The 144,179-nt window shown below is 40.8% G+C and overlaps 4 protein-coding genes and 1 long non-coding RNA gene across 7 annotated transcripts; 4 read left to right on the top strand and 1 right to left on the bottom strand.

Annotated features, from left to right (window-relative positions):
• Positions 1-2,152: 2,152 nt before the first annotated feature.
• On the top strand, positions 2,153-3,845 carry LOC133003399 (uncharacterized). The gene is made up of 4 exons (XR_009678283.1): positions 2,153-2,973; positions 3,194-3,290; positions 3,410-3,503; positions 3,595-3,845. It is a non-coding gene; the product is annotated as an uncharacterized LOC133003399 (long non-coding RNA).
• A 60,286-nt stretch (positions 3,846-64,131) lies between these two features.
• Positions 64,132-88,935, top strand: rap1gap2a (RAP1 GTPase activating protein 2a). Its single transcript, XM_061073055.1, has 21 exons — positions 64,132-64,193; positions 70,832-70,867; positions 75,938-75,970; positions 76,171-76,392; positions 76,502-76,605; positions 77,545-77,623; positions 78,872-78,925; positions 79,587-79,670; positions 79,798-79,898; positions 81,079-81,208; positions 81,422-81,577; positions 81,709-81,780; positions 82,870-82,956; positions 83,097-83,237; positions 84,477-84,626; positions 85,206-85,318; positions 85,463-85,561; positions 86,211-86,331; positions 87,820-87,922; positions 88,025-88,107; positions 88,406-88,935. Exons 1-21 carry the CDS (start codon positions 64,188-64,190, stop codon positions 88,412-88,414), a joined length of 1,983 nt encoding a protein of 660 aa, XP_060929038.1. The 5' UTR covers positions 64,132-64,187; the 3' UTR covers positions 88,415-88,935.
• Positions 88,936-91,468: 2,533 nt separating this feature from the next.
• Positions 91,469-118,340, bottom strand: si:dkey-52l18.4 (uncharacterized protein LOC560708 homolog). Its single transcript, XM_061072919.1, has 6 exons — positions 118,214-118,340; positions 94,637-94,741; positions 93,223-93,561; positions 92,921-93,133; positions 92,797-92,825; positions 91,469-92,671 (listed from the first exon to the last, which is right to left on the bottom strand). Exons 2-6 carry the CDS (start codon positions 94,686-94,688, stop codon positions 92,570-92,572), a joined length of 735 nt encoding a protein of 244 aa, XP_060928902.1. The 5' UTR covers positions 94,689-94,741; positions 118,214-118,340; the 3' UTR covers positions 91,469-92,569.
• Positions 95,842-118,526, top strand: blmh (bleomycin hydrolase). Its single transcript, XM_061072917.1, has 12 exons — positions 95,842-95,965; positions 98,013-98,210; positions 99,660-99,769; positions 100,918-101,059; positions 101,390-101,478; positions 101,585-101,677; positions 110,169-110,324; positions 110,435-110,593; positions 110,682-110,749; positions 111,798-111,915; positions 112,093-112,159; positions 118,209-118,526. Exons 1-12 carry the CDS (start codon positions 95,956-95,958, stop codon positions 118,355-118,357), a joined length of 1,359 nt encoding a protein of 452 aa, XP_060928900.1. The 5' UTR covers positions 95,842-95,955; the 3' UTR covers positions 118,358-118,526.
• Positions 118,527-127,703: 9,177 nt separating this feature from the next.
• slc6a4a (solute carrier family 6 member 4a) lies at positions 127,704-143,716 on the top strand. Of its 3 annotated transcripts, XM_061073149.1 has the most exons (16): positions 127,705-127,990; positions 129,909-129,953; positions 130,340-130,651; positions 130,760-131,036; positions 132,354-132,488; positions 133,515-133,737; positions 135,759-135,897; positions 136,236-136,370; positions 136,520-136,623; positions 137,076-137,203; positions 137,433-137,545; positions 139,289-139,420; positions 139,841-139,940; positions 140,034-140,134; positions 140,294-140,461; positions 142,075-143,716. In XM_061073149.1, exons 3-16 carry the CDS (start codon positions 130,562-130,564, stop codon positions 142,147-142,149), a joined length of 1,920 nt encoding a protein of 639 aa, XP_060929132.1. In that variant the 5' UTR covers positions 127,705-127,990; positions 129,909-129,953; positions 130,340-130,561; the 3' UTR covers positions 142,150-143,716. The 3 variants fall into 3 exon arrangements, with proteins under 3 accessions (XP_060929131.1, XP_060929132.1, XP_060929130.1); XM_061073147.1 differs by having other exon boundaries at positions 130,340-131,036; XM_061073148.1 differs by lacking the exon at positions 129,909-129,953 and having other exon boundaries at positions 127,704-127,990; positions 130,535-131,036.
• The last annotated feature ends 463 nt before the right edge of the window (positions 143,717-144,179 follow it).

Below are 144,179 nucleotides of genomic sequence, written 5' to 3'. Positions count from 1 at the left end.
ACATAAATAAAATCATAAATATTTGCATTATGTTCCTGCATCTGTGAAAATGAGTCATGCATGTTAAAACAATGCATGAGCCTTTTTCAGATCACATTATAAGATTCAAAGGAAAATAGCTGCACCTCAAACCTCTGTGTACGTGCATGCAGTAGGTGTTTTATTGTGTGTGTGTGTGTGTGTGTGTGTGTGTGTGTGTATGTGTAGGTGTGTGTGTGTGTGTGTATAAAGAGCAGCAGATGGATAATATTTCTTCCAATATTTCAAACAAATATGGCAGTCTGTTCATGAATGTTGAATTTTTCTCATTATCCCACCACAACCTTATTATGAGATCAATTTGAGATATGTTGTTTTAATGTATTCACAATGACATAACAGGATCAAATTACCACCATATAATGCTAATAATAATAATGATAAGAAGAAGAAGAAGAAGAAGAAGAAGAAGAAGAAGAAGAAGAAGAAGAAGAAGAAGAAGAAGAAGACATTTGACTTTGACTTTTGAATAACATTATTTATGACACATTGTCAAAGTAAATCTTAATTATTCAATTATGTGGAAAAGAAAGGATAAAACATTTCATGCACACACACATCATACACCAACCCTAAAGTTACAAGATGCTCTGCTTAAATTTTAAAAAAAGAGACTGGTTGTCCCCCAGTGAGCACAGGACCTGTCCAACCCCCCCCCCCCCCACAGCCCTGAAACCCTCCAAATTGTCCGTCAGTGTAAAATAAATTGTGTAAATTATTCTTTCGACTTATCTGGGTCGCTATCTTTGCATTTGAAAAGAGAAAATTCATTAAAACCATAGTGTGTTTTTTCCTTGCTATGTATTTGGGTCCAAAAACAAAGAGAAGCATAGAGAAGACCTCTCCTAAACCCCCCACCCACTCTTGCAGTTGTTTAAAAGTGTTAGTTAATCGACAGGACAGGGACAGGACACTACTAGGTGTTCTAGGGTCTCTGGCAGTGAGCAGAAAGGACACACCCCCCTCAGTGCTTGGGTCCAGGTGAGCTCTGTATCTGTTCGTAGCTAGAGCTCCATGTATAATCCTCCACTGGATGTCTGCCATCCGTTTCTCCACAGGAGGTTTATTCAGGACCCGCCAGCTGCCACTAGGGGAATAGTCCGAGCCAAAAAACTCAGTCCATCTGGACTCCCTGACTCCTGCAAGAGAGCGAAAGTTCAGGACCTTCACACAGCTACAGTACAGCTGTTTCCCTCCAGAGGGGTTGAAGGTGCCCAGTGCTGGAGTTCTGAGGGTTAGCAGTCGGCCGCTCTCTTCTCTCCACTCCCCCACTGCAGGACCCACATTCAGGAGAGGAAACCTGTATTCTTGTGTTTTTGTCCACTGGTCAGCCTGACTTTGGCTCTGGGCGAAGGTTCGAAGAGACTGGGCCAGTGATCTCGTCCACGAGGCCCCGCAGCACTCTGGTGGAAGAAGAAGAAGAAGTAGACGAAAGAGTAAAAGTTGAACTAACCAGATTTTGCAATTCTTAATTGGTTTTCAAATTGTATTCTAGAAATCCTCTTACAACCCTCCCTTAGGGGGGCCAGACCCCTAGCTTGGGCCACTGCATGAAAAGAAGCGTTTGTGTCAATCTGTGTCGCAGAGAAGTGTTGGCACATCCTTCGGTTAACGACTTTCACACGTATCTGCAGGCAGCAAAGGAAACGCTCAGGGTTCCTGCAGTTGTCAAGCCTGTGAGCTGTTGAGATTTGACCCCCCCTGCTCCAACTCCTAGAGGACGCTTTCATATGCAAATGACAATGCTCTGAGCTTCACAAATGCAAATCAGTTTCCCTGAGAGCAGATAACACCAATGTGTAAGAGGCACCAACAAACTATCTGGCTGAGTAAACCAGGCTTAAAATAAATATTAAACCTGAAATTTTAAATTGTTCTTAAGTAAGTAAGTGTGCTATAATGAATTATATTGTATACCACGAACAAAGGTCAATGCAGTCAAAAGAAATGAAACAATGCACTTTATTTCAAATTTTTATTGTCATCCAAAACAATCCTAAATCTCAACAACTGTATAGAGTGGCATGATTACAGTCACTTTTTCAATTGTGCTGGTTAAATGCACAGAGGAAGTGTAAACCACACCTCTACCAGCAAATAAATGATGCTGGTATGATCATCTGTGTCCTGTAAGCTCCAAACTTCTACTGGCTTTCCATAAAAATATCTGTCCTCCCAAAATACTGGCATCAAATTCACATGTCAATGGCAAACTAAGCTGTTCCATGAATTATAAATGGTACCTTTTCACCACTACTTTCAAAATTGCTATGAAACATTCATTGATTTAATGATTTATTTTTTCAGTGTAATATTTAATCCCCCATGGACTGCACAGTGACAAAACACAGCAGCCGGCTGTTTGGATACAACATACATCTCCACTCAGTTTGATTATTATTTTAAATATAAAGGAGACACAATATAGAGCTTAAATTCCTTCATAATTTGAACTTCAATTGTCTAATTGTTGTTATTAAACTTTCTCAGTATTCCATTAAAACAGTCAACACTTTTATCCAAAGCGACTTACAATAAGTGCATTCAACTATAAGGTTACGAACACAGAACAGCATGAGTGAATCATGTGTGTAAATTTACTAAACACCACAAAAAATAAACCTGGCCTCAGTCAAATACTTATCCCATGAAGTAACCGCTGCTCACGTCACCCGCTCGCGTCATCAGCTGATGGACTCGTCCAATCAGAGCCTCGTAAACGCCGTGCAGCAGCGTCGAGTGTCCCGCAGACAGGAAGCGGGTCGTGTTTAGCTTGTCCCGTACGAGTGACTCTGTCTTCGGGGTAAATAACTTGCTGAAGTCGACACGACGCTGTTCCCTGGAGGAGAAGATGAGTGCGTGTGGAGGCAGAGCCGCGGGCCCGGTGTGGACGAGTCGAGGCGGAGAAGACGGAAGCACAGTCCCTGAGTTACGGTGAGCTAGAGACGCCATGCTAACCACTAAGCTAACCCTACATCTGAAAGCATGTCCGCCACTCTTTGGGATAGCGAGAAAGTTGCTAAAATACGAATACAGCATCGAGTGCTGGAGCAGATCTAGTGCATGTGTAAATATGTATGAATTACTTAGATGTAACAGTTTGTTCTCGTTAAGTTTTTTCATCAACGTGACTTTTTTCTGTATGTTTTCACAGCCTCAGCCCCCCCCCCACACACACACACAAACAAAGAGGCGTTAGGCTGAGACGCTGAAAGTCCGGATTTAAAGTGCAGAAAATTAAGCCATTGAATGTAAGTAACTGTTTATGAATTGTTTTGGTGTTTTTTTGCTGTGGATCTTCCAACGGTGATGCAGCGCGGCTATTTCCGTTTATTAATAATAAAGTCATGTTACATGTGTTGTTTTCCAGCTGCCTGTCCATGACGTACAAAGACACACTATGAGCCAGTATGATCCGACCAGACCTTACATCAGCATTGAGGAGTTGTCGGAGAAGAAAGAGGGTAAGGTTATATTCATTAAATAATTTTCCAGTTACATGTAAAGGTGTATGTTGTCATTGAACTGTGCTAATTTTACTGAATGTGTTTACAGCTGATTGAAGCGGGACAGATGACATGGATCCATCCTTCCACAACCAGGAGCGCACCGACCTGTGTCCCACACTTCATATAAGACTGGAAGCTACACTGGATCTCACAGCTACACACCACAGACGTCTACACACTGGAGAAGAGTCCCACAAAGAAGTCATGACCCAGAGGCTGCAGAGAAACATTTCAAGCCTCACCTGAGATTTTGTACAATATTTTTGCTGTATGTAAATAAAGCTTTCACTCCACATATACCTTGTTCACATTTGTTCCCTGTACAATATGTTCACCTATAGCATCAAGCATCACATGAATGTTTAGTTTTAATTAACTGCAGTGCTTTTGGTAAAGGCTTACTTATAAATAATAATAAATATTAATATATACATTTTTATTATAAATATTGTGTGGGAGGGGCTTACCCCACGTGCGGAATGCTGTGACCCCACGTGTGCACTGCAATGACCCATAAGGTGACCAATAGCAACACTTCTACCAGCCAATCACGAGTGACATTAGTTTCAAGGGTCTGTGGTTTCCTCCAATGGTGAGTAGAGAGAGGTTCTAGCCAGCGGCTGGACTCCGATTCATATGCTAATTAGATCACACGTCGCGATCGGTCCGCGCGGCGGCGCGAGCCCCCCCGCGGCTCTCTCCTTTGTTCTCCAAATCCCCCTTAAGGTCCGCAAACGCCGATAGACCCACCTTGTCTTCACTGGCGAACGCCGAGGTAACATCATGGAAACAGTTGGTTACAGCAGGGGATTAGGCCTGTCCGTAGAGGTTCACTGTGACAATAATACTGCTTTTCGTCTAGTGGGCACCACTGCTTTAATTTGAGATGAGATGATGATCCTGATTTAAAATACAACTGATTATTGTTAACTTATTCAAACCTCCTCTCAATACCAATGCTGTCTTTACTGGTCTGCATGTGGATATGCATATTGACAAAATGGCAAGACACATTTGGCAATAATGTTATAGTGTCGTACAATATGCAGGTTTGATGATTCTGGGCTTCGAGGAGAATCTGTCACTGCGGTTACATGTGTCCGATTGAAACCCGATTTCTGGCGTTGTCCGGTTTCAATCGAAGATCCATGTCATGTAACTCCACAAATCTAGATTTCTTGTGTCCGACTGAAGTCGGATAACCACCTCCAGATAAGTAGATCGGATTTGGCTGTATATCGGACAACGCGTGCATGTAACTCTGGAAGCTAGACAACAACTGGAGAAGACGTCTTTGCGCATGCTTGAGATCCTGCCACCCCTCCTCCCTCCCTCCCTCCCTCCCTGGCCGTGACCCGGAAGTCGACACGTAGATAAAATGTCGCTGCCCGGTGCCGGCCGGCACTCGCCATTACCATTCTAATCAAATGCACCGTACGCATTCGCAGTACTCCTAGAGTAAACATGCACAACATCATGTAGAGGGACGTAGCTTCACCTTGCTCTCCGTTCGTCATCTTTCTCGCATGCTGAGTTGAAGGCTGTTGTTGTTTTTGTGTTGCTAGTGGTGACGAGGTCAAGCGGAAATGGCAGGATCACCACTAGCTGTAATGAAAACAGCGCTACCTATCGTAGTGGGGTATGAAATGCTTTCGGACAAGAGTCGGATTTCTCAGTGCCATGTACCCTGAGATAGAGCAGTTATCCCCCCATGGATAGAGAAACCCGATTTCGGCCGAAATCGGGTTTCTGCCATCATGTAAACGTAGTGACTGTTTATGTGTGTGTGTGTGTATGTGTGTGTGTGTGGCTGTTGTGATAGATGACAACAGATGTGGTTGAGACAGAAACCATTAAAGCAGAGCAACAGCTCTGAATCAGCAACACTCCTGAAAAAACCTCATATGACTAAGTAACCTATTAGAGACTCCGTAGAGGTGGATGAAGGGAGGGAAGAGATAGATGAAGTGAAAGAGAGAACTCTCTCACGTCTGCCTGGGCGTATTTATCATCCCCTGGGAATCAATGTAATGACCAAATAAGTTATTGCTATATTGGGAAGAGGGGACAGAGAGGGGAGGGTGGTGAGGAAGGAACAGAAGTAATAAAGATGGAAACATCACGTCTCTGTTTGAGAGGGAGAATCTAATTGTAAAAAAACTGATTTCATTGGAGCGAAGAAAAAGTGAAGACAGAAGGAAAAGCTAAATAAAATATTCTCTGGTAAGTACCAGGACATGCCATAAGGGTGTTCTGACATTTCCTCCCACTGTACAGAAAATAAGCCAAAATATCCAGACTACAAAGGCTGCCATCCTGCACCGAACATCTCACCTTGGGCACCAGCCTGCAGTGTGATCATGGTCTAGAGCTGCAGTATTAAGGTCCCACAACCAGGTGGCGATAGTTTGGATTAACTTTCGGGAGCTGTCATGACATCCAGTCTAAAAGTTTAAATTTAAACCAATCTTTTAGGAACTGTGTCCATAACAAGTGAGCATTCTTCACTGGAACTACCTTCTAGTGAAGAAAATACTCTCTATTCATAAATAATGCTGAAGGTGACATCACCTGGGAAAATGTAATTTCATGATTGAGTGAAGAGCGAAAGAAAAGGGTGACACCTCAACACGTTGACCTGCACCATGCTGTTTGGTAGAAGAATTTCAGCGGATTAGTGTTATGCACATGTTGGAGCGCATGATGGACTATAAATACACGTGTAAACAGTCAATGTGCCTTTTTATTGCTGCATTTAGTCCCAGTTTAATTTTGAGTAGACACAGTTTTTTGGTGTCTCTCTCTCACCTCCCTCTTCTTCTCCCACGTACACAAACAAACACAAAAGCCTTTAAAGGTGCAAAGACACACGACTTTCTGTCCTTCCCACTAAAAACCATATCACAGCTCTGTACATAAACGCTGATGATGAAGGAGATGTTTTGTAATCACCAAATTGTAACCTGATCTTAGTTCCTACATGGTAACACCTGCTTTAATGTCTTATCTTCAGCATAGCAAGTTGGTAGGACGAACTGAGTCGTGTGTATTAGCTTGTTAGAGAAGGAAAAAGCTTCAGCCTTTATGACACCTCTTGGGAAATCTAAATGTCAAACGAACTCAATCTTGACAGATTTACAATTTTTCTTAATTATCCTGTTTCCCAGAGCAGCATTGAGACATCAATATAGTGGCCCAGGAAATAAAGTGCTAATAACCACATTACAATGCAGCAATGCTAAGTGCTGCTAATAAATATTAGTCACTGTATGCTGTCACAGTTAAAATGCTCTCAGTGTGTCAGTAGGAAAGATCCTTTGGTGACCTCCTGACACGTGACATCGGCCGACCCACTTGCCCGGATTCAGCACAAAGTTCGGTGCGGGTGTAAATGAAAGTGTCACATTTTAGAACAATGTTGACGTGCTGTACTTGTAACAGAGAGTGTGAATCTTCCCACACTATGAAAGTAGCAAATCCTCTCAAGTCATAATGCTCTTTAAAGTGGCGTAGGAGACACAGAATGATTGTCTTAAAGAACGAACAACAGGACATGGTAAAGCATCTATACATATGAGCATTAACAGGTTAAATAATTTAATTATAAGATATTATTGTGCACATGAATCATTAAAGTTTGGGTAGGCGCTATTAATTCAATACACTTCTTTTCTGCTAAGATCTCCTCGATATGACCAATCAATAATATGATCATTACAAACTTTTACCTTGATTACAATTTATAAACCATTATTTTATATATAACTTTAGTAAAAGGGGAAAACATCACCTGTCACATCTCAAACAGGATAATTCCTTTACCTTCTGCTATCGAGGGATGCTCGGACAACCTGGAAAAAACTTAAACCATTACTGTTTCAGAACATAACAACTACCGTTAGCATGCTGGAAACTTTGTTTAAACTGTAACTTAGGGGCATCAAAACAAACTGCAAACACAACTTGAACATTTTCAGCATTTGAGAGCCAAGTTTATGGTGACAGGGGCGTAACAACGGGGTAGGCAAAGCAAACAAATGGCTGTGAGCTGTCTAGATGCATGTGATGTTCCTGGGATGGTGCTGAGGGCTTGTACTAAAACTTTACTACGATACTATTATTTATGTGTGCCCAGTATGACCTTTTGTCTATAATTTTGATATTAAAAGCATCATTTGGAGATTGGAATGATGTGGTTTAGTATCATATGATTCTATCGCCTGGGGCCCCCAAGGTCTCTTGGAACTTATACGTCGATCGAAGAGAAAAACTGTTCTCTCCTTTCGGCTCTTTACTATTGTTTTAGAGCCTTCTGGTAAAACCACATTTATAAGGTATCATGAGTTATTTCCACAAGACACCATTGTTTAAAACAGCATTTATGCAAAAACTTAATCAGACTAAACACATAATATTCTTACATGCCTGCTAAAGGGTTAGAATACCTATTATCTTCTCCTCTGTTAATGTGTGCAAGGTTCATGCTCACTGTACATTAGTGTTGATGTGCCATCTAAAGCGGCAATTTATTATTTTTCACTGAACTTAACAGATGCACACAAATATAAAAGTTCCCTTATTCCTTTCCAGTTTGTCTTTCATTAAATTTAGATATCATTTTTCATTTTCACCATATTTACTGTATACATGAACCACTAGAGGGAGAGTTCGGTCTGTGCATAGACCCGTCACTGTCATGTACTTAGACAAGGCTTATGTACATTTTAATTCCAGTTCAGATTCAATTGTCTATTCTATTCTATAATGACAAGTAATGTAGTGTCAGACTTTTATCTGTGTGTGTCCATTGGAGTATATAATTGTGTTTAATCAGTGGTGTCAATGTGATACAGAGAGAGAGAGAAAGAGAGAGATGTAGAGAGAGAGGGGCTCACACATACTATATCATGGTGAAAGCTTTTGACTACAATCACTCTCTAGGCTTAAGAAGTGCTTGTTTTATTTCTTGGACTCAATACTTTTGTAAAGTGATTGTTAATCAAATCAATGCTCTATTCAAAGATGAAAATACAACAGAGCTCAAGTTTGATTTGAAAATGAACCTTGTCAGGACATTATTTTATTTTGTAGTCTATTTTCCAAATCCTGTTGTTTGCCATCTAAACAATACAGACTATACAAAATTAAATCCAATAGGTCAAAGTATTTTTGCAGTGCATTGACCTAATCTAAAAAGTCCTCAAAGTTGCCTTTGTTCATTTGATCTATAATTTGCCCCACCAACACGCAGTGTCACAAGCACAAGTTGTGTGTCTTTGTCATGTTGGGGGATCTTTTAAAAAATATATATTTCCGTGTCTTTATTATTTAATGTGTGTGTAGCTTAAATGCATGTGTATTTAATGCAAATTCAAGAAATTATTGTAAGAAACAATTGTAATCCTTTTTTCCTCTGCTGTGATAGTGATCCTGACATTGGTGTTCCCCCGGGAGTGTGATCATTTGCTTCTAACTGTTAATTTCATTGATCCAATTTCTGTAGATGGAAGCTAAATATAGTCAAGTATCAGTTAAACAGCTCAGAGGCAGACAGCTGCTATTATGCTGTTATAACTGATGACTGTGCAGCAGTGTTGTAATCAATTACTCAATTTACATTATTCCTTAAAAAAGAGTGTGTAACTTTGTTGATTACTCAACAGTCCTTTACACATAGCCCACCATTTGTCTACAAATGCCTTGAGAGGATAAACACAGGCTCTAGAGAAGGCCTTTTCTTTAACTGAGGTAATGCTTTAAAAGGCAGGGGGTATTCAGCTTGTTGCAATATGCAACCTCACCGCTAGATTACATTACATGTCATTTAATTTAGCTGACGCTTTTATCCAAAGCGACTTACAATAATTGCATTCAACCCCAGGGTACAAACCAAGAACAACAAGAATCAAGAAAGTACAATTTCTTCAAAAATAAAGCAAAACTACAAAGTGCTATAATTTAGTGCCATTGAAGTGCTATTTTTTTTTATTCAAAAACTAGATTCCCTTAGTCCTACACACTGCAACTTTAATGTGTAATATTAGTGTGTGTCTGATGGCAAAAATATAAAATTATTTAAATGTATATACAAGCTCTGAAGTATTAACCACAAAATATCTCACAGGGTTTGTTGAAAACAAGCTCTTGAGTTTTTTGATGTCAGAATCTGTGTAAACTTGAACTCAGCGAGAAGAGGAAGGCTATCAGGAAGGACACTCCCTTTGGTTACAACCACAGTGTGTGGTTAATCTGCACGGCTCTTCAGCTCTCCCCTTTCCTGTAAGAGTATCAACTAATATTGTACAATACTTTACTAAATTAATCCAGTTCGGCATATTTTCTAAGCAGATTCCTGCAATGTATTTTTTAATAAGTATAGCCAGTGCTGACCATCCAGTTATACAATCAATGTCAAAATGAAAGAGCAGTTTTAGTTGGAAACATGATCTTAGGCTTGAGTGGTTGTATTGTAGTTGAGTCAGTCAACTCAAGATGTTTTTTTAAATGCTTCTGTGTGAGTGTGAACTGTGAGTAGAAATCTGCGGACTCGGCAAGGGGGGGGGGGGGGGGGGGCACACACAGCACATAGTGCCGTGAAGTGGGTGTGTGCTCGGATAATAGATGTCAAGGCTGCTTGTGATAAAAATGTTAAACTCCAATTGCTGCTCCATGTGCAGAATAGCTCTCTGTCCACATAGATGTGTGAGAAACGAGCACAGAGCGCCACATAGAAGATTGTGGTCCCTCCCCGGCTTGCTCCTATCACCTGTTTGTTTGCATATACCTCAGTGCACCTGTTTGTGGTGTCACATTGAGAGAGAGAGAGAGAGAGAGAGAGAGTGTGTGTGTGGGTGTGTGTTTGTGTGTTTAACACCCTGTGCAAGCCAGAGACCATGCAAAGTCTCAGGAAAGGTAGTTTACTGGTCAAGTGGCAAAGTGAGAAACAACAGCTCTGGAGAGGCATTTGTGACAGCAGAAGTGAGTGAGACAAAGGAGGGGAAAAAGGAGGGGAAATAGAAGCAAAAAAACAAAACAAAGAGAGAGAGGGGAGAGAGAGAGAGAGAGAGAGAGAGAGAGAGAGAGAGAGAGAGAGAGAGAGAGAGGGGGAAGTAGGGAGACTGGGTCAGAGAGAGACACACAACGTGCAAGAGTACGTAGTGACAGCAGGACAAACATTTTCCAGAGGACAGAGTCTGCTGAGAAAGTTCAGTCTGACAAAATGCTTAAAAGGAGGAGAAGTGTGTCATTTGGTGGATTTGGATGGTATGTCTCATTTTCATTGGATTCTAATTTGTTTGTGTGTTTTTCTTACAGTTTGCATTGTATATACATGCTCATGATTGTGCACGTTAGGATTGTAGTTGTTCAGTGAGTTTGATTGAGGTACTGCTGCTGGTTTTAAGTGTGTGTGCATGTGTGTGTTTGTGTGGTAGAAATCACAACTTTTGTCTGAAAAGGAAGGATGGGTGGAGAGCTCAGCTTAGCTCTAAAACTCTTTATGACAACCAGTTGTGTGCGTGCGTGTGTGTGTGTGCGTGTCTGTGTGCGTGCCTGTGTGTGTGTGAGAATGTACAGTTTCACTCTGTGCTGTCTCCATTCAGAGACATCAACTATCAACAGTCTGCTTTGTCTCTCCCTGCTGTCCATTGTTGTTGCTATAATGTCCCTGTTCTGGGACTATGGACACAGCTCTTGTTGGTCATGTTTTCCTGCTCTGTTGGATGAGAAGAGTTCCCATGATGCAGCACAGAAGTAGGTGCCAGGGAGCCCATTTAGTGCTGGATGCGCTGACACACTCGGACGGAGTGTTTTTGTGCTGGCTCCCCTGCTGCTAATCGCTCCGACACTGAAGCGCTGCTTCAGAGCACTTAACCTTCCCGGTTGCGGGCTGAGGCTGCCAGACAGGCTGAAGTAACCCGAAGCACATTGAGCTGAGGAGCAGCACGTTACAGGTAGCCGGGTCCATGAGGGACTGATACAGGGGTAAACACCAAACCAGGCAATCAGAAATTTTTCAGAAAATAAAAGATTTTACTTTACACATGAAGTCAGATCACACATCATGATGACTGCTAAGCAACCTGTCAAGACAAAAATGTCTACTGAAGCAATGGAGGAGATCTCCAGTTTTAAAATAAGTATCTCCAAGTTACATTTTGAGAAATACTTTTTTGGAGCTTTAATCATATTTATGCAGTGCCCGCTCTGTTTGTAATGTTCTGTTCGCTTGTCCACTGTTAAAGCTCTGGAGCTACTTCAGAATTATTCCTTGTCATAAGTGAGTCTTCCTCAAACTCTTCTACAACGGACTGTGTGACCTTTTATTGTTTGTGTGCCGGACCTTTTTTTATTTGTTCAGTTTATTGGCAACCAATGTCAATGTGCATTACCACCAAGTGCACTGGGTGTTGTGTGCAGAGCTTTTTTACAAACCGTCTATGGTGCAGAGTAAAGTTAGAATACATTGTGCTCAGGAGCTCAAGATTTGATATCAATGTTTTTCATAAAGCAAAGAATTATACATGCCAAGTGTGAAGCCGTTAAAATTAACGTTTCGCCAGATATACATTCCACATACAGACAGACTTTGTGGAATTAGTGAGTTTATGGGACTGTCCCCTCACAGCAAAGAAGGTTCTTGGTTTGAATTCCAGTTTTGCCGTGGTCATTCTGTGTGGAGTTTGTATGATCTACCTGTGCCTCCAGGTTCACTGACTTCCTCCCTCAGTCCAGAAACATGCAGCTTTGTTTCAGTGGAGACTCTAAATTGTCTGGAGGTTGGCGGCCTGTCCAGGGTGTATCCTATCCTCTTGGATTAGGTCCAGAAATGGATGGATGGGAGTCTGGAAATGCGAGTCCCTGCTGCTTCAATAATATATTTATGGCATGTCCCTTTAACAGCTGCAGTTCAGCAAAACTTTTGAATCAGTTTTTGATTATTCCTAAAACAAGGAAAGCATGTCGTATCATCTAAATAGCAGAAGTTGCTCTTCTTACAGATGATTTGAAGGCTGAATATGAGATGACAAGACTTGTTGCTGCTAATCAGTTCTGCTGGCAAACAAATTTGACTAAAAAAAAAAGCAGAGCTTGTTTATTGGATCCCTCTCAAGAATTTATAAGCTTTAACAAATTACATTTACTATGAAGCTAAGACAGGTCGGACCAGCACACATCGTGTGAAGGGATGACGCTTAAAATTCTAAAATTTTCAGTGTGATGATTGCTGGAACAGTTAATCTTGGCCTCTGGGGGTAAAAGTGTTGTTAGGTAGCGTTATTAGAGTCTAGGGTCAAATGATTCTGCAGGGGAAATGGTCTCCGGCTTCGATTGGCAGTGTTTTTTTTACATCTTTTTATTTTAAAGACAGCGATGGTTTCTGATGCATTGTTCATGGGTTCTCATCACAATGAACACTACTCACCCGGAAGAAAAAAAACTGAAGGAAAACTCCTCAACTGGCAATGGGAAAGGAGCCACCTATTTCTAAGCAAGTTTACCTGCTTGTTAAAAACCTGATGACATTGTTGTAAAGGAGGTAGGGCTTATAAGCTGTGTTACAGCAGCAAACGGGAGAGTAAAAATTAAGAGACTTCTGCAGTAATTTCACAAATGTCTGTCTGCCAGTGTACGTGGAATGCATTTTCTGTGAACTCTTCTTCTTATTGGCTTCACACTTTGCATGTTTATTGTTGAGGGACAAGGGATGTGCAGTGTAAACCTTGTGCGATTTGGATATTTAATAAGAGAGAAACTGGAATAAACCAGCTGTAGTCTGTAGCAGTCAGTGCGGACAGGGCAGTGTGCCCCATGTGTGCAGTCCGAGATGAACAAGTCTTCTTCTACGTCACCTGTGCTGATCTCTGTCATGTTAACAACATTCATAGAAACACTTCCTCTTTAACACCTTGTCTACAAAGTAGAAGTGCAATGTTGGTTTTGTTGCTGCGATTCGAGCATTACCACAGGCCAAACTAACAGCCCCAACACGCAGGTTTCAAACGGGCACTGCACTAATTATTCTCAAAAGTAATAGAAAAGTAAATATGCAATACAAACACAAGGAAATATAAAAAAAACAGTATTTATTGTGTCAGCAGTGAATGTACTTAAATGTGTTGTTTAAGCTTGACCCATGTGGAAACAAGATTTTCTGCTCATAATGTTTTTGAAATGCACACACAAGGTAAATCAGAGTATTCTCTTCTCTAAGATGTAGGGTGAGAGAAAGCGACTCACGACAGTCGGGTCTGTGTGATGACTCATCTGGTGGGCGGCATATCTTCTTAACTGCTCAGCGATACATCCCTCTAGGGCACAGACTGCAGCTACACTACAATATGGGGGTAACATTGCAGTAAGGTGTCACCAGAAACAACAGCATTGAGATACATTTTAAAATGCATCATGGAAACATTTGTTTAAAGTGGATGTAGCTCAATATGTACATGTTTGAAAACCATTAATTTGTTATCCAAAAGTGATGCATGTTACAGAACATCACCTCTCTCTGTTATGGGTTATTTAGGTAATGCAGCACTCATAAACCCTGCAAAACATTCAGATTTCATTCAGAACCTCCAGCTTAGGTAAAAAATAGCGCTCCGTCTCTTTGTACGCTGTGTTCCTGTAGGCGTGCGGCTTATATAAATCTATGCATTTGCATGAAATGGATCTTGCATGGTTTAGTCTATAAATGGATTGGATTGAAGAATTGATATCATGACAAATTCCTTTGTGATGCGTGTGAGAACGCTGTAAAGCACTGAACACACACACCTGAGGTAAAAAGCCATATTATATACAAAAGCAGAATGTGCCTCACAGATCCTTCACCATTATTAGCAGTAAACATCAACTGAACTGAGAAGTGAAGAAGATTCCTATCTAGGATTTTCCATGTTATTAGTATGAACAGTATGTAGTGAAGCATGAATAAAACCCTTATAAACACTGAGAGCTTATAACCGGTCTGAGCAGCGAGAGGAGAACATTGTTACATAAAGTCGTGTAGCTCTGCTCTATAACACTGACACTGCTGTTCTTTTTTCACGATATATCTATTTGTGGAATGTGTATTGTGAGCATAGTTGCACCAAGCATTCAGATTTTACCAAGACCAAGAGCCTAATGTTTTTTCTATCTGAGATAAATGGAGAAAAGTTCAGAAGGACAATTCTAAGCTTATTTTCTGATTAGGTGACACTTAGTATTGAGACTAAACTGATCAATCATGTTTTTTTCAGATCAGAGACACTTGTTTCTCACAGAGAGATTGTTTCTGTCTGTAATGTTGACCCTGTGATACGCTGGCGATGGATGGATGGAGGGACAATACCGAGTATTCATTGTTGATGTGTAGATATGTCTATGTCTAACTGCAACATAAGAATTGTACAAATGTACAAATGTATATTTTTTCCCAGGAAGCACAGAAGAAGTGCTGACACGTTTTATTTATTTTAAAATGCCACGTCACCTCAGGTGACCCATTATAGCTGCAGAGCTGAATTCCTTGAACCTACACCTTATCTTACGAGTTTCACGTCCTTATTACTGTAAAAAAATAGCACTTGCTGCAAAGATGTTAATTGCTGTTTCAGGAAGAAATACGTTACAAGATCCATAATATTTCTCTCTCTTCTGTGTGTGTCTCTGTCTATCTCTCATTCCTCTCCAGGATTGACAAGTCAACTTTGTCTGCACTGAAATCTCGGTGAGTTCTTCTTTAAATCCTGGTCACCTTTCTGCTTCTAAATCTAAATGTATCAGGTGAAAGTTTATATTCTAATCTTGGTTATGTCAGGCAAGGCCATACTTTGTGTTAAAGTGCTTGGGGAGAAAATATGTGGAGCACTGATGTGTAACTGCCCCATGTTCTGCCTCTTATTCAAGCTGCCCTATAATGCTGTAACTGATGAAACATGCTGCTGTGCACAGCCCGATAGGAAGATCTGCAGACGGACCTCACAATAGAATTTAAATACCAGATGAATACACATAAGCATTTTGTGTCTTGTGAGATGAGCCTCATTTCATTCAATGAAATGTATAATTTTGAAGATCACACCACCAGTTAGACTTATTCAAACACCAGCACCATAATGATGGGCTGTTTTGAAGGTTAGTATATATGTATATATATAAATAGTATCCACAGACTTTATAGACTTTGAAATCTTGTTCGTGTCTGCAGTGGTCGACTGAGACTGGCATGAACAATGTTGCATCATTTCAGACTGTCTGCAGCCCTGACATATCTCACATCTTAACTGATTCACTGAAAAAAGAAAGAAAAGCGGAACTCACGATGTCAATTCCCACAAGAACCAATTCAAGACTTTTGTTTCCTGTTGTGTGTTACCTCTGGGTGTTATGGTTTTTTCTCACGGCCGCTGAATCACACACTCAGTGTTTGTAGCATTTCTGCTTGTGCTCTTGATCCAGACCTCAGAGCTGGAGGTCGTGATGTCACTGCTGCAAATTAGTGAGCACATTCATTGACTTACATAACAATTCAACATAATTGTTTGATGCACTGTGGCTGCTGGATATTTTACATTACTTTGCCTCTTGTGTAACTTCTTATGCCCATGTGCTGGTGACAGCAGTGGCTGGAGGCATAATGTTTACAGGGTGGTCCGTCCATCTGTCCCCTTCTTGTGAACATGATATCTTAAGAATGCTCTGAGAGAATTTCTTCAAATTTGGTTCAAAGGTTCATGTGGGTGTTAGGATGAACTGATTCGATTTTGGTAGTCACAGGATAAAGTTGCTGTGACTTCAAAAAAAAATGTGTGGGGACTTGTGAACACTATAGCTCAAGAATGCCATGGTGTAATATCTTCTTATTTAAATGTTCACTTAGACTCACATATTAACTGATTAGATTATGGAGGTCAAAGGTCTGATATATTAACAACACAGAGCGAGTTGAAAATTGGCAAAGATCCAATTTAATGGATTCAATGTCAATGGTCAAAGGTCAAAGGTCACAGTGACCTCACATAAATCTAGATAATATGTCCATCGACTCAATCTGCAGTGGTTGGCAGCGGCATACAACAACAGGGCAGTCATTCTAGTTCTTTCTTTCTCTAACCCTTCACAACTATAACACACTGTCGGATTGCACTAAGTTTCCCTGTGTTGCTCCTCCACTTGCTTTGTTGATGTTTGAATCATTGGACTGATGACATTGTTCACTCTCAATTTGTCTATTTGTGTTTTGGAAACAAGAGCTGATGATGTTCAACATGAAAATTTAAGTTACTTTTATGTTTCATAGCTTTTAAAGGAGAAGTAACAGTTGGCATGTAGACATGATTTGTGCAAGTTGAGAAAAAACTGAAAATCATCCTAACAATGTGATATAAAAACAAAACAGCTGCTTTGGGAAATTAATTTTGAATGTGAGTGTACCATGTACCTGCCTCAGATGATATTGTTTCAGGGTTTTGTGTGCGAGGAGCTTTCTTTTGTTGAAACAAACCACCGGCAAAGTCTGCTAATGGAGGTTGCCGTAGTGATGAGAGGTAAAGGGCCTCTGCGTGTGTGTGTTAGTCAGTATGTCAATTTATATTAAATCTGTATCAACACACTCCAAACCCCAGTCAGTCTGAGCATATACACAAGCATGCAACTGAAGCAACTCACTTATTTCCAGTATTTCCATTACTGAGAGAGTCTCACTCGCTTTAAATCTTATTAGGTAATTTTGTTTAAAACTAGTAAAAAATTTGACATTACAGTTATATCATTTTTACCTGTTTCTCAGGAGGTAGAGCGGGTCGTCCACCAACCAGAGGGTCGGTTGTTTGATCCCTGCCGCCTCCACATTCAGAAGTGTCTTAGGGCAAGATGCTGAACCCAAAATGCTCCTAATGGATGTGCCGAGAGTGTATGAATGTGACATAAAAATGCTGAGTAAAGGGGTTATGCATGAATACGACTTGTAAATATGGTTTGAGTGGTTGGTAAGATAAGAGAAGCGCTTTATAAATACAGTCCATCTACTTGTTTTTTTTCAAGATTTCTTGGGGAAATTAGCTTCTTTGTCTTGAAACAACAGTGTTGCCCATTAATTGTACAAGCTGTGGCCCGCCATATTCTTATCTGTCCCTCCACAGTTTCATTATGAACCAACATTTTTTACAGATCTCACAATATTATAGGAGATTTCTAACTTGATTTGTGCACCGCTATTTTCTGCATGCCCACTAGCGTTACAGCTAGTTATCTCATACCCACAATATGGTCCATAACATAAAATAACATTTTTACCGTCAACCCAGTCACTCTGACCTCAGTGTTTCCACTGCAGTTGGGACATGTACTGCAGTTTTTTCTCTAAAACAACAACTTGTCTTTCCCTCTCAAGTCTCTGTGCCTGTCACTCAGAATCTGATGCACATGAGTGTGACTTATGTGCAGATATGCCCTTGTTACTGCCATAGATTTGATTAATTATGTGGGAAACACTGATAAAGATAAATAAGGAAGTGTTTCTTCACTTGGGGTGATTCAAGGCTTATTGTACTCGCATATTTTATAATCTTTGCAGTGTCGTTAATTATATCTGGTAACAGCTTTTCTACTCCAGATCCAGGATTTTATTCTTAGCTTATTCACGACCAAATGGGTTTCTTGGATTTCAATTTGATTTTATTTGTATAGCGCCAAATTACAACATACATTATCTCAAGGCACTGTACATATATACACGTCAGTGAACCTTCTTTGGTCAGATTGAAACTCTTTCATAACATGAATGGGCATAACTGCATACAGCTGTGTTTCAGACATGAAGCCTTGACCATGAAATAATATCCAGTTTCATTGTAAAGAAGGACATGTCGGTAATTTGCAGTGTTATCCACACACACACACACCCTCAGTGTATCCCACTGCCCTTGGTGTCATTAGACCGTCTACTCCTGAGTGGCTCTGAATATGAATGAGTGTGTCGTGACTCCTGTTTGAGCTGCTCCTCTACCCGAGTGCAGAATAGCATGCACTTATGTGTACGCTTGTGTGTGTGTGTGTATACGCTCATGTGATTGTGCTGAATCCAGGCGTTAGACGTAAAAAAGACAGGACAGAGGCAAATTAATAGATTAAAGAAAGAGAGAAACAGATATGACAGTCTGCAGTGTGTTCAGTGTCTGTGCTCTTACCTAACCTCATCTCTTCCCCTGTTTATCTCTTCTTGCTCTTTTCAGTCCTCCGTATATCTCCTTTCTTCTACCTGTTAATATTGTTAGACTATTTCTTCATCCTCACACTGGTGTTGTTGGTTGTGTAGTTTTTAATGATTTACAAAGCATCATTTGTAAAGCTGTGCCTTGAAAATACTTGTTTTCATAAAAATGCCCTGTGGACAAACCCATTCGATAACCACTGAGCCAGGTTAACCAGCTGAAGATCCCTCTTCTTCATCACTGTGAGCTGGTTCTCACATTCTGACTCATCTGCTGCCACAGCAACAGCAGATGAGTCTTCCTCCACCTGCTTTACCTTCACATGCATCTCATTGCCTTCATCCTTCAATTACTTAGAACCAAGTAATTGGTGCAACCTCCCCCGCTCTTACATGACATGTACATGTTCTGTTTAATGTGAGGTTCATCTTTAGCTTGACTGCCTCATAGAGGACCAAAAACCACAATTTTAGATTTGTATGTCGCCTAAGGTGACTGACCTTTCTGTGTGGATTTTGTATCTTCTCTCCCGTGTGTGTGGGTTTTCTCCAGGGGCTGCAGCTTTCTCCTACATTCGAAAGACATGCACATTGGGTTAGGTTAATGACATTTTCCCTGGGTGTGAAAGTGAGTTTGAATGGTTGTGTATCTGTGTGTGTTGGTCCTGTGATACATTAGCGACCTGTCCAGGATGTACCCCGCCTGTCACCCAATATCAGCTGTGATTGGCTCTGGCTCTCCCGCAACTATTAAAGACTAAATGGTATAGATAATAGATGGATGGATGGATGGATGGATGGATGGATGGATGGATGGATGGATTTATATCCAATTGGGCTGGTTAGCACTTTTAACTGTTAGGGGCACAGTTAAAAGTGCCTTGAATGTGGGTCAAGACGTGAAATACTATAGAATGCAAATTATACCGATGTGAAATTTTACTAGTAGTTTTAATACTTTGACCTTTAAGTTTGGTCCATGTCCTGGCTATTAACATGAAGGAGGTAGGAATTAGGTCTAGCCAGCCACCAGGTGGCAATAGAGACTCTTTGGCTTCAATTCAATGGAGCCGTCAAGATGTCCTTCTTTATATAGTGGGTACATAGAAATAAGACTTGAAGAGGAAAGCCCATATTTTTACTGTTGTTCCTCCACTTGCACACACCACTTTCTCTTCATTTGTATCACATGTTTTCTGTGTGGATGCTGTAGTTTTCAACCTTTGATAAACACACAGCTCATATTCCTGAATTATGACTTTAAGCACTCGGATGACAGAGTAGTTTTTTTCTAAACTCCTGCAATGTAATGAGGATGATCTGAGGGAAAAATAATAATAATAATAATAATAATAATAATAATAATAATAATAATAATAATAATAATAATAATAATAATAATAATAATAATAATAATAATAATAATAATAATAACTTTATTTGTATAGCACTTATCTAAATAAGCTTACAAAGTACTCCACACAAAAGTCCATGGCAAAAATGAAGAATCAATTGTAATAAAAGATACTCTGTTGACTTCAATTTAGGAGCCAAATCATAACATAATAAGGTTGAGGCCTTATGTTTTTAGAGAAAAAAACAACAGTTCCCACAATGAGCAACATTTTATAACAACAGCAGGAAGAAAAAGAGTGAAATGTGATTGATCACACATCAGATGGATGGGTGGTTCACAAAGTTTTGTGTCTGCAGGCCTGCAGGTGTGAGGATTTTATTTTTATTCTCTCTTTTTCTTATTCTGTCCTTTCTGACCATGAACTTTTTATTCCTCCCTTGCTTCACCATTTTGTCCTTCTTCCTCCTCCTCCTCTTCGTCCCCTTCTCCTCTCTCTCCTCCATCATTAAACCACAGTGGCCCTCTGTCTCTCCTCTGCTCGGTTACTACAAAGAGATACAAACAACTCCTCATTAATAACAGTATAATCAAACCTGTGTGTGTGTGTGCATCTGATTTGTCTTGAAGTGGTGGTGAGGCTGAATGAATATTATAAGTGCATTATCGGGTTATAATAGAGGAGACGGGGATGAAAGACACAGGGATTGAAGAGAAGCTGCACCTGATCAGCTTCTTCTTATTCCTCTGTGACGATGCCTCGCAGACTGTGGTGAGTGACCGATGCCTGTCTCATGTGTATGATTCTTTATGCTTGTAAATGCATGATTACAGTTAGTCCGTTATATATCTTTTGTGAATCAGTTCCTACTTTGTTTCCTCAAACCTGCAGTACAGTTCATCTGCCGCTGGACGATGAAAGCTGAGAGGAAAAATATCGCAGACAGTACATGTATTTTGCACAAAATGACCTAAACCAAAAATGAATAATTTAAACATTTATTAACTAATCATTATGAAGCTATTAGTGTATGAGGCAAGTTATAGGCTTCTATTCTATCCTTACAATAAGTTTTTAGGGGTAGACTGTAGCATTTTCAAGTAAAATCTGTCTCAAATGGCTGAATATACAAATTACATTTCTTCTTTATGATTATTACAGGGAAAAGCCTGTGATCCTGCTTTAAATTATGTTACAGTGAATGATCTGCTTTATTGATCATCTAATTCTCCCAGACCTGATTATATAATATATGGCAATTTTTTGTTCCAGATAGTTTCTGCGGTATATAATTGTTTTGTCAGATGCAAAGTGTATGTTTTTTTCATTTAGGTACTGTAACCTACTTTTTACAGTAGGTATTGGCTATGTATAGAAGAAAATAAACAGCGTAGATCTTATCGTTTCTAAATAATAATAATAATAATAATTATTATTTTTACCACTTTCTTTGGTGGGTTTGTTTTAAGCAAGAGTCCACAGCTCAGGATCTGGATATCCTGTACTGTTGGACCTTTGTGGAGGTATTTGCTATACTGAGTCCCAACTTAGTTTTCACTGAGGTACTGTTAGTACATGTTGGGTGGCTGTGGCTAAGGAGGTAGAGCAGGTCAACAACTAACCAGAAGGTCGGTTGTTGGATCCCCGTCTCCCCCATCCACGTGCCAAAGTGTCTTCGGGCAAGATACTTAAGCCCAAATTACCCCTGACATTTGTGCTCTACTTAGATGCACTGTATGAATGTGTGTGAGTTGGTAGAAGGCAAAACTGTACTGTGAAGCGCTTTGAGTGGTATTTAAGACTAGAACATTCATACAAATACAGTTCAGACTGTCCATTTGTGTTGAGTTGTGCTGTTAAATAAACAAGTTAAAAGGTTTCATAGTCTGTCATTCAGACATTATAATTTCTCTGTGTATTTGTTTCCTTTATCAAGAGACAAAAGAGATTAGTGAACTCAGAAAGTAATGTAGAATACAAGAAAACCAAGTTGAACAGAATGGTGTAGGACACAGTGTATTGGAGCAGATGGTAATAACAGTGTTGGTGTGTGTTGCATCTTCAGGATATTTGATGGCTCCAATCACACAGCTCTTCAGTCAGCACTGTTCATCAGCGTCTGATACAGATCAGATGATTGCTTTGTTCCGTAGGAGCAGTAGACAGGGGACGTGGCTGTAACAGGATCGATGTGAAGGATTACTAAGTGAGGTTCTGTAAGGAAAACCATAACACCTCTGTGTCACTGTGTGCTGCTGCTCGTCTTCACCACTGACCTCCCCTATGTATTTACCAAAACAAAAACGAGAGTGTTTAATTTCTAAGGCTCATCCCCAGATTTTTTTACAGGCAGGATTTTGAATCTGGCCGACTGCCACTTCCTCCCTGCTGTTCTTAACATGCATGTGTGCACCAGAGAGTCTGCAGCTTTCTGCTGTTAATTGGACGTTGATACTTGTCACACATTATTTCTATCCTTTGCGTCTCCCCTTTCCCTGATGTCATCTGCTTCTACTTCCCATGTCTGCTAGTCTCTGCTTGGCTCAAACAAAACAGCTGCTCACGTCTGAGAGCGTTGTCCTCTCAGACCGCATGGTTACCGCTCTGTGATGTGGATCTACGCGCACCTGCGGCGTTCCTCTCTCTGCTTTTCAAGAATATGGATGCAGCTAGCACACAAGTTTCTGGATGATGCTGATCTGTAGTCTAATTTAGCATTTAATTAATTATTTTAATTTGATTAATTAGTATTAAATATCGTTATTTTACCTCAGCCAAGGCGATTATGTTTTCATCAGTCTTTTGTTAGTCAGCAGGATTATGCAAAAACTACTTGACAGATTACCACGAAATGTGGTGGAAGGATGCAGTAAGCTTCGGCAAAGAATTCATAAAAATGATCAAGGAATGATATTTATGAGTGTGTGTAAATGGGTAAAGATGCAAATAAGATGAGGTTTCATAAGGACACTGTGGGGCATTGGTGGAGGTATAAACTCTACTGAGGGTCATTCTAGGCCTGCATCAGCGTCTGTACTCTCCCACTGTGACTGTGTTCCCTTTTGCAAATAGCCAATAAGAGAAGGCTTAAATAAGTTCTACCTGAGTCAAATTGTTATGTCGACTGACGGACAGGATGAGTGACAGAAAATATAAAAAAAAGTAAAAGAGCATGGACAGAGGAGGTATCTCCTTCTTAGAAAGTCCGGTAGGCAGGTGTAAATGTTATCTGTCTGCCAGCATCATGGAAAATAGCAAATGGGCTGCCGCTGCTATTTCTGGAGCCTGGCATTTACTCTATCTCTGCTCCCCCTTCTATACAGCAGGTGAGTTGTGACCACCGAACAAACACCAGACTAAACGTCTGCTGGTATTATATTGACTTTAGACGAACGCTTATTAAAGCACGAGGCTATGCTCTGTAGCCATAAAGCTGTCAGCTTTATGGTGTTTTGCTTATTTGAGGCAGTTGGTGATGTAGCGGTAGAGTGAAAGGTGAGTATATAGCACACATGGTGGACAGTTTGGGTTTTCATCACACCACACAACTTCACTGGGTGATACTGAGGTTAATATGGAAACCGTTGTAACAACACAAACACACCCATATACAAGAGTTGCATTTCCTAAAAAGTTAAACTGAAACTGTGTCGATTTGTTTCTATCAGACTCTGGGCGGCTGTATGAGCGTGTGTGTGCATGTGTGTGTGTGTGTGTTTGCGAGAGAGACCGTGAGAAAGGTAGAGAAACCAAGGAGACCACAATGTTACAGAGATAGTTGCTCGAGTCGGATGTGGGAAGTGGTTGAACTCCACCCATCCTCAAGAGCTCAGGGGAGGATGCTACACTTCCTCTTCTCTTACACATCAAATTTCAGAGTTACAAAGCATACACAATTCAATTTACAATTGTTTTTTCTATACATGATATTAACTATTGCTCTCCCGCCAGTTTTTAAATTAAAATGATTGTTAACTTTTAAACCCTAAGTGATTACAGCATCATAACTGCATTAATAAAGATGCAATCATGTCATCTTTCCCTGGATTATTTGGATATAAATCATTAATTCAGCTCATACACTTTTCTTGAACTGTTTTCCTGCACCCGTTGGGAAAATCAACACATTTTCAGCTGTTTCTCCTGTGACCACTGGAGGGAGCTGACTACACGTGTACTACACGACAAAAGTGTCTCTCAGAGAATGAACTCTAGAATGAGAGCAGGTGAAGGGAAGTCGAATGATCACCAGGGGGCGGTATTGCTCTATTTTAGTGTCAAGCTCAGACCCACCTGTTAACATGTTCACTTGTTGAAGCTGAAATACATTCTACACACAGGACTGTTAAACCAATAGAGAGGATACACTCTTATTTACTGTGAGAAGAGGTTAATGAACATTAAATGCAGGTGACATGACATGTTTGTATTCATTGTGAGTCTTAACCACACATAAATTGGTTGTTACACACAAACCAACCACAGCTCCACATACTGCATATTACTGTCACCTCAGATAAAGCTCCTAAAACCCTCTGCACCTCATGTTTATAGGCTACCACTGCAAGGCAAATGCACTGTGTGTTTTTCAGCCATAGTACTGTATGTAGTGGCCTATAGGGAGCCAAGGCTGTTGCCATGGCAGCGGGAACTGATGATCACCTAAGGGATGGTCCAATATGGTTCATTGCCATGATGAAATGCCCCGTTTATCTATCAAGCTGCCAGACTTCATTACCAGTGCATGAAAACATGAACACCGCAAAAGATAATCGGGCTCGCAGTGCTATTGGTTGCCTATAGTGACCACAGTGCGCCCCCCCCCCCCCCTCCCCCCACCCCGGATGTAAAGATTGCTTGTGTGTGTGTGTGTGTGTGTTTGTTTCTGAGCAAAGGAGGATAGAACATGGGAGCAAAGCGTTACATGACTGGTACTTACTGTGCTTAGCGCCTTGTGTAACATTTTGCACAGTGTGTCTGTGGAGAAGTTTTGTTTCATTCATACGTTTGCATGTTTTTATTCAAATGAATTAACATGGTGACTGCAGGTTAAAGGTCAGGTGGTTGTCACTGATGAAACAAATACTGGAGGGGGATAAGGAAGGCTGTGTGATTTTGATGAGAGCAGATGATATGTGTGAGTAGCATTGAATAAAAAAATGTTATCAATTAAATAGCACTATCAGTACATAAGCATACATCGTATAAAAAGAAGGATGATGGCATCCCAACCTAATCTCAATTCCTCCTTCCAAATTTACCATGAAAATTGGCACCACAGTTAAAATATAAAGGGATATAAAATACATACAGTATATAAAAAACTGAGACTAATACAGTTTAAAGAAATAAAACCTTAAATAAATGCAGGCTATATCTTCACATCCCACCACAGAACCAAAACAATAAAGTTGCAGGTTGTGAAAACAAAAACAATGAACACTATTAAAGAAGCTAAAAAGCACTGTGGAGCTGAGAGAAAATACACAGTTCAGTGCTATTATCTGTTGATTAATCACATACCTCTTTCACATTCAAGTTTTTTCTATTAAGATACACACATCTTTAAATCTCTCATCTGTGTAAAACCAAACACTTTCATATTTTTTAATTCACAGACAAAGCTATAATAAGCAGTTTCCCAGAATGACGGTAACAACAGATGAAAATGAGTCTGAACACTGACAATTTGTCTTTTCATCGATGGACAAGAACCCAACTGACGGAAAAATATCTGCTTATTTCTCTCAGTCTACAAAATACGACATGTGTTACCACCGTGTGTGCTCAGCTTATTACTGTCTTGTTCCTCTCAAGTCCCCCAGACAACCAGCTGCCTCTTTGCTTTTGACAAATATTTACTTCTTGCTTTCCCTGATTCCCCCCCCCCCTCACCCCACCCCACCCCACACACATGCACACACACATGCACACAGACACAAACACACACACACACACACACACACACACACACACACACACACACACACACACACACACACACACACACACACACACACACACACACACACGCACACGCACACACACACACACACAGAGTAGCTGATAAGCGCACCATCTGGCCTGAGTGCTGCCTGTTAAAGGCTCATAAAACAGACCCTCACCTATTGAGACGCTCCCTGAGTGGCAGGCTGGTGAACAGGTAGAGAGCAGTCACATGTTCTTCATCCATGAATTCCCACCCACATGCACACATCCATTTCCACGGGAGACGTAGGAGGTGAGATAGAAATGAGTTGAATGGATCCAAGGATGTACCTGCTCTTCAATTTCTTCTCATCTAACACCCTCGCAGACTTTCTTTGAGAGTAAAGACATCCAGAGAACTATTACACAAACTGAACCTAAAGTTTAATTTGTGTTTACACTGCAAAATACACATCTGACCACTTTATATAACATGTCCTCACCACTGGGTCTGTTGTTCAAAAAGTTTGTTATAATATGACATCACAGTTTAAAGCAGTTACATAAAATTACTGCTTCACCTAATCCTCTTTTTACATCTATGTTTCCCAGTCTATTCTTTACAATTCCATTAGTAACCTCATCCTTAAAGAAGAGTTATTACTCAGATATAGGTTAGTTATTTTAAATTGATATATATATATATATATATGGTTTACAGACACTTTCCTCAGTTGTGTCTGTTGCTGTGGTTCCTCTTTTCAGCCTCTGCCTGAAGCACTTTGATTTATGCCTCTCTTTTTAGACCCTCCTCCTCATAATGCACAGTCTGCTCTGATTGGTCAGCTGGTTCTCTGGTCATTGGTCAACAGTTTCCAGTTAGTGTTGGAAATATCAGCTACCGCTCTCTTTGTCAGGGGGCTTGTTGGACTAGTGTGACTAGGAGTGCATTAAGCAAATTGTGAGGTCAAATATAGAGCTTGATATGTTGGTAATGGGAATATTTTACTCCTTATTATCGGTACCCAAAATCAGTCGGGCTCTAGTCACATGACATGACATCCAAATACTGTCAGGTGCTTCAGGAGTGGATTTGAGACTTTTGGACTTTTTGGCTTTAAAACACAAGTAAAACAACATTTTGATCTGCAATGTTCAATATGAGTATTCAGAGAAATTTAACTTTACTGCTCTGGCTCATCAAGACTAACTGATAGGGCGATGAGTGGGGCTGTAACGATTCTCCAAATCTACAGATTAGTCCCGATGAGGTCGGCCTAGTGTTGGTGTTTTATTAAAACACTAACATTTGGAAAAAAAAACAAAAAATAGGAAAAAAGTTCAATCCACATATTTACATAAATGTTATATTTCAGTCCGTTTCAGTCTCCCCTCAAGCCCAACACAGTTCAGTTCAATCCAGTTCAAACAAGGCAAAACAGATACAACAAAACAATCAGTTCCAAGGTTTTATCGTGGATCTTCAAAAACCAACAACTCAGGAAAGTAAACAGAAAGAGGAGCGTCCGCGTCGCTTCAATGACAACTGTATTCCTATATACAATATGTTCAGGGAACTCGAGGTAACGTCGGTGGTCAAGTCGGTCAGTCAGTTGGGCAAACGCTGGCCTACAGCTCCAGGGAAAATCCGTACGGAATATACAATCCACCAGATGATTTCCTCCAAAATCCGACTTTAGAGACGAGCCATCTGCTCCAGAGCGGGGACAACACGCAGATTTAACAACGTGATTTAGTAAATTGCCGATCCTCTCCAACCTTCACACTCATTGCTCTGAAGCTAGTCACTTCTGTGTGTTGATTCAGATTACGCAGGGTTATGTTCGAGGGGTGGGATTAGATGGAGTTTGATTGCACACACATGATTGCACACACATACGCACACGCAAAAGGCTGCACCTGCTGTCGTGACAACGTGTGGGAATGGGCATGTATTGTGAACAGAAACTATGGACACTGGACTGCAATTTTGGTTTTGGTTTGAGAATCGTTACAGCCCTAGCAACGAGTTATGAGGTGAAATGGAATCAGCCAGTGCAGCGTCTTCGTTTTTATCGGGTAATCAAATATCACATATCATGATCTGATCAGTAATGATTACATTAATGATAACAACTGCTTGACAAGTGAAAATTGTCTCAATCGCATCATGTTTCTATAAGTCTGTCCAAGCTAACTAGGACTGGCAGTGTTGCCGTTGGAAACCAGATAAGAGGATGTTAAAAGTTGTGCCCCATGATTTTGTCTGTTTTGTACACAAACACTTTACATAAGCTAGCAGCAAATTACAGCCCATGTCCTTGGTGGAGGGTGGTGTGTAGCCGGAATGAGTGACGGGATGGCGAGAGTGACTTTGCATTGTTCGGAGGAGAGAAATAATCTATCAAGGGTGATAGAGGAAGAGGGCCTGGACACAATAATGGATCCTTTTGCTTTAGACAAACGGGCACTGCTGTCCGCGCTGCACGTCAGAGATGCTCTTAACATCTCAAAAGAGATAAGAGGTTTTGGATGGGAGAGAGAGAGTGAGAGAGGGGGTGAGAAAAAGTGATGGAGTCTCTCTTGGGGAAAACTGAGCCAAGAGGGAGAGGAAGAAGGCAGAGGAGTGAGGACAAAGAGGGTGACTGAAGGCACTGGGGGCTATGAAAAAGAGAAGGCTGCCTCGCTCTCTCTCTCTCTCTCTCTCTCTCTCTCTCTCTCTCTCTCTCTCTCTCTCTCTCTCTCTCTCTCTCTCTCTCTCTCTCTCTCTCTCGCTCTCTCTCGTAAAGTTCGACCTCTGTGGGTAAAGCGTGTATGTGTGTGTGTGTGTGAGAGGGAGCGAGAAAGCGAGGCAGCCTTCTCTGTGACTCTGTGGGGTCACAGGGTCACATTTGTTGACAGATGGTGGAGCCCGCTTGTTCTTGTTCATCCTTCCGTCCTTTGATTCAGGAGCCATTTTAAAAAGTTTCTATTAAACTATCTGTTGTTTCTCTCTTTGTCTGTCTGAGTCTTTGTCTGAAATCACTCTCCGCGTCGGCTCAGTCTGCTTCTATTCCCAGCCATAGATGGACTTAAGGGTAAAATCTATATTAAAGCTGCATCTGGCTCCTGCTCAGCTCTGTGTTTTATATGCACACATAAATATACACACACTTCTTCTTTCAGTTCATCCATTTGTACATACATCACACTCAAACAATAAGGCCCTGTCTCGCACCAGCAGTGCTGAGCTCAAACCCAATTTTCTGTCAGAGGAATAATTCATCCCCCTGTGAGAAACCTGCAGATCCTGCCTCAGCCTGTCCTCCCCTGGTCGGCCTGTACGTTGTCGCTGAACAGCTGAATTGGTAATGGATAGTGTTGATAGATCATGGCAATTTAACCCCCGTCACTACAAAATGAATTTTACATGCTGCGCAAGAGGACAATCTAAATGTAAAGTGAGACATGCAGCATTTTGAAAAGGGACATCTACTTGTGTAAAATGATTGATAGAAAATAAAAAAAGCTGCTGTGACGCCCGGCAAACTTAAATATATTGGGAATAAATGACAGAGAACAAAACAAGACAAAACAAAGAAGAGGAAGATAATGTAAAAGAAAGTAGTCTGCACTTGTGATCCAGCTTCAAACTTGCACTGTTGCTCCAGTTGTTTGGAAAAGGACATCACCCTAATGTGGAGTTTCACAACTAGAGCCTCATACCTGTTTAGAAACCGTGATTGGCCTGCTGTGCCAAGTCTATGTTGCTAAGCTATTACTGGAGTAGTGTTTGCGGTACGGGGTTCAGCTTGTAGTCATTTGGAATTAAAGAGATACCACCCATAAATTAATATTCAATAATTATCTACTCACCACTACGCCGATGGACGGGTGGGTGAGGTGTTTGAGTCCATAAAACACTTTTGGAGTTTCAGGAATAAACAATAATACAATTGAAGTAAATAGTGGCTGATTCTTCAAAAGTAAAATAACAACAGTGTGTGTGTGTGTGTGAGAGAGAGAGAAAGCGAGAGAGAGACAGAGAGAGAGAGTGAGAGAGACGCAATCAGGACACGTGTTGGTCATTTGCCACAATTTCAAAGACACATTTTTTTTTAAAACAAATGAATGGATTCAGTCAATATAAAAGCAGAACAGCACACGGAACATGGGAACAATTGGACGAGACCTCTCTCCTCTAGAAGAGCAGTGCGACTTTCGCGGCTGAACCATGGCAGCACCAGCCGTGTGCCAGGTCCAATCTGTAAACATGGGCGTGGAAATGAAAACCAAGCGGTTCCCTTGACGTTCCGCTGTTGTTTTTGTTGTTATTAAAGGAGAAGATGCATGACCTATACTGTAGAGTTCTGGTATTTAGTTGAGTATTCAGACCCACTTTATTCAAGGAAATACAGCTGTCGTATTAGAAACCTCACGTTGCATCTCCGCAGCAAACAAGCAATCTGTGTGAACAGCAGACGTGCATCAGACGCAGCAGAGCAGTGACGCAGCCATCACACGCTGCACATTAAGATTAAGATTAAGATACATTTATTTGTCCCAAACACATGCACAGACATGCACAAGCACACTCATGCAAGGAGGGAAATTTAACCTCTGCTTTTAACCCATCTGGTGCAGGACACACAGAGCAGTGGGCAGCCGTGTACGGCGCCCGGGGAGCAGATGTTGGGGAAGTAAGGTGCCTTGCTCAGGGGCACTAGACAGGGTAGGGGGAATCCTCTTGGATTTTTGGACAGATCAATCCAGGTTCGTCTTTTTGTTGTTTCTCCGTGGAGTCGCACCAGAGACGAACCAGAGACCTTTTCTGCCCATAGTCCAATTTTCTGCCACTAGTCCACTAGTCCACTGTGGCCCTGACGTAAAGTTAAATTTGTCTTCTTCTGTTTTTATACGTGTCAAAAATCCATTTGTAATTCCAGCCACCAGACAAAAATATCTACAATGTAGGGTACACGTATTTGAGTGTGTGGGTGTGTATCTGAGGCAAAATATCATCCAAACCCCAATGTCCTGCACATCACAAGCCCAGAAAAACAATCATGCTCTTAATAGCCTGGAGTGTGTGAATATAATTGTCCAATGACATTTCTGTCACTGTTAAAAAAAGACGGGGGGGGCGGGGCGACTCTGGGCCAGTGAGCCTGGTGATTATCAGAGGGCTGTCTGTGACTTGACACTGTAATCAGAGCTCACAAAAGGAACGGATATATCTCCTATTCATCATCGCCCTGCATCACTCGCGTCTCATTTTTCTCCGCAGGTATTCTCGCCTGTCATCGCTCACTTCCTCACGCGGTCACTTAAAATGTTCCTCCTTTTCCTTTGTTTTTACTCGACTATCTTTGTCTCTGTCCCTGTTCTGTTGGAGTTTGTCTCTTATAATTTCCTCCCCCTTTTGATGACCTACCTTTCTTTTCAAGTATGTGTTTGAGGAAAGTCGGCCCTCTTGCCATACATGGGAGTCAAGATCTGCAGCCATGTAATTGCTCCTGGCAAACCTACCTGTAATCAATAACTGGCACCTGGCCCTGACAGTCTCTAATAATCTTTAAAAGACGCCCTCACAGCCTCCATGTTAGACTGATGGCCTGTTCAGGGTGTGCTCTGCCTCTGCCCCCAGTGCATGCTGGGATCATATCCACCCTTTCTGACCATGAAGAGCATAAGTGGTCTTGAAAATGGATGGATAGAAGGATGGATGGGAACACATCCACTCCCTCCTGCCTGACCTCCTTCCATTTCCTCCACCTCAGATTTTTATAAGAGCCGACAGGTGCAGGCTGGCGTTTTACTACGCAGCTGTAACTGATACAGTGACGTCAAATCAGTGATTGACGAGATGTGTCGCTGCATGATGAGGCGTGGGGCTCAAGGTTGAGTTGACATTGGTCTGTTTGGTTGGTTTTTCTCACACAAAAGGAATTTTACTCTAAAGCCCTTGACAAAATGGTTGAAAAACGTTGTCTATGCTAAGTCAGCAACTATGAGTCTAAAAGAAGGTAAAAATCTTGGAAGGTTGATTAATTTATTTAAGGTTTTGCACATCAAAAGCGACGCAAACGAGTTTGAGTTACTTGTTGCTTGATCCTAGTTTCATCATATCATCCTATCCTCTATAAGGACAAAAATTGAATCAAATAAAAGCTGCTCGACTGGATACCAGTTTGAAAAATAATATTCAACTAATTGTGCAACCCTGAATGCACCTTGTCTGAAAATGTCAGAGAACATTTAGGCTTAAAACATAATGGTAATGACCTCGTTTTCGAGTCGAATATGAATGTCGGGGCCTCCTAACACTTGGATGACACCACACGAGCAGTATGGAGGCATGTTATTTTGTTGTTGTGGTTTTATTACGTCTGAAGAAGGACTTACCATTGACTTCAGTTGTAATGGATTCTGAGACTCTCGAAGTGTTTTGTGGACTCAAACACTTCACCCGTCCCTCCATCGGCATAGTGGTGGGTAGATAATGAGTGAATTTTCATTTTTGGAAGAACTATCCCTTTAACACTGAGTAGAAGTGCTTTGTCAGGTCCGTGTGGGTGTAATGTCTGTATCATCACCTCTGTCACTTAGAGATTACATTACATTATTAGCTCATGAATCTCAGATTTGCAGCATTATCCTGGGTAAACTCTGCACTTTCTCCCTGTTGCTGTCAGTGTTCAATAGCGGTTTTGTGCGCCAGTGGTCCCAGTCAACTGTGTCAAAGCCTGTCTGGAGACAAAACACCAATAGTCCTGCTGATGGATCATCCATCAGACACCACTTTGGATACTCTAGGGGGAAAGAGAGCAGTTTGTAATAGCTGTCTATAGGCTGTCGTGCTGTTTGAGCATGTGTGTGTGTGTGTGCGGCCCTTCAAAGTGCCCTGTTATCCTCTGCACTTTTGTTCTGCTCTAAATCTCACACAACCGTTCACTGGTTTCACACACACACACACACACACACACACACACACACACACACACACACACACACACACACAAACACACACACAAACACACACACACACACACACCCACACACACACACACACACACACACACACACACACACAGCTAAAGACAGTTTTATTACTATTTCCTCTTATTAGCCTTATTTCTCACGGCTTGAGCCCAGGGGAAGTTAAGTGCTGTTTGTGTTTGTGTGTATGTGTTTGTGTGTGTGAGTGTGTGTGCATTTTGAGCATATTGCAGCTGCACTTGTCACCAAGCATGCGTGTGGGTGTGGGTGTGGCTGTATGTGTGTGTTTGCCTGCCTGCCTCTGTGTTCACTTCCATTATCAGTCAAGGTCATCAGACCTCCAAGTGGACATTATAACATTTTAACCTACTGTCATGAAACCACCATCCTGAGAGAAATTGGAGTCGTACACAACATCATGCTCCGTCCTTCCTGCAGTGACAATAGAAAACACTGTTGGTATACTGCAGCACCGCATGTCCACACTGACATCTTTCATAGTTTGATCACTCTACTCCTCATGTCGCCTGCCCACATAAATGTTTGGAGAAGTTGCTGTGGTGGGAAAAAGCCAACTTAGCCAAATCTTTGCCAAATAGAACCCAATACTCTTTGGTGGAGCTCCAGACAAAGGGACTGATGTAGGTATTTCTTTTTTAAATTCTTTAACATTGGATATTTCCCACACTTGTGTCACATTTGTGGGATTTCAACATGCAAAACGTTCAATATTAATAAAAATGTAGTAAACAAGTGACCATTTTGATAATTTTGATAATTTTTTTTCACAATATCAGACTGACAGTGACATGTGTGCTGATCATTCATAGAATGACTTTTTGTTTGGCAAGTTGTCTTCAAAGTAAAAGCACAGCGTTAGTTTGGTCACTGCCATTCTTTATATTGAACTGAATTACAGAGCTTTCATTTTGAAACAGAAGCTTAACAGACAAAATATAGACATATATACATATGTATATAGAAATGTTATGAATAAAATAATAACAACAGTTAAGTAAATTATCTAAATGGGTATATACAAGCAACACACATGAACAATAATAAAGAAAATGAGAAATGTGATAATATAAAGTTTTTCTGTCATTCTGCCCCATAGATGGTTTATAAAAAGCTCTATACACAACGAGCAGCACAGTAACAGTAAAAAATTAAAGTATTTTGTAGATTTGTTTGAGGAGGACTCAATAATGACAAGGAATAATTCTGAAGTTGCTCTGGATCGTTACCATTCCAGGCAGGTTTAGAACGGGCACTGCACTAGTTGGTGTAATGACTCTTACTAAATCCTAATTACTTTTGAACAGTCTCCACTCAAAGGCATTTGTGTGTTTTTCCCTCAGTTGTACACACAAAAAGTGATGGAGGAAGTGTGAAGAATGTAAAAACAATACAATATCTCAACTTTGCTGCAGTGCCTCCACTGTCACATAATTTACTCAGCAACAGCACAATGGGCTACCACTGTAATGCAGCTCAGTTCAGTTTTTTCTCCCTATTGCTGTTTGGTTTGATGTGTAAGTGGTGTCATGCATTTAGCAAGGAGACAGTTTGCTCAAGACTTCATCATATGAAACACAGATTTGTGTTCAGGATCAGTGTGAAGCAGCTAACGACAGCTGAGTTTAATGAGCTCATATTCTATCCATCACCTAATCACACTCGTAATGTTAGACCTATGTGTGTTTGTGTGTGTGTGTTGGCCATCACACATTCTGTCCGTCCCCTCCTTCTCCATCTGTCGCCTCTTGACAAACACATGGTGTCATGTTTGGCTGACTCAGCAAGGCCTCCGGCTCCATGGGCTACATCTATAGGCACACACACACACACACACACACACACACACACACACACACACACACACACACACACACACACACCCACACACACACACACTGTCCTGAGAGAAAGAGAAAGAAAGGGTTTACAGTTGCTGAGAGAGTGAGCATGACAGGTGCATTATGGGACAAAATAAATAAAATGGCAACACTCAGTAATGGTATAAGTGCACCTCTGTCCATTCACTTGAGGCTGTTCAAATATTCATCACGACTCAACGACAGAATGGAGAAGATAAGAGGCAGAGAGCAGAGGAGATGGTTGATGAGAAAAGCAAACAGGCACAAATACAGTTAATTATGGGTTGAGAGGAACAGAGGCTCAGAGGCTCAGAGAGGGACAACCGACGGGCAGACAGACTGACGAGTGAGTGTGTGAGTGGCTATACAAAAGTGCTCACCAGTACTGTGCAAAAAACAATTGCTTATTATAAAATGACGTGAATATACTGCGGAAAATAAGAAAAAACTACGACAAATAAGGAGGTAGTCAGCATCGTCCATCCAATCGGTGTCGAGGCTTGTACCTATCTTTTCCTTAAGAAGTTAAAGTTTTCTTTTTTGTTGTATAGTGTTTTTGGATTTACGGTTATTTTTTCAGACTTTACTTGATTTGAAATTGTGACTTGCACTTCAGGGATACTGTGTCCTACATTTCTTCCACTTGTACACAGAGGTACCAACATTAGACCTGGAGTGGAGCCTCATCTGTCACTGAAAGCTAAATTATTATGCAGCCTTTCTCCTCATGTTGACTTGAAAGGTGAAGGTAAAGTAAGACCTTCATTAATTTAAAATGCATATAATTATTGATGGATTTTAAAGGAAAGAGGCAGGATATAAACCTTAAAACCTCAACAAACACAAAGTAAAACTCTTTTTTTGATTCCACTGCCTTAGAAAATGCTCTCAGTTTAAAAAAAATAAAAGCAAATTTGGATTTCCTTTGTTGGTGAGCTCCATGGGGGGCTGCTGCTGTAAAGCTCACCAACTAATTCTGCAGCATAATCCATTCCTCGTCGATCGGACAATAGAATATGTTGGAAGGTCTTTCTCTTACTGTGGCTGTGAAGCTGCACACACAATGTTGACATTTTATCATCTTATGATGTTGATGTTCACACAACCAGCAGATACACAGGCTATATTATGATCGTTCTGTAAGCCCATGTATTGACTCTCATTTAAGCCAATTTTTTTTAATCAGGTAGTGTTGTCCAACTGAAAACAACTGGCTGATTTAAATGTCACTGATGAAAGTGGTGAGATTGAACCAAAAGACTGCAGCTGCATCCTAAACTTCAAACTAGAGATGTTCTGATGCCATTTGTCCTCTCCTGATGCCAATACCTGGATTTATTGGCCATTACCAAGTAATAATCTGATACCTGTGCATTTAAAAAAAAGAAGTCCTTATAGGTAATATATTTAATTTTTGAGTTTTATATTACTAACACTGAAAAGTGATGATTGATATCATTATAGTTTGGCCTGGCTCAGTCCCAAATAGTAACAATTTTAGCTCCCTAGGCTAACTTCCAGAAATCACTTCTTCTTAACCACTCTAAAAACAGTAGGCTACTTGCCAGTGCAGTACAGTGCAACAGGTGGTGTGGGGAAAAGCGATTTCCGCGAAAAGAATTTTGCAGTTGGTGAAAACTAACCTACTTTAAAGACGTGGTATCAGATTTGTAGACATAGATTCACGCACTTGAATATGCCTGTTATCGGCCGGATCAGTGGCATTTCCAATTCTGGCAAGGGAACATCTCTGCGTAAAAACGCGGTTTTATCCTAAGATGGAATGATTAACATTAGAGGGACAGTATAATGTAACTGAAACAGTATATAGGTCCCCACAAGATGAATAAAACCTGGATCACACACACAAACATAAAAAGAGGCACACACATACACACACACTCCAGTCAATTTTTGACACACTAATTACAATATATGTGCTAATGCAGGTTTGTTGAATATGCGCTACAGTAATTAGTCGGTTTTGACTCTTGCGACACATTTTTCACACAACAACATAATCAACACTTCTCTTAAACAGTATTTATGTTGTAACCTGTGCACCCTGCAAGAGACAGAAAAAAACGAGAAACTAGTAAGGCGAGAAAGTTTGTGTAGGGTTACCCAGTGAAAACACAACTGCAGTAGCCTTGCATGAACTGATATAAAGGAACTGAATGGCTGTGCATCCTATACTGGATTATCAAAATGCTGACATTTTATTGCTTATTATGTCATTTGTATTCTTGCACCCATGTATCTGAATTTATATTTTTTACCAACCACCTATGGCTCAATTGCATTTATATAATCCAATGTAACACAAGCCATTGCACCAGGCCTCTAGCTCTCTAAGAACAATGAAAATAGTGCCCATAAAACCCTTAGACAACATACAGTAATGAAACAAACCTCTCGAGAGGAAATTGGAAGCTCACTCAATCCTCCTCAGATGTATGGAGCACCTAGAAGCTGTAGGTGGGGGAAAAAGGCACAGTCAGGCATGTAAGCCCTATATACTAACACAATAATAATGCAGTCATTACAGAAACACTATCTGTGGAGACTTTTCTGACTCACATTCTTCCAAAAACCAACAAAATCATCTTACAGTTTTTTTTTCATTGAGAACCTAATAATGTGATAAGAAAACAGTCTGAACTCGTCTGAGTTTAATTTAATTTGGTGCGATATTAGCTACTCGGTTTACCACTGTAAATACAAACAGGTGATAGATTAAAGCAAACCTGAACAAATGAGTGGAGAAACATAATGAATGCAATTGCTTTCACACCGCTGACCTGCATGCTACAATTAAGCAATTAACATCTAGTCACGCTCTGTAGCATCTGGCAAAATGCTGAGCAGTTTGTATGAAGATAGCGAGAGCAAAAGATCGAAGGGACTTTCAAACAGAGTTAATTGTTGGTGCTCGGAATGTAGGAGATTTAATCTTTAACATATTCAACTGGCCGGTGAATCAATTGGAATAGTGAGTGAATTCACATTTGCATTTAGACCTGTTTGGGAAAATATGATCAGAAGTTGTGGTCAACAGCACATGTTTGATGACCATAATGATTGTACATGATTGTGAGTGATATGTACGAGCAACTGCTCTTCAGAACATCGATGGAGGACATGGTCGGACTGTGAACAGGAAATATCTGTCAATAATTACGCAGAGAAGGATAATATAGAAGGGTTGCAGTGCATAAACTCCTCATTACAAAGATGAATGCACATTTGAGGGTTCAGTGGTGCAAAAACCAGAAGCAGAGATACAGAAAAAAGTCATATGGTCAGATGAGTCACCATCAACATATTCTCATTGGGCAAGTGAAGTGGTGCAAGTGTGGCGTACACAGAGAAAAAAAGACTGTATATAACGATGGATGACATGACATTTCCCCAAGAGTGAAGCCATAGCGTCTGGATTGCTGGCTGCAGTAGAGATATATAGCCTTCCTCATGTAAGCTGACCTGTACTTGTACATGTATATGTGTGTATATATATAGATATATGCTACGTCATACCTGATGACAATGCCCCCATCCCCACATCATGAGGGGGTCACTGAAAGGTGATGAAAATGAAATGATGTGAATCATATGCAATGGCCCTTGACAGTCACCATATCTGAACCCACTTGAATATCGATAGGAGAATTTATATTGGCCATTTCTGTCACATATAAATATACTGAAATGACTTTAGGTCACTTGCAGCACCTTAACTGTAATTTTCTGAACATCCTGTAGAGTTTCACTGTTTTGTTATCACGGGTGAAGAGATCAAGCTTATTGCCTCTTTCACAAATTTATGTTTTGTGTTTTGGTTTAAAAAGAGTTTGTCATCCACAGCTGTCAATTCTGCTTGTGAGCGCTCTTCTCACTGCTGAGCCGAGCAGCAGCCGTGTCCCAGTTTGACATGGTCTACTCCTGTATGTGTGTGCATGCTTGTCTCTATGGGTGGGTGTGGCTTTTTTTATGGGTGCATTGCTTTTATAGGATCAATTTCCCTGTCCTATTGTAGTGTTGGAGCTATAACTCATTTTTGTTACCTTCCCTGAGAGAAGCAGGCAGCACACTGCAGTGAACTTATCTCTGAGTTATAACCACCATCTCCCTTGGTTTATTTTGTTGCTCTGTTGCTGATATGGTTCAACAGTGATTTATGAAGCCTTTACATTTAAAAACAAGTAGGTCTGGGAAAATCCTCTTATCAGTAAGATGATGAGTTTATGTTGCCTTCAGAGGAAATAGATAGTTAGCTGGCATGTCTGCACAAACACAGACGAGTAACACTCAGAAGCTTTCCTAATTGTATTAACAGAAAACATAGATGAAAGAAATGTCTCAAATGGACACAAGACAACAAGAATGCTTTAAGAAAAATGACCAAATATTGACTTAACTGTTTGTGTTATCTATTGAGTCTATTTGTTAAATAAGAACATTGTATGGAAAGACCATAGAATGTATATATAGACGGAAGACATGACAGCTCCCCAAAAGTGAAGCCACAACATCTTGATCACCACCTGGTGGTTGGCTGCAATATAGGTCAGGAATCCTGCTCCTCCATGTTAGCGGATGGGACATGGATGTCAAATTACTCATTTTAGGGTAGTTCTTATCACACGGACATGACATGACATGTTCATATTTGTTCAAGGGCAGACTCTGGCTCCAATTGTCCAGGATGGCAGCATTTATATCAGGGATACAGGTACGAAGTGGAGACATCTTGTCCATCTTTATGTATAGTCTATGGGGGACCTTGGGAATCAATGTGTATTGAAAAAGCATGAATCCAAAGCAAATAATGGAAACATCATTTAAAACTATGTGAAAGTATCTGCTTTTTGTCCACAAAATAAGATGCATCAGGCTTTGAATACACAGACTTTATTCGTTATCAAGATCAATTCACTGTGGGATTTGTCATTTTATTTTACTTCACCTCCTCCCAGTTAATACAGCAGTGGTTGATTTCTACATTGCATATATTGATGCAACATTCCACGCTGGTGCTATATCTCTAATTGGGTAGGTGCAAGAAGCCACTGCTGAGCCTACTGCTCACACACTCGGCATAGGGAAATTTTACTGAATGAGACGTGAGTGGAACAGAAAGAGGAACAACCCATGATTATATAAATGACTAGGCAGAGTGTTTATGTGGATTTATGTTTACTGTAAACAGCTCTGTAAATCACTCAGCTCAACCTTCACTTCAGGTTTGCTTATTAATGTACCTGCATGTTTGTGTTACACTTGCGCACCTGCTGTGTGTGTCGCCATGTGAAGAGTGTGTAGTTGCAAAAAAATTGGGCTTGGATCCAGAAACAGGAATTGCAGAAAGGATCAGTGTGTACAGAAGAGGGTAGGAGGGCACGTACACAAATATCTACACACACACACACACACACACACACACACACACACACACACACACACACACACACACACACACACACACACACACAGATAAAACAGAGGTGTGATAAAGCTGAGACTAAATGGCAGATAGGCATGGATGAGAGGATTAGAATAGATTGATGGAGGTAATTAGCTGAGATTGTTCATTATCCCAAAAGAACATGATGAGTGAAAACATATTCATTTGGGATAATCAAGTTTTGATTGCTTTCTTTCAAAATCCACTGCCTGTTCAGATTAGAGAGGATCTTGTTCCAATCTCTGTTTGAGTATCTTATTAGTTGTTGTGTTATCATTAAGGTGTTCGATATACTGTATGGACTCTGCAGGACTGATCATAGACTGTACACTAAGATGGACCACATGAAATCTCCATAAGTGAAGCCAAAGCATCTTGATTGTCATCTGGTGGTTGGCTGCAGTATAGGTCATAAATCCTGCCTCCGCTATGTTAGAGAAAGGAACCTAGACCAGAATAAATGTTCCATCCTTCTTTGATTTTAGGCAGTTTTTATTAAAGATGTATGTTCAAGTGTTCATTTACCCAGTGAGTTTGGTTTTATTTAGTTATGTGCTCAAAGTGAAACATCATGATTGACAGCTGAACCACAATCGGTCGAGCGCTTGTATTGGCAAGACCTCATCCCTGATCACTACTGCTCAGTCCATATCTCCAAGACGATATCGTTCATAAATGTTTTGGCTTCTTTTCTGGACAATGAGAGGAAGGGGAGACATGTCTTCCATCTTTAAATACAGTCTACGGGTCTGATAAGAAGAGGCAGGTGGTAGTGAGAGAGGGCGGAGGAAACTGAGGGAGGGAAAAAATAAAGGTCTCCAGAAAAAATAACACCTGCCAGAGAGGAGGGAGGATTTTCTGTGGACAGATAAGAGCCACAGAAGATAAGTGGTGCTGTTACAAAGGAGAGAGATGACAGCTCTGAGATGTGAGAACCAACATGAAGACAGCTTATGTGCTTTACAGAGTAAATGAAAATTAATACTTATAAGTGAAAGCAAGACTAAGTGTTTGTGTCTTTACAACACTGACAGTTAGGGAACAAAATGAGGATCTGAAGGACAAGGGTAAAACTAAGGTAATTTTGTGCAGATCCAAATCCAAATCCGGAAATAGTGAATTTAAATGTGGTTTGATAAGTGGCGTGTTGGGCCTTGGTGGTGGTTTATGGTCTGAGTGTCCTTCTAGTTAAAGTAATATAATGAAAGTTTAATTCCATAACAACAAATGGAAATCTCACTGACAACAGCACTAAAGGAGGAATCTCTTTCTGCTGCCAACATGACAAACAGAATTTCAGCACATGAGACATAAGTATGAGTTTTGAATAAACCTGTCGCACATCCGGATGAACCAGTCAGAGCAGACAAAGAAACAAATGCAGTAAATTATACTTGTGTCTGGACCAACAAAGATGCATTCAATCATCGCAGGTAAAAAAACAATATTGGACTACTATGTGTACACACCCAGAGCACACAGACACACTCTATAAAAAGGACACAGTCAATGTAAAGATAAAGCTTCAGCTATATTTACAGCCTCTGACATAATCAAAGTCCATGACACATTTAAACCGCAATGTACGCTCCACACTTGAATATCTCGTTCCCACAGAACACCCAGTATATCAAGGTGAAACCTCATGTGAGATAGCCAGAGATGACATTTCCTTTGATTTACTTTAAGGGCTCATCGTTTGATTTCTAAAACAACATGACATTTCAGAGTTAATCTCTTATTTATGGCACATTAAACAAATCATCTGAACTTTGTTTTCCCATAAACTGCAGACACTTCTTCCTGCTTTGTACCATTGTGTGTTGTGTGTCAGTATGTGTGTGTCAGTATGTGTGTTTGTGTGTGTGTGTGTGTGTGAATTAGTATTTATGTGTGTTGAGGGAGGGAAGTGGTTTCTCAGCAGCAGTTGTGAAGGTCATGGTGTTTTGATGTGCACGTGTGTGTGTGTGTATGTGTGTGGGCGGGCAAGTACATGGGCCTGTGGAAAACCTTTTGACATATTTTAAGGATTGCCAGGCTGTATACTCTTGTTAACCTTGAGGCTAACCACACAGACCCGTTTGTGTGTGTGTGTCTTAGTATAATGTATGTTGTGGGGACCTAGATTTGTTAACGGAGACAAAAAGTCCCCACATTGTAATCAGTTAAAGTTGAAGTTGAGGACACGACTTAAGGTTAGGTTAGGATGAGATTAAAGTTACAGTTTGTCCTAAATTTAGTAAAGGTTAAGGTATGCAAATAATAGTTTTATTTAAGATAGTAGTTTTATGAAAATAGTGGTTAAGTTAGAGTAGGTCTTCAGGAAATGAATGTAAGTCCAGATCATCTCCTCTGATGCCATGCAGACATAACTCTTTTGTGTGTGTGTGTGTGTGTGTGTGTGTGTGTGTGTGTGTGTGTGTGTGTGTGTGTGTGTGTGTGTGTGCGTGTGTACTGTAATAGACTGAGCTGACGCTATTAGACTGGCATCTGTTTGTTTGGGAGTCACTTGAGAAGCTGTGAAGTGACAGGAGAGGCTGCTTGGCACCACAGAGGATTGCCCAAGTGTGTGTTCCTGACTATGTATGCAGGAACGAGAGACAAAGGAAGTTTTTGTAATTGAAACAACAGATCTGAATTCATTGCTTTTCATTTAAAACACAGATCATGCAATACGGGTTACACGTTTCCAACTATTTTACAACCGCTCAATTTACAATTGACTCATGTTTTCAGACATAAATGTAAAAAATAGCAGTATCCTATTTCCAGACCTTTTCTGGTGTTTGCCTTTCACATATGAAGAAGCAGGTGGAGATTGTCGAAGAACATGTAGGATGTCGGACGTAATGTACGAATTCCACAGTTGTAATCACATGTTTTTTTCCCGGCACAAGACCAGCGTCGTCACTTATTGCCAAAAGCTCTCAAATCTTGATGTCTTTCAAAATTATCATCTCTGTTTGGGTCTAGTATTAGTATGGAAGCCCTTTTCCACCTGGAGATATTTGTATTATTTTAGTCTGTTCCAGTTTTGCTTCTGTCGCGTGCTAGAAACGTCATCAACATGAAGTCCCTCTGGAAAATTTCAGGAAATATCTGGGATTCAGTGCATGCCTTAAAGCAGCTCTTGACCTCCTCACAACATACAATAATAAGCACCTAAAGATATTTCCGACATAATGATTCCATAGGGACCCTTTAGCTGTCGTCTGGGGGGGGAGAACAACAGTGAGTAGTGTTTGTGTGAATAGATACAGCTGTCTTATTACTCCCCTTGATGACGCACAATAGGACCCAAGTGAAATATCTTTGTGTGTTTATAACATGTAACATGTGTTTGTGTTTTTAACAGTCTCTCTCAAGGGGACATTTGATAGGTGTGAGCTTATTTGTTTGCCTTCACACAGGAGTTGGGAAAATCCTCAGGTGGTTTTCAGAGATAGAGCCATGTTCCCAGATTGTGTAACTCAAAAAACACAAACTGCTGTTTTATTTTTGTTTAAAAAAAAAGGTGAAACACGGAGAAACTATTAACCAAAAATCGACCAAGTCTTTTTGTGTCAACAGGACTCAAGGCTGTGCCTGATCCTCTGGCGGCTGTTTGGTTGCTATGGCACTGATCGCACACAGGAAAAGCATCGCATAGAGGGAGAAATGGGACATTCCAGTTAATTGTTGTGTTTGTTGCCGCTGTTTCTGAAGCTTAATCTATTCCCTGGCTGCTGTTGGACAATTACTGAAGCGTCTCATCTGCTCAGATGTCTTTGTCTTTTGTCTTGGATGAAGCATTTCTCCAATTATGTTCTGTACAAGGAGTCCGACACAGTTTATTTTAGTTATCGAACAACATTCACCCCTTTATTATGTTCCCCACTCTCTCAGATGAGCCCCCCCAGATGTGCCATGTGATTCATTGTGTAGTTTTTCTGCTGCATCAGACTGTTATGTTGTTTGTGAAGTTCTGTAAAGTAGTCTATGTCCTCATAACTGACGTAGCAACACATAATTCACACTTTTAATGTTTCTAGGGGAGGTATAAAAAATTCACAGAAACATGAATTCATTAAAGACAGGAAGAAATCGATGCAGAAAAGTAGAGCTATATAATATGATGCATGAAATTTAGAAAGTTCCAAAAGTGCACAGAGGTGTCACAGTTTCTGGTCTTACTGTCATAATTGTGACTACAGGAAATCTAAAATGTTAGAAATTGTAAAGGTTATGTTTCTAATACAATACATTTGACATTTTTGGAAAACCACATTTTACATTTTTTTGCTAAGTTTAATTAATAAATTAAGCCCACTAGTTAAATACTGGTGTAAAAACAAGGTTGTGAGAAAGAGGTTGTCAGGTCAGCTTTCCTGTCTATGGGTTATATGATATTTTCATCTGTCTATTCATCTAAGGGCTCATTTATGCTGCATTTATGTTTGAAAAGAGATTTGGGCGTTTCAAACAATGTTACTGTCATTGTTTAGCAATACTATCACTAGAGGGCAGTGCAAAAGAGGCAAAAGTGTTCACGTTGTAAAATGTTTCTCCCTGTGCCCAGGAGAAGTGGCATCAGTAGATTAACTTGTCCAACTCGCAAAGTCCAACCTCAAAAAGTTCTGCCATTTATGAAATTTCTTCCCTATGCCCTATGGTCAAGCTGCTTGAACTGGCTACATTTTGTCAATCTGTAAGCTGTTACAAGTCTTGCACAAATAGGAATGAAATTAGTGCAGGGTCAGGCAGGAGGCAAGACAATTTGATCCCAATACAACAAATTATTTCTTAATTTCAAAAAACAGCAAATACCTTTAAATGAACAAATAACTGAACAAAAGGGAGAGACAGTCACACCAATCAATCATGAACCTTCTTGGCACAAGGATGAAAATGGGTGAAGTTGCTACAGCATGTTGGTATGTTAATGTGGCGAGCTTGTCAATAAGTCAATTAGCCATTCATCCGTTCATTCATTCCTCCAGTCACCGCGTTAATTGGTTAATAAGTTGGTTAGCTTCCTTACAAACAGGGAAGAAGAAGAACAGGTGGCCAAAGACAGGAACAAATTTGAGATCAATATGTTCCGGGAAGATGGCTGCTTTAGCTCTGTTTACTGAACTGTAAGAGGAATGTGAAGAGAAACTGGTTCTGACTGAAGCTGGAGATAAAGTATACACTGTGTATTCATTATAAGAACAACCAGCAATGCAAATAGTTTATCGTGAGGAAATGTCAAACAACGTTGGCGGTAAATTGGAGAAAATATATGGCCGAAAAGGATGATAAGAGGCAAAGAAGAAGTAATGCAGTGTGAAAACATGTATTTCCACATGTGTCTGTGCAGAAAGGGGACCGTGTAAAATTCGTTGCAATTCAATTTTTTTCACATGGTTTCATTTAATCTGCTTTCACTTTGTGAGGTTACAATTGCAATTCCAATGTCCTTGGCAACAGCACAGCAAGCAATAGGCTGATAAGCCTGTTTGAATTACGATTTCACACTGAGGATGCGTGGTGAGCAGGACTGGGGAGATGTGGGCGTGCATGCATGTGCCTGGAACTGAAATCATAAAATCAAGCACAGATAGAACAAGGTCAGGGAGATTAATATGAAATTATTAACAAGGAAAAAGCCAGGGCAGGGAGAGGTAGAGGGTGTCACACAGTCGAGGAGGAGGAGGAGGAGGCGGTACTCTGAACAAACTCCAGCCTATCACATGAAAGAGGGCGTGGGTCAGCAGACAGGAAGGAGGGAGGACAGCGGCAGCAGACAGAGGGAGAAGAAGCAGAGCATGCTATCGGAGGAGGGAGAGAGGTGGGACATTAGAGGTTGGTAGACAGAGAGATGCAGTGCCACAGTGAGTGTGTCAGCGACGCGGATTGCTGCGCAATTCTTCATCCTCTCATCAGGGACCATGATGTGTTATGGCACCACGATGTACAGATTCACTGCAAGAGCAGGGAATGCAGGTAAAAGTTCACCTTGAGCTGAAGTCCACCAGCGACTCCCTGGACCTTCTGGGATTACAATAAACGCTCATTGGTAATTCATGCAAGACCAGCTGAGATTTGGATCTGACAACCTGACAAACCTGAGGTGGCTCCAGAATATCTTCTAACTTTTCTGACTTACACTGAAACACCGGAGCAAAAGGATCTACGACACCAGCACCAGAATTCAAACAGGTTCTTGGTTTGGCTGAAACTTGATCACTTCTGAAACCATTCAGATCCAAGTTTGTGACATCCTTAGTTTACACTGGAGGCCCGCAAAGCCACAACCAAGCCGGTCCTGGAGCCCAGGAGCCCTGGAGCCAGCCTGACCTTGGACCGGCTGTCATCAGAACCCCTGCTGGCACCAGCAGAAACGTCCAGTATGTCTCAGACCGGAGGACGGATCCACAGCAAGAAGGCTGGCATTCGGGCCGCCGTCATCTTGATCGGACTCCTGCACAAGTCTCGCAAAGCCAAGGAGAAGGAGAGAGAGAGAGAGGAGAGTGAAGGGTGGGTGAAGTTTGTCCCATTGAGGCATCTGATGAGACGGGCTTGCTGGGTGTATAATGTGTGTGTGGCTGGAGGACACAAGCAGATGGTCTGCAGTGCAGTGTCGGGCCGGGATTGTGAAGAGCTAGTAAAGTCTTTGTTATTCCCCAGGAACAGGGCACTTAGAAAGCTCTGCGGTTCAGTGAGTTTGCAACAGCAGCTTTATTATAGGTCCTTTTTATTAGAGTATGCTCGGGTGTGTGTGTACGTGTGTGAGTGTGTGTGACCACACATGTGTGTATCTGGGTCAGTTGAAATGACAGATGGGACTGAGAGAGAAAGGTATTGAGGAGTGTACAGAGGTGTGCTGTGAGCAAACAAGAGGGGTGGAGAAAACGGTGGACAGAAGGAAAGCTGCTGTGTAGAGAGGAGGAAAATGAGGATAATAGAATATAGGAGAATAGAAAGGAAAAGGTTCAGCGCAAAGGCTGTCCAGTCCTCTTCGCATGTCTTCCTATGGGCAAGACCCTGTCGTCTCTGAGGTCCATGGAAGCATCACTGGACACTTGTTGATGCCTGTGATGCTGATGTAGTGTAAGAGCTTCAGCACAAGGGCAAAGTGAGTGTTGGTGAGGGTTTAGTTCTTGTACAGCAAACTTGTAACCGTTACTATCAACAAACCTGCAACAGCTGTTAGGACTACAAGGGTTACTGCTAAGCATGCAACAAAACTGATGTTTCTGCTAACAGGTAAATGTTGAGAACAATGTATATGTCTTATATATACGCCATTTGTGTATATTAAAGACATATTGTTGCAGCCTTACTCCTTCCAAATGTTACCTGTAAGGGGAGTTTCCCTGCATGCTATGTTGTAGCCAGATCATCTTACCTCCGGGGAACATCCCACCTGGTGAAAAACGACCCCCCCCCCCCCCCCCTTAAACTGGCAGCTCAGCTGGATGTTTGGAGTGTTAACCTATATAGTTTTATTGTGGTAAAGGATATGTATGTGTAGTGTTGAATAGGTGTGTGTCTGTGTGTGTGTATGCATACATGAAAGAGAGTGCATTGAATGAACTTTGCTACGTTTTAATAGCCTTGACCAAAATAGACTGCATCAAAAATAGACTGTAACTCACTTTTCAAATGCTGATAAGTTTATCTGAGCTGTTTGTGTGGTGGAGGAGGGCATATATTTGTGTCTGTGTGTGTGTGTGTGTGTGTGTGTGTGTGTGTTTGTGTGTGTGTGTGTGTATAATTCTGTTTCAGATGGTGTAAAATTAACCCCCGGAGATGAGGCTGCATTAGCAACCATGTAAATCGGGCAACTACCCCAGACTTCCTGGGGCCCAGGAATATGCCCCATTAAAACAAATGTCAACTGAAATGATGGTGATTGGTTTGTATAAGCATCTAAAACTTAAACAAATTTTGTCCATTACGAGTGACCAATACAAACGGTGGAAGGAAAGGAGGGGTTTGAACAATAATTAATGAAGAATTTTAAAATATTATATCAATCTTCCATAAATTATCTGACTGGGCAAAATATGTGCTTAAGATGCAGCAACAGTTTACATGCACAGTATAAGTCCAAGGACAAGACGGTCAGTGGGGCCCATTATTTGCCCCAGAGGCCTCTAATGAATTAATGCGGCCGTACCTGGAGGTGGTGTTGGTCTGAAAGAGCAGCAATTCTGCACAGACACACAAAAACATACACATTATTTACACTAACAGGATTAATTATTTTGTGTTCTGTGAAATTAAACGGCACAATTATGTGTGGACCGAAGAAACAGCCTGAAGCACTGCAGCAACAACTTTCTCCCACTATAACATGGTGATCAATTTGCAATTTCCTACAATTTTAATTATCCTTTCCTCCAAGCAGTGGTTATAAGGTTCATGATTGCGCTCCATCCATATTTCTACCATCTGCTTTTTCACTCTTTAACATGCCACCCACTGTAACCATTATCCTTAAAGCTCCAATAGAAAGTAAATTACTGACTGAACCCATCATTTCTATCTTAGCAATAATAGGACACATTGTGTTCACTGCATTGGGTTTAACTGTGCAAGAGAGAATTTAAACCGTGATTTTTTTTAACTTTATGTTCCTGGTTTTCTGACTGCACAATATAATGGAAAACACGCTGGAGCACCTGAACATACAGGCATGTGAACGCCTTGTGTGCATCGTCAGCATTTTCCTCTCACTATTCATCTGCTCTGAAAGGGCCATAATGTATATTTCCCTTCCATTAAGTTGAACAACATGAGGCCTTGTGCCTGTATCTGAATATTTACATTACCCCCCTATGCATTGATGCCCTCCACAGCTCATTTGTCTGCAGCTGCAGACCTGCTTTGTGTGTTTGTGTGTATATGAAATGTTTGTTGTGTGTGTGGCTGTATGGATGTAATTTCACAAGCTGAATTGTCCCCCACTAAAATGAAATTGAAATAAATTAGTTAATCATACAATCTAAAAACATGGCATATTACATGTTCAGTATTTTAAACAGGTCCTGAACAAAGTATGATTTCAGTGCAATCCCAAAATGATAATAAACCAAATCTGCATTATTTAATGGGTACATTATATTACGGGACAGCCCCAGTGGTACAGTACATCCTGTTGATTATGGGGAGCTAGACAGTAGTAGAACAGGGAAAAGGAATGGCCTTTGTGGTAAATTGTAGGTTTGTGTCTCACAAAAACATCCCCAAGAGGGTCACTGTCTGAAACTAATTTGCTGAGGAAAACAAGGAGAGATAATTGTCTAGGTTTATAGATGTATGCTTACCTTGTCTAAAAATTACACTATATAAGTGGTGACAAACTAGAGATGTTGAGCAGATGCATCATAATAAAATGCCCAAGGCTTCCTCATGCTTCAACAGCCCTTTGGGTTTCCTCTTTCCAGCTGTGAACACCTCAAGGTAACGCTTATAAAGGGGGTTAACACTGTCCGCAGGCATGAATTAACAGTTAACTTCAGTGTCAAGAAGCAAGACTGATAGGATTTGGACGTCTACGTCTCCCAAACATATTAAGAAATCCATAACATTTTACCATAACTGCCTGGATTTAAAATACACTTATACACGGAAAAAGTTGAATAAGAAGATCACCACCACTCTGAAATAAGATCATATTCTAGATCATAGATTAGCTGGTTAGCATAGCTTAGCACTAAGACAGGAAACATGGGAAAAGCAGCTGTACTGGCACTGCTTACTGAACATGTTTATAAGTGATCTTTACTCCCCTTTTCTCCCCAACCGTATGTCAAGCTAGGCCAGCCGGCTGAACACTCTGATAAGCACCTAGGGTTGTCACTTTTTCCACTAATCTAGTTTGAACAAATCTGACAAGAAACGCATGTTAGCTGCTGCTAACAGGTGAGCCCGCACATGTGTTTCTGTTAAAGAATACGGCAGCATGGTACAAGGAGGACGAACAGCCTGGCCTTATCGACTTACTTTACTGGTCGAGTTGGCATCCAATAGGTCAAGCTGATACTGAGCACCCTCTGCTGGATTACGAGGCAACTACTTCAGACGTTGTCTAGACTGTATATTTTGAATTCAAAACAATTGAATTGGAGCTCTCTGTCACTGTCAAATGAATGTTCAAATTTCAAATACAGCCCATAAACGAAATTAGATTTAGCAATCAGAATAAATGCACACAAACAAGACACGTTTTTGCATACATGCAACAATCATCACCAACATGTTATGTGCACAACATCCTGTGTGTTAATGTAGGTTTTGTAAAGGTATTGAAGTAGATCATTCTTGTTAATAGGATATCAATTACTGTCTGTTGCTCCAAAGTTTGGTGACATTGATTTTACTTTTTTATTGAAATATATATCTGGCCAGGCAGTTTTTCTATATCCTGTGTCGAAAGTTGAAAGGCCTGTTGGCAGAATGATTCCTCTGAAGATTGCTGAGTGTGCTTTAGGACTGGTACCATGGCTGGTTTAGGACTGGTGGTTAGTTTGAAGGATGAAACAAATTAGTTTAGGAGGATTCTCTAACAGACACTGATTTCAACATAGTTTGCAGATTGCAATGAGGATCATCCACATCTTTCATTAACGCCAACCAGGCTTATTGCATGACCATTGATTTTTCCCGCCTGTTTAAACACATATTTTGAGCTTCAGCACTAACCTTGTGATTCTGTGTAGGCACACTGCATGCTCTCGCAGTGGACATGTTCAGAAGTCTATCTTGCTAGGCTACATGCCAGTGAATATGTAGACTCTCAAGGGTCATCTCTTTTTGCAAAGTGAGTGACATACTTTCTATGTCAGCTTGCATATAATTAAAACAATAATTAAGATATAATTATAGACATTACACATTACGCACCTCTCAACAGGTCACGTTGACTCGCAGGTGAAGTTGAGTGTCCCTTTAAATAGAATCACCCTTTGGCTCCCCACAAGGTCCTCCTAAGTTATGATGAGAGCAGACACCCATACAAGGTACTGAGGATATGGCTGTTAGTCAGCCTACATGGGTTTGATTGGGTGGATTAAGATCACCAGCCTGTGGAGGAGGACTTGGGGTCATGGTGTGACAGGTCCTTCATTCTGCTAAATGTAGCAAAAACTAAGGACAATGAGAATTGATTTTATAAAGTTGTCCTCTGCTGCTGCAGTGACTTTTATTAAGGGAGAGGAAATGGAGCTGGTGGAAATCAACGACCGCTCAGGCACTGCTACAGACAAGCAACTGTGTTTTAATATCCAATGAGATAAAGGAAATGTGAAGCTGCATCTTTTCATCGTTAAAAAATAGAACCCTTTGAATGTTTTTCCTGCTTTGATATCTGTTTATTATAGAAACAGTCTAATAACCGACAACTGACATAGACACCTTTACACTGCCAGAAACAGAATTGCTTATGCGATGGCAAACAGCAGTTGGGGTGAGTCAGATCCTGCAAAGTTTCATCTGGACCTTCAAACATTTCAGTTTAGTCTGCACAGAAATATCAGGTGTGAAGGGTGCACAAACCACAGTCTGGACCACAGGACAACAAATGTAGTCAGACCAAAGTCCAGATAAAGCTGGATTTTGAGACTAATTGCAGTCTTCTGCTTCGACAATAAAACGTTTAAATGACAAAATACTGACATGACAGTGGCAACAAAATTATTGAAATTAACTGTTTCATTCAATTTCTCCATTTAAATGGAAAATAACCATCAAATTTATAACAGGCTGATATCAGACAGACACTTGTTTGGAAACCAATCAATGTCAAGTATAGGCAGCCCAAGTAGGTGAAGATGTCAGGACTTATGTATGTCATACAAAAGTCTTTAGTCTTCTCCGTAAATTACAAAGTGAAACTAAAACTAAATGAATGAAATATTAACAATGTAAAAAAACCGACGTGAACATTGGCTCAGACATTAGTTTGAACTTTAAGGTGTGAAAACATCCTCACAGCAATTCAGCGAATGGGACCATAGAATTACCTTCACTGAGAGTTTGAGCACTTGCCTTCATGTTATTGCAACAGAGAAGATAATAAGCATGTCTAATAAGGTTGTCTTTGCATCCATCTCCAACTATATTCTGAACCTGAAAAAAACTTTTTCACATTAATAACTCACCTACTGACCTTTTGTACTCTTATATAGCAGCTTCCACATTCCAAGTATTTGCAGTTGCTGTCACTTCATATGATCTTTTTCTCTCCCAGTTATTTTTAGTCTTTTGATAGAGTCCTTTCAGTTTTCTCTGACTGTCCCAGTTGCCTGATTTTATTTTGTTTTTAAAACCCTTATTGCATATTTCCCTGTGGACGAAAAAGATTAATTTGGTGTGACAGTTTTGCAATTATCACCACAGCTGTGGTCCCTTAAGAGAAAATGTCATCAAACAGTTTGTGGTGGTCTATTATAAATCTGCAAAGCTGCAGGGCCCTTGAAATAAAGATGTTTGGGACAGGTCGTAACAACAGTATCATAGATACAAAGTGAGTGTAGACTTCCTCTGAAGAGCATGTTCATGCACTGTGATGGTGGGATGTGTCTCTCTTAAATAAACAAGCTCAGATTTAGACCGGCATGTTGGCACCACACAGCAAGAAGGTTCCCAGTTCATATCCCAGTTTGCCTCTGTGGAGTTTGCATGTTCTGCCTTTAAGTTAATTGGAGACTCTAGGCCTGCTTCCCTTAGAGGAGAAGCAGTATAGATAATGGATGTAAGGATAAGACCATTTTATGGATAATCTCAGACATGAAGTGTTTGTAGTTGTGTTCTGCAATTGACATGTGTTTTGATAAATACTTTGGGCTGAATAAGCGACAGCAGTAATAACCTGCTGACTTCCTCTGAAATGCCTAGTCACATAGCAACTCTGCAGCCTCCAGACAGGGGAAGTAACATGTACAAATCGTTATACTTTTTATTTCAACACTTTTGGAGAAATCCAAAACTTGACTGACCTGCTGCATCCAGTTACGGTTGCTATGCTATGATTGGACCATCACTGCTTGTTCATTTGTATAAGGAAGAAGACAGGCTATATTTTCCTTTTCATTTGAATGGAATAATTTTGTTCTCATTCAAGTTCCCACTTGACAGAAAAAAACGAGACACTGTTTAGGTAACCCTTAATTCCAGGTGACGTTTTCCAGATGGAGGATGAATCATCTGCACTTGTGTGAAGGGAAAAACCGGGTTCAGCAGGGCAACCACAGCAGAGGTTTTAAAGTGGTGCTTCTCTGGACACCTTACACAGTTTTTCCTTGTCTTGTTGCTCCCTCCCTCCTCTCCCACTTAAACCCTCCTCCTGATGTGTCACGCAACCACTTTTTATTCCCTGACTCACTTGTAGTTCCATTCCGATGTCTCCCCTTGCTTTTCTTTTTTCTACTCTTTTACTCCCTTTTTTTTTCTCCCTCTTGTGCGTGTCATTCCTTTTGTGATTACCAAGTCGTGGGTGGCGCTAGTATTGGCTCTCTCACACACAAACATGCACACGTTTGATTTCACTTGAACTCACATGTCTCTTTGCCGTCTGTTTGTACAAATATGTGTGTGTTAATGTGTGTGTGAGTGTCAGCCTTGTCTCAGGGTGTAATGGATGAGATAGTATTGTCGCTAACAAGTGCCCAGAGACCCAACTAAGACAGCCCTATTTACCCATCTCCGCACTGGAGATTGAGAGTGCTATTTTTAGTCTGCACAGATTCATTTATTCTCCCTCCCCATGCCTCGCTCTGTGGCCTCCTCTCTTTCAGCGATCTGTTTGACATCCATTTATTCTGCTCCTCTCCCTCTCTGTCTTAACATCCCTGTTCTTTTTCTCCGGGACCTTTATCCTCTGGCGTATTTATCAGCTAGTCTGAAGTGGTGGAGCTGGTCGAGAAGAATAGAATTCAATGTCATCTGACGGATCTATTCTTTTTTTCTTCTTTGACTCGAGTCAGTGAGACTGGGCGAGATAGAGCTATGATAAAGAGGAAGTGGTTCCTGGAAAATGAATAGGGTTAGACAGGATTTATGGCATTTCCAGCGATGTGACAGAGAGAGGGGTATGATGTCAGTCAGCTATGTTTTCACTGCAGTGCAGCGCCATAGGACATAAACTTCTCAAATCAAAAATATTAAATCTGATCAGATACCTGATGATTCATAGACTCTTTACCTTTGTTCAACAATTAGCGCATATACATAGACATAGATAGGGCTATAGATAGGTAGTAGGGAACAGTATGTTGCAAAAGAGACAACCAAACAAACAAATAAATCATGATGGTAATAATAATGATAATATGAAAATTAACAAACAAATTATAATATAAAGACAAACGAACAAAAAACAAACAGGAAAAAAGAGGCGTACAATATAATTGCTGTTTTGGTTTTATTCATGGGGCTTTAAAGGATGGGTGTGGTATTTTTGTTCTATTTATACACATTTCCAGTTGCATACATTTTTCTGTTTCATTCTTTTTTCCCTTTTCCTTCTTTGCCCTCCTTTTTTAAAATCTTCCTTCCTTCCAAGTTATATGCTTACATCATTTTACTTTTCATATATATATTTTGTGTCATTAACTCATCAGGCAATAGGAGAGATTTAAGGATTGTTGAATAGACTTTATTGAACTATTCAACCTTTTTTTTTAAAGCGCTGATTGTTGTTCCATTTATATCTGTCGTAAGACAGATATCAATGTTTGTTTCCTTGGCGATAGTTAGGGCTACTAGTAGGGGTGTTATGATCCGTGTTGAACATGTGTGGAGTGTCTCCAGAATACCTAGTGTACATACAGAAGGGAAAAATGGAATTTTGCAGCCAAGGAATACACACAGTGGAGTTGCTGCTTGTTCTCAGAAATGTTGTAATGGCGGGCAGAGCCAGAGTGCATGGAGGCAGTTGTCTGTTGTATTAAGTGTACAATGAGTGAATATACATAAATATGTACATATATACTTGATGTTAACACCTCACCATCTTTGTCTAGTGTTGACAATGTTCAACAATCAGTTGAAGAGATGATGCTTGATTCGAAAATGCTTTTGAAAAAGATAGAGTGGCACATCTTCTGAGAACAACTTGTAGATTACAGACTGTATATAAAACTGGACAGCTCCTAGAGGTGAAGCCAAATCATCCTGACGCTGTTGGCTTACTGCCAAACTAAAAGGCCAAAATACGTGTCAAACTTTGGGCGGTCACGTGTTATTTTCCAGTAAGTTCAGTTGTAATAAGTTGTGATGCTGTAAAAATAGGGTTAAGCATCATGATTGACAGCTGAGACTGACTCGCAATTGGGTGAGCGTGTGTACCTGATTGCATGTTTTTACAATGGCTGAAAATGGTGATGAGTCGTCCATCCATATTTGTGGTCTCTACTTGCAAATAAAACAATTAATCATTTAAAGGAGCATTTACTTGACACCATATTATCTGTGAGTTTACACTACATGTCCTAGCGAATATACAGGTGTTTATTTGATCAAAGGGCTCCTTGTTTATTCATCCACAAATACATGATAATCACAAGAGAGTAAAGTGCGGTCATACTGCATGAAGCGCAACCGCAGACACAGATGCAAGCATGGCCTTTATCAGTGTCCCAGCACCATTTGAGCAATGAGACAGAAAACAACACTGACATTTCAAAGGTAAGACAAAAGCAACTGTAGATAACCTTTTACCAGCTTGTACTGTCTCTGTGTATATGTGTGTGCGTGTGTGTCTGTGTGTGTGTGAGAGAGAGAGAGAGAGAGTGTGAGAGTGTGTGTGTTTGAGGTCTAGGTGTTGCTCATGTTATGGGGACCTGAATCTATATACACAGCAATTTCACATACTCATGGGGACAAAGAGCAATGCCCTGTCCCAATTCCTCTCACTTGGCGTTATCCCTCGATATAAAGTACCCTTTGCTGGGAATGTTCCAAACGGAGCCACAGGGAAGAGGGCTAGAAAATCTTCCTTTAGGAAGTGGTACACCACTCGCTAAAACTTGAGCTGCCAACCAACGTTATAACAGTGACAAACAATATCAACTAATGTTATCGTATTAACAGCCGTTATCAACTAACATTATAATTGAGACACATCTGACAAATGCAGGACAGATGGGGCAGATGATCTCTTGATCAATACACAGTCGGTGAGCGTATTTGTTATTTCAATGTAACATTAGTCTTGTCCACGGAAGTAACAAGCATAACTTGTTACTCTCACTTTGATGTGAATAGCGTTTTTGCTTAAGCCCTTGTCACAGCGATACAGTGCCATTTCCATTTGCTGCTGGATTAAGATTAAATATACTGCTGGATTAAGCTTTTTTTATGATTATTATGTAAGCTTCCATACTTACATGATAATTCTACACACAGCTGTCACCATCTTGATTCGCTTCTTCCATTCACAAAGAATTCAGCAATTCCCATATATCCCTTCGTTTTTACGGGGGTCCTGAATACACTACGGTTGAAGGGGTGTTATAAGGGCTAGATGGCCCATAATATAAATTATCCCGATTCTGTCTCAGCTGTCAATCATGACTTTTAACCCTGTTTGTATAGCATAAAATAACTAATTAAAATCAAACTAACTTAGAAAATGAATACTTGCACAAACATCAGTGTATTCACAATTAACTAAAAGGACATAAACCATTTTTGAGAAAACAATTATTTTAGGTGTTCTTTGCCTTTTATTTTATTCTATCTCCCATCTGCTAACATGGAGGGGGTGAGGTTTATGACTTATACTGCAGCCAGCCACCAGGTGGCAATCGAGGCGCTTCGGCTTCACTTTTGGGAAGCTGTCATATCGTCCATCTTTATATGCAGACTTTCAGGAGTGAAAATGCCTGAAAGGAGTACAAACAAAAAACACTTCAGGGTCTCTGCTCAGCTTCTCTGTTTGCATGTGTGTGTAACATATAACGCAAACCTTAGTCTGAACTACAAACAACATTCATTCACAAACACACACTCAGTCCATTTCCTCTCTTCTACTCCATCAGCACATTGGCTCCATGAAAAGGATATTTACTTGCTGCCAGCTCTGTAGTTGAAGGACCAATTACTTTTGTACACTTTCATATATAAGTTTATAGAAGCAGCTTGTCTCTGGTGTCTTCTCTCCAGACATGGCTCCCCTGTTCCTCATCACCCCCTCACTGTCTGTTTCTCTTCCTCCTGTTGCTAATGAGTGCGTTGCAGGTTTTCTGGCTGGACAGTCTTTTCTCCTGCTGCCATCATTGTATCTATTCATATCACAGTAAGAGAGATGGGTTCCCACAGGAAGCAGCCGGAGACTTGGAGCGTCGTTGCCTCCCAATTATTGCGCCCCTGACCTATACACATATCTGGGATGCCAGTACTCTCCTGTCAGACAGCTGAGTCATGCATCCTTTTTTTCCCTCTCTCTGTGGAGTGCACTGTGTAACTGCACCTCTAATAGTTGATGGTGCAGGTGGAATCGAGGTCGGACAACAAGGCAAAGTTTTATTTATTTCAATTTCTGCTTTGAGATGTTCCAGTTCTCTCATGTAGCTCATAATGTCACAGAATATCTTCAGTCACACGTTTGTTGAATGGAACCCAGAATACTAGGCTGCATCTGAAATCACTCCCTCCTCCGCTTATTCAGTTTAGATTTGATTTATTAGTTAATTCCACAGCCTTTTAAGTTTTATAGTTTCTGATTAACTATATTTTTTCTTTCTTTCTTGTCTGGATAAATCACTGAACAGGCCAAATGGGGTCAAAGGCCCAAGGGATCACAGAGCTGTCGGTCAAGAGCCTCTGGTTTTAGTGGTTAACCTTTTGTCATTGGAAAGTAGGGCTGCAACTAACGACTATTCTGATAGTCGATTAGTCACCGATTATTGAAACGATTAATCAACTAATCGGATTATGAATGACACAAATTCTCAATTGCTATTATTTAGCAAGCAGCTTTTAAATTTAGCTTGGGGTTGTTCGAGGCATGTGATGACTGAAAATAAAGACAATAAAGATCGATACTTCATTAAAAAAAATGTCTTTTAATAAACTTTGCTGCATTTAAGGGTACTGTTGACACAAGCAAAGAAAATTTTAAACCAAGGACAGGCAAAGTGCTAATAATTTTTTTTAATTTAAATTCAAGTTTCCCTTTTTACTGTGAACCAAGAACAGACCAAGTGCTGATACTAAAAATAAACTAAAAATCAAGTATCCATTTTTCATGTTAACAAAAAGGACAGGGAAAATAACAATAATAAAAAATTCAACAAACGAAAACTACAGTCTTCTTCAGACTAAATAATTGTGATTAAAAAAAGACGTTTGTCAGGCAATAGGATAACATTTCGCTTTTAAACTCGTTAAAAAAAAGTTTAAACCATATTTTTGTTATGGATTCTAGAATCATGCGCGCAGGTATATACGTGTATATATAACATCTGACCGATGCGAGTCCGCATCGTCTCCGTTACGATGTCACACGTGTCTCCTCCTCACATGTGCGTGTCCTGCTGCCCTCGAGAGCAGGTCCGCCGCACAGATATTGCAGGTCGTTTTTTTCGGGCTGTTAAGAGTGAAGTTCTCCCGAACTTTTTACTTTCTGGTGCGCCAGGCAGCGGACGCCGCCATTCGTCCATGTTTTGTCGCTATTGCACATGTGCAACTTTCAGAGATAGGAAGGGAGCAAGATGGTTCGTTCCTCAGCTACTTCCATCAGCACCTCAGTTAAAACAACGTTTGGTTCCGCTGCGCGGCACGAGAAACACGCGCTATGACGTCACCAACGATTCATCGTCGAGTAAATTCGCCGGCAACTATTTTTGTCATCGATTTTTGTCGACAACGTCGACTAATCGTTGCACCCCTATTGGAAAGTTGACCAAACATCTCCAAAGAGACACAAAACCAACGGGAAGAGACACAAAACATTCAGGAAGGGATGAAAAATGACCACAAATACAAAAACAACCACCATTGGACACAAAAGGCTACAAATGACTGTAGAGATATAAAAAGCAAAGAACAGAAGTAGGCTGGGTTTGTTTGTTGTCATTTTGTGTCTCAGGGTTGTGCTCCTATGCAGCTTGACAGTAGTGGGTTGAACAAGTTACCCAGGGGCCTGTTGTCTCAATATCAATCATCTCACTAGATTCCTTAGTGGTCGGTGTACTTAGTTCCGCACAGTAACATAAATCTAGTTTGAAGTGAAGTCTCAATCCTCAGCTTCATTCATTATCTCCGACATGGAGGTTATGTTTTCACCCATGTCCCTTTGTATATTACTTGCGCAAAAACGACAGAGGGGATTTCCACAAAATTAGGGTGAGTGTTGTCAGAATAATAATCACTATTTGTATAGCACTCATCTCAACGAGGTTATAAAGTGCTCCACACAAAAGTCCATGGGAGAGGGGGAGAGAAAGTTCAGGAACATCACACTTCAAACTCTATAAGACTGATTGTTGTTATGAAAATAATTACGAGTCGCATAATAGAATTGCTTTCCAGTAAAAATATGTTTTGAGCAGTGATTTGAAGATCGGTAGTGAGTTGGCGAGTGAAGTGGGGGGTATGTGCCCGGAGCAGTTTGCTTTATTTCCTCAAGAGTCTCACTGCTTTTTGTACACACCCACAACGAGGGGGATCACTGCACCTGGTATGCTATTAGTTGGGGAGTTTTAAAAGCGTTTTGCTAGAGCAGAAGTGAAATGCAGAGTAGACATTTTATGGGCATGCAAAGCAATGTCAGCTTGGGGAGAAGAGCTGAAGCTGAAGCACAGAAAAATCTCTCTCAGAAAAGAGAAGTTATCCTTGTTATATGATGCAACAGAAATCACCTTTCCCTACATGTCTCCTGTAACATCAGCCTCTTAAAGTGCTCATCAGAGCTGCGACTGTCACGTCCAATCGAATTCTGCTACATAACTTCCTGATTCTCAGTCGACTTTAATGTACATCAGGTTTGATGAGACGGGATCTTAGGTTCCCTGCCCCCTTCGTGCTTGCCATCTCTCCAGAGCACCTCAGCTTTCTCCTTTTCTCTGTGTCCAATTACTTTTGTATTAACTTCATTAGAGAAACCATCAGTTGTGTAATTGGCCAATCAGCATAAAGACCCAGGCTTCCTTATCAAGTTTCATAACAAATATTAAGCCTAACTGGAAACAGGAGTGCACAACAGCGAGGTCCTGGGTGGCTCTTGCCCGAAAGCCTCAGTGCACCCGCTAGCTTTCCGTCAATTATTTATCTTTCCACATCCTCTATTGCCCTAATGCCCCCTTTCCATCCTCTTATCGCCTCTTCCTGTGATCTGTCCATCATGTGGGGGATGTGCAAGATGCTGTCGCTCTTTTTTTTTTTTTTCCCGCTCTGTGTCCATGCCTGTGCCATAATGTCCTGCTGTCCCAATCTTATCTGCAGGGTATAATCAATAAATACAACAACAAAGATGAATCACAGTTTCTCCCTTCATCTGTCTCTATCCCTCTGTCTCTCAAAAAGACTGGTGCGAACACAGATTACCGCCATCATTAGATAAACATGATGACTGTGTAGATGTAATTACTGTTGAATCAACCATAATTAGCAGCAGAGAAATGAAAGCTGGATGACTGACATTCTGCTTTACAACAAGGGTACATCTTGTACATCTTTGGACATAGATGAAGATCTGCCTTAGTTTTGTCCATTAGGTTCACAACCACTTAATCTTAGCCCTAGGTGACAGGTTCTTAAACTATGTCTAATTTTTTCTTCCAACAGCAGCTATTTCTTGAAATCTTATAAAGAGCATGTCTATTGTTTTAGATGGGTGAGTTGTTCAGCGGTGACTTGCCTGATCTTGGCAGACTGCCGGGCCAGAGAAAGTCACACAATGTTAAGCAGCCACTGTGTAGTCAGCCAGTATTTACTGGGTGTTTTTAATAATGTAAGTTTGTGGCAGCGGCTGGGTAGTTTCTGCCAGACTGTGTTTGTACCACCTCAGAGCCAGAGGATTGAAAGCAGTTTGACCTTGTCATTTCATTTCACTGCCCAAGTGTTTACTTCCTCCAAGCCAGCACTGAAGGCATGAACAGAACAGACCTGATAAAATAGTTCATGAAATAAATCACACATTTGTCCCTTAAAGCAACTAAATTGAACCTTTACCTTAAAATAGCAGCCTCACAATTTTAAGTTTGACAGTTCACTGACTTAGAATAGGTAGGAATCCCATTTTATGAAGGAATTTCCAGAATCCTTCAACTTTTCTAAGCATTTGGAGGAAACGGTATTTTATAAGAAAAAGATTTGAAACTCTTTTTAACATTCTGTGTCCTATTTCAAGCAATTATTATATGACACAAGGAAAATGTAGAGGTTATTTTTATGTTCACACCATGAATTGAGCCAGGCCTTATGTCATTTCTGCTTCTGTCATCGTGCAGTGGATGGAATATTTTTTGAATCCCACTGGTTTGAAGAGGGTTTTTGAAAATATCTTCTGGGGAGAAACCTTATAAACGACTTGCCTGGTTTATAAAATATTAACAGGATTTTATTTTTCCGAAAAAAACAATTAGTCCGAGACACAAACTGTGACTAGTTTGCAACAAGACACAAATTCTTGTCTTTTCTCCTGCATGAAAGTGAGGTGCTAGTCGCCTGTCTGCCGCCTCCATGCCCAGGATGTTCTTTCTTACCTCACAGCATGCACACCACCTTGTGTGCTCACACTGGGAACATGCTATGGTGTTAATCCCAAAATGTCTGACCTCAGCTGTGATGTTGCATTTTACTTTACTTGATGAAAAAAAAACATCTCATCTAATCCTCTCCCCCCACGACTCTCTTTCTGACTCACTTTATCCTTGACTTGCTCTTCCTAAATTGTGTCTTTGTTGCCTCCTGTCCCAGTAGGATTCTCTCTCCCTCCCTCCCTTCATTTGTGGGTAAAGTCAGTCACTGTGACGTAGCTGTTTCATCACTCCTGAGACAATCCAGGCAGCAAGGACAATAGCACCTTGTCTTCTCCAACCCTCCCTCGTGGACACGCACTCTCGGCGAACAGCATCTCTCTGTGTGCAGGTGTGAGATAGGTGTCGTCCTTGCGCCGCACACAGGGCGCCACAAAGGGGACAGGGACCGGTGTCTGAAAAAGCTTTTATTTTTCACTGGTCAGTGTCAGAAAAAACACCTACTGACAAAAGAAAGATCAAATAACAGCAAAAAATATTTTTTTCATCTTTTATTCCACTCTTAGCTTATGATGCTCATTCAAACATTGCCCACCCTTGGATACTGTGAAGTAATACACTGCCTCACTCAAAAAGACACAGTGGTGTATTGTGTGAGTGATGAGCCTGGGAAAGACATGGCTGGTACGTTCTTTTTCAGAATGAGGAATAGGGTTAAACAGGATTCGGGTTTGCCCTGAAATGGCAAACGGAGACGGGCTTGCTTTGTGTGATGTTTTTCCATCTTTATTTTGTTGTTTGTAATAATGGACACTGTGGCTGTGACGTTGACTGTCAATGAGAATTGTTGAGTAAATTCAAGGGCTCCACTCCTGAAGGCCTCAAGTTCACTGTTTTCACATTTTCATACTGTGCTATATCAAGTGTCTTTGCTGCTCACAAACACTTCACAAAGCTGCATAAGAGAAGACAGAAGGGGCTTATGGTTCAAGCTAATGAATGGAAAGTAGGGGCGTGTTCATTTCACATTAACACTCAATTAAATCTTTCATTCTGCTCTTTCATCCGCTCAATCTGAAGTGATCAGTTACAGCTCTCCACTTGGAAGGGAAACATGGTGCACATCCAGTAAAACCTGATACAAGTTCTGTTTTCACTGTAAAAATGGGAACTTGCTGACACTCAGTAGAGCACATACCTCCGCAAAGGCTCAAGAGTCTCCTCATGAAACCTTATTTAAATTCACTAGATCCAGGTTTTTATTTGGATCTGCACCAAATTGAATGAGTTCTTCAATCACCCATACCACATGTTTCCACTAAGTTTCATGATAATCTGTCCAGTAGTTTTTGCATAATCTTGCTTGTAAACTAACAAACGGACATAGGTGAAAACCTCACCTCCTCACTGAAGGTAACAATTCTTGTTAATCTTGAGCATACTCAGCATGAGAAAAAAAAACATTTCAATGCATCATATTTGAAGTTATACCTTAAGAGATATCACAGCTAATCCTCCTGCTGTCTCTCAGTTGGCAACTCAACATTTCACATGTGGCATCATTAATGTGGTCTCATGCCTCTGAGTACGGCACAAGGAAAAAAGCATAATGAAGGAGAGTGGAGGCCTCTTGTTCCAGACAACTTTTCTTTAAAGTGTCCTTGATGTCCTCTGGGACTCTGGAGAGCCGATACAACTCTTCACTGTGCATTTCCAGCAGACTCGCTGACTCACATAGAAATCTATATAAATCTATATAGTCTTTAGGTCGCAGGCCTATACTGGATATGAACTGAACCGACAGTTGGCATTCAGACCTATAGAGAGCCAGATAGGTTTTCTATCAAACCTGCAAACATGCTGAGTCATATTGGAACATCAGGTCAGAAGTTGTTTTCTAGAGAGAAAAATTAGTTCTGAGGGTAAATAAAAGTATCCTACAACATTGTCCTTTATCCACACTCTGGAAATAAGGGAAGGATTGTGTGTCTGCCTGAGAGGACGGATGAAAAATTTAGAATAATTGTGATGGACTTGAACATCAATAAATCAACCTTCTTTATTGTGTCCTCTTCTCTACAGGAAACAGGAGCAGCTGAACATCTCCACTGTCCCTCTGGCAGAATGTCCCCCCTCACCACCCCGCACTGCACCGCCCACCATGAAGGTAGGACAGCACACACACAAGCATTGATGTGGATGTGCACACATTTGTGTCAACACACTCACCCACACTCATTTTTCCTTAAAGACATTGATTTACTGACTTTTTCTTAGACACACTTTGCCCTTTAGACCTTTAAACTAATCAGAAAACGTATTGATTCTAAATATCCTCATTGAGAAACCGCTTTAGCAACGCAGCAGATCAGAGACAAGCTGCAGTGTCACAACTACTTAAAATTCACAATGTGACACACATAACAAACTACAATTAAAACAAAGGAAGGTTGTTCTTTTTTAAAGTTGACACTGCGTTATCTCTTACATTGATCAACCACAGCAGTGAAACTGGTAACTGTAACACATATATCCCATTAACATCTTACTAAATTAATTGTATAAAGTTAATAGAAGATGTACAAGGTGGTGGGCACTGTCGCTTCTCAGCAGGAAGGTTTCCGGTTCGGATCCTGGTTTGGCCCATGTCTGTGTCTGTTGTCTCCAGGGAGCTTCCTTTCACAGGAAACATGCAGATTGGGGTTAGATTAATTAGAGACTCTAAATTGACAGAGGGTGTGAATGGTTGTACGTCTTTGGCCCTGTGATGCGCCCGCGACCTGTTCAGGTTGTACCCCGCCTCTCACTGGTCAGCTGGGATTGGCTTTAGTTCCCCATGTGAGACTCCAACGGATAAGCAGTATGATAATGAATGGATGGATGATGGAATTCAAGTTGATCACCGTACATGATTTTCTTGATTTTTGCTGCTTTTTCATGGGGCAGTTGATATCAGGTTAGGTCAGATTCTCCTCAAAAAAGGTTATCCATAATTGATGTCCAATCTTTCTCTCACAGACAGTAAACACAGCTACTTCACTGTGTAAATTGACTCCCTCAGTTTTGCCATGGCAGCTCCTTTCGGCTTAGAGTGATGTAATCCTTTTGTCAGTATATAAATAAATTATATAAATCCTTCTGAAGGCAGAATAAGAGCCTGAGATGACAAGGCAAGAACAGGACTGTGTTCTGTGACACTGCCATACATTCCTTTTTTTGCCTCATAATTTTCCTCCTTATTACTCTACTGTCAGTGTTTCACACAGAGTTGATTCCGTCTGTTGTGTTGGTGTGGGTGCACATGCACGTAGTGGGCTAGCTGTGTGCGTCGCCTGTAAAAACTTTATGTACGATAGCACTCACTTTTTACGTACATTTTATGGGGTCTTATTAAACTCTGGCGGGACAAACTAGAATATGGCAGGCTGAGTTTGGAGAATTTGAGCTGCACACTGTGCAGTCGCTTTCAAGGTCATGACCTTGCTTGTTTTTACTTCTACAATGAGTTGCAGTTAAAATATGTTAGTACAGGCTGTCCCGACCACAAATTGTCAAGTTCAGTCAAGAGGATCCTCTTTCTCGTGTTGTCTCATTGATACATGAGATTATTGTGCAGATGTATAGAAAAAATTTCATAATCTATATGATATTATGAGGTGTAATGGTTTCAGACATACATTGCTGATAAATTTGTCCTTCCTGTTTCCTCCAGCATGTTAAAAGAGGGGATTCATTTTGCAGGAAGGCAGATTAAGAAATACAGAAACTGGCTCCTGCAGAATGGAGCCCCTTGTGTAGCATATCACCTTGAACTAAGCCATCATTATTGAACCAGCTGACGACTACACAGAGGGAGAAAGTACAGAAAAGAGGAGAGTCATACAGGGATAAAGTTTGCTACTCAGTGCTCGGCTGATCTCTGCCAATTATAAATCACCAACCCACAGTTTTTCTGAAAGTTACAATTTCATACAATCATAGTTCCCGTTAAATTAAATCCAAGACTTTTCAGATTGTGGCTGCTGTCAAGAGAAATAAAAGGTGTGGAACAAAGCAAATGTGATTCTGTGGCTCATAAATAAAAGATTGAATCTGAAAGTCTAAATGCAGTAATATTTACCAAAGCATTCAAAGAAATCTCCACCCCTTCACTTTGAATTTTTATACACACCAATTTCAATCTCGTCCTGTGTTGTGCGTGTCCACATATGATTGCACAAGCTACAAGTTTTTGCTACACAACATACTTATTTGCATTGCCCTTCCAATAAAGTGGCCATAAATACAAGCCACCAGGATTGCCACACTGGCAATAGAAGTTTATAAAGTTTATAAACCTGGTACACACATGGCTACTGTGCTCTGTAGCTGTTTGTAGTACGCTAATGACTTTATATAAGCAAACAGAACATATTTTAAAAAGTTAAAGTAAGGAAATGTTGTCTCTTTGAGGTCTTTTATTGTTTAGGAGAGGTTATCTAGAGGTCAGAGGTCATAATACTTGTGTGTAAACATCAAAGTTTTCATATTAAGATGGACAACATTAACAGCTCCCCAAAAGGGAAGCTATCGCCATCTGGTGGCTGGCTGCAGTATAGGCTATAGATCCTGCCTCCTCCATATCAATGAATGGGACATGGACCAAACTTAAAAGTCTAAGTAAATGTTTTATTTAAGGAGGTTCAGTCAGACAGCTCGTGTTTGAAATTTTTATTGCAGCAGCAGAAGAGTTAGGGTTTGGTGTCTAGTTTCTGACTTCATCACTTCCCCAGAGAAAATAACCTTACCAGCGTTTGTATTATAGAGGCTCGTGGATGAGGGGCAGCTCGAGTTTGCTGCCTGAACTAGGCACGATAAGATTGGGTTTAATTATTAATTATTAATTATTGAATGCTATAAAAACGCTGCGAAACGTCAAGATTGACAGCTGAGGCTGACTCGCGATTGGTATGTATATATGTATTTGCAGGACCTAGCTGCCACTCCTCGGTTGTATCGGCTCTCGGAGTCCCACGGGACATCAAGGACACTTTTAAGAAAAGTCCTTTGGGACAAGAGCCCTCCACTCTCCTTCATTAAGCTTTTTTTCTTTGTGCCGTACTCAAAGGCATATGAGCACATAATTGATGCCAAATGTGAAAGGTTGATCTGCCACAGCAGGAGGATTAGCTGTGATATCTCTGAAGGTACAACTACAAATGATGCCGCTGTTTATATTGGAGATATTGGGAGGAAGTGGAGAAGTGTTGCCCATCTTTATCTACAATCTATGTTAAACATATTAGTTAGCAGTGGTGGAAATTAATAAAGTATGCTCACTCAAGTACTCGACTTTATTCATGAACTGAGTATTTTTACTCCTGCAGACAAATAGAAAGGGTTAATTCCTGTAATCCAATTTAATTACAGGTAATGCAGCATGTGTGTGTGTGTGTGTGTGTGTGTGCGCGCGCACTCTGTAGTCACACTATTTTAATTTCCACAGTCAACTTGACGCTTCCAGTGAGACAGCAGAATATAGACCGCTAGACAGCTCTTAACCCAGACCTACAGAGTGTGTTTGTGTGTTTTTTGTGTTGTTTTTGTGTTGTGTGTAGGCATGTACACACTGGAATTGCCGCTTTTGTTTCGTTGAACGCCGCCTGACTTGATTTTCCTGTTTGAGCTTGAGACGTTTAAAAGCAAAATAGAGATTAAAAGTGAGTGGGAGGGAAGTGCTTTAGTAAATGTAGACGGCTGTTAGGATAGAAGTAGGACAGATAGAAGGAAGACAGGGACGGATCAGATGTTGTAGCTGCTGTTGTTAAGGTAAGTCTATATTTTAAATAAAAAGTCATAAACTTTCCTCAGATAGTGTGTTTATGTGCATATAAATCCTGCAATTGAAATGAATCTAGTCTAAGAGGATTTTACAACCTAACTGACATCAGTGCAGCAAAATAACTCCAGTTAGAGTCAGTGTTGTGATTGAATTATACAGAAGACACATCCTTTAAACTTTCATGGTTATATATTTTATTCATAGCAGATTTACTCCCACGTTTACAGCATGTCACAACAGTATTTCATAACCCAGGGGCCACACCATAACAGTTTTGACTGAAGTATCAAATACAGATGTGTGTCAGTGCCTATATGAGCAAGTTTTCCACCTACAAAGCTATGTAACTGTATTTTAATGCACATCTGTTCCCACCTTGTCATGGAAAGACATGTCTGTGGATCACGCTGCAGTCATTTTGGGACAGTGAAAACTCTTAGGTGCAGCTAGTCTGAACAAAGCTCTCACATGTTGCAAGCAGAAGTGAAATTCATTCAACTAAACAGGGAGGGACTGTTGTGGCTATAACAAGAGCATGATGCTCAACGTTTGAAAAGAAACAAAGCACCTTAACTGTGTAAGAGTCTAATTTTTATTATTTTTAATTAAATTGATTTATATTATAAGTTAACTGGATATTTATATCTGATATGCTTTATCTTGAAGATGTCAGGACATGATCATTGCCGTCGATGTGCGGCTGAATATGTTCATGACTCCACATGAATATGTAAGAATTCTTGCAGCCGCCGAGTGTCAGTCAGTCAGAGAAGCAGCTGATCTAATCTGCCTGCAGTCTGTGGTAGGGTTGCCATGGGAGATAAGAGATGCTGATGTTGTTGCTGGGCAAGAGAGAGAGGGAGCGAAAGAGAGAGACTTCGAGAATAAAAACCGAAAGCGATGGAGAGAAGGAGAGGGAAAAGATAAAGGCATCAAAAAACAGCCAATAAATCCTGAGATGGTTAAGAAAGATAAGAGAAGAAATTAGCAGAATGAGAAACACAGGCGTCTCTTGTCCTTGCTGTTGTCTGGTCACTGCACAGTGGATATAGCTGATGATTTAGCACACTGTCAGCAGCACAGGAGCCCAAACACTCCCAAACACGACCAGAGGACCAGCTGCATCAGTGTCTTTTTAACTCGCAACAGTCTGTAAGGGCGTTATATGATATCTTCATCAGAGAGGGAAGAACCTAAGGCTGCAAAAATACGGCTTTTAGTCTTTCAGTTCTGTTGATCTCATCTAATTCCATTTAATATTTCACACGCACACACACACAGGTTTGCACAGCTATCCTTATTAGGACCTTGCATTGACTACCGTTCATTGTGGGGATCCAAACCAAAACCTCATCCCTAACCTTCACCTTAACCTAACTTTAATTCACATCTTACCTTTAACCCAATCCATTAGCCCATCTCGTGTAACAATGATTTAGCCTCTGGGGGCGACAGACAATAATTTAGGGATTCTGATGTACATCAGATATCTGGAACAAGACTCCATCTTCAGTTTGCTCTACACTGTTGAAGAGTTTCTTCTGTCACACACGCTGTTACCAGATTTTGGCTGATGTCAATTAGCAGGTATCTTCATAGAAATAGAGACCATTTAAAAAAATGTATGTATTTTGGTCAATGTTCTTCCTCTTTTGTTCAATTCTCTGAATGTTTACCTGCAGGTTGTTAATATTCACAACATGCAGAAAGAGTTTATAGAGATTACCCCTTAACCTTAACCATGACCATGGTCTAGTAGTCCTGACAAGGTCAGTGTTCATACCGGGAAAAGTCTTGAAGAGGTAACAAAAACAAGGACACACGCAAACGGTTAATATAACATATGTTAATATTTACAAATTAAATGTGTTCTAACCGGAAATTCCTGTGATGTGTGTATGTGCATGTATGTATGGGTCGTACTGTTTGTGATGACAGATTTCCACCAAAGTGCAGGTAACCATTGTGAAGAATAAGCGCTCATTTTTATTACATTGGTTGTGTTAAAATGTGGACATTAAGAGTTTTTTACTGCTGGAATAGAGTCATTGAAACGGCTGTAAAACACCACACGTCTTTCACACGCCCATGGTTGGAGAGCTGTGGTTCGATGATGATGCATCTATCTCTCAGTTCCTCTTCTCTATCTTTATTTTATGGTGCTACTGAGTGTGCAGCACCCTGACAGGTGCAGTGTCAGATAGTGCGTGATATTAGTTGTCATATTGATTTAAAATAAGTCATGGTTGATTTTTTTTATTTGTGAAATGAAATTATTTCATTCGATTTTATTTTGGTAATATTCTGTGAACTGTACAGCAGCATTGAAAAAGGAAACATCAGGTTTTTTGTAGATTCTGTACCGGACCTACTTATGTGAATTTCTTTCTCTCAGTCAGACTTTCTGTTAAATTTAAATTTATTTTATGACGGGAACATACATCTACTTCATATGAGTGCATACATGTATGCACACACCTATAGTTTAAAAAAGCCTACCCGTGCACTTTGCATTCAAGTGTGATATGTGCACCAAACCTGCAGCACAAACACATGATGCACTTAGACCATTATCACGCTTACAGCTTCTATGCGACAAGGTGGAAGCCCGGCTGGGAGAATGTGTGAATGCGTTTGGGGATGCATGTGTCTGTGTGAGTGTTGTGTTGACGTGTGGGTGTGTGTTGCTCTCTGAGGAAGTGGCTGCTTATCAAGTGTGTGCGTGCATGTGGGTGTGAGCGCCGGTTGGGTGCGGCTCTGTCCTGCTCTCCAGACAGAGCTGCTCGAAGAGACTCGTACACAGTCAGCAGCCTATGTTGCCCATGTAAGACCTTTAAATTCAGACGCCTGGGGTTTAAACGGAGCGTCAAAACACTCTGCATGAGGTGCAAATTAAACTGTGTCCTGTCTGGTGTCAGTGGATATTTGTGATGTTTATGTCATTGTTTTGCAAGTTTTGAAATCTTCCTCTCTCTCTGTTTCAGTCTGCGGAGTTCTTTGATATGCTGGAGAGAATGCAGGTATGAGATTCTCAAACTTTCTACTTCACACATATTCTCTACTTTCCCTGCATCTCCTCCTCATGACACCATCTCTATGTCCTTCTTACTACTCCACCTCTTTAGTGTTGAGCAATAAGTGCATATTTGTTGCAGCATGTCTGTGCTTTCAGGAGATTGTTACACATTGATTGTTTCATATAATTAGTTTTTTAATCTGTCATCCAAAATATTCCACCACGCACAGAGACCTTGCTCACCAAGTCTGATGCTTTTTAATCTATTTGTTCCAAAAAATAGCAGGAGGTAAAATGGAGTTGAGCAGTGAGGATGATGTCATGTCTGAAGCTGTCAGGAACAAGGTCAATTTAATCTTCTGAAGAACTAACACGAAAGGATCGCTTTTTGTTCGAAGTCTATTTCAGGATATCTGTGGTTTGATACGCTACCAGCACTGAGGCTGTATATTAAAACTAGGAAACAAATTTCTGTGATTCTACTGTCCCAAACAGCTTAAACCACTCTCTGGAACATCTCTGTCATCCAAGCTGTTTCAAAATCTTAAATGAAAGTTTCAGTTCGAAATGTTAACGTGATTGACACAACAGGAGGTCGCATTTATTTTGAAACGTGCGACAACACCGGATGAAAAATACGAATCCGGTGTGCAAAGGCATTTGAACTGGGTAGAACTTTGAACAGGACGTGAAGATGCTGAGATGGGTCTGTCGCAGGTCTGCTGGGTTTAGTCTGTAACTCAGTCTGTGGCCTGCGGACTGACATAACAATTTTTCTCTCAATATGGAATATATTGATTTTTTTCTTCTTCTGAATAGTTTGTGCCTCTCTCTGTGTGCAACCACTTTGTTCCCGCCACAGGCCCCTAAGGACATGGGCAGTGTTTCTAGAAATATTGCAGGGAATGAGATGAGTCCGATATGTTGATTTTGGTCTGAACGTGATTTGTCTCAGTGAGGAAAGAGTTAAGTAAATTGCCTTACTTTGAGAAAGATGTATAAACACCTTTACTAAATAATATACACTATAATGTATTTGAAACCAAATGTTTATCAATATATTTTCAGTATATCTCCTGCTGGTACCCATAAATAGATGCTGGTTATTAAACAGAATATTTGACAATATAGTAAAACACATTTGTAGTTAGATATATTATTCCGTTGTAAACTATTTATTATTATTACAAATGCTAAATAAGAAAGTATGTTTGTGTTGTCAGTAAATTCCATTAAAAGACCAAACCCCATGATCCCAACATTGAGGCTGTCACTTTTCTAAAAATCAAGTTTGAAAGAATTGGATATGAGGTTGAACACTTGACATTGCTCTGCTCGCCTGTGCTGCCTCCTCTGCTGCCTCAGTTTGTTGAAGAGCTAACAGCTGAGTCCACAGATTTGTTGTTGGGCATATATTGAGCAATTTCAGTCAATTATTGAACCAATGTCTGAGACATGCAACTCGTTTCAAAATTGGACCAAATTTCAGTTTCCTTGTGCATTTTTTGTCGTGCAGTGTACAGGCGTTGCTAGGGGCAACCAGATGCTCCCGACCACCCGTCAAATGGTACGGTTAAATTCTGGCACGTCGCAAATTTTGGTCTGCCGTCATCAGTCATGAGTTGATTCTTCAAACTCAGCCCCTTTTCCCCCAGAATGTCTGCACGGAATGGCAAAACTCAATAGTAGAAAATGCAGCAAGAAAGAAAGAGATAAAGGGAATCTTACATACAATCAGAATGAGGCTAGTGATCAATATACTAACATCTCCTAAGCTACCTGCGTTTCTCACCATATCTCTCCCTTTTCAGTTTTAGTTTACAAAATTCTATTCCTTCTTCTTTGATAAAAACATGGAGGAACCGACAGCAGCATACGATTTGAGCAGGACGATCATGTCAGACAGTGGGAGAGTTACAGTGTGAGCACATAAACGTTTAGCTTTGGCCTTCAATCCCAGATGATTCACACGAACAATGTAGAATTGAATCTCTAAAGTTGCAAAAAAAGCTAAAATAAAATAAAGCTCTGCACAAAGTCAGCCATCCCTTTGTCTGTATTTTGCCATCTACGGTGTAGAACACAAAACACGTCCATACGCCGTGTCTCGATTCTGATATTGAGCAACCTATGCTGGATCTTAAAGCAAACAACTTAAGGTGGTCTGATGCGCTTCGGGACTATAGATATATATAATTTAAACAGGTCATGTCAGTTCAAATATGAACCCGCCCCAACGTTTGAATGACTCTTTAAATGACAGAAACCCATCAAGAATTTTTTCCTGAGCTTCCTGGCTGATACAACGTCATCCTCACTTTATATCAAAGAAAACATTTGGAATACATCAGTACGCTTCATGTTGCACTGATTGACATTTTCCTTCAGGTTAAATAAGGTCGGATCTAACATACTGCTGCTCTAAATACTCACTAGTACACTAAGGTGTTCTAATCTGCCCATGTTAATAGTCCCCAAAATTCAAATTTTTGAAGAAGGCTTGCTAAAAATTACAGGACCCAGTTGTTGGTTTCTCTTTAGGCTGAGTGTGGTGAAGATGGAAAAGGAGATAGACTAGCACACTGTCGGCTTCTTTTCATGAGATTGGTAGTCAACATGATAAATTTAGGATTAGGTCAGTCTCACCCTATAGTTTTGGATCAGGGTTTTCTCCTAAATGACACAGAAGGCTAAAATGAGAAGAGTATGGAAATACAGGCTTAACGAGTGTTATCTGTGGGTGGCAGCCAGTCATTGCAGCCTGATGGTCAGAGTCTCACACACACACACACACACACACACACACACACACACACACACACACACACACACACACACACACACACACACACACACACACACACACACACACACACACACACACACACACACACACACACACACACGCGCACACACACACACACACACACACACACTAACACATACACATACACACACACACACACACACTGAAGCTGCACCCCTCATTTGTCTTCTCTGAACCTCAGCTCGCAATGACCTCCTCTCCTGAGTTTTTGTGAAGTTGTGCTTCACTTAAACAACCTGGATGATCAGGGTCAACTTTTCTATCTCCATCCTTTCTCTTCTCTCTCTTTTGTCTTCTTTCTCACCTAATTTCACCCCTCTTCCCTTTTGTTTACCCTCTCTCCTCTCCTCATCATTGTCTCTACAACTGTACACTGAAGGCTCTTAGGAGTGTCTTTGTGATCAGTCTAGTTGTGGACAATGAATCCTCTGTGACTTTAACAGCTGCCTCATCAATATGCACTCAGACAGACACACGCCATTACAGACGAGACTGAGAAGTGTGTGTGTGTGTGTGTGTGTTTGTGTGTAAATAAGTATTGTGGGTTCCTTTAGTCTGAACTTTTACTGTTGAAATGAATGCTGCCTGATTTTTCGGTCTGATTTTCGGTATTTGAAGTGATGGTTGTAGTGTGTGTGTGTGTGTGTGTGTGTGTGTGTGTGTGTGTGTGAGTGTGTATGTTTGCCATTCATGTGTTTTTTTCCTCAATCCTGCGATCACTCATGTAGACGAGCTGTCCCAATAGGCCTGAATCCGTAATTGGCCAATTTACTCTGTTTCTATCGGATTCGCCTTTTATATTTACATAAATATGTGTGTGTTTTTGTGTTTGTGCTTCTTTCTATGTGAGGACCATAAGCATAGACCTAATTGAGTGAGGATATTTTGGCCAGTCCTCACATTTTCAATTGACTGCTCGGGGGTTAAGACCTACTTTCATGGGTTAGTGTTAGGGTCAGGTCAGGTCAGGGTTAGAGTTAGGTTTATGTTAAGCTTAGTGTAATGCTGCGTTCACACCGAACAGGATCATGCAGGATCATTTGTGTTTGTTAGGGTTCATCTCATGAATAAAACACAACCGGTGAGTATTTCCCTGAGACCGTGATGACTGGCTGAGGTCACTACAGTTGCTGCATTGTACATGTTGTGGAAACACCGGGGGAAGCTGTCTAATTGCATCTTTGCATTGACTTAGGATGTCATCTCGATGTGCCAAAATATGGTCACCACAAAGCTTAGGCATTTAGTTGTGATAGTTAAGGAACGGCGAGGTAATACATTATGCTAATGAGTTTCCTCACTTAGATAGACGTACATCAATGTGTGTGTATATGTGCACGTCTGTGTGTGTATTATCATGTATTTCTCATTCATATATCATCTTTCAACAGAGATGATATGATCTGAAAACAAAACTGCCATGTCATGTTCTACGAGTTTTTAATTTCACAAAGAAAAAAAAGAAAAAAGCTTTTTGACCCTTGTGCTTCTCTGTCCTCATGCTGCGTTCGGACACTAATAAGATCCCTAAAGCTGAAGAGACCAAAAAATGGAAGGTGTGACCAGACACACATGCTTTTTTATGTCTTGTGTTGATCTCATCAGTTTGTGTTATTCTGTTCCCAGTGTCTCTGCGTGTTTTCCCTCATCACTGCTTCATCATATCCTCCTAATTTGCTCTGCGGTTGCTTTTGTCTCATCTGTCTGCTTACAAGTGATTCCCAAACACCCCCATGAACACTTTTCAGATGTTTCTCAGGTTTTTCAAAGTACGAAAAATCTATGGCCTTTTGATCTGATTGATTATAAACTGAATGACCTCCAACCGTCAATTGATCCTCTCCGGCCTGCCAGTATCCTGACCCCTGCTGCTGCAGAATTTAAATGCCTGGCCGTCTGTAGCGCCGCAGACAGGGCCTCCGCAGTATTTAGAGGTCATGCATCGGAGCTGCACTATGCTAGCAGACTGCCAGAGGACCGCAGGCTCATTAGAGCTCTTAGCCCGAGGGGCTGCTGAATCAAAACAGTTCTGAGATCATGAAGGGGTGACACACCCTCATTGACGTTCGCTGATGACTCTGCATTTCAGGCTGTTGCATCATCACCTCAGAGTCCATTTGGCATCATAAGCTGTGTTACTCTCTTTTTCCTGTGTTTGTGGCTGCGCCTGCAACTGCATCATTGTGGTGTTAAGTGGATGAAGTTCATTTATATTTTTAACCGTGTGCTCTTCCTCTTTTTACACAGGATGATTATATCCCCTACCCACGGATAGAAGCCGTGAGTCATCTCTCACCCACATGATCACACTCTTCTCATTTGTAACCTTTATCATGGTGTTTCCAATAATAGATAAAAACATTTAAAGCATTTTAAAATTATTATGACCTCCTATGTCGTGATTATTAAGCCTTTAGCTATGACTTTGAATGCCTCACAGCTCTATTTTATTCAATTTTCATTCAATTGTTCTGCCCAAGATCCTGGAGAAGGGTGGTCCGTACCCCCAGGTAATCCTGCCACAGTTTGGGGGTTACTGGATCGAGGATGTGGAGGCACAAGCAGGGACCCCCTCCTCCTCGGAGTCTAGTTTCTGTGAGGAGGAGGACAGGGAAGATGGCATGAGCCCTGGTGGGGGGCATAGTTACCGCCTGGAGTGTAACAGCACAGCCCGTGCCTACCGCAAACACTTCTTAGGCCAGGTAAGTGTGTGTCTATCACTGTCACTTTCATCGTCTGTTTGACTGACGTTGTGTTTCAACTAAAATCGCTGTCTCACGTCCCATTTTGTACTTCTTCTTATACTTCCAGGAACACATGAACTACTACTGCACAGGCAGCAGCATCGGGAACCTCATCATGTCCCTGAAACACGAGGAGGCAGAGGGACAGGAGTTCCTACGCATCATGCTCAGGTACAGAAACACACTGCAAGTGGTAGCGTCTTAATTTGATGGTTGACATTGAATCAAATCATCCTGATGGAGACAAGATTACACTTTATGCTACTACATCAAACAGACATCCCTGTCAAAGACATACAAAAAATGATATTCATGGTTAATGTAAGTAGATCACTTGAGTCAGTAGGAATCATCCTCATGGGATCCTGAATCAGTAACCAATGAACCAACAGACTGACATTTCCATCCACAGAGCCACAAAAGTAGGTTAGATTGTGGTTATTACTGTTGTGCTTTTTGTCATGATTAACTCAGGACAGAGTTGTGCTGTTTTATTGGACAGCTTTCCTGTCATTACCACAGTTGGTGGCATTTTCATGAGCAGGCAACAACAGTGAAGTGAAGTTGTTTTTTGTTGAGCCATTGTGAACACTGCAGGGGACTGTAGCCAGGTCGTGGCTGATCTTGTCTTTCACAGTTGACAGTGAGAATGTTAGTAATATTGCTACTTTGTATTAATCAGCCCGCCATTTGCTGTTTCTTTTTATGGCTCCACACCGGCGATACAGTGGCGGGGGATATTGTTGTTTTTTGAGTTATCCGTCCATTCATACATACATTCTATTCTTGTCAACATAATATCTGGAGAACACCTTAAGGGAATTTCATTAAATTTAGTTAATATGTTCAGTTGGACTTAAGGATGAATTGATAGGATTTTTGGATCTTGTCAAGGTCAAGGTTGGTGTGACCTCATAAAACACTTTTTTGCCATGTGAATCCAATATCTCAGGAAGATCTCAAGCGAATCCTTTCACATTTGGCTGTATGAGTCTGGTAAAAAAATGTATGTAGACTGAAACTGCCCTGGTTAGAGGAGGAATACCAACACAGAGCGGTCATTTAAATCTGGTCTCTTTTAATAGAACAAATCTCTGCTTCCTGTTGCAGGTCGAGGACCAAATCAGTCCATGACAGGATCTCTTTAGCAGGCATCAACCAGCTGCCCAGTGTGCCTCAGATCGCCAAGGTAACACAGCAAGTACATACTGTATGTATCGAGTACATTATACAGAAAGAAATTTTCCACGGACACACAGCAGCATCAAAACATAAAGGAAACTGTAAGAGCTATATACGTGGAAACTTGCTCACTCTGAACTGAGAGAAGGGAGCTGGAGGTTGGAGGATATCATTTCAGCAGCACGCTGATCCCGTACTATCTTCAGTTCCTAGCAGCACTCAAGGATTTTTTACTAGTCTTTAAACACATAAAACCCTAATCCAACACAAGACACAATAATACAGTTGATCAATAAAGTAGATGTATTAGAACAAACGCACATACTGTAAAAGTTGAACATTCCAGTAAAACAAGACAAACTCAGGCAATGTCTGTCTTAACATTTTTACCATTAAGCTAAATTAGTTTTTGATTTGGAATTGTCTTCCAGTGACAGCAATCTCACAAATGACCATACGATAGCTCACAAAAAGGGAAGCCAAAGAGTCTTTATCGCCCTCTGGTGGCCAGCTGCGGTAAAGTTCAAAAACTCTGTTGCCTCCATGTTAGCATTTGGGACGAGGACCCAACTATAAAGTCAAAGCACATGTCAAATAAATGTTTCTCAAAGATCGTTTTTAACAATTTAAGTAGTTCTTTTCACACTGAAATGTTCATTTTATTCTGATATGTTTGGTTTTAATTAGTTACTTGATGCTGTAAAATGGGGTGAAATGTCATTGTTGACAGATGGGACTGATTCTCGATTGGTCGAGTACACGGACCAGCTTGCTACTGTGGCTCCATCCCCCCATCACTACACTTCACACACTGGCTCCAAATACACCGGATGGCAGCGTTGATATTCAGTGCATATGCATCGTCTATCTCTATATATAGTCTATGAATACTTAATATTGCTTATTACCAGAATACAAAGAGTAAAACATGACAATTAAATGAAGAAAAGTACTTGCTTCATTTTTATAAATCAAACAGTAATTAAAGGCAATTATGAGCCCGATGTGTAGACATGGGATTGAATTATCCAGTCATGGATAGAAAGGTATCATTAGGACTTCTAGACAACAACAAATGTATTTTAACCTGTAAATTATCTGAACTCTGTCTTAAGCATTAAATCAATGGCATGAAATAGCTCTCGCTTTCTGAATCATATCGTAAGAATATATGTATCCTATATATGTTTCCAGTGTTTATAATGTATAAGGATAGTTCAGTCAATTACAACAAGTCTCTTCTTTTTTCTTTCAGCTTCTGTGTGAAGATGCAACAGGGCTGAAGTTCAACCCGGCCTTGTACCCTCGGGTCAGTCTCTAACTAAACCCCCACATTGTGAACAGTTATATTTTAATGCAATCAAGATGGCAGGAGTTTCCTTTTCCTCTCTCAGTGTAATTGAAAAGCTTATTTTCTAATATCTGCCAGAACTTTATAGTAACCTTCATTAAGACTTGAGCCTGAACTGATGCCATGTCCACTTAAATACATATTTTGAAAAAGAACCTTCATTAAATTTTCCCCCTCTGACTCTAAATCTGAATAATTATCCAAATTTAGCCCCTGTAAGCCCCCTGCCTCTCTAACATCTGCCCTGCCCAGTATGTACATCGTACACTTTCCTACATAGATGCGATGGATCTGTTTTCTCCTCCGGGAGCCTGGTGGAGCAGTGTGATGGAGCATGCTCTCAGCCTGTGCCTCAGGGTAGGAAAGAAAAAGCCATCTGTGTCTCGGCCGGCAAGAGTTGGCGACAGGATCAGTGCCCTCGCTGGGGGCCGTGACAGTTTGTCACATGTCGTGCTTTTACGTAACCAGGGCCCAATAAACCTGCCTTGGAGATGTATTAGGGGGGAGGAGGAAAACATGTTTTTTTTAAGGACTACAGCAAACAGAAAGCCTGCAACAAGCTGAAGAGATGAGTGACTATAGAGACTGAGCAGAGAGTATTGTTTTTGTTTATGTGCAGGGATCCCAGTTGATTGTGGCTTTTGACGAACATGAGGTGAACAACACCTTCAAATTTGGAGTCATCTACCAGAAGTTTGGGCAGGTGAGCGATCTCATTGAACTAGTTGTCAGCATATTCCAGTTTAGCTCCGGTAAACTATCTGATCTTATCTCTGGTATAGCTTCCCCTGTTTTCTGTTCTCTCACCTTTTCTGTGTCCCTTCTCTCAGACGTCAGAGGAAGAGTTGTTTGGGAACAACGAGGAGACACCAGCGTTCAAGGAGTTACTCAGTATCCTTGGTGACAACATTGATCTGCAGGACTTTAAAGGGTAAGAAAGGAGTGGGATGTGATTGAATGTGAGAAAAGAGGCAGAGCAAAGTGCAATAAATGTGAACAAAAAGACGGCAGGATTCAATATATAAGATATAAGAACATGAAGAGACCCAGAGAAAAGGTTGCACAAAGATGTAAAGTAGATCCTTTTAGATGCATCTGAGCAGAAAACCTACATCCGAGGAAAAAAGTCTTGCACGGTAAATAATAAATAATCAGAACTCTTTTAATTCCTTGCAGGGTTTTTCTATTCAGTTGTTAAGTTTAAATGGTAAATGGTTATATCGCTTTTCTAGTCTTGATGACCACACAAAGTACTTTACAGTACAGTTTTCCATTCACCCATTCATACACCCAATCATACAGTACATCTATGCGCATCACTCACGGACAGTATCAGTAACAAGGACACTTTGGCATGTGCAATAGTGGAGACTGGGATCAGACTCCACCCCTCTGGTTAGTGGACGACCTGCTCTACCCCCTGAGCCACAGCCACCTCTCATGACATTTGTGTGTTTTATGCTGCAGAGCTGTTTCCATTACTGTGATTGTCAGATAGCGGAATAGCTTAGTTGGAATAGACAAAGCTTGTCTTTTGCCATTGTATGCTAAGGTTAATTAGCTAGACTTAGCTGGGCAGCACAGAAGCACTTATTATGTAAAGACAGATTTCCAAAAAAGACTGAAGGTGAATAAATCCACAGGGTCTCCCATTGTTGTTGGATTTCAGCCTAAAGGTTTGGAACCTGGATATGGATATTTCATCAAGTTGAAAGGACAATGAGATTCAGGAGCTTTAGTCAATTAGGGTCAATGCTGGTTTCAATGTGCTATAAAAAACAAACACCTGTTTTCCACAGCAGAATTTAGACATCATGTCCTGCCTCCATCATGCTCTACCAAGACGCCTATCCTCTTCCTTATCTGCGCATATTACCAGGACAATCTCTCTTGTGTGTGTGGACCCATTAATGTTTTCCAGAGTTCACATTTGAAAAAGGCTTAAGAGAAGCTTTAAATTGTAGCTGACATTCGGCTACACGTCATGTTTGTGTAAAACTGGCACAACATGTAAAGAAACTGACATTTAAAATCCCAAAAAAATGAAATGCAATTACTGGAGACTGGAGACACACAGAGAACATGACACGCGTGTTTTGATGTGCTGACAGGTTTCGCGGAGGGCTGGATGTGTCCCACGGACAGACGGGCTCTGAGTCTGTCTTCACTGTCTTCAGACAGAGAGAGATTATGTTCCATGTGTCAACAAAGCTTCCCTTCACCGAGGGAGACGTCCAGCAGGTACGAGACTTTAATGCCGGATTCATTATCGTTACGCTTAAGGTGTTATCCATGTAAATGTATTATGTGAATTCTCTTTTATAAATAAAACACTTTTATTTGGTGTGAAGCTGCTAAAATCCTACTATTAAGAAACACTTCTTTATGTGTCATAGAAGACACATTTTGCTCTCGAGCAACGTGCTGACACGCTGATAAATATTTTCTCCTCAGCTTCAGAGGAAGAGGCACATAGGAAATGACATCGTGGCCGCAGTCTTCCAGGAAGGGCCCACACCGTTTGTCCCAGACATGATTGCCTCCAACTTCCTGCATGCGTATGTGCTGGTGCAGGTTGAGAACCCGTGTACAGAGCACACAACATACAAGGTACGAAACAGAAGTGAGGAAGTGACAGGATTTCTGCTGCGAGGCGCTGTGTAGAAACTGCGAAAAGTAAAGAGACTTGGACAGAGGTTAACCAGACTAATACTGAGCGACTTATCTATATATGTGCACAGGTGTCTGTGACAGCGAGGGAGGACGTGCCTCCTTTTGGACCCCCTCTCCCGAACCCAGCCGTCTTCAAGAAGGTGAGAGGCAGAGTTCAGTCTGTAGATGTGGTCTCACTCGACTCATGAATCTGATGACTTCAGACTTGGCCATCTCAAAAACGACTTGCTGCTCGACTGTTTATACCTCAGCGCCGGTGACAGCCAACTGATACTATGTTAGCTAGCAACTGATATTATACATTCATTAAAAAAATATGTAATTAACTTTCAATTCGATCCAATTCAATGTTTAAGATTGAATTATTTGTTTCAAAAAGAGCATCAGTCTTTGGCCCATTTCACAAAATAAATGTAAAAATACTCATTCATCCATTGGAACTTGGAACTTGGGACTTGGCCCCTAATTTGATAACCTCAGGGCTAAATCTAACTGTATATGAACAAGTTCCACTTTGAGCATTCCACAGAGCTTTGACTTTGGACAGTCTAATACTTCTAAAACCTACATTTTTACATCTAGTCTAAGAACCTTCTCCATTACTTAACATGACTCATCTAAACCCAATAAACGATTTGGTACATGTTTGAAAAACCTTTATTTTGACATTTGAATCCTATGCAAACAACTTTATTATACTGGGGGCAAAACAGCTTGTACAAAAAGACATAGACAGACAGGTACAAAGTAAAAGATTCGATAAGAAGCTAAAGGAGGGATAAGAATATAAAAGAATACATACATATTAGATAACAAAGGTTAAGTGGATGAAGAGATCAGCTACATCAGAAAGAGTGAAATGATTTGGAGGTAAAAATATTACTTGAATACTCAGCAGAGACCTGAGCTGCAGCGTATTGGGAGAAAAAGAGGATTTGAGGCAGATGGGAATTTAAATCATTGATGGTGATCCTGGTAATGCTGCAAATCTGTGATCTGTATTGTGTTGATAAAGGTCACCTTTTCCTCATCACTGCCCCCACCCCCACTCCTCTAGTTCACCATCTAACCCTTCATCCCCCTCTCTCTCTCTCTCTCTCTCTCTCTCTCTCTCTCTCTCTCTCTCTCTCTCTCTCTCTCTCTCTCTCTCTCTCTCTCTCTCTCTCTCTCTCTCTCTCTCTCTCTCTCTCTCTCTTTCCCTTCCTCTCTCTCTTATTCTCTCTCACCAGGGTCCGGAGTTCCGTGACTTCCTGCTGACAAAGCTGATAAATGCTGAAAACGCCTGCTACAAATCCGACAAATTCGCCAAACTAGAGGTGAAGCACACTCACTCGGCCACAGCAAACACCACAGCAGCGTGCCGCCAACCAGCCTCATCCATACTCATCACCATAACCGCCATCCCAATCAGGCCCCACATGGGTTTCATTTTCCTGGACATGTGAATTGATTTCAGGGGCGAACGCGAGCTGCGCTGCTGGACAACCTCCACGATGAGCTGCACAGGCAGAGCCAGGCCACGCTGGGCCTGGGCCAGGCGGGAGAGGAGGACAAGCTGGAGAACGGGGGACATGGGGGTCTGCTGGAGTCCTTCAAGGTGAACATGATCCTGTGCCGTACTTGTATAAGTGGCTGTGTTTTCTCACCTGTAGCTCAACTCATGCTGCTTTCAGACATACCACTGAACTCCGGAGATCCTCCAGACTTTCTCTGGAGGGTCCGTATGTGTGAACGCAAATATCTAAGTCAGTGACTGTGGAGATTCTCCAGAGATTCTCTGACCAGCCCCCTTGTAAAATGAGCCAAATGAGCCGATGTGAGAATACAACATGAGAACCTCCAGATGAGATGAGATGAGATTTTACGCATATTTAAGTAACTAAAAGTTAATCATCCGGAGTTTCTATCTAAAACCATTTAAGATGAGTCACGGGTTTAAACCACCGGTAGTGTCATATCTGCTGTTTTTCTCTTTCCTCTCTTGAAGATTTTGGTAATATACGAGTGTGTGGGCATTTGGGTGTGTGTGTGTGTGTGTGTGTGTGAGTGTTTGTTTGTGAAATGGTCCGTCTCCCTTTATGAATGTCTCTTTTTCTTCCATTCTGGCTCATTTTGTCGTCTCACTTTGTTCTCATCGATCACTGTGCCATCAAACTCTTTTGTCGACAAATTAAGAAGGAATTATTGTTAAAAGCCCCATTTCCACATGTCTTTTTGTCTGTGTGTGTGTGACTGATCTGACAATTTGATTCTCTTACTCTCTACAGGCATTGTGGACAGCTACTTTGCACTTTCTGCAGTCAGTGCCAGGGGGCGCTGTTCTCCTTGCTCTCATGGCAGTCCTTGTGTATTACCTGTCTGCATTATTGTAAATGCAATGGAGGCTTGCCATATGATCAATAAACAATTATTTGGTATTTTGTGTCTCTTCATCAAAGAAAACAAGTACTTTTAATTATGTATCTGCAATAGAGAAATAAATTAAAATGATTTTAAAATACATACATATACATTACATATAATCAAATATTAGAATATTATACAACTGTTAGGAATGTTGACACTAATGAAGTAAGTGAATATTAAGTCACTACAACCCTTGAGGATTTGAACATCTGTCCAACCATTCCAACACGCTCATGTATTTTCTTTGAGAACATTGCTCTCTGGTGGAGGTGTTGTGCAACAGCAACTTGCCTACTTATTCCAATTTGTATAAGAAATGAATAAAAGAATCCACATCTTCTCTCCTCTCTGTTATTCCACGTATACTTCCCCTTACCCATGTGCCTCTTACATTCATCAACTCCTTATCTGCTTCCTCTCCCTCCTCCAGAGAGCCATGCGTGTCAGGAGCCACTCCATGGAGACCATGGTGGGGTCTCACCGCCATCGGAGCCCTGGGGTAGGAGGCGGGGTCCCAGCCAGCCTGAGTGGCGGCGGTCTGCCGCAAAGCACCAGCGAATGCACAAAGAGCACCTTTACTGTGAGTAAAGGAGGGGAAGAGAGGAGGAGAGAGGGATGAGGAATATGAAGTACTAGAGAACTATGCCTTTTCTTCAAATACCTGACTAACGTCATTTATATTTTGTTTCCTTGAAGCCTACAGCACATTGAATTAAATTGAGATGTCTATTCTAAAATTCTAAATCAGTCTAGAAAGCGTTTTTTATATTCAGGGATAGGTTCACATTTTTCATCTATGATAACTCTTCCTTCTCCTACTAGTGGAGATGAGATCCCTGAGTGTAGCTTTAATATAAGTGACAACTTTCTTTCAGGAGCATAATATATTTAAAAAGACGATTTGACAATGCTTGATTTAGATGGATGAAGCCACATCATAGCTGCGGCTGTATTTTGAATGCAACTTGGCACAGAACATAGATTTTGTCTTATATCAGAGTTGTGTTTGGATGTAATTTGCTAACAGTCTGTGTGGACAAGAGGAATGATCATACCCAACATTAACTTCTATGTACAGGCTGGAATGTCAGTTATGTTTAAAGAGGTACTTCTTTCAGCATTTGTCCCTGTTCCTCAGTCTGTAACTTGTGATCTTCAGCCTCCCGTGTTGTCAGGCAAGTCTCCACTGAAGAGCCCGGTGAAACGGCGCTCAGGCCTCTTCCCTCGTCTCCACTCCAGCACAGAAACCCCCTCGGACAAACACGCACGCGGGTCAGTCTGACTATTCAAACATCTTCACATCTGCTGCTCAGTATCATGATAACAATAGAGTGACCAAAGGTGTTCTTCGTCCTGCAGCACAGAGAGTCTTGATGTTGTTATTGCTCTGACATCATGTTTCCCGTTTATCTTCAGTGATCAAAAGCCTGCCGAGTTTTGCCCGCTGTCCCAAGAAGCGAGGTCAGAGACGTCATCCAATCCCAGCTCTCCTGAGATATGCCCTAACAAAGAGAGGTGAGGCTAAAGCTTTCTGTTTTTCTCATGGAGACCAACTCAGTCGTCTTTGAAAGTCTCAGGAGATATCCAGTAAATCTCATCAATAGAAACCCATGCTTCATCCCTAGTCCTCCTGTCAAAAGATGACATGACCTCTGGAGGATGTCCGCACAATTTAGTCCTTTCTCCAGAGTTTACCTTTCACACATGACACAGCAGGAGATTCTCCGCACAGACAACACAGAAATCTCTGGAGCAGCAGACTGAGGAAACATGTAACACCTGAAGGACCCTTAAGCTCTCTGGACATCTTCATCCTTGTCTTCTGCATGTGTTGCTCCGCTTTTTCATCCTGAGATAATTTGATTCTTTTTGTTTTATTTTCCTGTTTGTAGCATGTTAGAAACATCAACACACCCACTCACTCGCTGTAAATCCTGCGGAGGATCTCCTGCTCTGTTCTCACATCCAGTCATTTGGACATTCTCCTGATTTTTTACTGGGCGGTTGGTAGGAGAAACTCCGCAGAAAGTCCAGAGTCTCTTACTCTGACATTTTTATCGTTCTCACACACAGCCCCCTGTCTGGAGATTACCTGGAGTTCATTGCATGTCTTACAGCTAAAGTCTCTGGAGAATTTAATTTTCTGCTTCTTTTCCCTCCGCAGGCCATTCATCAAGCTGAAGGAGTGCAGCGGCGGCAGGCCCAACATATCTCGCTCTTCATCCAGCACCAGCAGCTTCAGCAGCACCACAGGAGAAACAGAGGCTCTGGAGGAATTGGACACAGTGAGTTGCTGTGTACATTGTAGTGAGCCGGTCTTTATTGGAGGAAGGACTGAGTGATTGGCTGGAAGCGGAGAGAGTAACACTGGTGACACGTTCTTAAACGAGTGTGAAGTTGTTGGCAGTGTCAGAGCTTTCACAGTTGGAATGGTCTGTAATTAGAGCTGTCTAATAGAGAGTGTTGAATAACAGCACATTGATTATATCGATTACAGCTCATATCACTCGATGTGCATCGAATGACGCTGCTTGTCCGCGTGGTTCTATCCTCTGTGAGAAATGCTTCCCCAACTCTCAGCGTTTAACTTTGGATCTGCGTTCACGGACCCACAGTGTGTCGTTCAAGTTGTCAGGCTTATCATTACTGCAGAAGCAGAAGGGAAAATTTGATTACTTAAAAGGAAATGTATTGTATTTTACAAAGACATCAATAATTTCATTCTGTCACGATAAATGCCCTCTTTAAAATTTGATTGATTAAAAGGAACGTTTTGGGACATATGGTTATTGAGTCTTTGTCGTTGAGAGGCGAAGATTGATGTGACTCTCATCTCGCTTTGTGTGTTCACGCATGAGTTCCCGAAAATGTATGTGAACGTAACCTCGATTCGGAACAACAAATTGAACAGTTTGCAGAGCGTTTGGTACATGAGTTGCGGAGTTGTCTGATGTGTTAAAAAGCAACAATATTTTTATATAATAATAATAATTTTACAATCAGCTGGAAATAGAAGCCTTTAATATGAATTTCTCAAAGGTTTCACTATTGTCATTTGGAAACTGCATCTCCATCTCTCACAAGCAACTAACTTTTTAGCCAATACTTTTTAGCTTTAGATGATACATATATGTTTTAAAATATTTATGTGTCTGTCACACATAATCCTTTTTCTTTGCTCCTCGTTATTATGTAAATATTGGATTGAGACACATTAAGGCAACACATCTTTTCAACATGTTGACTTCAAAGCACTGAAGTCGGGAAGCCGACCTCACAACAAACCACATCGAACTTTTTCATGAAACTTCATATTAATCAGGTAGTGAAGTAGTGCTTTTTAATATTTGGGGTTTCATGAGAGAAATAACAAAACCCTGGTAACAGTCAAAGCACCAGATGATCAACTTTTCATCTCCTGATGTCACATACAGACACATGCAAATGCATGGCAGCACAATGTGGAGGGTTATTGTGAAGAACATTCTGTTTGTGCAGCTCTTTATGGTTGTCCAATCACTTTGTGCCCAAAAATACAGAATAATTAGGATTTACTGTTCAAATTTAATACTGGTTGTACATCCATGAAAATAAAAGTAAATTGTTTTAAAGAAACAAAAAGGTAATTCACTACAATATTGTTTCCTCTCAGCTTCCACTTCAACTCTCTGAGAGGTCGATGCAGACTCCAGCATAAATATTCACTGAGCCTCTTCAGTTCTTTTCCTCCCCCACCTCTTCCTCTGGGTTAAATCTGTGTTCCCTCCCCCCAGGGTAGTCACCCCTCGACAGCTGCCTCCTCTGCCTTCAGCCCCTCTCTCAGTGTCGACAGCCAGGGATCAGGCACCCCTGTCATCATGTGCCGCAGTCCAACACGTAAATCTTCAATTTCTCACACAGAGTATCTTAACAAATAGGACTTTTTTTGTTATCTCTGATGAGCACTTATTTCCTTTCCTGTGCATTCCCTTCTTCTAGCTGCTGCAGATGGAAAAAACAAGACGTCACCAAGGTCAAACTTGAAGTTCCGCTTTGACAAAATGAGCCACTCATCTACAGCTGTAAGTCTTAAATTTGAAGTTTGTCAGATCATATTATGATATTCTCAATTTATAATATACTCGTGTGTGTTTCCTGTCATCGAGTGTTGCTTTTAAACCAAAACTGGCTGAAACTTGACATATACATGGGCACAATTAGTGAAGCATGTTGGGATACACTCACTGACCGACTCATGAACATCCCATTATCTGTGGATCATGAAACAGTGGAGCTGGTGTTGACTAATGAGCCCAGATTCCTGCTGTCAGCCAAAACTCTCCTCTAACTGGCCTCTCTCTTCTCTGTTCTCCCTTTCAGTCCGAGTAGCATCGCGGAACCGGAACAAACAGACTTGCACAACAAAGGGACAACACAGGCTGATGGAGCTGCAAAAATAATAATAATCATTTTCTAGAAAAATTAAGAAATCACCACCACAACCACATAATCACTGTAGATGCCTAAAGCCAAGGATAATCTGACAATATTCCCAACTGCAACAATACTGTGAGTGTATAGGGAGGAAGAACAGCTGATTTATTTTCCACCCAATTTTAGCTGCAGAAATTAGTTGATGTTACAAGTTGGTGTATCTCAGTTGCTATTTGCTCCCATCGTCTTAAAAGTCCCGGCATGGCTGTAATACTGTGAGCGTAAGCTGAGCTCCACTGTGCCTCAGCTACTTCTCAATCATCTTATTTGATAGAAAGATACAGAGATCTGAACGTGAGACCTTATGGCCGAACTGTTACTCTGTATCCAGTGAACTGCTGAGAGGTCAAGAGGACGTCTTCGAGAACTGTCAGACAAAAAGATGTTGCTTTTGCCTTTGGCCCCGAATGGTACTTCTGACATCGGTTCCTCTTTTGCCACAAGGCACACACACACACACACACACACACACACACACACACACACACACACACACACACACACACACACACACACACACACACACACACACACGAACACTCAGGCTACATTGACACTACGTTTTCATTTGAAACTGCATCATCTCTGCTACGGATAAGAGTTTTCAAATAGAGGAAACGCTGCTGGCCCCGTTTCAGTTTGAAAACTCCGAGGCTGCGTTTTAGCCTTGACAGAAATGGGGACGTTTAGAAACCATGACGTAGACACTCACACTTGCTGATTCAGTCTTTTGTGTCTTTTCTGATGTAGCCTTCACTGATCATCAGGCTCCTATCACATGACCCTCTTCTGTTAGTCAGAAAATGGCAGTAGCCACAGCTACCAGTGAAGAAAACAAATTGGATCATTAAATGTGTTGCTGACCCTTGCAAACAGCTGTTGTGCAGTTAAATTCTGCATTTTGCAATGATACATCTGCTATCATGTGTAGGAGACAAGATATCATTCAAGCAATCTCGGATTATTCGGCATGCAAATGCACATGGTCCGTGACTGGCCACATTAATTTTTAATAAGCGTTATGCGCTTTCAGGCATGTTAGGGCCCGATCACACAAAACTGATACAGAGCTAAAACGCTCATGTGAACAGAGATTGTTTTAGTTTGAAAACGTATTTTAAATGTAGCCTCACAGTAGCAAAGCCTTGGAGGGGGCAAAACTGGGAGTCTTAATTTTCCTCTGTAGGATCTGAACTTGTTCTTTGCATATAACAATTATTTTGTAGGGAACATCTTACATTTAAAACCGAAAAAAGCTTCCCTAACCTTGCTAGCTGCTGCATTGTGTCTACTGCGCTGTAAACACGACGCCGCTGAAAGTGACTCGATGCTATGATGGCGTTTCTGTGTGGGTGTGTAAGGTTAACTTGACATCCCTGACCTGAAGTGCTAGGTTAGTGGACATGAGCTCACACGAGGTACAATATGAGACACTGCCAACACATTATATGCCATAAGCTTTTGTTTAGCCAAAGCTGCGCCTTACAATCTATCAAAAACCCTTTTCACCACTGATACGCTCTCTCTTCTTCTCTCTCTCTCTCACCATGTGAGAGGACGAGAATCTTCTGCAACTGGTTACAGCACTGTGGTTAACCGATCGACGCCCACATTTGCTGAGAACAAACGTTGCACTTAACTGAAATCATTTCACCTTCTGATATCTCTCATTGAAGCTTGCTATAGCTCGGTGTACCTGTGTTTATGTTTGGTGTAACTCACGAACAGGAAAGTCTCCAAGGATTTTAAGGTTTCCCCGGCATGTGCACTGATGATGATGATGATGATGAGAAGGAGGATGACTTGAAAATTATGCTTCAGGTTAAAATTAGCCTTTGAAACACTTTTGGCAAAAACATGCTGAATATGAATTTCAAGCTTTTTTTGTAGTTAAAGTTTTATTTTTTGTAAGTTGTCCCTCAGAAGTAAATTGCAAAGTCAAGTTGCAAGCACAATGGGACGATATGTCTACCTTAATCCTCAACTATACCATAGGATTAGCCTGGAGCTGCACAAACTGGAGCTCGCAGGACGAAGTGGGAGCGTGTAAATCTTGAAAAAGCTGTGAGAGACTTAGATGTGTTTCCTATGAGACGAAACATTCTAGTTCTATCACATTAAAACACAGGAAGTCATGAAGGCTCAGGTCTCCCAAATTACAAAGCCTCTGTAATTCAGGCAAAACGTGCCAGGAAGCTGTTCTGAAGGAAGCTGCTCCTTTCTGATGTGACCGGACTGGAAGCTGACGTGATGACTAATTAACCAATAGACAAAGAAGGCTTATCAGTTAGTGTAGACCAGTGATTACCTCGAGTGAAGGAAGCAGGAACAGAAATTGTCTGGTCATTTAGTTTGTAGCAGGTATTGCCTAAATGCCCCTGCAGCCTTTTCTCTGTAAATAGGCTTAATTTATTAAAAGATTTTTTTTTTGCATTGATGTCATGTAAAAATATAAGTGCAGAGTATGCTTATTAATAAGGTGAAAATAATAAAAGGAAATCTATTAATTTAAAAGATGTCTAAACATGTATGTATATTTGGTTATGTAACGTGCCATTGAGAATTTATTCTAAAATAAAATGTTGTATTTTGTGTCATTTATGTGTTTTTCTCCTTCTTTTACAATCTCACACAACACTCACGAGCCTACAACTGGATTAAGGGGTAATTTTGCTTGAATATTTAACAAACATGAACACATACTGGACCTGCATTTAATGTTGTTGTGGTCACATTTCAAGACAAAAAAGGTAAAATATGTGAATATGTAGCACCAAATTTAACGTTTTTCCTCCCTGCAACACCTTCTGGCATTCCTTTCACCTTTATATTAAAAACAGTCACTTCATCCACATCACAGTGTAGTCAGGAGAATCTTTTCACTATATTACAAAACTAGAATGGCACCCAATAGAGCGAATACCTCCTGCAATAAAAGAATAAAGTAAGTGGTCTGAAGGATTTATTTTTAATAACAAAGTTTAAGAAAGCATGGAATTCTTACATCTGCCTCTGATCTGCATGTCACCAATGGTTTCTTGTAATTCCCATCTCTGCAACAAGTCTATTGTAAATCTGTTTTGTTGGATTCCGCTAATAAATAAATCAACGAACAAACTATAGTTTCAAACATTTTCATTAAGTTATCGACGTAATTTCTTGAAAAAACAGTTTTACAGAGTGAAAGCAAGTGTAAAAAACAGTCCTGTATCAGCCCATTTAATCAAATCTCTTTTTATCCTGGGCCCATATACCACCCTACCACAAAGTTTCAGCAAAATCGGTTCAGTAGTATTTGTGTAATCCTGCTATTAAAACATAACCTTGTTGGTGGCAGTAACAACAAGAAAACACTGCTGAATCCTCTACTTTAATGATATTGTACAATACACAGGTTAAAGCAACACTATGTTATTTTTTCACCTCTTAAAAAATAGAAGGAAATAGAAGCTTTAAAATGAGTTTTGATGGTTGACCGACCACTCACCCTGCACACCTGTACTTCCTCTGTAACTTTTGTTTGTGTGTGTCTGTCTAACTGATTGTCGAAGCTTAGTCAGAATTAGGTCCAGCATGTTCTGCCAAACTTTAGACTTGGCCATTATTAAAAACCAGAGTTTATCTCCAATATTCAGCAAGGAAACTTTCAAAATATGAAGAATTCTAAACAGCGTTTGGTGAATTAGTTACAGCGGAAGCTTGGATCATTGGTAATATCCAGCCATTCAGTGGTTTCAGTTCAGTGAGTGAGACGGTGTAGTTAGAGCTCCGGTCAAATGATTGACAGGCTTTGTTCGTTCCTCCACGTGAAAACCACTTAATCGCTCAGGCCGACAGAATAAGTCACCACATGTGACTACAGAGGGCGCTGTTCCTCAGTAAAAGTGATATAGTGTTGCTTTAAGGCTTTAAAATAATGACTAGTCAAAAGGTATCAGGACATGCATAAATGAGAAGCTTAAAGTCTCTGAAGGTCTACGTCAAACGTTTCCTGACAACATCAAGGATCGAGTCGTTTAATTTAACCCCCAAATAAAACTTTGTCTGCAGTCACAAGAATTTGACACTTGAGTACACAGTGGGCTCCAGGGGGCGCTCTCTGACGGCTCTCTGTTGCCTCAGTAGATCCTTGGAAATGTCTGCATACACCACCTGTAAAGTGATCCATGGAAAAAAGCATCATATGCAATAATTGAAAGACATATTCAAGCCTCACCAGGGAAAACAAAGAATGTTGTGCATCCTGCAAATTGTCTTAAAACAGAGTATTAGCTCACCTCAGTTTTCTGCTGGGACCTGTGGGGAGCTGTAAGGTAGAAAAACATAGACACTAGTGAAGTAACCAGATTCAGTACTTTTTTCTTTTACTGTAACATGTTATGAAAGTGAGAATAGAGATACCACTGAGTGAGTGAGAGCCATGTCTCTGCAGTGGTGGAGGCGGGGGTGGTCGGTCTCTGTACACGGCTACATGTGCGGACCATGTCCTGGGAAGCGGCTGAGGCTTGACCCCTGAACCCAGACAACGAGCTAATCCGAGAATGATGGGAAGACAAAGAGAAGCACTGGCACAAACCAAAATCCTGTGCAAGAAGTTCCTGTGAGAGGGGGCAGCTGCACGGTGAAAGAAATGTGCACGAATGGGATTATATTCAAAATGAAACACAGATTCACATTAACTCAACATATATGATTCTACATACCTGCTGTGACGTTCACATACATCATATTTCCCAGATCAGTGTCACCTTGACCCCACATCACCTTGCATCCGTATGAACCTTCATCTGATTGGCTGACTGTCAGGAAATTCAAAACTAAGCGGGTTTGATTTGTAGAGAGTGTAACATTGGTCAATTGACGTCTCTCTGAGTTTTTGATGCTGCTTGATGCATGTGTAGAATTTTTCCATATCCAGCTCCCTGTCCAGGTGTCTCCACAGTGCTGGACCACGCAGGACAGAGACAGACTGCCCCCTTCTGGCGTGTCGAGTTTTCCACGTCTTGCCAGAACAACTTGGCTGCATTCTTCAGCACGGAGAGCTTAAGAAGAGGAAGCAACTTTTAGCTCATTGTGACAGTAGTAGACTGGTTCAAATAGTTGTGTCATATATCTAACAAACCCAAAGAGTCATATGTCTATAAGTCATAACACATATATACATGTATGTTTGTGTATATGAATTTGATTCCAGTTTGATCTGATTATCAGAGTACTTACACAGACATAGACATGTAGATAAGGACAAAACAAAACAAAAAACGGAACCAATAAGATGATGCAGTATATTGGGAAACTACTGACCAGCAACATGAAAGTATGGACACAATTCAAGTGGTTCTGTATGTTTGAGTCATTCGGTTGATGTGACAATTTCTTCAAAGAGTGGAATCAAACATTGTTGTGGCTTGTGCTTGTTTTTATGTTTGTTTCTCGCTGTGCCAATGCACTGAACTAATCACTTGACCTAAAAAGAAAAGAGCCAGGAGTTGGAGAAACATTTCAAAATCAAAGAAGGGGACATAGAAAGATCATTATAAAATAAGAATAATAAGTTACAATAGAAACTTATTATATTATATTAAGTGATTTTAGAGAGTGTAAGGGAAATGTAAAATTTGACCAAAATATGATCATGTTTATTTCCCCTTTGATTGATCATGATTGAATCTCATACAATGTAACCTTGTAACCTCATGCTGTATCCTGTACTACTGAATGAATCTTGGCCTGATTGCTTTAACTAAGGCATTGATGTTTAGATTTCATCAGAAGATCCCAACCTTTGACTTTGTAACAACCCCAACCAGACTGGGAGGGGTGAGCCAAATGTATAAAGACAAAGATCTGCTTCCCATCGGGGTGCACATTACAAACTGACCTCTGTTGTATACACCATGTTCTGAGAATTAATGTGCGACAATAGTGTAAGAGAATTTGTGTCTCGTTCCTCCTTGGTAGAGTGGGATTGTAGAAATTGCCACGACAAGAGACAAGGCTAAATAGCCTGAGCGAACTTCAAATGTGACATAAATATGAGGAAGAGATTTCCCTATCAGTTATAATGAGAATGTGAATATGACTCCAGATCTGTGAGAACTAAATCACGTTACTCACCAGCAGGAAGAATGCAGAGACAGCTGATGGCCCAGAGGAGATAGCCGTGCATGTCTGACAGTGCCAGAGTTGGTTGAGACTCGTCACAGATCAGCTGTACATTTCCTGGGCACAGTTTCAGTCTGCATGTTATGTCCGACAGGGAGGCTGAGAGACATGTTTGGAAAGCTCTGTAAAAACTGTGGTCTCTAGTCAATCAGCTCATCTCAGTAGTTCTTTCTTTCACTTTACTTTCCCATCCTCAATAATGTGACAGGCTTCCTCTATCCTGCTGCAGCTCTCGTCCAAATAGAGGGGAAGGAAGGAAGTCTGCCAATAATCACTCAACTCCTTCTTGTTCTTACACACACACACAAACACACACATTTCTGTGGACAGAAAGTAAAAGCAAACACACCTTAATAAAGGCCACACAGTCTCACATTAAGGTTGTTTAGGCTGCTGAGGTTTTAACCCCAGCTGGTTGATCTCCAACAATCAATATTGTCTTTGTGTGAGCCGTTTAATAGGACTGTGTGTGTGTGTGTGTGTGTGTGTGTGTGTGTGTGTGTGTGTGTGTGTGTGTGTGTGTGTGTGTGTGTGTGTGTGTGTGTGTGTGTGTGTGTCTGTGTGTGTGTGTTTGGGGGGGGGGGGGGGTTGTCCTTTCTACACCCTCTTCCCTCTTGCATAATAAAATTAACTATTTTCAGCAGAAAAAAAAAGCTAACCTTCAAAATAAAATCCTATAATATTTCTAAAAAATATTGGAATTCACATATTGTCAGAAAAAAACCACAACTGCTTATTGTTAATGACGTTTACCTTGATCTTCTTAGATAGTCGTTGATGTGGTTGAAATAAGATAATAATCTTAGTTTTATTTCAAGAATAAAAGTGTCATGGTGCAGCTCTAAGTTAGAGCTCATTATATTTACTTTTTTGATAATTAGAAGGTTTTAATGTTCTTGGTTTATTCTTTTTTTGTAAAATTTCTCTAGAATCGCCACTGTCTCTAAGTGTCTCTCTCTGGGGTCGAGATCTATTTATATTTGATCTATGGTGAGAACTATTGCTGGGTTGATTTCATGCACAGACCAAATATAAAAGCATAAACTCGGTTGGGGGTAGGAGCCCATATTCCAGTAGTAAGAGCCCAGTCTATGGGTAGGAGGCGATATAAATAAATAAACTCCGCCCTGCCGCCACGTCAAAGACCGGACCGCAAGTCCATAAACGAGCGCACCCTGCGATCACACTGACTGGCTGTCGGTGAATGAGATAAACAAAGAGCCGGCGACTTTCCAGGAAAACACACATCGCTCCTCCAGCTCCTCGGGAACATGGCAACTGGTAGGTCGGGTGCTGCTCTCACCCGGGTCGGTGCCGGGGCTCCGTGGCACCGGCAGCCGGAGCTCAGTGTGTATTTGACAGCCGGAGGATGACAGCTGAGCGAGCTAACTGGCTAAGCTAGCACGCACCGCGTTAGCACGCAAGTCTGCTAGCATGACTCCGCTGATGTTTCCTCAGCCCGGTCCGCCCGGTCCACCTCCGTAGAGTGTCTGCAAGGAGCCGACCTCCAGTGTGTACAGCCGGCCAGCTAACACACCTGAACCCGCTGGGCAAAAGCTAGTGTCAGCTCAAGGAACTGGAGGTGTTAGCATGTGCTGCTAGCTAGTGGGATAGAGTTGGATGTGGCAGAAGCTGTCAAAGTATTCAAAGTGCCGGTGATTCATTGAAGTGGTGTTTTCACCAGGGGACACACGGTGGAGAAAGAACACGGTGTCTTCGATGTCGAGCCACTCTTTAAATGCTGTTTAAAAGTTCACCTTTAGCGAGCCAAGACTGAGAGTGCCTTTCTTTCAGTTTCAGTTGAGTGGACCTAACGTTTCATAACGTCTTTTGTTAGGCACGCACAGATTCAGTAAATCCATTGTTTCCCCCCCCCACACACGTCATGTATTTGAGGACTTTGGTGGTGTCTTTCTTCTCTCGGGTTTGTCAGCTTCTGTGTGTGATGTCTGCTGAGCCTCCACTGTCAGCTGCTGTCCTCCCATTTGCACAGGGACCAGTGATGGGCATTGCTTTTTTTGCTTCGCTAAAATGAAGCCAGTTGTGTAACCAGTGATGTTTAAATGTGCAAGTCACCCCGGCTGCTTGTGCTTTGCCCCCCCTCTCCCATTGCAAACCACTGGGTGCGATGGGACGTCCTCACCATTCATGCTCTCACTGGTTGGAAAACATGTCAGGAGGACCACTAACTGAGCTCTCAGCTGTTCTTGTGTCTGTTCTACAACACAGACTCTTCTTTTCTTCTGTTCCCATGATATAAAGTTAGTTTACAGGAATCGGCCATTACTCTGCTACAAACAGAGCGTTCACATTGTACACATTTCCCCTTATCTGTCTTCCGATTATCTTTCCATTCCCATCAGTGTCAAAGGATTCATCACAGGTCGTCGTGCAGGCCTCTTCTCATAATAATCACTGCCTTAAGCCTTCTTTTGCTATCCCCCCCCCCCTGATAATCAGAGTATGACAGTTAATGAAGTTTGACACTGTGGGGGTCGGTGCGTTTCAGCTTTGTGTCAATGGAAAATAACAGAATGCAGCTGAGAGAGGGGTCAAACTCCAGGGTGCATACGCATGACTAGGCATTGTCCCTCTCAATGTTTAATTGCCTTGCACTGTTATTTGATGGAATTACAAACCACACACCAACGTCACTTTGATTCTGTCAAAGTGTGTGTGTGTGTGTGTTTGTGTGTGTACACCTCCGACTTCTCCACCAATGGGACTAGACAAGCTTTCCAGTTTGTTCCTCACACAGATGGAACCAGATGAGTGATGCCAGCCCTCAGCTCTCTCGGGCCACTTACTACTGGAAAGCACTCTTGATTTCTTCATGGTTTGCTTCTGCTGTGCCTCCCTTTTCCAAGTCTGTTCCTCAGCCTTCATCTGAACTAAAATCATAATGGTGTTTAATATCCTCCCTATACTGTTCTCCACTATAATCCCTGTATGGATGGTGGAAAGAAAGGATGCAGCAGACATTTGTATTCAATAACGGATGAGCTGTAAGTTTATGGCTATTGATCTGGTGTTTTCAAGGCATTATTGTAACTTATTCTGAGCACGTGACCGCTCATAAATCATATCTTAAGTGGGAAGTGTGTATGCCTAAAGTGCACAGATGTGTCATGGGAATTGGGGCAGTACTTAGAAATGGCTCCTCCAATTTGTAGACTGTCCATCTGTGAACGTCTTCATATTACATGTTAACTTTATTGGCGCTTGCTTTTCCTCCTCTCCTTCAACATTTGTTCTGCTTTTCACCTCTTAATTTGTCTCTACTTCATTGTACCCAGCCATCCCTAATCTTTCCTTCTTTCTCCCTCAGGTCTGAGTCAGGAGAAGCTAGCGTCCTTCCTTAAACGGCTGCGGGCGGAGCCACGCTACCTGTTGGCCCAGAATGTGTCGACGTGCATTGACCCATTGGAGGTTTGTCTGCACCGGCAGACTGTCCAGGATACTGTGCACATCTTCCAGCACTCTATCCCCACAGAGGGCAAGCCCATCACCAACCAGAAAAACTCAGGTAGGACAAAGTGCACAGAAACATTCAGGATGTAACTTTCACAGGAATAAAAGATATGTTTGACAATGAGTGATGTCGTATGCTGGTTTATACTTCATGCATTCTATTGGAGGCCCTCTGGCTTAGAGTAATCTCAATTTAGTCATCACAGGGTATATGCCAGATGTATGGTAAGAACTATATATCCAGTGTCTGCAGCTGTCGTGCACAGCTTGAATAAACTTGGATTTAGTCTTTTAGTCCTCCATGACAAACAGGCCCTCACAGATTATTAGATCACAAACAAATGTTATTTATTACACTTTGGAACTGACATAAATGGTTCTGAATTGACATCTTAACTATTTCCTCATTGTAAAATACATCTCAAGGATACAAAAGCTTTCACTTTTGAAATGATGGTAACCAGTTACCTTGGCAGAATGTTTGTTGCACAAGTAATTTTCTGACAGATTTTGACTGAACACTCAACAATGTCATCAAATATCAAAACTCGTAGCCTCTGTTTTGTAACTTAAAGGTTCAGTCTGTAGTATTTAGTGACATCTAGAGGTGAAGTTTCATGTTGCAGCTGAGCACCCCTCACCTCAGCCTCCCCTTCCAAACATTAAAGAGAACCTGTGGTAGCCTTCAGATGTCATACAAACTCCAAAGGTGTTTTGTTTGTCCAGTCTGGGCTACTGTAAGAAACATGGCAGCCTCCAAAGAGAGGACCTGCTCCAGATGTAAATTTAAAGTATTTAAATTTACATCACATGGGCCCTACATACAAGGGCCCATTCTAGAGTTAAGAAAATTTGTATAATTTAGATGAAACAGACTAGTGACAACATGACTAGGATTATTTTATAATAAATTTCTGCCATTAGATCCCTTTCACCTAAATGTTACACACTGGACCTTTTTTAAAATGCATTTCATTAAATATACTTATGAAAAAACACTGGTGTCCAAAAGTCTGACACGACTTTCCCATTTACTGTACGTTCCTGTAAATGTTGGTGTGGTCTGACCCTCTTTCAGTTCCACATGAATCATTTTTGTCATTAAGTTGCTGCAGCTTTTTAGGCATATACCGACTACACTTAACCCCATCATCTTTCTTTCTCATTATCTTTTTGTAAAACCTTTAAAATGTGCATTTTGCAACTGCATGTTACAGTAAAATTATTATACATTGAATGATTCTATTAAATTTTAATTTGGAACCTCTGCATCAATCTAAACACTTGCAGCAAATCTGTTTCAGCTCTAACAATCCTTAGGCAGGTTCAACCCAGTTGTTTGTTCAATGATAGGACCTAATGAACACGTCACTCTAGCTGTGCAGGTTTCGGAATGCTTGTGAGCCAAAAAATATTCTTTTGTTCTTGTGACCACAGTCAGCATTGGTACAGACGTGTATAAAAATCGTGACTAAATCGATGTGGTTTTCTTTTCATCACTCAGGGAGATGTTGGATCTTCTCGTGCCTCAATGTCATGCGACTTCCCTTCATGAAGAAGTTTAACATAGAGGAGTTTGAGTTCAGTCAGTCCTACCTCTTTTTCTGGGACAAGGTGAGACCCAAACACATTGTGTTTTGTTGTCATGTGAAATGTATGTTTGGTTATACGTAAAGCCTCACTATATTGAGGCCGGGCATATATTCAAAAAAAGGGATATGATGTCACTATCAAACAAATAAATGTAATTGAGGCTTGATCACTTAATAAAAAGCAAGCACAAATGATACCAAATAACGTATAAAAGTTGAATTTAGAAAAGCAATTTTTTAAATTTAAAATATAAACTTAAATCCACATTTTCTCCACTGTTTATTCTTTAAAAATGTCATAGGCATACATAAACGTTGATATTTAAACATCTGTGAAAGGCTCATTTTAGCCCATATCATCTGCCATTTATATATTGGCTCAGCTATCGGCTATTGGGGTGTTTCTTTCTTGTCTTTATCAGCTTAATTTCCAGATTTAATTAAAGTTTTGTTATATTCTAGCAAATGGATGTTTTTGTTGTTATGCAGTCAGGACACCGCTTGTGTGTGTGTGTGTGTGTGTGTGTGTGTGTGTGTGTGTGTGTGTGTGTGTGTGTGTGTGTGTGTGTGTGTGTGTGTGTGTGTGTGTGTGTGTGTGTGTGTGTGTGTGTGTGTGTGTGTGTGTGTGTGTGTGTGTGTGTGTGTGTGTGTGTGTGTGTGTGTGCACGCCTGTGCACTGTCAATGCTGTTACTATGCAGCGTTCTACTCACTGTACAGTCATTGTCCAGCTAAAACCCTCTTTTGTTTGTTGTGGTCACTGTTTTTCCCAGGCCAATGTCACAGTGAAACCTCGTTCACTCTCTCTGGCATCGTGGCGTTTTCTCGCAAGTGTTCAGACAGCTAGTAGTGGCACCTTGAATACTACTTCTCTTTGTGCCAGACACAGGGGTAACACTAGCTGTAAAAATAATACTAAATAAGGAAGCAGTTGATGTGGAACTCTAAGAATAACCTGCTCTACTCGGTGTAGAGTTGCAAGTCTGTCGGACCTCTGAATGATTTCCAGGAACATTTGTCATATGCTTTTAAAGCTGAAGTCACAGCTGTCAGATTTCTGACTAGAAGTCTGTGCCACATACTGTAACATCAATGATAAAAGCCCATCCCAGGGTTTTCTCTCTTTATTTACCTGCCACGTCGCATGCTTAGGTTTGTTCTCTTTTCTGCAGATTGAGCGTTGCTACTACTTCCTCCAAGCCTGCGTGGAGACGGCACAGAGGAAGGAGCCAGTGGACGGACGTCTGGTTCAGTTCCTTCTCGCCAATCCAACCAATGATGGAGGCCAGTGGGACATGCTGGTCAACCTCATTGGTTAGTGCTCATCATGATACATAATCACATAAATACAAAGTTCATTTGAATTTACTGAATTACTGATCTGTGCAGTTACAAAAGTATTTAGTTATTGCCCATGCTGCTACTATTGTTGTTTTCACACTACATTTCTATATATTTTTACACCTCAATATATCTGAGAGAGAAGACTATCTTCATTGTATCTGAGTAAGATGATAGTAAAGATATTGAATCCTGTATTAAGAAAATGAACTGCACTTACACTAAATATGTAAATCATCAGTGCTGGAATATTAAAGTTAGTTGACTGGGCTAAAACTCTTGTTTACTCTCTACTGTCTTCAGAAAAGTATGGCGTTATCCCAAAGAAATGCTTTCCCGAGTCACACAGCTCAGAGGCCTCACGCAGAATGAACGATATCCTCAATCAGAAGGTGCCTTCAAGACATTTTCACTCTCGTTTTTGCAAATTCAATCATCATGGTAAGTTGTGTAATCTCCAATTAATATTTATTGTTTTTGTCTCACTGTGTGTTGCAGCTGAGAGAATACTGTCTACGACTGAGGAACTTGGTGGCAAGTGATGCGACTAAAGCTGAATTGTCTGAGGCCATGGACACCATGATAGAGGAGGTGAGACATGCACAGAAACGTTTCCTTAATAATGTTTTATATCAAGCATTTTATATCAAGCATTTCCAAAAAAGGAACCTTGAGGAACCCTTACCAAATCTCTGTTTGACTAGACGGACAGGGGGCTAACTTTAGCTCCTATATGAAAAGTTAGAGTCCTTGCTCCAGGAGAAGTACATTCCACTGGTTCAGTGACTGCAGAGTTTGCAGTGCTGAAATTTGATCTAACACAACCCTACAACTGCTACTACAGTGTAAGCTTCATCGACAAATCAAGGAATCACTGGGTGACTCTAATATTGAGATGAGGACGAGAGATGTATCTATCTTTTGTACTTTATTACTATTTAAAGATAAGGGCAATATAGTCAGATTTCTTAATGGTTAAAAACATACATTAGAACAAGAGGAATTAAACTAATTTGTTTCAGAGATAAGTAACCAAAAAACACTTAGCAGAGTTTCTCAACTTTGGAGACAAGTGTTATGACATTTTTAGCCTGTTTTTCATGTACTCACTTCAATCAAAATGCAAACAGAAATACACAGACAGGAATATTTGGTTCTTAGGTTATTTACTGTAGTTTCATAGCTAGAATCATGCTCGTTATACAATGTGATGATGGATGATTCATGTGTTTAAGACACACAGATAAGTGCATGTTCGAAGTATTGATTAAATATCGTGATTTGTAGCTTACACCCTCGTTTTTATCTCAGTGACATTGTTTCATTTTAACCAGAAGAGGGCGCCATCAGACAATATCTAATGTCCAGACAGAAAAGATACCCATAAAGGTTTCAAGATTCAGTTATGCCGTTTTATCTAAATTAAATTAAATATAATTTTAAAAAAAACCTAATAGTCTTATCTATTTTTGTATTATATACATATATGCTCTATGTATAGCAGTAGGATTTTTCATCAGTGACCATATTCAATTAATGGGACTGATGGCAGACACATAACAAGAACATTTTCAATCTTTTAAAGACTTTCTAGCAAGTTGACAACAACAATGCTGACTTTCTTATAAATAATTAAAGACTCCAACAGACCCTTCTAAATACCCATCTACCTCTATCAAGTATTGTTTTTTGTACTCTTTTTTTCTTCTTCAATGACAGTTGTATGACACACCCTGTTGACAATGTTTTGCTGACTGTGTAATGTGCACACGTCCCTTCTGGACTGCAGAGTTTGTGTAAAAGCAACAAATAAAAATCACCTGCACACAATAACTGCCCCAGATACAACAAAGTTTAAAGATAGTGATCTTGTTTATGGAGCTGTCTCCCACTGACGCTGTTCAGTATAGAAAAAATCTGACAAACAAACAAAACAAAAACACAACCTAATCCACTCTTACAATGAAGGTTAATATGTAGGTGTCAACAAACACTTTTATAACACATGGTATTACGTGTCTGCCATTATGGTTTTGACAATGTGTAGGTGTGTATTCATAAGAGCCTTAATTCCTGCTTCGTGTGTGAGTAAGACGGCCAGTCAGTCAATCAGCCCCCTATTGAGAAGATTGCATCCAGTTCAGGGACCTGGTTAAGCAGCCTTTGTTGTCAGCTGTTCGGTTGCATTGTGCTTCTGGCTGGTTGCTTGTTTAAACAGTCGTCTGTATCTCACAGTGGCCCCTGTGGCTGACCAGCTATTACAGCACACACGCACAAACCCACACAAACCTGTGCACACACAAACATATGTCGTGCAACAGCACAAGACGGCTCCCGCTGAACTGCATGACTGTGTGGGCGGGGGTGGAGGGTGTTTGTTTGTCCACCTGGAAGTGGTTTGTTTTGTGAAACATCGCTCCGTCATGGCCGGTGGTAATGTAGGATTCAGTCCTGTCAAATGAACGACCTGCACAAAGAGCCAAAATGTTCAAGGATACTGTTGCAAACGCCTTTGATCGGCATCAATGTGATAACCATCATTCATAATGGGACGCCTACCTCAGTATAACAAGTTGATTCTTTAATGGTAATTGATCAGATTCATTATTATTGGGTCAAATCCCAGCTATTTAAATAATAAATACAATGTATCCTTTTTTAACCTTGAACTATTTGAACCGTTATCAATCCAGTTATGACATTATTGCATTTATTAAAACGTAACAGCCACTTGCATTTCAGGTCTCATACTCATTATGTGTTTCAGATATCTATAATTTGAAATATACAAAAAAATTATTGAAATAAAGATCATTTATCGGTTTTATGCCGATGATTCATTTCATATAACCAGTGCACAAATCTAAATTTCCTCTGCAGTAAGCGCCATATTTGCACTTAATTAAACAGAATGCACTTGGAACGATGAGACACATAGTAGTAAAGTGCAATAACAATGTCTTGAACAACAAATAATCATTAGAATTATTGATAATCAGTTACATTAAAATCACCATCTGCATTGCATTGGCCCCTCATGGTGTCCTGATCCCATGAATAAAAAGATATGCACTTTTGCATCAGACATTTAAAGTTAAAGTCAAATTGTGTTTGTATAATTGATAACATTTTTTTTTGTTGAGTAGCAGTTAATCTAATCCACCATTTAAAATAACTATGTTTAATTACATTAGCGCTTAATTAACCCTTACTGATTGTTTGAGTTTGATTTGCCTAGAACTTCAACAACCCCGTTATACATGTTAACTCTGTAAATTAAAAGTTATGTGATAAACCTTTTATTGAAGTGTTTAAGTATTGAGGCATTAGTTTTGTGTAGTAGAGTATTTGTAGGAGCCGTTTGCTCCGACCACTTTGCTGCGGTCCATGTGTACACTTTTGTCCAAAACTCTGTTTATGTACATGCCGTCATGCTGTCCATGTGTGTTTATAGGCTTACGTAATTGGTTTTCTTGGACTCTCACAAGTGGGAAACTAGTGTTTCCTCTACTTGTTCACGTGCATCTGCATCTATGCGTGCGCACATGTATTGTGTCAGCCCTACTTTAGTGTGTGTGGAGGTGACGCTGTCCACTCTCCCTTGCTGGTGGCTGTGATTGAGCTCTGGTTTTCATCACACCAGCCCCGCACACACTGCCATGACAGGCAAGCAAGGTCAACGTCTCTCCTTCCACTTTCTGTACCTGGGGTTCGTGGGATTTCACTGAACCCCTTTGCATGTCAAGAATCTATTCTTATTCAGGCACACTCATTAAAATCAAGCGCATCACGTGTGTCTTCTCAATAAGTTTAAACCATTGAACCTACACCTGCAGCAAAAATGAGCTTCTGTATAGTTCTGTATAGTTTACCTTTTAGGATGACGGAATACATACGCTGTGTTATTGAGGCATGGAAGAGAAGTTCAACTTTCAAAGTCAGTCTTTCTCTTTCATGCTGTGTCTGTTGTGTGTCGCTGCTCCTCTACTATTACTCACACAGACAAGTTTGACAACTCACACACACGCAGGAATAAGTTACATTTGCTGGGAACTATACATGAAGACGCAGTGCTTTACACCAATGAATCACACACAGATGGTATCCCTCACGACACAAGTGTAGGTCCTCCGTGCTCCATTACGTCATGGAATCAGAAACACCATGTGCGGCTTTGGTCTTGGCTCTGAACACACAGAGTGTGACTCTTCAGACAAGTCTAATTTATGACACAGCCATCAACCTGGAGAGGACTTTTGCCTCTCTCTGCAGCTCAGAGGCACCGCTGGCTATTGGCTCGGTTTATCGGTTGTTGTATGTGGGTGGGTTCCTGGGTATGTGTCATTGTCAGAGACTGACTCGATAGTCCTGCCAGTTGTCCACTCAATGCATTTCTTTGCACCATTGTTAGAATTTAACAGTGACCATATGTGTTGCATGTTTACAAAACATGGACGTTTAATGAAAACCTCGCTCATTTTTATCCAAACTGTTTGCATGGTGTCATTTGCTTATGCTCAAAAGTTCCAGCTTCTAGAAAATAGATGTATCAACTAGCAGTGCAGCAGTGTTGTGTGTGTTTTCCTCAATTTGACACCACCTGGGGGAGATTTGCATCCTAATTATGTCTTGAAAAGCTTTTAACATTGTCGTCTTATTATTTAAGAAGTCACATTTGTACTGACAGATGAAAGTCATTTAGCTTTGTCTTTTTCATAGCAATTAATTTTTATGAGCATGGGGGGAGAGAATGGGAAAGACACGCAGCGAACAGCCAGGTCAGAGTGTCCGCTGCAGAAGGACAAAGTTGAATTGCCTTGCTCAAGGTTGCCAATACATGCAGATATATTGAAGTGTGTTGCCATTTTCTTGATCTGCCTTCTATATGTGTTAGTCTCAGTTCAAACTCCAGGTGATTTAAAAATGAGCAAACATTCAGAAGAATGCCAACCGGTCAACACTGGAGCACAGATGCTATCAAACATTGGGTCTGATTTATCCCAATAGTTTTAGGTTTGACCTTTGACTAGAGACTGAGTTAGAGAAAATATTGACTGTGAACAAATGGCATCTGAATCAGTTAGAATAGCTGAATCCTGAAGCCTGTTGACAGCTCAGATGTTTAGAGTATTAAGATTTGAATGAGATGGCCTTTGAATGTATAATCTTAACATGGGTGAAGTTCTTCACATTTTACTAGTGAAACCTTTGGTTGAAGAACCTTGAAGTCTACCCTGAGGGTTTGCAGTAAAATTATACATGTTTTCTAAGAAGAAAATTACAGAATGCCAAGTAAACGTCAGTATTCAGCATTACATTTGTGAAACTCCCATTGCTTTGTGAAAGGAGTAACTGAATATTGAATTAGAATTTAATAGAATTAAATATACACTGAAAAAGTGGGCACATCATCTAATTCATTGGATAAAGTGGATTTAGACCCCTTCACATGGACAGTGATTAAAGCCCCATGACATGTTGGGTATGATCACAATAAGCTTTGCAGACCTGGTTTTGTGGATTTTCTGCCATTCTTCATTTGAGATCCTCTTAAGCGCTGTCAGTTTGAGTGGGGACGGACGGACATTTTCTCCACAGATGTTCGATTGGGTTCAAGTCGGGGATCTGGCCTGGACACTCGAAGTCACTGACACAGTTGACCTTAAACCACTAAAGGGTTTTCTCAACTGTGTGCGCCCATGGTCATTGTGTGTGAACCGTCTCCCAGATCTGCAGTCCTGACTCAGTGTTGTGGAACAGGTTTTTTCCAAAAGGATATCTTTGTACATGACTTCATTCAGCTTTACCTTAACTTTGACCAACCTCTCCCGGGTGCTTAAAAACACACCGACAACATGAGGCTGCAACCACTGTGCTTCACCTTTGTGATGTTGAGGGGTGGGACCTGTTTTCCTGCAGACATGATACTTAGAACTGAGGCCAAACAGCTCATGGTATCATTAGACCAGATAATCGTGTTTCTCACAGTTTAAGAGTCCTCAAGGTGCTTTTATTTGTCTTTCAAATTTGTATCATTTCCACATGGGTACAGAGTTACAATTGAGCTATTGTTCACCTCTCTTACCAAGGTCCTTCTCCTCCCATGGCTCAGGTAGGCCTAGCCATTGGAGACATATTTTGTTTTGTTAAAACCGCCTCATATCTGCGCCTCAATGCAATCATGTCTCGTCGATCTTATCTCTGATACTGATACTGATGCTCTGAAACTGTTATATAGAAAATCTTTGTGTCTTTCCAAATCCTGTCCAAAGAACTGAATTTACAACAGGGGAACTGTACTGGGTTATAAATTAGATGGCCAGAATATTAACATATTAACATTTTACACTTGTGCCACACTTTTTTAAAATAAACATTTACCCAGTTTAATCAGACAAAAACAGTTCAGTCTGTGAACTGTGCTTTAGTGAGACACAGTAAATTATTCATTTTAGTCCCCCTCCCTATTCATTCATCTTCTCTCTACATCTCTCACCTTTTCCCTCTACCTTGTCACTCATGTATATCTGTCACTGAGGAAGCAGGTGTTTCAATATTGATCCTGCTCTGATGTCATTGCACTCTTTATCCTCTGACGGGGATCTCTGTCACTCCAGCCTTTCCCTCGCACCTACTTAATGTACCCTGCCCAGGGAGGATGAGTGAGCATGCCGCTGAAACAGGATATTGGAATGGGTATGCTCTCAGAATGCATCGGGACATCTGAAAGTAGAATGGTATAGTCAGTGGAAAGGTATAAAGTTACCAGGGCAGGGTTGTTCTTGGAAGTAAGCGACAGAAATGAGTAATGAAGAGAAAAGGGGAGGGGGCTCAGATGCTGAGGGCATCTGGGCAAACACAGACCAGACCAGGGGATGGATACCTTGGCATGTCGTCTCGCACTCAGGGCAGTCTAAACAGAGTGGTAAAATTAGGAGCGCAGAGTTGAAAAGATGCCTTTGTTGACTCTACTCACGTGTATATTATTGTGTATGTCTGCTCTCTTGTGACTTTTAAGCATTTGTGTAATGAAGAAGGGATTGTTTGTTGGCGTAAGCCAGGGCCTGAATTTATGTATTTCGTAGCATTTGTCTCCATGTGAGAATGTTCCTGGGTGTGTTGCTGAGTGGAATAGTGGTCTCAGTGGGCTCCGGTTCTTAAAGCAATAATGTCATCTTAACATGGTGACTAAACATGGGAAAATACTCCAGGCATGGTCAAAAATACACTCCCTCTCAGATCTATTTTCAGTTGTTTCATTTAATAGATATAATGTGTCTATTAGAAACATGTCTCTTACACTTTTAGTTGAAGCATTGACTGTAATGAACCACCTTTACTTCACAAAATCACAATACTAATAGGTTTATGGGCTCGAATTAGGGTCAAACTAGTGATGTCGACAAATTATGCCAAAGTTTGTAGTTGTAAATGAAACTTTCAACCTGAATGAGGAATTCAAGTGTGGTGCAATTCTCCTGTGAATTTATATCTGTAAAATAATGTCTCAATATTATGAAAATAAAGTCATAATTGAGGGTAAAAAAATAATATTATGGGAATACAATTGTAATTTAATAACTTTTGTTCTTCAAACCTGTGTGTCTCTTTCCTTTGGAATAGACACAGCTTCTTACGCAATCTTTTCAAACTCTAAAGATTTATTATTTTGTTATTTGTAAAACCTATACTATAGAACAATTTAATTAGATGTTCCCTATTCCTTGTTTTAAGGCAGAACTCATCAGTAATATGTGAGCACTGAATGTTACAAGGGGAACTGCATTAGCCTGGGTCCATAACCTAAAAACTTTGTATTATTTAGTGGTACTAATTATTTGTTAGTATTAATAAGGCTTAAGATATATTTTTCTGTTTATGGACATTAGAGTGAACTTAATATAAACTTTGCCTGCAGCATGATTTTCGATATAGCTGCATGGAGGAATTAGGAAATGAAGACTATTGAGGATAAGACCATCTGTTCACAGTGTAGCTACAAAAAGACTCTGCTATACTATCAAATGTAAATCTGCCATATCTCTGGCAGTATTTCTCACACGGATGTGTTCTGTATAACTGAACTTACTTCTGTACTTAAATGGGCTTTCAATTTCATTTATGTCATCCTAATTTTCCAATTGTCGCTTCAACAGCGTTTAACCTCCAGCTCATTTGTATCACTCCTTCCCAGAGCACATGCTTTGCATCTTAAGACTTGTTAAGACTTTTTTATGCACTTTCCAGTCGGCACACAACAGTGTTGTAATTGAACTAAATTGGCTAACTGAGATTTGAATCAATGCCCACTGCTGACTCTGACAATTTCATCCACATGGGAGGATGCATTTCCCTAATGTATTTCATCAGGAAACTCAAAACTCGTTAAGATGTGGATTCCAAGAATCATATTTTTCAGGATAAAAGACATCTATCTAATCTTACCTTTTTTTGGTCTGAAACTAACAATGAACTGCACTCCACCTTAATTTCTCTTCCCTTTTTTAAATCCTATTTGAGAAGAAAAGAAACTGCTCAATCCCGGGAGATGAGGACAGAGGATGGGAGAGGTGACGAGCAAAAAGGGGGAAATTCCTGAGATGACTATATCGGAGTTTAGAATAGCTAGATTGACAGAGGACCCAGTTTAGCCCACAGGAACTCAGTGTGAACTTCAGCACTACAGGAAGACGCGTGCAGAGGGAGGGAGCAAGGGTGTGTGGGGTGCAAATGGGGAAATGGATGCATGTGGAAAAGATGGAGGGAAGGGAATCCTCCTAAGGAAAAATAGGGGAAAGTTGAGACGCCCAAGCACTGATGGATGAGTATATTCAGGAACATGGAAACTGCACATTAGAAATATTTACTTAAAATTAAACTTTAAAACTTTTTCAGCAATGTTTTATTAAGATGAGGAAGAACAAATGTGACTTGTGTTTCTCTTTTTTACTGTAGAGTATCATATTATATAGATGGTTATAAATGAGCTTGTCATGGATGACACGTTTGGCATAAAACCTAGATTTGGGATGTTTGAGTACAGTTTTTTGGAGTCGATGTTAAACTTTGTGTTGCTTTGCAGGTGTTCCGGGTGGCCAGCGTTTGTCTAGGCAGCCCTCCTGAGACCATCTGTTGGGAGTACCGGGACAAGGACAAGAATTTCCATCGCATGGGACCCCTCACCCCCCAGGAGTTCTACAGGGAGCATGTCAAACCCCTATACAACCTTCAGGACAAAGTAAGTGGGCCTTATGATTGGCACTAAAAGACTGTAAGGCAGTAATGCGTAGAACCTCAGTTTCTGACTTGTTCTCATTCTGCGTTCCGTTTGTGTCTCCCTGTCCTCAGGTCTGCCTAATAAATGACCCTCGACCCCAGAACCCCTTTGGAAAGCTGTACAGTGTAGAGTTCCTGGGTAACATGGTTGGCGCCCGTTGCACTCAGTACAACAACCAGCCCATTCAACTACTTAAAAAGGCAGCAGCAGATTCCATCAAGGACGGAGAGGTCAGTTAGAAAAACTGTATGTGACGGGTGTGAATTTAAGCGTTGGAACTTCATACATTTTTAACATGGCTTCTGTTTTTTCTCCCAGGCCGTATGGTTTGGGTGTGACGTTGGAAAACATTTTCATGGCAAGCTGGGCATTAACGATTTGAATGTGTGAGTATAAAGATATAACGACCAGTGTATGATATGTAACTGCAAGGTTTTGATTCCTATGGGAAGAATCATCCTTTACAATAGTGTTGATGATGAGTTTGGGTATAGCATCATTGGTTACATCCCTCCATCCTTCCATCGATCCATTCATTCATTCATCCATCGATCCCTCCCTTATACTTTAAGGGTCGCAGGGGACTGGAGCCAATCCCAGCTGAAATTGGGCTAAAGGCGAGGTATTGGCCAGTCCATTACAGGGCCAACATATAGAGACAAACAACCATTCACACACATGTTTATACATACATTCAATCTAGAGTTTTAACTCCAATCTGCAAGTCTGTGGGAGGAGGCTGTAGTACCCAGTGAAAACCTAAATGCGTGGATACTGTCCAAACTCCACACAGAAAGACCCTGGCCGAAACAGGATTCAAACCAAGAACCTTCTTGCTGTACAAATGCGCTGCCCAATAATTAGCACTGTGTGGGTTTCGATATAGCAAACTGTACCCTACACCCATTTAAACAATAAATAACTGTCTTAAAAATGATGTCACTACTGAGCTGTCCCTTTTATTTTTGGCTCTATGGACTGAACAGAACACGGCCCCATCTGCCTTCTGGAGGTGTCAGTTTCTGCACAGGGAAAGCGTTGCTTATCACTGCTCTTCAGGTTCAGGTGCACATGTATCTGAGGTGCTGGGGCCAGGCTTAAATTTACCCACTGAACCAAACAACCTTGGTGCCTATTGTCTGATAACATCTCTGTTGGAGCTCATCTGTCAGACATATCTTTTCTTATGCCAGAAGATTATACTTGGAATGAATCTTAGTATGTTTAAGAGTGGAATGTAAAGGTGATTTTTCTGGTATGATGGGCTTGGGAAGGCAGTGCTTTGGACATTTTTTGGCCATCACACCTCTACCCCTGCACTGACCAAAAATAGGGTTGAGTCATGTTTTAGGATTATTGAGTTATTAGTATTTAAGTCAGAGTTTGAGAATGTGATGCCATGTGTTAATTTTGTGCATATCTGTGTCTATCTAGGTTCAACCACGAGCTTGTGTTTGGAGTTTCAGTGAAGAACCTTACCAAGGCAGAGCGACTGATCTATGGAGACTCTCTCATGACCCATGCAATGATCCTCACTGCTGTCACAGACAAGGTACACTCACACAAACATACAGTACAGGTGTGTCTGTTCAGTACGCTACTCACACAGGTGCCTTGCTGCGTGTTTACGCTGCTGTAATCTGCAGCAGTTTTTCATGTTGCTGTCAATTTCTTTCTCTGTTCTCACACTTAAGTCTCCATTACTTGTCTCCATTTCTCTCTCTCTCAGGATGGGAAAGAAGGCTATGAGAAGTGGAGGGTGGAAAACTCCTGGGGAGATGATCGTGGGAATAAAGGTAAAGCATCATAACACTGCAACACAGCAAAGTGTATTTTAACCTAAACCACAGAGGAATAGACTGGTTTCTTTAATTTGACACTGACTGTTGTCCTAAAATGTTAAACAAAAACACTCTAACATCTCATTAATTGCAGCCCTGAAGTCTGAGACCACTTTACTGTACATACCCTTTCAACAAGGTCCCCTGCGTCTCTATCTGTCTTGCACATCTTTCTCACATTGTAGTGTGTCTTAGGGCAAAACATCGGCTTCCTGTTTGTCCTTATTGAATTATGTGCAGGATTAGAAAAAAGTTTCCCTGTGATGCCGCTTTATGAACTTTTAATTGGTTATGTCCTGTTTCACAAAGACTGTCAGGCGTGTGTGTTTTCAATCTCAAAGCTTCTGTATCCAGTTGCATAAGCATAGATGTAGAATAAGCTAGATCAACCATTGTAGTCAGTAAATGCTAACACCAGTAAGTTTCCGTACCATTGATTTTTATATTTTCTCTACTGTGCGGTATACTTAACCCAGGTCTGCATTTTGGTCTTGGTACTCTTTGTAGTATATTTAGTTTAGTTCAAACGTTTTTATAAAGAGCGAAATATAAAGATGAAATAATTAGTTTTGGTGGTCAAAGGACCAAAGGTGAAGGTCACGTGACCTCACAAAGCAAGATGGCCTTGTGAACCCAATATCGCCGGAACGCCTTGAGTGAATCCTTTCACATTTGGCACAAACATTCACTTGGACTTGGATTTGTTTTTGTTAGCCAAACGTTAAGGTCTCAGTTGTCTCACAAAGTATGTTGTGTTTTCCTTGAACGTTATATCTAAAGGCCAGCTCTAGAGAATTTTCCAATTTGGTACACACATTAATTTAGACTCGAAGATGATCCGATAAGATTGGTGCATACAGGTCGCAGTGACCTCATGTTCCTGTGAATATGATATTCGGCCAGGTTGGAATTTAATTACATCTGTAACAGTTAACTTTGACTCATGGATCCACTGATTAGAGTTAGTTGGTCAAGGTGAATGTGACCTCTCAAAACACAATTTTTTCCTTATGAATGTAATATCTTGGGTGCACCTCAACGCAATTATTTCATATTTGGCACACATGTTCACTTGAACTCACTGATTAGATTACGGTGGTCAAAGGTCAAGGTCCTGGTGACCTCAAAAAACATGTTTTTGGCCTCTTGAATGTGATATCTAAAGACTGCTTGATGGAATTCTCTCAAGTTTTGATCAGTTGTGACTTGGACTCAAAGATGATGTGATTAAATTTCAGTGATGAAAGGTCACAGTGACCGTATATGAATTTGGAATAACAATCAAAGAAATATGTAGACAGAAACTGTACTGGTTGGCGGAGTATACAACCGCAGTACGTTTGATTTTTAGTTCCATTGAATTCTCAATTGTCTGTAAACAATGGAATGGGGGAAAAAAGGTAATTGGATAACACTGCTTATAAGGAATGATGGTTTCCCTCCATGTTTCCAGTAATCCGCTCCCTCTGAGGTGAGCATTGAAATGACAGCTCGTTGATGATCAAGGCATCACTGGATATGACTAGATTTATTTCACATCCCTCAAGTAAATCTACTAATTACAAAAATGTAGTTGGAATAAATTATTTTCAGCACTGAAACTTTACTTTGCCCTTTAGACTAAAGTAATATACTCTGTAGATATGGCTTATTATTACCAGAAACAAGAGCCTGCAGATATGAGTGTTTGACGGACTAACTCAGCTTATGCATTAATTGTTGCTGATATATGCAGCATTATGAGAAAGCGTATACCTGAGCCAGGACCCAACAGTCTCCTTAAATTCAATCAAACCGAACCAAATAGCACATAGTCATAGATATCAGTCCCCATGGATGATTCCTTGGAAATCAGTAAGTTGTGAAAGAACACCCGATCCTGCAATGTCAAAGAAAGTGGGGAGAAAGAACAATTCTGGATCTACCCCTTGGTCCAGATCAGCGTCACATTTGAATGGGTCCTTTCTTGGCCCATGTGCCACCCTGTCAGGTTTGGTGGGAAGCCATACAGTAGGAGGGATTTTTTTTTTTTTTTTTTTTTAAATATTTTAAAAGCTTTTTTAAAGGCCTTTTGTGTGGAAGGGGGACAGAGAGAGAATGGACAAAGAAACAAATGTATGGTCCTTAGTGGAGGTAACAATGCAGAATGTTCTTACATGAAGACTAGTTGCATTTGTTTTTTCTTTATAGTTATTTATGATGAGGTTTATAGTTAAACTTTAAATAACAAGCCTCAATAAAATTTCTTTGTCATAGAGGTTTGATAGTGACTTCTTATGAAGCATTTTTAATATATAGCAGAAATGTACTCGAGATTTTCGAATTACTTTTTTTACTCCCAAATACAAGTATAGCAAATTCCCTATTTGCCAGACTTTTATTTTTTATTGGGCAGCTTATTAAGTTCAATTTTCTTGTTAACTTTATTTAAACCAATTCCAGTAATTCATTTTGATGCATCAGAGGTAAAAACATTTGTCCTTAAGTAGTTAGAGTTGGTTTGTCTTATGATGCGCAGCAGGTTGTCCAGACCGCTTCCGCAGACGTCACTGTCTGCTGTTGTTATTCTCTCTGTCCTTTTCATCTCTGTTTCTAATCTTTCGCTGACCCTCTCCGCCTCTTCTCTCTATCTCTGCTCCCGACATTCCACTGCAAATTATAGGAGAGTACTTCAGGTCAGTCATGCATCATCTGGCAACACACATACACAGTGCAGCATATACACACACACAAGTGAGACACACACATTCTCACAATATTTGCTTGAACCCACAAACCGAAGTGGCTGTTGGGAAAACATGTGAAAACCCCTCAGTCAAATCAAATGTGTTTCACGCATATCTTATTCCATAAACACCAGCAGATGGGGAAGGCTGCGGCCCCCAGCCAGTCCACAGCCAAATTAATAAAGTTATTCAGAACAAAAGTTTGAGAAGTGGAGTCCTCTTGGGAATCCAGGGGCTTTGTGTGTTTAACACAAGCTGACGTGGAATAGAGACACAAGCATAGAAAAGGAGAGCGAGAGCTTACGTGAGAAAGGAGAGAGATGAAACCATAATAAAGATGTAGCGCAGGTAGAAAACAGCATGAAAGACTGAAAAACAAGTTCAAGTAGATGTGAAGATGATTTTGGAAAGATCACAAGAGGGAGAGAGTGGAGTGTGTTTATAAGTTTTGGCTTAACGTCTCCCTTCAGGCCTTTTTAATATTCCTCCTAAGCCTGAAAGAGTCTCTCATGAGAGGTTTAACTTTCTGGTCTCTCCGTCCTTTAGCCCTCAGACAGCTGCTGTTATGACTCCACTCACTTCAAAACTTATACTTTTACACAGCTCTGAACACATGTTTGAGGCTCGTATTTTTTATTTAATGGGACATCATCCTAAACTGAGCTCTGAACGAGAGTCGATATTTAGAGAGAGAAGTTGGCTAACTGGCAAGTGAGAAGCTTGCCTTTCACTGATTTCTATTGGTCTCCCTTAATGGATCCATATTATTCATTACCATATTTTGATTGAGAGACTCTTAGTGCAGAAGTTACATATATATATATATATATATATATATAAAGTGCGTTTTGTCCCCTCTGTCACATGGAAAACGTCCTTGGATCTCTTTAAAGCCGCTATGTAAATACAAGCTATTATTATTTTAAAAGGCAATGTTTATTTGAATGGAGGATTTCCGTGATAGTTGACGTAACAGATTCCTAGGAAAAAAAGTTTCATTATCTTTTGATCACGCTTCTAATCTATTTTGAGCCCAAACACCAGTTTGGTCCCTTCACCACATTTAAAAGTCCCATTTCAACCTCAAATTAATAAATAAAAAAAGCCTCCTGTGTTTTTACTGCAGCCCTGGTGCAGCTCTAAAATCCCCTATCTCTTCTTTTGTACCAAATAACACTAAAACTTTATGTTTGCAAAATAATTTCACACCTGCATCTTATATCAAGCTCAAATCATTTACAATGACATGTTTAATTCCCCTGTTTTTAGAGCGCTTGAAACAGTTGGCTTTAAAAGTCTGAGACCACTTTCCCATGAGTGGAAAGTAAGATGGCTGCTTCTAGCTATTACTACATCCATCTGTTCTGCCTCGAACAGTCAGCCTATCCCTAAAAGCAAATAATGACACCCAAAATTCACACACACACACACACACCGTGCCACCCAACACGCGGTTTCCAGGAAGCTCACATCCCCACACACATGGACACCACAGCGAGAACCAGGCAGCGAGCCACCTAAGATTTGCGTACTTGGAAGAAGACTCGTACACAACAGACACACTGACACGCCATCCCCGATACATTGTTTGGAACTGCGGCATGCTCCTGCGGTTGCCCTGACGTCTTTGATAAGTCGGCTCGACAGTGGGAGGGATGTTCTCGTTTGCTGGACGCTGAACACGTGATGAGGGGAAAAGACGAGACTGAGCGCGATGTCACAACAAGGGTTAAAATGAATAGTGGAATTCACTCTGTGATCTGGCTCTACAGACTGAGACATAACAAACTTCTCCAGATCTCATCCCGCTTTGAATATGTGTCGGTTCTAGATGGGAGCCGCTCTGTTTTCACATAACATTTAGTCTTTGTTAATTACGTAGCAGACACAAACGCACATGCACGCACACAAAAGCATCTTTCATTTTAATTAATCATTTCAGCATGGGGCTATATCCTCTTCCAACAAGAGATTAGGTTGTCCCAACATGTCTTCAGTCAGTGGAAGTTCAAGGTCTCATAACCAACCCAGATTTGGCCACATTGACCTTACACACACACATACACGCACACGCACACGCACACACACACACGGGTGAGACAGACATTGTTTAGTTTTATCAGGGTGGGCGTGCAGATGTGATAGCATAGAGTGTTGAATGTACTGAGCTGAAGTGCAGGGTGTGAACTACGATGGGCTGTGGTCCTTCTTGTCCTCCACCCTTCTGCCGGTTGAAACAATAGACTTTAATGATAAAGAGCTATTAGGACGTGCATAGACATTCTTGTCACTCCCTACTCCTACCCATCCGGTGAAGGATTGACTAATTATATCTGGTTTAATTAATGACCTGATGTATGTCTTCTTATATAACTAGTGTTGTTGTTCAGGCTTTCAGTATATTGACAGACTTGGCCCTTTTTTACTCAAATCCTTTAATTTTAGTAAAGTTCTATTTAAAGCTTGGTGCACTTTCATTTTCGGAGTGTAAAAAATGGAATGTACGATTTCGAGAAGCACCATTCTTCTTTTCTGTTTTCTCATGGGGAACAAAGCCTGGTTCCCCATAAGATATTAATTGTGGTTTGGTTAGGGTTGAGCAATGCATTGGATAAGGTTTTGCTTAGGCTGTGCACAATGAATGGAAATCAATACATTGTCCTAATATGGATAGCGGCGCAAACGTGTCGGGGTTTTCATACAAATGATTTTCTTGGAGTCTGCTATCCAGTTCTTATGATACATCCAGGTTAACAGTACCCTGTTGTGGCTGCAGATCCCTCAAGCAGAAGATGGGTGAAAGGCAGAGAGAGTAACAACGCTAGTCCCCATGTCCATCTTAGATCATTCAGCAATTAGAAGCCTCTTTATATGTTCTGTAGACATATTTTTGGCAAGACTGATTATAAGTCTTGTTTGACTACATAGCATTGACTAGTTCTGATCCAAAATAGGCTGTTAAAGGTAAAAGCACAAACAGTGAACAGTTAATATCCCAAATGCAAATATTCATATAGACTATGGCCTTTTTTGTGTGAAAACATAGTAGCAGTGCCTTCACAACGGGTAAAAAAGCGACTGCTCTAAAAAGATAGCTAAAATGCTACATTAGCATAAAAGCTGGCTATATTATGTGTCCCAACCATGAAACTGTGATTTATGTACCTATGACGATTGCACCGGCACCAAACCGTAATCCTAATGTTCTATTCAGCTGCCATCATGTCAGGGGAAAACAAATCTAATCAAACTTTGACAAACGATGTCTGTCTCTTCAGGTTACCTGATCATGACGGATGATTGGTATTCCGAGTACGTCTACGAGGTGGTGGTAGACAAAAAGTTCCTGCCCGCGGATGTCCTGGACGTGATGCAAAAGGAACCCATTGTACTTCCTGCCTGGGACCCGATGGGAGCCCTGGCATAACTAGAGAAATCCAGTTTTTAGCCCCAACCTCCGGTCTGTTTGACTCCGCCCTGTTTCCTTGGCTGCTTTTACCTCTCCAACATTCCCCAGCCCTCCCCAACGCCTCCTTCCAAAACAGCCTGTTCTTCGAGACAAAATAATAAAGATTTTGTTTTCTTTTTTTACTGGACTTCCCGTGTCTTGTGTTTATTTATTCAAGAGAGCGGAGGCTTACATTTCTGTGTCTGGTTATCTGGGATGTTAAAATTGATGTAAGGAACTGAATCTGCACATTTGCGTTAAAATAAGTGGCTTTATTGCATCACAAAGACTCTTTATAATTCTGACCGAAGATGGCTTCACAAACATGTAAAAGACACCCAACAAATCAGTTTCATTTAACTTGTTCTCCTGCGTGCGCTGCAGTTTTATTTGTATTTCTTCAGATTGATTGACGTTCATGTGTTATGCTTGTGCTCATATCTTCTTCCCCATGCTAATCTCTTGGACACAGGCAGAACAGCCTTGATTTACTTGTCTTAGAATAACACTTCCACAATTCCCATGGTACGCACACACTCTTCCCTGAACTTCCTCCTTCTGCAAACAACACAAGGTCAACCAGAAAAGCAGCATAGGTGTCCCTGTGTGTGCGAACGAGTGGTGTGGGTGCATGAACCTATATGCACATATTTGTTATTACACCCTTTGTCTGTATCCCGCCTGATTGGGTATCTAGGAATGTTAAAAGCAGGAAACAGTCATACTCACTCATTTCTACACAACTGCTGCATTGCTGTGCTAGGTGAACATGCAACCGCTGGCATGCGCTCAGTCAGCAGTCATTTCTCAGTGACTCCTGTAAGAGGTAAGGACGACCTCTGACCTCCCAGCACTCTGCCTGCCAGCTGATTGAATTACAGTTCACTCTCTGTAGTGTAAGCGTCCAGCATAACTTTATGATATATGATCTGTCCTGTCACACTGCTCAGTATGTTAGTGAAGAATTGGCTTTAAAATAATCCTAAAAACATGAAAACACAGAGGGTAGGCCCACTGTATTCACTCCTCCCCTCATGGCCTCCTCTGACACTGGCACTTTTCCTTTTCCTTTATCTCCAGCTCTCTTCCACTTTGCCTCCATCTTCCTCCCACACATATGTACAAGATAGTTACAGATGGCCTTGTGCCGCTCTCCTCAGTGGATTCAGACATAACCCAGATATTGAGTCGTGAGTTATAGTGACAGGTAGGAAGTTTTACAACATGCACTTGCCACAGCAGAGACATGGTGTTATGAGATTCAACTGCTGACTGTTGGTTAGTTGACAGATCACAGGCTGAAATTTATTCCTAGAAGTCTCTGGGTTTAATTAACAGAAGCTTGGGCTACGATGTAAATCTTTAGCTGGCTTCACAATATGCTTAAGGGGATTCGGCCGTACTGAACTGCTTCTCCTTTGCGATGGTGTTTTTAAGTTTAAAAGTGAATATTGATGGACAGACTTATACTAAGATTATTACAATGCAAAGGCTTCAAAACCATTTAATGTTCCCCATGAACTACTGGTTTTGAATATTGAAATGCAAATTAACTTAGGATGCGATCTGTGTGTGTAGACACCAGTGGGGATCAATTAACAGAGCTTTCAAATAGTCAATATTGAATATGGTGTGAGATAAAATACACTAAGCATAACAAGATACAGGATACAAGATACATCTATCACTCCCAAACCCATGCACAGTAACACTACATGCAAATGAGGGAAATTTGTCCTCTGCTTTTGACCCATCAGGTGAACACAGCAGGACACACAGAGCATTAACCAGTAACCTGGAGTTTATCTACTTTATAAGTTATGTGACTGGCCAGTGCTCACTCTGACCTCTGTCCACACTAGCTCACCTCAGCTCATCAGCCCTCATCAGGGTAAAAATGGGTAAAAAAATGTTCAAATGAAAATAAAGTGATATTCCATTTATTTTATAATTGTGGTTATTTCAAGGACACACATACCACCGTCTGTGACTGTAAGCCAGTTGAAAAGATGGTCTACCCATGCTAAGAAAGACACATTAATCCAATGTATAAAAAGTGTAAGATACTTATATTTCCATTATATGTGATACAACTTCTCATAATGACATTTTTTCACTTTCTACCCATAAACACATGGCACAGGGGTAAAACAGAACAAAAATCTGCTATAAATATTTACAAACATATTGCTGATAAGATATATTTAGTAAGAAATTGAATGCAGGATTTCACTATTTTTATTATTAAAGGATTGTTATTAGTACAGTGCTGCTGTGATTCATTAAATAAAGACATCTATAAATATTTTAAGTTAAATATTTACATTTTACACCTTGTTCCTACCATTATTTAAATACATTAAATTACAATTCGCACACCAACTGGTTTCACGTACAAAGTTTAATATTTGTCTTTAACTGATTCATTGATTAACTCGCTGTTAACTCCCACCCCTACCTACTGTTCTGTACATATTTCTATCTGTAATAATATATATATATATGACAATTTATTGTATTTCCAAGGATAATTAATAACAGGTGTATGACGTATTGTTTGACGTTAGTAGCCAATCAGGACAGAGGAGGTTTCTCAGGTGAAAAGCGGTCATTTTGTCCCCTTAGTTTAAAGAAATATAAATTGTTTTAATACTCATCACTGACGCTTGACTGTGGCTACATTAAGTTTTGTGTTATATTTTCTTAAAAAAATATATTTTGTATGTTTAATTATCTTTGAACACCAAACTGGCTTATGTTAAAAGTTTTAGTTAAGTTAAAACTAACGCCAAGCTTGAGAGTCATTAAGCGTTTAGCTACAAATTTGTGTTGTGTGTTGTGTAGTGTCGTGTTATTTGTGGCCTCTTAAGTCAGCGCCGACAAAAACACTTCCTGTTTCAGATCAAAGCATACTTTTATTGTGAAGTACGTACAGGAAATGTGCTGTATCTGTCACTGCGTGTGTACATGTACACACTTATTCGTTTTTTCAGCCACTTTTAAATGGTACTGTAAACCCTAGTACATGCAGGATAACAATGCAAAATGGGTTCTTACTGCAATCAGTGGGATCCAGCAGCATCCTCAGTGTTTACATCATGTACAACCACTGAACATCTGCATTACAGACTGTGGGACATGGTAGGAGAATAATAACATGATGTTTGTGTTTCACATTGTTTGCAGTCATCCTGCAATGCACTAATATTTCTAAACAGTGATAAGTAAAGTGATCTTATTGGCAGATCCTGGTGACCAGCTGACCATGAGTCTGAACCAGGTCTGAACCATCTCTAACCCCTACCTTACATTCCTGAAGGGCCCACCTGTGCATTTTAAAGTTTAAAACTGTATAATCGCAGTTTTAAAAAATCTTGCATAACCCTTCTTCTCACGTGTTGCTCCTCTCCAGGGGCTGCCTGCAAATGCTTATTGTTAATATAATTAATGTATGAGATGCAGAACAAAGCAGGAGAGTGAACTCCTGACCCCGTCCACCCTGGTTTAACAGGTTCTGACATCAAGAAATGAGTCTTGTGATAATTTCCACGCCCAGCTGTTTGTGTTTGACAGGAGCCCAGCGGTGAAACATGCAGGACAGTTCATTACCCACCTGGTCTCATTATTCTCTTCCTTTATTTTCTTCCCTTCTTCCCCTTCTCAATTGTGTGTGTGTGTATGTGCATTCCTTGTGTGGATTTGTGTGTGCTGCAGCGAGGATTAACCTAGTACTTCAGCTGATGCTGATTGGAATGACGTTCAACACTCACACAGACTGGCTTCTAACAAGTAGGAGAGACGGGACCCTGTGTGTGTGTGTGTGTGTGTGTGTGTGTGTGTGTGTGTGTGTGTGTGTGTGTGTGTGTGTGTGTGTGTGTGTGTGTGTGTGTGTGTGTGTGTGTGTGTGTGTGTGTGTGTGTGTGTGTGTGTGTGTGTGTGTGTGTGTGTGTGTGTGTGTGTGTGTGTGTGTGTGTGTGGCTGTGTGTGTGTGTGTGTGTGTGTGTTGAGGTAGAAAGAGGACAAAGTGATTATAATGTAATGTTATTTTAATGTTACGACTTTGTCTGTCCGTAACTGGGCTAACCTCTCTTATGTCTTATGTCTCTCACAACTCCACACACACACACACACACACACACACACACACACACACACACACACACACACACACACACACAATGACTGTACTCCTGTATTTGGCATGGTGCCTTTTGGCCCAGTCAGTTGCAGGTGCAGGTAACTGGGTTAGTTAGACCAGGAGACAGACTTAAATAATCTCCCTCACACCCTCAAACACTCTTTATCATGTTAACCTTTCTCCTCCATGATTTCCTTCATCATTTTAATACAACTTATTTATGTGTTCTCCGCTTTTGCTCTCTGATAAATATGCATCCAGGAGTCTTGGATTAGGGGCAAGGATCTTTTTCTAAAGCTTAGCATGTGTGTGTGTTTGTGAGAGTGAGTGCATGCATGCTTGAGTATGTGTGTTTGTGTCTTAAGCCCGGCAGAGCAGAATACGGCCCGCTCTAAGCCCAGGCATGTGTGATTGGTGCGAATGGGTTTAGTCTGCGCCGATAGGCAACGTCTTGGACACTGGATGACCAGAACCTCCGTGGCTGCCCTGCTAAAAATATCAAGGTAAGACCACATTGCCTGTCTTTTCACTGCCTGTAATTTCATTGCCACCGGGTTCATCATTTATAATCACTGTCCACTTCTAGGGTATAAATCTATACTGATCCCCAGCTGTGTCAGATAAATGCATGTAGTGCGTGTGTGTTCACCAGTATCCTTTTACATAAGATTTTTGTATTATTTCTGTTTGTGTCATTTCCATGACCTCTAGGAACATGACTTTTTATAATCTGTGAGATTTGTAGGAGTCATATTTATATTTTTGGGTTGGTTAGGTAAGTAGGGATATTTCATGATTTAATATATAACTGAGAAAATATTTAGTTTGAGTTTTATTTCTCTTTCCCTGTGAGAAGGAGTCAAGGCAACATTTCATTGTCTAATAGTGTTGATTAGTACAGTAGAGGCTCAGACTGGGCAACCCACATAAACTGCTATTTTACTGATTACCCATCAATTATTTATCTCTCTATCAGTTTATAATTAAGAAACTTGCGTGGTTTTAACTTTTCAACACTATTTCATACTGTGTGGCACATAAGAACAGATCAGCTCCTGCTGTTTGCTTGCGCACACAAAATGTCGGCATGAAGCCGGTCAGCTTTCAAGAAATCTCAAAATATATTAGACCTCAACTCTCAACTGATGTCTATGCTGCTTTTTAAAGGGAATCTCAATTCTTTATTGTGTAGATGTTTGGATCATTTCAGCTCATGCATTTATAGGGAAAGAAAACATTGCAGACAGCATGTGACATCCTATTAGATCAATGGGAATATTTGCAATTCATGCCTATTTGATCATTTATCAAGTCAGTAATTAGATGGTAATGTCTGTGACTGAAGGCGGCCTGGAAAACGTCTCTCCACCACAGCATCTTATAGATTGTCCCTTCAGCCCAAAGGATTACACCATGACTGTAAAGGTCATTAGTTTGGGTTTAGCAAGATGCAAAATGCATTTCAACATAATCTGAAGCCCAGAGAACAATAACATATTTACCTCTTACCCTCTTATAGTATATTGTTTCCATAAACATAGTTTGTGTTGATGCATGAAAAGAAAGACCTTTCAGAACATGAAACAGACTTCATTTAGTTTCCGGTATAATAAGGTAGTACTTGTTCTGCTGAATCTGCAGTATATGAACCTTTGCCCTCACTAGACCCAGATCAGCAACCACCTGTAATCTGTCCTTACACGCACTACGGGTTGTCTTTATTTTTAGTGGCTGCATGTCACTGTGCAGAGAACATAGGATGCTGCTCAATCCCAGAGAGAATTGTCAGTCTTGTGTTTTAGTGGAAGCTGTCATGATATGGTGAATGGTGAATGGTGAATGGTGAATGGTGAATGGTGAATGGTGAATGGTAAATGGTAAATGGTCTATATTTATTTAATCCTTTTCTAGTCCTCATGATCTCTCAAAAGGCTTTCAGTTTTTGCCATTCACCCACCCACACACTCATTCGTATATCTATGTGCAGCACCTTTCTTACATTTTTTAATTTTTTTATGAGAAGGGGCAATTCAGGGTTCAGTATCTTTCCAAAGGACACCTGTTAATTGAGGAAGACTGGGATTGAACAGCGGACCCTCTGGTAAGAGGATGACAGCTCTAGCCCCTGAGCCACAGTTTGGCAGTACAGCAGTAAATCAGTAGTCTGGAGTTTCCTGTCCAGGACAATCAATGTTAGGATTATTTTTGGCATTTTGTTGTTTTAAGATAGATCGCAGTAGAGAGGCAAACAGGAAATGGTGAGACAGAGTCAGAGAGGAGGCATGGCCTGCAGCACACTCCGTGACTGGAATCAAACCGGGAACATTGAACCGCAGTATGGTATGCATTAGACTACTATTCCACCAGATGCTATATGGCGACCAATACATTTGAATACATCAAAATGCATATTTTAGTTTTATCCAACATGCATGCACAGTGAGTGTGTGACAGTGATGTTCTTTGACAACTGATGATGAAAAGGACGACAGCGGAAGGCAGGTGTTTCTGTATCTCTCTGGTAAATAAAAATTAATAGTAAGAACATGACCAAAAGGATTACAACACAACAATGAGTAAATAAATCTACATTACACAGCAGCTATAATACATATCTGAACATATTGTAGAAAGCTCTTTTCTGCAAGGCCACATATGTCTGAGTCAGTCTAGAGTGACTGCTGTTTGTGTATTTCAGATCTGTGTTTGGTGCAGGACCCGGCCAGGGATCAGCTATGGTAGAACCAGGGTCATAACTTAAAAGTATTTCCTGTTTTATTTGTGCAACCACAACATGGCAGATGAAAGTGAATCTCTCCTTCAGGACAGGTTACTGTGCGTGTTTTAATCATTAGTGCTGGTGATGTCTGGTCTCAGACTGCCCCTCAGAACAGGACATAAGGACAGACGTGCTTTTATTGTCTCCTGAGAGTAGTTTCCTCTTTAAGTGCGATAAGTTCCATTGACAGTTAAGTGTTGAATGTGCAGATGTGGTGGGAAGTGTTGAGTCTTTCAGAATGGTAACTAATGCCCTTAACGGTTTTCTCTTCCTGTGTCTGCCGGCACTGTTTATTTTTCAATTGGTGAGGGCTGGAGTTGGCCCAATGTCAGATGGGCATGGGAAACTTTACCTCACAGTTGTGGAGTATCAAGCAAAACATGATATTGGACTTTGATTGTTATGTCCAGTTAGTCTCTCTCCCTTTCTCTCACTGTCAGTGTACTATATGTGTTTATGTCTTAGATATGAGTGTGTGAATAAGTCTTTGTGGGTCTCGTGAGTGTCGGGGGGGGGGGGGTTTTCAAGCGGCTTCAATAAATTGAATAATACGCTCTATGTAGTAAAGTGGGGGAATGGGGAGCGTGCATGGCATAAGATCCAGAAGAGAAATGTTTCTTTTACATGTTTGAATCATTATATTCAGTAATTCATGGTTTGTTTTCTATCAATGTAATAATTTGCAGACATAGAGATAGATGCATTAGATAGACAGAAACCAATTAATTAGCCAGGTCGGCATGTGTGCCAACAAATTGTAAATGTTTTCGTTAATGTTGTTCAGTAAGAGATTGCGCTACAGAAAGAGTTTGAGGTAGTTTGGAAACAGTTTCTCCATTACATAATGTGTCCACCAGATAATTCTAACTCTGATAAGACTTAAAAGTTGTTTATCACTGAGATTTACTGAGAAAGATACGATTAACAGATTCAACACATTTTCCAGCCTTGTCACTTTTAATCCTCTATCAGGTATTGAACATGAAGATTAAAATCAGAAAGGGCAAAGTTGGCTGTTGGTGTTGAAAGTCCAGAAATGATTCAGGAAACCCTGACCCTGAACTAGACTATAGAATATGAGTCTGTGTTTAAAAAACATCTAAATTTCAAAAGCTGGCACGGAGCCAGAAGCTTTATGCTTTGTTTTCGGGTAAAGCTACACTGAGCAGGCGCCCTGGTGGGATCTCTCGGGGATTTCAGAGGCAAAATGCTCAAGAGCTGATACACGGTTTGGTTCCTGAAGAGAGTCTCTCCAATCCCACTTTGAAATATGGTTTTACTGCTCATTCAACATTTCATAAAGGACAACAAGGATCGCTATAACTCTGCCATGATCGCAATTATAGGTGATGTAACAGGGGTATGCATGAGTAAGTGTGTGTTCATGCATGCATGTATGTGCTGGTGCTTGTCTAGACTTTGTGTCTGTTACCAAAACACAAAGCTTAAAGACTGGTTGACCACTTTTACAATTTTTCTTAAAAATTGCACATTTATTTGGGGAAAAAAGCCTTCTCACAAATATTTAATGTTTGTCGCAGTCAGAGCAGAAGGAAGCTCACATTTCTAATGTTGCATATAGATTACATTAAGTGGACAAAAACCTTCTCCATACGTTTATTGGTTTGATTGTGTTTGTCTAAAAAAAAAAAAAAGGTGTTTCTCAGAGAATAATTCCTGGAAAATCAGGTACATTTGAGGCGTGTGAAATTTGGTGCTTGATTGCATTCATGGTGACTGTTAGGCCTTGGTGAAGGCATGCACGTTACTGAGTGTTGTTCTAGCTACTAAAGCTCTATAACACATTTTAAACACAGCAGTCAGTTTGTAAATAGTCCACAGGATGTATTCTCCTGAAAGCCAAAGTTTTCTTTTGACATTTTTTTTTGATCAAATATATTTCATCTTTTGAATATCTAAAGTGAAAGCAGGGGAATACTGGGTAGAAGAGATAGAAAAGGATTCAAATGGGTCACAGGGGTCAGAGCAGCCTTATCTCTCCTTTGCAGTTGAGAAAGTAGAGGAGGAGAAGTGGGAGGAGGAAGCAAAGATTGAAGGATGAGAGCAGCGTGAAGGAAAAAAAATTAGATTTGTTGGTTTTCCAAAACTGGAAAAAAATATGGAGTGTCAGATCTCCTGCAGGGCGTGTATGTTTGTGTGTGGCAGAAAGACACACACTGCCACACAACTAGGACTTCCCCTGTCTGCAGTTTGTGTGTGTGTGTGTGTGTGTGTGTGTGTACGTGTATCAGAGCTGTTCCACACTTCATTATTGCTCTTTCTATTGTTTCCATATCAAAACAAACGTCAAAGTGTACATGTCCGTGCTTGCATAATGTTCCTGCTGCATCCTCTTGTCTGCGTGTGTGCCCATCTCTCATCCAATGCATCTCTGCATACTGTACGTCTGTGCGTCTCTGAACGCAGTATGTGTGTAAGTGTGTGTGTGTGGTTGCAAGTCAGCGAGAGAGGGACAACAAGGGAGGGAGAGAGAGAGAGAGAGAGAGAAATGAGAGAGGTTGGAGAGCTCAATGAGCAAACACAGTGTCATGATGTGCTAGTGCACGCTGGTTCTCGGGCAAGTTTTTTACAACACCACGGGATTCTTTTAAGTTTTCTGCAGAAGTTGATGCTGCTCTTTGTGCAGGTTTAAGCTGCTACAGGTTCCACTTGTTCTCTTTTTACATCTTCGAAGGTAACGTATGTGAGTTGTGTTGAATCTTTGCTGTTTAATTTAGTGTCCATACGGCGACGAATGGTTTGTTTAAGTTTAACAAGAGTTCACGGAGATAAGAGATGTTCTCAGAAGAGCGTCTACAATTTTAATTCAGTTTGTTTTCCTCGCCTTGTCCTCTTTCAGTCTATCTTTGCAAAAATCTTGATGTAATCTTTGTATTCTCGCTCTCTTTAATAAAGTCGTCTTGCTGGAGGAGTAAAGATTAGAAAAAAATCTTTTTTTATATCCTGCAATAACTAATGAACAATATTTCAAACGGTGTTCTGTATTTTTCCAGCTGCTGATTTGTACATGCAGGTCAGATTCAGTATTTCATCAAGTCATTTACCACTGTTTGCTTTTCTTGACTTTCTATTGAGAGGCTGAGTGTCAACGTATACAGTATGTGCTTTCCAGAGTTACCTGGAGATAGCATTTTACAGTTACATCATTTATTGCAGATTTACCTTCATGCGTATTTCAATATATCCGCACATTTCTTTTAATCTGCTACACTTTTCAGATAGAAATAGATTTTCATCAAATGTAACTTTTCCTGTCAGAGCAGAAGAAGCGTTCTGTGCTTGGGTCGGACTGTGAGGATTCATTTGGGAAATGAAGTCATTGCTGTGATGGAGAAATTATGATTACTTTCATTAGGGAGTACAAAAATGTATGACAATGAAATCAAATGTTTGGGTCGATTAACCAGTGTTTCTTTTCCAGGTGCATGTCAGAGTCTTTGTTGCGTGGTCGTCAGATGTTAGTGCCGAGTTTCCGTGACTTGTAAAACTGCAGGATACTTGTTCTTAATTAAGATAATGGCATTCCATGTAAATTGAGTCTTCCTACATTCTGGCACTCATTACTAATTGAGCCAACACTGTAAACAATCTAATCCACTTTTAAATGCTCTCTGAGTTTGACCCATTACTCATGTGGTAGCATTTTGGATTGAACAATGAGTATATGTGGATTTTTTTGGTTGAATAGTGAATGTAGATTAGTTTTTTTCATGTATACAAGCCTTTCTCCTTGCTGAATTTAAAACTAAGTTAGCTCATAGTATTTTATGAATTAGTTGTAGAACAGTTTGTTCTTGCACAGAATATCACCTAATGCACAGAAATCTAGCTTTTCAACTGATAAAACATCATCTCTTTAAATCATCATAGCATGTGCCGTTATCAGGGTTTTAGAATTTAATTCAGAAATACAGGAGAAATGCTCCTAATTCTCTCTGAAATAATGTCACACTGTCGGATTTTACCCGACGAATATTGACTTTATACAAATATGTGCGCTTTAGATAGCTACTTGAATAAAATTTGATAATAAGATGGTTTAGATAAAACAATTGATTCAGCTTTTTTCCTGCCACTCTATCATCAGTACCCAAAATAACTAAGGAACAAGCTCTGGAGCATATTTTAAAGCCCTGATATTTCCAGCATTTTTCTGCCCGAGTGCTTTTGCAACATATGTGTACATTCCTACTTTTGTTTTTCATCGGTCAAAGTTTTCTCATGTGTTTCCTGGCTGTTGTCGCTGTTATACAGCTATGATCAGATAAGTATATAAACAGGTTAAGCAACTGAGAGATAGCGAGAAATTAGATAGCGAGAAATGAGAAACACGAGCGAAAGCCCAGTAAATCTGCGTGTCCCAGCACAATCCCTTCTTTTTTCCTCTTCTTAATGAGACAGGTATTCCTCCTGCAATGTCTGTTTAACTCACATTAAGATTTAGCCTTTATTCTGTGGGTAAAACACATAAGACAGGAAGATAAGAATTTTCATTGTCATAATTCAGACATTTAATTTATATATTTACTGAAATGTAATGATAACTCGCCTTCCTGTAACTCATCCGTGTCTATTCTGTCTGTCTGTTGCAGTTTGTCACATCACTGAGTCGTTTGTGCAGAAGAGCCAAGTTTCTCGTAACTTTTCTTGTGGCCACGTCCTGTTCAAACACATCTCTCCTCTCTCTCTCTCTCTCTCTCTCTCTCTCTCTCTCTCTCTCTCTCTCTCTCTCTCTCTCTCTCTCTCTCTCTCTCTCTCTCTCTCTCTCTCTCTCTCTCTCTCTCTCTCTCTCTCTCTCTCTCTCTCTCTCTCTCTCTCTCTCTCTCTCTCTCTCTCTCTCTCTCTCTCTCTCTCTCTCTCTCTCTCTCTCTCTCTCTCTCTCTCTCTCTCTCTCTCTCTCTCTCTCTCTCTCTCTCCTAGCTGCCTGCCCTTATTCCCTCTTGCTCAACACACTCTTACACATTTCAATCCTCTCCCACGTCCACACACCTCCCCTTATTCTGGCCCCATCTTCTGCTTTCAGCTCTGCTCTCCTGCTCCCTTTCTCCTGTACCTGTCCAAGAAGGCAAATAATTTCCCCCCACACTCGTCCCACGCCATCGCCGCACAACTCCATCCATCCCCTAACCTCTCTGTTCCCCTAATGGGCACCATATCAGACAGCAGTGCCACATTCCCTTTGTCGCCACTCAGAACCTCTCTCCACCCCTAACTGCAGCGCGAAGACCAACCTCAATACGACCCAATGGAGACGAAAGATATGATGATGACAAGCATATTCACAATGGACAAGGGGGAGACTGATGAAGAGAGGGATGAAGGGAGAGAGGAGGAGGTGAGGGGAGAAGAGGAGGGGACGCAGCCGGAAAATGGCAGACTGATGCTGGCTGATGGTCTTGCAGAGAAAGGACCCAAGAGCCTGACCTCGTGCTCTGGCCAGCAGGTGTCCAATGGCTTCAACCCATCCGCCCCTCAGAGCCCCAGGGAGGGACCGGGGACCGCAGCTTGCTCGGGGGGTACAGCTCCTGCTCCTGGAGGCAGCACCGGCTCCCCCATGCCGCTGGGAGGCCTCAGGACTCTGGTGGTCCAACAAACCAGCTTGGATCGGCCCAGAGAAACCTGGAGCAAGAAGATGGACTTCTTGCTGTCCGTGATCGGCTATGCTGTGGACCTGGGAAATGTCTGGCGCTTCCCCTACATCTGCTACCAGAACGGAGGAGGTGAGGAGGGAAAAGATGTTTGAATTAGAGAAAATTGGGAGAGGTTGGGAGGGAGATAAGGAGTCCACGACATCCCTTCCTAGAGTAAACAGCATTTCAAGGAGTAGAAAGACAAAAAGGATCTTTCATGGTTTCAATTACAATACGCTGTAGTTCACAATATATGTAACAGCTGAGGTTAGTGAGTTTACAGCTCAGTTACTTTTTCCATAATTCAGTAGAGTCGTCTCTGGTATATCATCATTACAAAAAAATAAATAAAAAGGATGCAGACCTATAAGGAGTCGTACAGTTGACAAAGCTGTTTATAAATAGCGCTTGATTTAGCTCACTTCAAGGTACGTGTATATTTCCACAAAGTCTGTGTGGTCGTCCTCTGTGCCGTTACTACACAGCCCTCAGCCGAGCAGCAAACAGGGCCTCCCTTTATACTTTGATTGAATTTGCAATACTAAAATCTTTTTGCAATTTCCTGTGTTCTGCGGGTCTCGCAGAGTGAGGTACAGATTGGGACTGGAAGACACTTGATAGAGGCGACAGTATTAATTGTGGGTTTTTTATGAGAACGGCTTCAGTCTTGTTCTCCGTGCTTAATAACCTGTCGCCCAGGCAGCTGCTCAATCAACCCTTATCTCTGCTTTCGTGTCACAAAGAGAGACAAGCGGATATCTACACACTGGCTCGTCTGCATACACAAACACACCCATGCACACGGAATATGTTGACAATCTGATTTGGAAAAAAGAGAGATATGTTATAGAGCTCTGCACTGTAGGTTGGAGAGTAGAAAGACTTGGCTGCCGTCCTGCTGCTCCTTTGTTTTTGGTCTTTTGAGTCATTTTTCATCACTTTTGCTTTCCCGACCAAGTAAAAGCAAAGTCAACATTGCAGTGGTTCCTATTTTTTACTGTAGAAGTGAGTTGCTGTGCGAGTCCGCAGAGCACACTAAATATAGAGTGATACTAAGCTGGGAAAACAAAGCCTTGTTGTTTTTGACCGGGCTACAGTTATGTAAATGATAAGGTACTTACAAAGTGTAATGATTTTTACAGTTCTTGGTTTAATGTTCTTGGTTCTTGATTGCGAGTTCCTGAGAGGACTACTGAGATTACAGATATCCCAAGAGTGGAATTAAACTTATAATTTTCTGCCATAACTCTCTTTCCTTCTTTTTTAACCTCTTTTCGTAATGTTTTCATCTCCCCTACATCCATCCCCACATTTTTCTGCACTTAATCATTTCTTACCTCGACCCTTGTTTCCTACTCTTTATTTACCTTCTCTCATATTGCCCAATTTCCCCACGTCTCTGTCCAGGTGCCTTCCTGCTGCCCTACCTGCTGATGGCGGTGTTCGGAGGCGTTCCTCTCTTCTACATGGAGCTGGCTCTCGGCCAGTTCCACCGCAGCGGCTGCATCTCCATCTGGAAACACATCTGTCCCATCTTCAAAGGTAACAGAGGGAATGGAAAGAAAACGGTTAATAGCAAAAGCGTGGATATAAAAGGAAGATGGTAACAGAAAACTGGCACTGGAAGAGCAAATAAAAGGAAGAAGGATGGCGTTGAGCCGTCAGTCTCAGAGACAGCTCATTTAACCTTCTTGCCCCCCCCTTAGTACTGTTCCCTTGAAGAGCGTCCCCTCTGTCTTGTACATCTACTGAGTCGTACCGACTCTCTGTTATGGAAATTGTCACATTTCAGTGCTAAATGCCAGATGCTCAGAAATATGATGGTATGTAAATTGTTGTTGTTGCCAAATGCCACCCACTTACCCCCGAGCAACTTGAATTAGCTCGACAACGCGACTGAACTTGGGAGGGATTGACTGGTGTCACATACGATTCATATATGTACATAGTTCAAGATTGTACTTTTTAACACTTTATCTGTTTTTTAAAAATGACAGCCACAATGGGCAAAAAAAACACAGAGTGGAACTTAAGAGATACAAAATTAATTGTATATATACATATATAGAAATTTGCAAGTGAATTGCATTATAAAATGGCTGTTTACTTATTTAGAGGTTTCAAGGGCTTTTAATATGACTTAGGTACCATTTTCTTTTAGGCCACTACAACTCTTAGCTGTGAGAACCATTAATGGGCGGGGGGTTAAAACAACAGATTTCTACTCTAGCATTAACCTTGTGACTCAATAATTGCAGTGTTAATCCAGTCTGCTAGAAGTTTAGGAAGTTTGCTTTGAGGTGATGGAGGACATATAGACCAGGTGTGCAGGGAATATGTTGCCCTATTCTCTGTCTTATATTTTCATCAGCAGCGTATCAAGTCTGTAGATTTGGGACATTTTCACAAGCAGTGAATAAGGGTACCATTATCTCCAACAAGTCAGGCTATCTCTAAGTTTAACTCTATCTTGGTGTCCAATATAAATATATTTTTTTAAATGTGCTTGTCTAGTTCTGACTTTGCGTGACTTTGTCGTTCTACAATCATCCTTTTTTCCTCTCACAGGGATTGGTTTTGCCATCTGCATCATAGCCCTCTACATAGCCTTCTATTACAACACCATCATGGCTTGGGCCTTGTACTACCTGCTATCATCTTTACGGCCCACCCTGCCCTGGACCACCTGCACCAACAGCTGGAACACAGCCAACTGCAACAGTTACATGTCCACCGATCACAACGTGTCGTGGACCAACTCCTCCACCTCCCCCGCCGAGGAGTTCTATACGTAAGTGCATGTAAGTCAGATGCAGAGGCGTACGGAGAAAACTTTTACAGGAGGGAGGCTTTAAGTTAGGGATAACCTCCAGAGAGAGAGAGAGCCAGAGCGATCAAAGGGTCGGCTCTGCTGTTTCAGATCCCTGACTGATTTATCACCTGCCTTAGCTCCAAAATCCACCAACATCACGGATGTGAAGACACAAGGAAGTGTTTTAGAGTAAGAATCACTGTTCTGATCTGAGATGGTTAGAAACACATGAGAGCATAGAGAGGAAAACTCTGCCAAGGCCCAACAGTCCCTTTAACTTGAATTAAGCCACACCACACACTCATTGACATCCATAAATTATTCCCAGGGGAATTGGGGGAAATGTCAAAAAGTATCACATGGTTGGAGAAAGTGGGAGAAATCATTCCTGGATCCGTTCCTTTATCCAGATCTTAGCCAAAATCGAAAGAGTTGGCCCTTGTCCCATACTTCTTGAAAGTCTTGAAAATCCATTCAATAGTTTTTGCGTAATCCTGCAGACAAACAAACATATAAAACAAACTGACAGGGGCCAAAAAAAAACTCCTCAGTTAACTGATCCACAGAAACTCATGGAATAGTTGAAGATGAACGAATGCAAAATTAAGTGATAGATCACAAAGGTCCAAACTGTTTTTTCTTACCAGATATATTCTGCCTAGTTCAAGTAGTTTTTTTGGTATTTAATATGACATTAAGTCCTTATAGTAATACTGCACTAATAGTGGAGCCTGTAGCACTCTTAATTCACACTTATTTTATTCTATCCTAGTATTTTTTATGTTTTATTGTTGAGTCTCATCATTTCCTGTCTGTGCTATTTGTCAATCTGATGCCTCTTTCTTAGACTGCACGTACAAATAAACTCGCCCGAACCTGATGCATTCAATTCTTAACTATTAACTTTGATGTGAGGCAGACATCTTTCTCTTCTGCTGACTAATGGAGAAATTATGCTGCAGGAGTTAATACAACATACTAAAACACAATCTCAGTTGTCTTTAAATTAGCTTGCTAAAATATGAACTACCCCTTTAGTTTAAAGAGCAGGCGGAGGATGAGAGAGGTAAGAGATAAGGGGCGAGAGGAAATTAATGTGGTTGTGTGTGAAAAAAATGAGTACGGTTCATTTGAGGAACTAGACCAGAGATAAGCAGGGAAAAGTAAACTTTTAGATGGAAGAGTCCACCAATCATAAATATCCTCTTTTATTCTCTTCCTCACCTCGTGTTGTTTTTAGCAAAACCTTGGCTTGGATTAAGCGAGGGGACACTTATTTTATCGTAACCTAAAACCATAGGTCTATCAAAACAATATTTTCTTACTGCTGTCAGCCTTATCAGCTAATCACTCGCCCAGTATCTGTGACTGTCCACTGAGACTGATTCAGGGTTTATCCATAGTTGACTATTCCAAATGCATGTTATAAAGGTAACACAATCCGCAACTCCGAATGGCGCCAGAATTTCCTGTTTTCAACATAAATCGTGTCTCGGCTTTATCATCCGAGCTCATGTGCTCAACCTGTGACCAGATGTCAATCTCACTGTTCATCACAAGGCCTTATTTCGGTTTTTTTCGTTTTGTGTGAACTATAATATGATTTAATTTACTAAAAATGGTGAAAAAGTCATTGTCTTTATCGGCTCTATTGTGTGTGTATATTGGACAATAAGTAGAGCACTTTCTTTCTTTTCTTTTTCTCTATATCACATCTTGTTCCTCGCTCTATCGTTCTCCTCTGCTTTCCAAACTTCCCAACATCCCGTCTCTCCAACCCGTCTTTATTTTTCTCCTTCCCTCTACCTTCCTGTTTGTCTCCTCTTCTTTCCAACTCCCTTCCTGCTTCCCTTTATTCTCTCAAATCCTCCAATTTCTTGGCCTCTCCTCTTCTGTCATTTCACTATATTTCCCTCCATGGATTCTCTCCATCGATTCCGCTTCTCCCTACTCCTTGCATCCTTTTGACCTCTTGTCTTGTCCCCATCCCCTCCCACCAGTCGCCATGTGCTACAGGTCCACCTCTCCCCTGGGCTGCACGATCTGGGCTCTGTCAGCTGGCAACTGGCCCTCTGCCTGCTCTTCATCTTCACCATCGTCTACTTCAGCATCTGGAAAGGAGTCAAGACGTCTGGAAAGGTAACCGAAGGGGCGCCTGCATTGCTAATGGGGGTGTCAGTTAGGGTGGATGGATAGATTGATGGACTCAGAGAGGCAGAGGAAAGAGCTGTTTTGCTGTCTTGTCTTTGCCCTCATTATCGTTCATCTAAATGGGTGAAGAGTTGGTTAGAAACAAAGTTGTGATTCGAATCTTGACAGTCAAACCTGACATGAACAGGCAGAGTTGAGTTACCAATATCAGAAACTAGCCAAGACAAGACAAAAGGGTCATTGCGTGTAAACCGATATTAGCCACAATAAGAGATCAATCATATGAGTTCAGAAGACTAAATCTCTTTTTTGTGTTTCTGAATTAGGTAGTGTGGGTGACTGCTACCTTCCCCTACCTGGTCCTTCTGATCTTACTGGTCCGTGGTGCCACTTTGCCAGGGGCCTGGAGAGGCGTGGTCTTCTATCTCAAACCTGATTGGGAAAAACTCCTCAGCACTACAGTGAGTCAAAAGTTGTAATCCTGCAAGTTATTCTCTGATACCTTTTCCCCAACACATACTTTCTCAAACCCTGCTTCTCTCTTGTCTTAATCCACCTTTCTTTGTGTCTCACCATCATTCACCATCGTCAACGCTCCACACTCCTCAAGGTGTGGATTGATGCAGCAGCTCAGATCTTCTTCTCTCTGGGTCCAGGGTTTGGTGTGCTCCTCGCCTTCGCCAGCTACAACCCATTTCACAACAACTGCTATAAGTGAGATTTTGCCAGTGACAGTGGGCTGATAAAGAAACTAAATTGTTCTATAGGTCATCAGAAATGTTAAGTGTTTAGAATCATTTCATGGAGTCAAAGCCCTTTATCTAAAATATCTATGTCAGTGCCAGCTTTGATATCTATTTGTGGGTAGTGTTAGAATGTTATAGTAGTGTTATATATAGTTAATAACGGGCAGCTGTGGCTCAAGAGGTAGAACGGGTTGATGGTTAGATTCCTGGCTCGTCCAGTCTGCATGCCTATGTGTACTTTCCAGACTTTGAACCCCAAGTTGTGTCGGTGGCGTGTGAATGAGTTGCACGACAGATAGACAAAGTGCTAGGTATAGAAGTCCAGGAAGAATGTGTGTGAATGTTAACTGTACTGTGAAGTGCTTTGTTAACACTATAACGTACAATATGACTGTATGTTTTTCATGTCGTCTTCTTCAGAGATGCGTTGATCACCAGCTCAGTGAACTGTCTGACCAGCTTTTTGTCTGGCTTCGTCATCTTCACGGTGCTGGGATACATGGCTGAGATGAGGCAGCTGGAAGTGGATGCTGTGGCCAAGGATGCCGGTACGATTCCACATCAGAATAAAACCCGATAGGAAATTCTTACATAACCTCTCATTGTTGGTAAAATGCAGCCCAGATATCTATTGACAATATTGCATGAGGAATATCTGTAAGTGCGTTATTTGGCTTCATGTACACTGTATGTTTTCGCATTTATCATTGAATTAAGCTTCAGATAAACTTCACTAAAGAATGAATTCAACATGACTGTTTTGTCTGTGTCCACCAGGTCCCAGTCTGCTGTTCATCATTTATGCTGAGGCCATAGCAAACATGCCTGCTGCCACTTTCTTCGCCATCATCTTTTTCCTCATGATCATCATGTTGGGTCTGGACAGCACGGTTAGTTTGCTCATTACTCATTTCTATGCAGAAGTTACAACACCCAAGTCAATGTTCTGTTTGTCGAAGGTTCTAATGCAATCTACCTAATTCTATTGTTGCCTAGTGCCCTGTTGATGTGTGCGCTCTCCAACATGGAAACAGAGGTTTCATATTTGCCTTGTTACACAGGCTAATGCTTTGTTCTGTTTGACTCTTGTGTGTCTGCTGTGCTCCTTTCTCTATAATGGTGTTGGGTATTATTTGTCCTCACTGTTCCATTTGGGAAAGCAGCGGACGGAAACAATGTGATAGGACTTTCATATCGCTATTGGGCAGCGATCTTGTCTCCGAAAGCCGGTGTTTATTGGCTCGTAGGCAGCCAACTGGAGAGACCTGTAAGGCTCTTATCACGTTACTGATAATCAGAGTAGAATCAGCATTGGCACTGCTGTTCTCCTCCGTTTTATGACTGAGGATATTACTGCGAAACGTCTCGTGTGCGTGGAAGTCGGGTCGGATCGGCTACGCAATTTGTATCTTAATTTTTAGGGGGTGTATGCTGATGAATAAATGTGATAGAACCGCTAGGCTGATTTTATGCAAAGAAAAAACTCCAGCAGCACTTCTCAGAGGTAAATAGAACAACTGTAATGTTCGATTGATTTGTCTCAGCTTGTGACCCTGATGAAAGCCTAAAGTTAAAGTTGTACCATGCACTCAAAGTGCAGCTGGAGTTTTTACCTCTTTTTAAACTTCTCTGAACACGTTGGGTCAGAAACATCTTCTCTGCTTGGACTGATTTTACTGAACAGCTTATTAGCTACATCCTTTTTTCCCTCAACCTCGTAATTGAATATATAGATACAAGTCAATTAATTCTGGGTATACCCTGAATATGTCATATACTTAGGAGCAATTGGTATCCAAAGCAACATATCAATATCCATATACGGCTAACATGTCAAGTCTTCACATGCACAAGTGACCACGTATATGCATCCTCACCTACTGTACCAAAAATCTGTGCATGCACGCTCTATACTCACATGTTAGATGTCAACTATGACCAGTGTTATTTTTGTATATGCACATGCTGTGATTGATCTAAACCTCTTCTGACAAGAGATTCAACAACTCAAAGAGCGTCTCACCAAGAACTCATCATCTTCACCCACATGAGACCATGTAACTGAGAGCACTAGAGTTAAAAATTAGTTACAGTGTGTGTGGTGGTCTCGCGCACACTACCAAAAATATTCTTTTAAGCCGATAGACCCAAAAAAGCCAGATTTTCTCTTTTCTTGCATACTCATATGGACCTGAGGAATAGTAATGGGGCAGCATAGAACCTCCTTATAAATCATTTCTGATATGGATTTAGCGACTTGTGACCAAAAGGATGGTACCGCTGAGCATTCTCAAAACAAATGTGCTAGGTTTTAGTTCACAAAGGTTGGCAACATCCTGATAACAATTCCATCTATAACCCTCACAGACGCTGGGAGAACATGCAAAGTTCTCTCAGGAAGACCCCAGGCCAAACCAGGAGCCTTCATGCTGTGAGGTGACAGTGTAAACTGCGCAACACATGTAAATGAGAAATGATCCACATAGTGTAGTCAAGAAGTGGCCTTTTCCCACAGCCCTAATCCCCTCTTTTTGAGATTCCTTTGCTTCCCATCTTCTTTATTTTTTATTCTGGATCCTCTGATGACTTCCTCTCTGTTTATTTATTTTCTTCCCCTCTCTCCCTCTCTCCAGTTTGCAGGGTTAGAGGGGGTGATCACCGCCATGCTAGATGAGTTCCCGCAACTCCTGGCCAAGAGGCGCGAGTGGTTTGTCCTCGGCTTGGTGTGCGTCTGCTTCCTTGGGGCTCTCTCCACGCTCACATACGTAAGTTAAACGACCACTTCACGTTTTTCAAGTTGAACAATGCTCTTATATTATAGGACATTCAATAATTCATCCCACATGACTGTCTGCAATTGCCACTATTTAGAAGACTTTGGTCACATCTTTAAATTCCCTTGAGATATATGATTAACCAATAAAGAGGCTCATGCTGTTGTCAAAGGTACCTTTTGTGTTCCTAATTTAATTTTTAAAGTACTGAATGCAACACAGTGACCTGAATAATTTGCTTATGTCCAACTCTCATTATTGTAAGAAAATGACAAACAAGCCTCCCTGCTCCTCTCTGCTCCATGTCTTACACTTTGTCAGTGAAACCTGTTGCATAAGAGACATTTGTAAATAGTTTTTTTAGTTGTATGACTCCTCCTCTGTGTCTATCTCGCCTGTGTCGTGTCTCAGGGAGGAGCGTTTGTGGTGAAGCTGTTTGAGGAGTACGCTACCGGCCCTGCAGTCATCACCGTGGTGCTGCTCGAGGTCATCGCCGTCTCCTGGTTCTACGGTAGGCGGTCGCAATGACATGGAATGTGATGATTTTAATTTGGATCTATTTGGGACATTGTTGTGATGGTTTGTATCTGTGTGGCCGCTCCAGGTACCAACCGATTCTGCAATGACATCCAGCTCATGCTGGGTTTCTACCCTGGTTGTTTCTGGAGGGTCTGCTGGGTGGCGATCTGCCCCTGTTTCCTGCTGGTGAGGCTCATGCACAGTATTTACACACACACATGCACTACCAGGGTGCGAATGACAAGTACATGAAGATTCAGCACATAAAGAAGCTTTCATGTAGTCTTTGGTGTTTGATTTGCTCTAATATGTGACCTCTGCTTCTGTTCCCCGTCACACGTCCAGTTCATCATCATCAGTTTCCTGGCCTTCCCTCCAGAGGTCAAGTTGTTCCACTACCACTACCCACAATGGACCGTCGTCCTGGGTTACTGCATTGGGGTGTCCTCATTCATCTGTGTACCTGCTTATATGGTCTTCCACCTGCTCACTGCCAAGGGCACATTCAAACAGGTACAGGTCCCTTCCTCTTTTCTCTTCCTTTCTCTTTGTCCATCGATATGGTCTATATAGTTTTCCCTCGTTCTCCCCTCTGCTCTATCCTTCTATTTCTCCCCCATTTATTTTTCTAGACCACTTTTCTCTTCCTCTTCCTCTTCCTCTCATTATTAGCCATATCCTCTCCTGGCAGTTTAACCTTCATGTCGACAGCAACAGCTTCTGTTCCCTTCTTCTCCATTAACTGTCAGGGTCTACTCTCTTCTGTGAGACAAAGGCCAGAGATTAGTAATAAAAAGCTATGACAATTTCCAGGCCCCATGGAGATGACACACACATACACAAACACACATATACACGTAGGACATTTCCTGATGACACACACTGTCACACGCATTCACATTCTTTCGTGCATGTGTTAACTGTCACATTATCAGATTGGAGGCTAAGGGACTAAAGGAGACTTGCTAGACTTTAGCATCCAAACACATCCTGACAAACTTACTACATCTAATCAACATCATTGATAAAAACGAATCATCAACACTTAAAAAATGTCTGTATAAGACATTTTTTCACTTCAAAGACACACTTTTTAAATTATTGATAACGTTGTGTACAGTGTGGATATCGGACCTGGGTTCTGACTGGGTTCAGCCAAAAATGTTGAAATAATATTTTGGTTAAGAATGGGTTTGGTCGAGCTACCTTTTTTTTGGACACAAAAAAACCAATGCCTGTCTAGTTTGGGTTGGGCTTGATTAGATTTCTCATGGGCTTCGACAGAAAATTGCTGCCTGAGCCATACTATACTGTGGGAACCTTGATAAAAAAAATACATACGCACTGCAATACAAAGCATCATAACTGTCACATTATTATTTATACTATTACGTTGTTACTACTCTCTGAGATTTGAGAGGATATCAAACAAGACTGTAGACAGATGGCCTTTGGCTGTGGTCCAGTGTTGACACTGCCGTCAGGGCACACAGTGACACGGACACACACCATCGTCTCATGAAGACAGACGAGGCCGAGCGAGCGATGTCCAAATTGATTTTGAGTGTCTCTTTGTAGCAACATGGTAGCTGTTTGTCTTTTGTAACACTTGGCCACTCTTCACTACACTGAAGGTGTTGAAACCGTTCTTTCTTTTCCTAAATCTGTAGCCAACCATGTTTTGATCAGTGTGTTGGAGATGATCACTAATAAGAATGGTCAATTCATGAAAAATGTAAAAATGTAAAAAAAAAACACAGGTTGTAGCTTCTCTCTTGAGAATGATTGCAGGTTTTCTTTGTCATCTATCATTGCATAATTAATCTCTTATCGATGTTTAAACTAGTCTGAATTTTTTTATTTTATTTAGCCCTACAGTAGTATCCACAGTCTAACTGAAATGAGGCCCACTGTATATATTAGGCAGTGCTATTTTCAGTCACTGGACATTTATTTGAGTCTATAACAAAATTTAAAAATATTACAGGTCATGCATCAAACAAACCGGAATCTGTAGTATTCAGACGGTGTACTGTCGACCATTGCCAAGTTAAAATATATGAATGACTCATTTTCTTTTTCTTTCTCTTCTTTATTGCTGTTTGTCTCATTCTCTGTATCCACAGCGTCTGTTAAAAAGCATCACTCCAGTGCCCAGCTTTAACGACCACAGAGACTTCATTGTCACCAACGCGGTCTGACCAAGCATTGAAGGCATCGCTGGAGGAACTTAGAGCGCCCTCTTCAGGACAAACTGCAAACCTACAGGACAAAGGGGCTACCTATCACCGTCTTTGCCTCTTTTTCATTCATCTCCTTCACTCATTTTTCTTTCTCATGTTAAGATCAAAGAATTAGAGGTGGAATTAGGTGGAGCCAGGCTGCAGTAGTTTTGTTTAGCTTCCTTTGGTTTGGTTTCTTAAGCAGGTTCGAAGGAGTTAGTTGGAAACGCAGAGTCCAGATCATGTTCACTGCTCCTCCACTCAAAAGTCAGTCAGTGACCAAGCTTTTCTTCAGGTAATACGACTGTCACAGATATTTTATACAGTTACACACAGTATGATATAATCTGTGGCCATGTAGACAATATATAATGCACTCTCACTGGAGACACTGCACAATGAAATCAGTCAGACAAGGCCAGATATTTACATTTCAATACTCTCATATTATACTGTTACGTTATGCATTCTAATATGTAGCAAAATTCAGGTATCTTTTTACCTCTGTTACTGAAGCCAAATATATGATATCTGTTTTGTTCATATTTTCAAAAATGTTTGGATATTGTAGTTTGTTATGTTGTGTTGGCTCTCAGACTGTGTTGTATGATGGCAACGTGGACAACCAACGGATTTGCAATGAGATTTCCCTACACTGTGAAACGGTGTTTGAGTGTGTGTGTGTGTATGTGCATGTGTGATTGAGAGTGAGAGAGAAAGACTGTTAAACCAGTGAAAATATGATTCACGGACAGAGCCTACCATATGTATTCCTCCTATAACTGCAATATAATATAATGTGTATTTATTTTATAATATATCATTGTTGTTATTTTGACTGTTCCTCACACTTAAATTGTGACGTGACATAATGCTGATGGTCCACATTTCAATTTGGTGACTCTCTTCATTCTGTCGTCCTACTGCATAACCGTCAGTAGTAGAAACAAAAACACGGATCAGAGCTACTAACATTATCACCGTTATCATAGTCTGGAAATCAGCATTACTGCTTTTACTTTCTACCAAAAAATGTGTGTGTTTGTGTGCACATGTGCCTGTGTGTGACAGAGTGTGTGTAACTGTGTGTAGGAGCAGGAGTTAAAATATGGCGAGTACTGTACATCTACTTGTGTATTTACTAGTCAGTCTGGTATTGGTGTAATCTATCCTGTGAATACCTTCCATGGACGTGTGTGTGTGTGTGTTTTTGTGTGCGTGCGTGCGTGCATGTAAAAAAGGAGCGGTGGTCAACCCCTTAATGTGTGCATGCCGAGATGTGTGTATACTGTGCTTAAGTGTGTGCGTGTGGGTGTGAGTGTGTGTGTGTCTGTAATGTGATCTCCTGATGTCTTGTTAACAGCCAAAATATCTTATGAAGGAAGTAAACTCGCTCTCTCTCGTAGCTCTCACGCTTATATAGGATCTGTGTATGTCAATAAAAGACTGTATTGAGAAATACACCTGTATAGAATAAAGATATAAATATATGGGAAATAACAGATAATAAAGATATATGGAAATAAATAAACTCTGTCATCCATGAGTTGGTTTTTCATTTGTTTGTCGGTCCTGTCAGTAAAAATGAACTTTATTTATTTTATCCTTTAAAAGCAACAAATCGATATCCATCAATCATCTATACAATAGCTGTACCCAGGTTTGGGAGGGAAGATGCCAATCTAAGCTGACATTGGTTGAGAGGCGGGCATGTCGACAAATAAAATAGAAGATTACAAAATAAACAGAACAATGATGGATTTATCATGTCAAATTGAGATGGATCCAGAAATGGAATATTGTACATATTTCATACATACAGTACATAATACTGTACATGATGGATGGATGGACTAGCAGAGTATGATCAGCACCTACCATTACTGGATGCTACGCAATTAGTAAGCATTAGGCAGTATTAAGATAATAATATCCATCCATCCATCCAACAAATGATAATAACAGATATAACTTAAACAGTATTTAAGTGCCAAACTTTCTACATCAGT

This window comes from Limanda limanda, chromosome 6 (assembly GCF_963576545.1).
Source record: "Limanda limanda chromosome 6, fLimLim1.1, whole genome shotgun sequence".
Taxonomy (NCBI): Eukaryota; Metazoa; Chordata; class Actinopteri; order Pleuronectiformes; family Pleuronectidae; genus Limanda; species Limanda limanda.
Note: the sequence above shows the minus strand (reverse complement) of the source record. Positions and strands in the feature narration are given on the sequence as shown.

Excerpts from the sequence above, each read along its gene's own strand:
- rap1gap2a (XM_061073055.1), top strand. Across the intron at positions 79,899-81,078 it reads GATCTGCAGGACTTTAAAGG|GTTTCGCGGAGGGCTGGATG; the intron begins GTAAGAAAGGAG and ends ATGTGCTGACAG. Across the intron at positions 84,627-85,205 it reads GCACAAAGAGCACCTTTACT|CCTCCCGTGTTGTCAGGCAA; the intron begins GTGAGTAAAGGA and ends TGTGATCTTCAG.
- si:dkey-52l18.4 (XM_061072919.1), bottom strand. The coding sequence starts at position 94,688 with ATGCACGGCTATCTCCTCTGGGCCATCAGCTGTCTCTGCATTCTTCCT. Across the intron at positions 93,562-94,636 it reads TCTCTGCATTCTTCCTGCTG|CTCTCCGTGCTGAAGAATGC; the intron begins GTGAGTAACGTG and ends CCTCTTCTTAAG. Across the intron at positions 92,826-92,920 it reads TGGCTCTCACTCACTCAGTG|CTCCCCACAGGTCCCAGCAG; the intron begins GTATCTCTATTC and ends TCTACCTTACAG.
- blmh (XM_061072917.1), top strand. Across the intron at positions 99,770-100,917 it reads ACCTCTTTTTCTGGGACAAG|ATTGAGCGTTGCTACTACTT; the intron begins GTGAGACCCAAA and ends TCTTTTCTGCAG. Across the intron at positions 111,916-112,092 it reads TCACTGCTGTCACAGACAAG|GATGGGAAAGAAGGCTATGA; the intron begins GTACACTCACAC and ends TCTCTCTCTCAG.
- slc6a4a (XM_061073148.1), top strand. The coding sequence starts at position 130,562 with ATGGAGACGAAAGATATGATGATGACAAGCATATTCACAATGGACAAG. Across the intron at positions 135,898-136,235 it reads GAGTCAAGACGTCTGGAAAG|GTAGTGTGGGTGACTGCTAC; the intron begins GTAACCGAAGGG and ends TTTCTGAATTAG. Across the intron at positions 137,546-139,288 it reads TGTTGGGTCTGGACAGCACG|TTTGCAGGGTTAGAGGGGGT; the intron begins GTTAGTTTGCTC and ends CCCTCTCTCCAG.